Source organism: Pseudopodoces humilis, chromosome 2 (assembly GCF_049639895.1).
Source record: "Pseudopodoces humilis isolate 2021_Gansu_Grassland_sample_001 chromosome 2, ASM4963989v1, whole genome shotgun sequence".
NCBI classification, from domain to species: Eukaryota; Metazoa; Chordata; class Aves; order Passeriformes; family Paridae; genus Pseudopodoces; species Pseudopodoces humilis.
In genome coordinates, this window is record NC_142201.1 from 61472457 (window position 1) to 61587388 (window position 114932).

The following is a 114932-nucleotide window of genomic DNA, read 5'->3' on the forward strand; positions in this document are numbered from 1 at the left end:
TGGCCAGATGTTTCTTGGTATATACATTTTATTAATACTGAAAGGGGATTGTAAACTCCTTTTTCAGCAGAGTGAAGATAGATGATTTACCTCTAAGGCAGTCAAGACTCATAATTGCACATCTTCAGTCAATGGGAATATTGCTCTTGACTTCAATAGCTGCGGAACAAAGTCATAGGCAGGAACACAGAATTTTTTTTTTTTTTTTTTTTTTTTTGGTGTCTAAGCCTCCCCAGAGCAGATAGTTGAGAATTCAACTGGATTCAACTGGATTGAGACTAGAGTTTTCTCTTTGAGTCTTCATTTTTCCTTATAAATTACTATTACCTTTATCTTTCCTGCACAATTTATCTCCCCAGGGCAGAGCCTGAGCCACCCTACACAGGTAGGTGGTCACCTTGCCACAGGTTGTTCTACCCTGTGCTGGTACCATCAGTGCTATGTTATGGCAGATAGAGGAGATTTTTTCTGAAAAAGTAAGAAATATAACTTTCATTTCTTTCAGTTCTCAACCTTGTAATCATATCATTACCCCACTAATCAGCATCAAAAATATAAAGGAGACTTGATTTGTTACCTCTGTAGTTTTAAATAATCCTGAAGAAAAAAGTGTTGGACAGAGATTGGATGTTATTCAATTTTTTGTCTCTATAATAAAGCAAACTTGAGGCTTTCTGGGGAGTAAACATATTTTCTCAAATCCATTCAGGATTTGAGAAGGTGGTCCTTTACGAAATTTTCCTGAAGGAAATTTTAAAACGGGTTTAAATTATTGATAGATATCTCTCTTTGGCCCAAGGATAACTTAACAAGCAGTATGCTGCAGCCTACTCCAAATTCTTCTGTCTTTATAACCCATGGTTTTAAATATTTTTTTCTCTTCTCCTTTTATTTTTCTTCTTGAAATTGTGAGGAGTACTGAAAAGTCTGGGCTGCGTGATGTGAATGAGTTGTAGTCTGGGGATGTATGCTTATTGGTCTGCTTTACTATAATTACAATATCATGAAGGAAACCTCCCTCATGCTGAGCATTCCTGGGGAAATCTTTCCTTGGTCATATTAAGCCAAGTGACCTTATCAAACTTACAGTTGCTTTTAAAATATATATAAAATTGAGTGGGGTGTTTTACAAGTTTGTAAATTGAGTAGAAAAGTAACGTCCAAACATCTTAAAAACTTATCTCAAATGCAGAAGTAAAGACACCTCTGATTACTGCCATGGGACAAGTGGTGGATCCCGTCCTCTGCTAAGAGCATTCTCCTTCAGCTTCTCATAATTCATGTTGCTGCTCTTTCTGTCTTGCCAGAAGAAACAAAAACAATACCCCCAGTTGCACACCCACACCCACACCCACACACACCCACACACCCCCAGCATCTTCATTGCCAGGCTGAGGATGTCAGCTGCAATAAGAATGAGGTTTTGTATTACATCCAAAGTGACCTGACTGTGGCTGCTGCCTGCCAGGAACCCTTCCACTGCTATTTCCCCTTCCTCCCCCGCCAGCCAGCTCTGGCTTCTTCCTGAAGGCAATTCCAGGGATAGTGCAGCTGAGCAGGGAGAGGCTCAGAGCTCACCCAGTGAGAACTCATCTACCAAGCAAGGGCAGTAATAAAAAAAGCAGAATTTTGCTCTTGGATGCAGTTTATCCCTGATCACACCAGGGCCTAACTCATAGAGAGCAACGAGGCTGTCACTGTAACAGATAGATGCAGTTGTCCAAAATTTGGTGTAACATGAAACTTCTCCTGAAGATACCAGGTGATGTTTTAAGCAGGCACATCTGGGTGCAGCCTATGACTCCTGCTACTTGGGAAGTTTTTCTGAGATGTGGCAGAGCAGCCAGCAGACAAATGAACCCTCTGACACAAGCCATGGTTTACTGTTTTCTGAGCAGCATCAAGAGCCAACCACATCAAAACCTGTTTAAATAGGACAGAGCTGTTCATGCTTTGCAGTGTGCAACTTACACAGCTTTGCAGTAGTTTATCCTAAAAACCACTAGTTGCAAGGTAGAATTAGTCTTACATCATGAGGGTGGAGAAGTCAGTGCTTCCCTTCTTTGCAGAATGCTGGCAAACAGAGAAGAGGTTTGAAAATCATTAAGGCCAACAAAAGCTGGAGGGAACAAAAATCCTAACCCAAACCAAAACCCAACAAAACCCCAAAACCAATTTAAAAAAGACCTTGGCTAATAGAAATTTTGACAAAATCGGTAAATGAGAATTTTGTTCCAACCCCACACCACTGACATTCCACCCCACTGCTTACTTCAAATGAATAGCAAGGATGCTATCAGAATGGTTTGTACTACAGGAGTGCCTAGGCGGAGTTAGCTGGTGTCAAAAAGTACTGTGTGCATGCTCACACTTCCACAGGGTCTATGAAAAGACAACCACAGGTCCACAAAACCCAGGGGAACTTAATGATATACACCAAATGCAGAGAAAGGGATGAAAACTAGTGCAGAGCAATGACAGTATCAGACTAGTCAGGTGCACAGCCTATCACTTCTCCTCAGCAGAGCTGTCATTTTACCTGCACATCCGTGCACAGGAAGCTGTATCCTGAGTCCTGGGACTGCAGAGGAACAGTAGCAGTAGGCTCTCTCAGTGTGTGAGTCCCTCCAGCAGACTTGAGGCTCTGGGTGTAGCTTCATCTTCTCTCCTGTAAAGCTACTGTTTGCCCAAGGGAGAGCAATGCTATATAGCATTAAATGCAAGTAGGTGACATCCAGGTGATGGGGCTAGGAAGTATGAGACAAGGGCAACTTTGCAAATCTGTAGTGACCACAGATGTGGCTCCGCTGTTGGGCTGTGAACACACAGTCTTAGCAGTGCTAAGGGCTTTGATGGACAGGACAGCTCCTTCCTTGTATGGGTGAACCAAGGTCAAAGAAAAGAAAGGTTTGCACCAGTAGTGAAGTGTAGGACCTACCACAAGATCTAACAGCCAATATGGACAGGGCCACGTGCCAGCTGGGGAAGGCCTGGAAAGCCAAGAGAGGAGATTTGCGTTTCATGCAGCAGAAAAGGAGACAAAAAGACAGGTACAAAAAGATCCCCGAGGCCTAAAGAGAAATTTGAGACTATGACATTGTCTTCTAGGATACACTGCAATGGACCAAGCTGGATTTGTCTTTCATTTCCTAAAGCTGGTGTCCTAGGGTAAATTAGTGACATGCACCCAACAGTTCTGGAAGTCTTGTGTGCTAGTGGACAAAGCTAAAAGGAGCAATAGGAGCAATAGGATCAGCTCAATAAAGCCTAAAAGACAAAAGAGATTTGCAGGATGTATTTAATGTATTAAAAAGGGGGAAATAGCATTTGCTGGGCTGGTAAGGAGAAGGAAGCAGCTGCTAGAATACTAGAGGACAAGGGCTTGCACACAATTTTTATTTCTGCAAACAGAAATGAGAGGAGGAAAAGAGCTTAAGGGAAAAGAGAGTGAAGTCTTCAAAGTTATTTCATGTCCTTAGCTTCCCTGAGAATTTTTTCTTCCTGTATCTGATTTAGATTATAAAGTCCCTAGGGTAGCAATGGTCTTTAATTTGAGTTTTCTTCAGTGCTGGCCAAATCATGACGCTTAATGAGCAAATAAAGTGTTGATAAATTCATATGAAGGTTTCTTGTCTGCCGTCTGGCATTTAATATATGACACCAGTTAAGACTGAAAGGATCAGCTTCAAGGGAAGAGCGTAAGAGCCCTTCCACTACCTTCAAACAAGGGAGGTTCTGGTTCATGTTGCAAACAATTCTTTGAAATTAAGAACATGCAATTGGGTACTGTACACACAGGGACATTTCTGCATATTGCATATGGCAATTTCACACCAGACAAACTGCAGACGCAGTCAGGCAAGCTGCTGCATCTTGGTGGACCCCAGGGCTCCACGTGGGTGCAGAAGCCGGCCATGCAAAGCAGCTTGCTGGATTAAAGCATAATTCATTGCTGTGGTACAGCTTACTCACTCTAAAGGGCTTTATTCACAGCAGGGATGATTGAGGTGCCGGGAGGCACAAGCTAAGTTGAAATAGATTTGTCAGGCTTATTTCATGCTTTGTTGTGGTGGCTGCATTTTAGACAGATGGTGAAAATTATGTTATTTCTAGGATTCAGATTACAGTATTGCCTAGAGATTAATAAAAATTGGAGATTCGGCTATAAATGTAGGGTCCAAAATTCTGTGAAAACACCAATACTCTCCAATCCAAATCATCTGCAAGCTAAAGAATGGCAAAGATTTATGCACATTTTGGTTTGCCAACTTCAGCAGGCTCTGGCATATTTAGAAGAATATAGAGGCTGAGAAACAGACTTGCTCATGTGGCTTTTGGTATGTTCTCTTTCTTATCCTATTCTGTTTAAAATAGTAAGTGCCATCTTTTCCTTTCTGCTTTAGCCTTCAGGAATTTAGGTTGTTCTTTTTGTTTTGAGCTGTTAAAGAAAAGGTAGACTTGCGGGTGGTAGCAGATTTACTCCGTGACAAAGCTAAAAAAATGCTGCTGTGGCCATATTCTCCCATCTAACAAAAAACGAAGAGTCTGGAAAAGAATTCCTGTATAGACACATTAAGAAATGAAAAAAAACCACCCTCTTTTTGCTGATAAAAATGGCATTGTCATTTTGTCACTGGAATTATACAAATAAAACTGTATTAGAACCCAGTCTTACCTGGGTTCTAATGCATCTAGGATTAAGTACAAGACCTTGTGAATTAATGCAGGGATTGCACAAAAGGGACACTATGACAGCTCATTTATTGTGAGCCATTTGGGTAAGTATCTGGTAGATGAGACTTCTCTGAGATGAAGCTGAAGGGGCTGTGCAGAGAAGATGGGGAGCTGGAAGGGAGAATAACGCAGAGTGGAAGAGCCAGCCATGGTGCGAAAAGCCTTGAAATTGCAAATGGATTTGAACTTCTGGCTAAGAAAGCAAGCTGAATAAATGTCTGTCACAGGATCAACTTCTGCTTGTCTCCTCCCTCCCCCAAGAAATGAGAATGATATGCATATTTAGACAGAGACAGATAAATGGATAGAGAGAGAGAGAGAGACATAAAATTGGGAAGAGTGGTTGAGGGAAAAGTAAGATATACCATATCACAATGTTAGGCAGTCAACAAGAAGCAAGGAGTAGCAGAAACAAAAAATACCATGGCACGACACAGAACTTTCCACTTTCAGTTGCATTTAAAAGCTTTATAAAAGAAATTTTATATTAAACAACTACATTTTCTTCACATCAAAACAGTGTCCTTTGTTGGCAGACAATATCAATATTTAATACCACCCCCCCCGTTTTACCTGTTTGAATCTACAGATGTCTAGTACAGGCATTAGAAATTAATAACCCTGGTGTAAGAGACAGCAAGTAGGCTGATTTTGAACTGTAGATGGGTAAGCAGAGGCACCTCTTGAAGCGTTGTGACATTTTATGAGGGACATCAGAAAGAGAAAGCAGCTTCCAGTCCTGATAGATATAATAGCCATTTTCCACTCAGGGTAATCATGGAATCAATGAGTTGCCCCCTTTTTAGTGTCAGCTGAAACAGTGGAAAACATGTGACCAAGGACACAGACAGAGCTAAACAGTGTAGGTCATCTGTTCCTGGGAGGGGTTCCGATATCCGACAAATGAATGAGGCAGGGGACTGAAGGAAATGAAGATTTGTATGTGAAAGAAAAGGTGCAGAAACATGAGACAGAATGAGAAAGTCACCTGCAAACCTACTTGCCTGGGAAAAAACAACGCTGTAGTTTTGAGAGATGTGATGGGCTGATTTACTACCTGATCTATGCAGAAGTGGGGATACCTTTCTCCCCACTTCCCCTTTCCTCCTTAGTCTTAGTCTCGCTGGCCCAATGTCCGTGTGGTGCTGGTCCTTACATCTCTCTGAACTGATGTAACTCACCAACCCAGCAGAAAACTAATGCAGAAAAATGTAGGTATGTGTGGGTCATACATCTAGCACAGGCACGGGGTGGAACTGCTGGTGAAAGAAGGCATGTATGAAGAGTGACCTGAGGTGGATGACGAAGGACAAGAGAAGGAAGAGATGAGGTAAGATATCCATTTGGAGGAATGGAGCCATCCTACGGCTCAGCTGCCTGTGAAACCACAGCCTGAAAGCACGTAGCAAAGCACAGTCCAGAAGTTGGAAGGTTCTCCTCATGCTTTATCCTTACTTTGATCTCTAATAGAAATAATCCTAATATCCTAAATTCTTACTAATAAAAAGGTCAGAACTGGCAACACATAAGGGTGCTGCTCTAATCCAGCTGCAGTCATGGTTTGTAAACATGATTCAAGAGGCAGACAGAGTATATTTGATTGGAAAGATAAGAGTGTATGCTGCCTGGGGAAAGAGTTAGATGTACTTTGACACAGATAATAAGATGCCATGCCTTAGCCTTGACTGTCTTTTGCATACTCATCTCCCTGTGAGGAATATCTGAAGATGTCATTAAGGAGAACAAAGCAAAGCAAAACTCTGAACTACAGCCTTTGCATGCTAAATATTGTACTGGATACACAGTGCGCCTGCACAGATACCCTTTGAAATGGGAGCAGAGGTGTCACCCGGTACTTTTCTCAATCTGGGAGTGAGACAATAAAGTCCCACTTGTAAGAAAAAAATTAAAAATCCATAGTACTAGCCTGGGAAACTGTAGCTTATGATAGCTTTATTAAAATTATTTATTTACTGTTTTCATGTAGAATGCTCAAATACTTTTAATGGAAGTTCCTGCTAAAGTAAAACCTCCAGGGTCATACCGAATATGGTCAGAAATTGCCTAGAGAAATCTCTGTATTTCGTCTTCCTTAGAGTCCATGACGTTTTCTACTTTAGTGAAATGTCTGCAAATAATTCAGTCAAGCTCTGTTGAATTTTAAGGCAGTTAGATCAAATTCTTGGAATATCTGGGCAACTTACAGACTTGGGTGCAAGCTGTGCCATCAGCTGTTTTATCTTGAGAGCATATAAAATTACTATGACTTGCTTTGTGAATTTTATATCTTCATTAGAAAAAAATCCTTAAATTATCTGTGGATCTCGAAATACTTCAGGATGACAGGATGAAGCAGGTTAAAGTTAGCTTTTCTGTTGATCATTTTAGATGAACAAATTTAAAGGACGCTGATGATGAGGTACAAAGCGTAAGGACAATTCAGTCCTGGTGCCATCTACTGCTCTAGGGAGAAAGACCAGATTTTGACTAAGTCAGCAGCAGAGCACCCGCTGAATTAAGGACTGCATTTTGCTTGCCTGGTGTCTCAGAGAGTGACAGAAGCACTGCTCTGCCAAGGAGATCAACTCTACCCAGATGAGTCACTGCAATTAACTTCTTGGAGCAGACTACAGCCATGTCCCCAGTGTAAATTCGAATATATCTGTCACACAGTTTTACTGGAGAGCACCCTACCGGGATGATGTGCTCAGTTCACTGCGCTCTTACCCCACTGCACCGGAGAGGAAGGGGGAAGGTCACATCTCCGCTTTCTCCGGTGCTCCTCGTATCCTTCCCCAAGGGTTTAACAACTGGTTGGATTTCACCTCTACGCTGCCTATATAGCATTTTGGGCATTTTCTTCACAAACATAAGACCCAAACATTTTCTTTTCGCAAAACACCCCAAATTAAAATGGCACCCATGGAAATGCTGGCACTGTACGAGGTGAGCCGAACCGCTTGTGCCAGCCGTGCCCTCGGGAGGCGCAGCGCCAGCAGCGCGTCAGCCCAGGGCTCCTCCATGCACAGGAGCCAAACCCGGGGCTGGGGGCGACGGGCCCCCAGGGTCTCTGCCCCGAGGTCAGTGTGATACCGCCCGGGGCACGGCCGGGCACCGACTGAGCGGCGGGCCCTCGGCTACCGGGGACTGAGCTCGGAGCCGCCCGGCCGGAGCCCCCCCCGCCCGGCCTGAGCCCCCCGCCCGGCCGCGCCGGGCCAGGCAGTGGGCGGAGGGCGAGGCCCTGCTGCCACCACCGCCCCTCTTTCCGCCCGCCCTGTCAGGCACCGCCTCCTCCTCCTCTCCTCCTCCTCCTCAGCCGCCTGACAAGGGGACGGGGGCGGTAGCCGCGGCGAGGCAGCAGCAGGGGGTGGCAAGGTAGGGGACAGCCCGCGAAGCTCCGCCGGTCCGGGCTGCTTCTCGTCCTTGTTCTCCTGCGTGCGGGGCACTGAGGACCGGCCATGGTGAAGGTGTCGTTCAATTCCGCGTTGGCGCAGAAGGAGGCGGCGAAGAAGGAGGAGGAGAACAGCCAGGTGCTGATCCTGCCGCCGGACGCCAAGGTGAGGGCGGCGGGGGGACCGACCCTCCGGGGCCGGCCCGGCGGTGCCGGGCGCTCCGCGCTGCTCGGCTGCGCTGCGCTCGGCGGGGCTGCCCGTGGAGGGGGGCGCGGCGGGGGCGCTGCCGTGCTTTGCACGCCCCTTGCCCGCGGCGATGGCCCCGCGGGCGGGCCGGGGGAAGGCTGCGCAGCGGTGCGCCCCGCCGCCCCATCGCCTCACGCTTCTAAAATGGCTGACAGGGAACGAGCTTCTCGGCTCCGCTTCTCCCGACTCCGGGGATCTCTCTGGTGGTTTCGTTTATCTGTTTGCTCGGTCGGGGGGTTTTGTTGGGGTTTTGTTTATGAGGGGGGGAGGTTTGTTAGCCGCTACAGCGCGTGGACCGCGGGCACCTCGGCTTTGAGGGCCGGCAGCGCGCCCGCTCCCGCAGCTGTGTTGGGCCGGCGGTGGGAGCTGGTTTGTGTGGAAGAGGGCGGGTCGTGCCTGCTGTTCCCCCCTCTGCCATCCCTCCCGGCCGCCCGGCGGGGCCCGGCCGGCTGCTGGCGAGCTCCCGGACCCCGGATGCTCCAGGGCAAGGGAGCGCTTGGAAGGTGAAGTTGGCCGTTCGGCCGCGCTTGTGCCGCAGCGTGTTCGCAGAGCCTGGTGGTTGTGTGGTACGGAGAACTTCGCCTCGGAACTTGGGCTGGCTTAAATAAAGAAACAAAGAGCTGCGTCCCCCCCGCCCCAAAACAGCACCCAAACTCCAGGCGCTGTTGTCGCCTCCCCTCTGCAAACGGCAACGAAGAAAAAAACACCAGCGGCTTTTAAAGTTTTTGAAATGCAAAGCTGCCTAGAATATAAAGGTTTTTGGTTGCAATTTCTGTGTTCCCGTGATCAAAACCAGTTTTTAATTCGGAGTAGTGTAATTTGCTCTAAGCTCTTTCAAAAGGGAATGAAAACTTGAAAAATGGCCAGCTGCACATAAACAGTGTCTTGCTGTTTTCATTTGTTTTCACAGTCTCTTGTGCATCGGGCCTCCGAATTACCAGATTAGCGCTTCAAAAGTGATAGTGTTTATTAATTTCTTAAATCTTAGTGATTAATTTCTATCTAGGAGGACAGTATCTGTTCAGTTTGTAGCGTGGAGTTGTGCCCTGGTGAAGGTTTTGCTGTGATTATGATGGGGCCAGATTCTTCACTTGCAGAATCTGCTGTCATTTCACAGACGTGGGGAACCAGAAAGGTGCTTCTAGTGACATCTCTCTGATACAGCAAGTGGTTAAATTTCACACTTCTGCTGAGCATACTGCACTTTCAGATAAAACTCTAACCAGAGTATTTAAGTCTAGTGTGCCACAACAGATGAGACTGTATTGTTACTCAGATTGCCTGCAATTACAGGAAAACCATTAGGTGCTCGTGTTCCTAGAAGAGTCCTATTCTCTAGGAAGTAGTGCCTTCCCCAAGCATAGATTAAGCTGTAGAATTCCTTCCTGACCCCAGGTTTGGTGGTCAGTTTGACACCAAGTGTATGAGCAAGACACAAGCTGCATATTCCAGAAAATGATTTTTTTTCTTATTACCTTGGAATCCAGACCTGCCCTGGATGATGTTTGTTTCCAGATAACCTACCAAATTCGGCTTGTTTTTCTGCTGCTAAACAAACAAAATACATCTGGCTAATTGTACACTGGGGAACAAATCCTCCTGACCCTATCCAGACACTGACGGAAGCATGTCATTTGACTATGATTTCCTTAATGTGGAGCTGTAAATTCTAGCAGCTGAGGATGACATACAAGATCTGCCTTAACTTTGTTTTCCTTGCCTAGAAATGAGACTTGTAAACATTTATTAACCAGGTCAAAAGGCGGTGTGGTCTCACAGTAGCTACTTAGAAGTTCTTGCACTGCTGTCAGGGGATGAACACGCTTGAACGAAGCTTGAAACACTCTTAAAATAGCTTGCTGGGAGGGGATGCTCAGTACAGATGAAAATTCCAAAAACAAATGAGCGCTCTTGAGGGACGAGTCTTTGACATTCTCCTTGACACATTTCTATCTTTTGTCTGCAGAACTGCAGACCTGCACCTAACAGTGTGCAAAATTCTCTTGAGTAAGCTTTTTTTGAGCTTTTGTGTTTCAGAGCATCAATAAAAGCAGATCTGGTACAGTAGCATTGTCTGAAGATTGGTAGAACAGGGTGTATAATCCATGCAGGATTAACAGCAGTGAAACAAACAATGCCATGTAGCTCTAGAGGTACTGTAATTCTTCAAGTCTGGGAGCTTATTCTCAGATCTTGGGGTGGGGGCAGTGGGTGGAAAGGAACTGAGGGCCCTTGTAAAACTCGATACCTTTGCGGTAAGTGCAAGATCCACTCTTTGAACTTTGCCTTCTCGAATACAACTGCATTAGAAACAGATTTTCCCCTGCCCCTCCTCAACTTCAATTGCCTATGCAGCTCTTTGCAGGAAAGGGGACAAAATAAACCACATCTGACAAATGCATTATTCATATCACGTCGTTGCTGGAAAACCCTTAGCTTCAAGTGAGGTTTGAAGGCAGTGTGGGAATGTATATTGGAAGAAAGAATTCTGGTAAACTGAAAAAGGTCACATCTCCAAAACAGCATATATGGGACATTAGTTTTCTCTTCTCTTACTTTGTTTATGTAGGAAAATAAATAGATCTGGATCACAAGTGTAAACATGAAAAATATTACAACATTTTATGAAGCTTTCTTATATGAACAAAGTCCTGGGAGGCATTCTGGACTGAAGTAAAAGGAAAGCCCTAAGAAGAGGATCAACAGAATTGCACTATCACGATTTTATTACCAAGAACTTAAAAATATTTGAGCTAGAGATATTAGTAAACTAGTTGAGATTAGTGAATAAAGCCAAATACTCTGAAATGTTGAGAAAATAAAAATTCATGGAATGAGCTTTTGGGCTAATTCTTTGACAGTCTCGTTCTGCTGCTTTTCCCAGCACAGTGCCTTGAAGACTGCCACTTTGCCATTGCAGGATTATTCTCAAATACATAATCTTCCAAGGACTTAGCATAGAGCATTTGCAGCTAAAATATGCTGATGATACAGCATAGAAATACTCTGATCTTGCCAAAATTTGCCCAGTAACCCCTGATGCAGATACTAATCGGAAATTAATCAGGGAAGGTACGACAGGAAGAGGCAAGAAAAATAGAGGATGTGTCATGGAAGCAACGTCTTAAAAAAAAAAGGTTTTATAGAAGGTAGTGGTCTTATGCTTTAGAGTATGTTACTTAAAAAGGAGTTGAAAAATCCGGAGTGCTAATCCTGTCTCTGCATAAATCACTGCTTGGTATTATGACATGTAGTGAAAGTGTCTCCATAATTACTGTAGGCAGCCATTACAACTCTGTTTCTGTTGTTGGGATGGTACTTCAACGCCATAATTCTTGGCCAAAATGCAGAAACCTAGTGAAGGGTCTTAGGCCACATTTCATTTTCCATTTTGCTCATTGTCTTTACAATAGGGTGTTTTATGATCCAGTTTCCCAAAAAACAAACAACGTGCAGTAATTTAACATTTCTCCCTACAATAGATCTTTGGAGAGCCAAAGATGGTTCTGAGCATAAAGTCAGTTTCTGAGCTGAAGTCTTCAGCCATTATGTAAAGGCCATTCAGTAGATTCGGCCCTCCCAGAAATCTTCGTGCCCTCAGTGACTCGGGCTATTGCTCCTTTCTGCCTGGTTCATTGGCAACCTTTTAAAACTATTTTTTTCTTTTTTGGGGTGCTCAACATGGCACATCTTTACCACATCCAGCTTTGTGCATGGAAGCTGTGGATTCACACATATGTGTTGTGTCTGACCATTGGATAACTGCATGTGCAGAGATTTCAGTGTGAAAGTGTAAATGTTAAGAATTTCAAACTTTAATTAAATTAGCAGCTTTCTGCATTTTTTCCTTATAAGAACATTATTACTCTGACCTTTAAAATGAACCTTTTTTTTTTCACTTTAGCTTAATCTTGCCTAAAGCATACTAAAATAGACATTTTTAACACAGAGTGGAGGGATCCACCTAGGAAATACTGTTGAGCAATAGCTAATGAGCACTATTTTGCTGTGCAGATAAACCCTTAGATTTTGTGTAATTGGTGTTAAATGTTTCTGAAATAAAGGCATTAACTTTACAGGTTTTTCACATATATATATAAAAGTTACTATATCCACTAAAAAAATAGTAATTTGCTTATTATTTTGGTGTCAGGAAAGCAGGTTTTCCCACTTCATGGAACGTCTCAATAGCTGGGTGATTTAGGATTGTTTTGTTTGTTTTTCATTTCTTTTTTTCTTTCAGGAGTTTCCATATTTCCTTTATAGGCTTTCTCCAGCCAAGTTTCTATAGGCCTTACACCAGATGCTGTTGGGGAAGGAGCAGTCTTTGTATTTTCCTCTATTTTCTGTGATGCAACTAGGTCATTAAACCAACTAGCTTCTGCTATCTGTCAGAACATTGTTGAGATTAAGACACGATTATTTAAAAGAGGACCAGAAATAAAACATCCTAATAAAGTGGATTCTCTCCTCCTTCTCCCAAATATTGCTAAAATTTTACTGAAAATCCACCAAACCACAGATGAAAACCCTCCAGTTTCAGGCACAAAGAGGGTTCGTTCTGTCACTTTATTTGATTTTATGGGTACCCAAAAATATAAATTAGTGTAAATTGAGTTTTACTGAGCAAAATTTGTGTTGTTAATGAGGGACTTCTCCTAAGAAAAGAAGCCTTGTGGCTGCTATCTTCCACTGCCTGCTTTTACATTAAGAATTTGTGCTACTGGTTAAGTAGTGCAGCTTCCTGAAAATAAGGTAACTGCAGTCTTGAGACTCTTGGCTCCTAAAGCTATTCCTTAAAGCCTGCCAGCAACTGAGAAAACACTAAAAAAAACAGGATCTCTAAAACTTTGTGGTGCTCCTCTGACAATCTCTTGCTATTTTTAAGTGAGTTTAGGGATTTGGAATTACAAAGTTCAAAATGTGATCTGGAGGAGCTTGTGTCATCCCCCCAGAACCCGTGGGACAGAGGAGTTCTGTCAGTGCTCTGTATCTTTTCTGATCTTCGCTTCCTTTTCTGTCTCTCGTAACTTCCCGACCCGAATAACAAATATAAAGGTTTGGTTGAGAAATACAACTGTTTCTCAGAAGAATGATATTTAATATTTCAAACAGGATGTGTTCTGCCAGACCTTTGTGATAACTGCTTGGTCAGCTGTTTGTATCATTCATGTTTTTGGCTGGCTGAGCAAGAGCTGATGGCTGTACCACACAGCTCATGTGAGCTCAGTGCAGGGATGACTAGAAAGACAATGTGAATACTTTCTGCAGTTCTAAGTAGTTTCTCTTCAGTTTCCCAGACTTCCACTTGGCTGAGACCCCTTGCCCTAAAAATGTATCAGAGAACTTTTTTTTCCCCCTTAATATCATCATATGGAAAAGTAGATGATGCTTTATTTAGTGCAGTATCTAGAAAAACTATCCTGCACTGTAATGTATCTTTACAGTAAATGCCAGAAGTACTTATCTTATGTTCACTCCTGTCCTTCTGTGCTGCAATACTCTTTTGGTGAGCTTCAAGAAACTGGTTTAAATATTAACATTGCATAGTAGTATGAAAAGCACCACTTAAACAGAGGCTGTTGAAATGAAAGTTCTGTTCAATGGGAAAGATCAAGTTAAATTAGTTAATTCTGATGATGTGGATCAAAATGAAATGCTGTGCTTTCTTGTGAAAATCATTTGAAAGAAAATTTTCTTGGAATCAGCAGTATTTTCAAGGGAAATGGTTTTGACTCATTCCATTATAATGAATATTTAATCCAACATGTGAGCATGTATTTCAAGAAAAGTTTCATTTCAAAATGTAATGTGTATATACTCTTTTCTTCTGTTAAGTATTTTAATGAAATGTTTGCAGTTGCAAATGTAACCTCACAGTTGTATTTTTATAGACTGCTTTCTATTTTCAAATCTATTTGCTTTGCTATTTGCGTAGATTTTTCCCTTTTTTTTTTCTTGTCAGCATTTTAGTAAATGTTGATGCTAATAGGCTTTTCAGGGGGTATGTAAGAATGGTAAGCACACACCTCCAGTATTGTTTTCAGTTAACCATTCTGCAGTTGTGATTTTGGAATACTTTTCAGCTTTATATGTATTTTCTACCCAGTAGCCAGTAGCTACAGGCATCAGATAGCTCTTCATAAAAAGAAAATAGTTCTCTCTGTGACTCTCAGGAAATACCTTCAATAACAAATACTGCATTTTTAAGTCCTAGTAATTTTAAATGTTTTTTATTCTCTACTTTGAAGAACATTATGATACTTTTAAAATGTAACTACAGCTGGGATAAGAAATGATGTGTTTTGGTACTTATTGCACAGATTTCTTTTTCCCTGTTTTTTTTCTCCCCATCCTCCCCTTTTGCTATGATTGGCAAAGGTTAGCATTATCTGCTTTTAGTCTCCTGATCTGTATGAATAATACAACATTCATTTTCTTACTATTTATGAACTGCTTTTTATCCTCAGTGGAAATTACTTTGAATCTACAGATGAAAAGCATGCTAATTTGTAAAATTCGAATATCTGTCCTAATTTTACAGATGTGATAAACCAAAGGAATGAGATAATTAATAAGATTGAGCTCTGCAATGAAGTCAGAAATGGTTTTGTGGCAGACATCATGTGACCTAGGTAGGGTTTGGGCCACAACGGACATACAGAAAAGCACCAGCAAGGGTCCTCTGTGTAACAGCTGTACAAAATTCATCATGACAAAATACCAAAATCATATTTTCCCAATAGTTATTATAGAGATCTTGGAAAAAAATAAATTGGTATCTTGTTTGTCCTTTCCATGTAGTGTCAGTGAGTGTGTGTGTGTGTGTGTACACAAATATTTTTCTAAATTTTTCTAAAGTTTATATATTATTAAGTATGCAATACATATAATTTTGTATATATATATATGCACACACGCATAAAAATAAAACCCACAGGCATTTTAAGAGTACAGTTGCTTGAATGCAAGTCCTTGGTTAATTTGTGGTTGTCTTTGTCCTAGGGTTCAGCAAACTCCCACTTTGATGGCAGCTTTCTGCTCTTTTGTGGGTAGAATGACTGTGAAAAAAGAGCACGCTGGGAAGATCATAACTGGGAGGGGTCAGTGATCTCTGGGGTGGATCTCACGTAGTTGCTGAATCACTAAGGCCTGTTTATTTATGTATTTATTTTAAAAGATAAAGCCTACACAGAAATAGAAAACCCTTGCACTTACACATTGGAAAATGCAGCAGCCTTTGCAGGGTGTGAGTCCAAACAGGGCTCTCGGAGGCTGCTGCACAGTGCAGTGAGTTGTCTTGCTTAAGGTTTGCAGTTTTAGGAAGCTCTTGGGGAGGTGTTTGAACACTGGCCAGGTCTATGATCCTACAAGGTGTGATGCTGCCAGGTGCTGGGCCCTGGAGTGTGTGCTCCACTTCAGACTTTGAATAGTCTAATTGTACCAAGGCCCTTCAGTTTGTTACAACAATTTTGTCTAGAAAGAGGGTGTAATTAAACATCAGCCATCCAAAGTCAGCTCTCCTGTCAGCTGATACTTATAACTGCTACAATTAAATGCTATCCTGTATTTGCATATAGAAGGGTTTCCACTCAGAGAACTGTACTTGCTGTACAGGTACTATGCATTCTAATTCATTAATACATGTATTAGCAAAGTGCATGTGTTTGAGGGCAGGGCTGCCGTTCACAAGAGCCTCAATAGACTGCAGTAATGGGCTGACCAAAATCTCATGAGTTTGAGAAATAGCAAATGCCAAGTTCTGTACCTGGAGCAGACTCATCTCAGCCATCAGGATACACAGGGCACCACCGGGCTGGGAAACTGCTCTGCTTGAAGAAGACCCAGGACTTCTGGTGGCCAGTCAGCTGGACACTGGTCACTGGCATCACTGAAGGCTGAGAGCTCTCTGATCCAAAAAGACAGCAACAAACTGGTGTGAGTCCTCTGACCACAATAGTCAGAGGCTCGAAGTTATACCCTGTGAGGAGTGGCCAAGGGAGTGGGGCTTGTTCAGCCCAGAGATGAAACTGCTGCAGGGAAGACTTCACAGCAGCCTCCCAGTGCCTGGTGTCATAAATTTAAAAAGGAGAGCTTCTAACTGATAGAAGCAAAATATTTTTCAGTCTTGAGCAGAACTGAATGCTGCTGAGGAAATTACCCAGAGAAGCTTTGAAGTGTCAGTCTTAGCAGTTTTCAAACCTTAGCTGGTCAAGAGCCCTGAGCAACCTAGACAGGCTTCAGAGTCAACCCTTCTTTGAAGCAGGACTACAGACCTCACAAGTGGGTTTTGTGATGCTGGATTCTGCTTTTCAGAGAAACTGAGACACAGCCTTTGTAACTTGCTTGAGATGACATACCATCTGTGGCTGAACTGGGAATAGAGTTATTAAATTTCGAGGCTCAGTGGTGCATATGTGCATGCTAATGAGATCTCTTGGGTGAAAGAGCCAACACCACTTGGGAAAATAGCCTTGAGAGAAATCTAGGTTAAATTCACATAGCGTTCCATCATACTGATGTCTGAGAATCAGGCAGTCACAGGAAAAAAAGAAATTTCAGATATAAGAAATGAGCAGGGTAAGGGAGAAACAGGGACTGGAACAATCAAGGTCAAAGAGATAATTTAGTATTGATCCATTTTATGTGGAATAGGAACCTTCTAAGTTCCTGTTTTCAAACAGTGATCTAATTCAGGATAAAGATGAAAGAAATATTTCATTAAACTTATAGATTGATTTAGTGTAGTTTTTGTAAGTATGGTAGAATGTAAGTCAGTTGTAAGTCAAAAAATGCGGGTCGGTTAAGGGTTTATTTTAGCAATGTTTAAAAAATGAAGCATTTTTAAAAATTGGACAGTTTAATGAAATGCCATGTTTGGTATGCTCTAACTATAAAGGGTGTGGTGATGTTGTTTTCTGAAGGCAAAATGCATTCTGAAGAATGTCCGATAGGACTTCTTACGTTTGAGGGGTTTTGTTTAAAAAATTGTTAGATAACTTGTTAGATATCTGTGCAAGCTTTCTACCTGAATGTTTTAGCCTATGACTTGCAAACTTGCACCAGGATGCTTCTCTTTTCTTTAAATATGTGAGAAAACTAAGTGTGGAATGCAGAACAAATTTCCATCATTCCAGTTTATGAAAATGCATAGATAAATTCAGCAACATTAATATATTTTTCTAAATAAACCTGATTTCCACCCCGAGCATCCAGACATTTAGAGGCAAGACATTTTCCAAATATTGTAGGTTTTGTTAAAGTTTTCATGGCAGGATCTGGGGAGAAGACAGAAGAATAATAAAACTCCAAAGCAAAGGAAGTAAAGGCTGTGTGGAGCTTTATTACTTGTCTAGCACAGACCCAGAGGTCTTGGAAATTTGAAGTTTTTTTTCTTTAGTGAAGCAAGTGGCTAGAGTTATTTGTTAATCCTCAACCTGTTTAGTATTAGTGTTACTTAAAACTGTAGATGTGTATCATGGAATGGCCAGCATTGGAGGTCATCCAGGCCAACTCCCGTGCTCTGGCAGGACCACCTCCAGTCAGCTTCTGAGTATCTCCAAGGATGGAAAACTCCACAACCTCCCTGGACAAGCTGTGCCAGTCTTCAGGATCATGCAGTAAGAGAAGTGTTTCCTCGTGTTCAGCAGGAGTATAAGATGGTATTAAGATCCTGTGCTGCCAGCATCTGTACAGAAAAAGATTCTGGAGGGTAGTCCTTGCCCTGAGCATTTGCGGTGAAAACGCAGGCCAAGAGGCACAGGAGTGCTGCACTGGTTGATGTGGCAGGCCAAAGTCCAGAGCAGTTCTGTGGCTATAGCCCAGCTCCTCTTCACCAGAGCATGGTGATGAGTGGTTTATCTTGGGGCAGCGATGAAAGGAGGGGAAATGGAGATAAGGTGTGCCCAGTTACTCTGCATGTGGCAGATACTCAGATACATGTGGGAGAACTCTGCTTTGTGTGGGGAAAGATCCAGGGGGCATAAACATAGGATAAGTGGCCAGGGAAGGAAGTTGGTGGATCTTGAAACTGGACAGAGAGGAGGAACAATCTGGGGAACACAGTTTGAAGAAAACAGTCAAATACAGTGTGTGGTTAGTTGTATACTTGCTGTAGACAGCCTGGGATGATATAACCGAAAGTGCAGGTGAATCACCTGAAAAAAAGTCTTTGCCTGGTCTGAAAATACAACTTTCAGGTCATTTAAGACCATTACGTCACTTTCTAGTCCATGAAAGACCAAAGCTAACAATGACTCATCTTAGTGCTGCTCCAAAATTCAACCAAAACAGCAATTTGAATAGTTATAGGCTTTTTCCTTCTTTACCCATCCTTTTTAATTGTTACCTGCCATCAGGTTTTACATTCTCTTATCTCAGAAATGAAGGCAGTGTTTAGGTAAATCAGGATTAGTCATGTTGGTTAGGAGTTGCTGGATTACTTTTCAGGACATGCTTCTTTTGTTGTCCTTCTATCACATAGCTGTGGATGAACTGCTGATTCCTGTCCTTAACATTCACTTTACAGTTGTAATTTTCCTTTATTTCCCGCAGAAAATTTGAACTCTTCATGTTCCAACATGTTTCTGAGTTTTATTTCCTGCTCCCCTACTCTTGCCTGTTTTCCAGTTTTTGTTCTCTCTTCACCTCTATCTCTCCCAATACATGCAGCTGCAGCTACCTTCCTACCCACTGGCACTCCTTCCCCTTTTAAGATGATCTTGAGCTGCTACTTATACTGATGTTTTTATTCTGTTATAGTTACAATGTTTGAACAATGAAATGAGTCATTTGACAGATACCTTACATTTTAATAAAACTCCCCCATTATTTCGTCAGAGATAACATTCAACCAATTAAAACAACCTTGGACTTTGGACTTGTAAAGCTCCAGAAATTTAGTTTCTTCTCACTTCTGGATTTCCTAGTGCTGTCTAAAAGATTTTGTATTTACAATGCTATTTCAAAGACCATATACAGATATGAGAAATACAAGAAGAGGTTAACAGTACCAACTGCCTAATAGATAATTCTAATTGATTAGTCTCCTTGGTTTTTCAGTCTATGTGACTACAGCGAACAGCAGCACAGCTAAGGTTGTGCTTTCGTGTTGTTCTCTAGGCAGAGAGCCTTTGGTCAGATGGACAAGTCCCTTCCTGTCGTGACAGGAGGACTGGCAGTGCTGGCACTGAAGGGTTACGATGTTCAACTGCATATAAACAGCCATAGCTTGTTTTCTGGACAAGCAAGAAATCTCTCAAGCATCTATTGTATATAGAGTGTTTTTTCCCAACTAGCAAGTTAAAATATGATTGTACTTAAAATCTAAATTTAATTTTATTAGTAAGCATAAAATTGCTGGTTTAGAGGCAGATCAGTATGATCGCCTTCCAGATTCACAGCATCTGCCAAGTGAGGAGTCTTGCAAAAGCCTGTCTTAATTTCCCATCTGCAACAAGTAATAAATAGAATACCAGGCTTGGAGCAGTCTTCAGTCAGGAATACCATCGAAGGAATGCAGAGCTCTTTCTAAGTTAAGTTCATTTTAAATTTACTTTCTTTTGTGAGGATTTTACACAGATGTCAGATTTACAAGTCAAAGCAGGTGAGCCTGACCAACAGAATTCAGTTTATAAAGCCGTTGGTCAGTATTTTATTTAAAGATGTTTTAGCCTCTCATTAAAAAACACTTCTAGGGAGTCATCATTAACTTCCCTCCTTCTTGTTCCACTAATTAAAGCTGCGGTTGGTCAATATTTGCCTTCAGGAAACTCAGTCTGTCCCACTGTGTTCTGTCTGTCCATGTGAGCTAAGTGGCACACAGAGGACCTTGGAGGAAAACTGTTCTGAACAGTCCCACCCACATTAACTTCCAGCCAGTTCTACCCACATTAACTGTAAGCTTTTATATATGTGTTTGTGTATATGTATTAGATGTTATTCTCACATGCATAATTATGGACATTTTGTGCATTATGCTGCAGACATTTTTAGTAATGTTTGTAATACTCAGTAATGCTCTGCATCTGGTTTCTCTGTAGATCAAAGACTTGTTCATTCTGAAAGACATTTCCCCCTCCCAAAGTTATTTTTATTGCTATCGTATCTATTTTTAAATTTGGGACATTATCTTTTGCATAGCTGTCCAGCAGTCATTCTGGACTTCTCACAGTATGTTGTCCATCATATCTGATTTAGATAGTTGTGTCCTTAATTTCTGCGAAGGAACAAGATCTGATCATCTTCTCACTCATTTTAATACAAAGTAGACATATGCCTTGTAAGTTTATAGACTGCTTTACTTTTATAATGTTAAAGCAATTATATTCCACTATGTACAAAAAGCCACAAGGGGAAAATCTAAGTAATTATCAAGTCTAATTATACATATTTGTGGCTCAGTGTTGGAGCTTCTTGGAATACATTTGTGATATTATCCCAAACATTAATTTGGCCATTCTAAAGTTCAGCATTTATTAAAAAACAAAAACAAAACAAAAAAACCCAAAACATTAAAATGGAACTGAAAAGAGCAAGAGAATATATGGCCACCAGCCATTAATAACTACTAGTGTTTGCAGGTTTATGGGGTTATTAACCTCTTTTCCTAATTTACTGCAGAACAGTTAATGCTAATTGTTATAAAGATGTTCTTGTGAAGATCTCTTTCTTGTTGAGAAGTGTTCTGGTAAATAGTTTGTGGTATCGTGTGCCCATCTCAGAAGTGTTTCATGGTTTTATTAAGAAGGCAGAGGGCAGTTTTACATTCACTGCTTTGGTCACCAGTAAAGGGATCTGTTCTGAAAACTGAAGTCATCTTGTCATTTCTTTGTGAGAAGACTCCAGATTGAATCTTGCTTGTCTCAAATAATAGAGAATTTAACACTTGTGTTCTATTTGAAAGGAAAGTTGTTACTGCAGAGCTTGAAGCTATTCAGGTTGGGAAGTTCTGAACTATTTAATTTCAACACTGTAGGATTTAGTGTACAAGTAGCAGAGAGATGCTTCTGTTTCATGTCTTATCCATGGGAAATTGGCTAATCAAATGTTTTCCAATTAGGACAATCAGCTCATCAAGGGAAACAAGCCAGTTTTGGGCCTGCATCCAGTTCCTCCTAGAGCATTTTGCATCAGAGATGAATTTTGTGGCATCATCTTAAGGCTGAGGATTCACAAAGGAGTTGAAAAAACTTGGGGCAGGGATCAAGCAGAAGAGAGGAAAGAAAGGGACCGGGACACTAATGATTATTTATTACTGCTCACAGAAGTAGAGAGGTGTATTTTTAGAGGTCAGTCTTCACCTCAGGTACATGATGCTTTCTTTTGTGAGATACCTCTGGCAGTGGAAAGCTGGCCTAGAGAAAAATTAGTCATTGAGGCTGCAGTCTCATGTTGTGCTCTGGCTTCAGAAGTCAGAGCTGCTGCCGGGGAACAAAGTGCAGTTGTAACCATGTGGGGAGAAGCGCTAGTTCAGCACTGTCCCTCTTAGTGGGGATCTGCTTTCACTTAATGGTTTTTTAGTCAGAACATGAGTCACCTGGAAGCAGGGTGAGCATCCATTGCACTTTCTCCTCTTGCAGTGTGGAGGGTCAGATTTATATAGCAAGGGATAAATTATTCTTTTGGGTCAATACAGCCCAAACTAAGCTGTCATGGCAACAATACAAAAGTTTAGAGAGCTTAGCCATGTGTCAGCTACATATATGAGTATAATTTAGCTTCAGTAAGTTATTTATAATATTTTAATTGAAGCTGATTTTAAACTGCTTGATAATATACTTATTTTTCAGGCTAGGAAGTAAATTCTTGATTCTCTTTTAGTAGCATAAAATCTTTTCAGTGTTGTCAATTTCAGGTTCTGCCTATGCTAAAGTGCTATGTTTTCATTCATTATCCTAAGCAGGAGCCTAAATTGGGCTTGAACTCTTACTCTCAGTTTGGTGGGCTGGGGACAAATCAATGATAGACAACTATAAATACAAGATAGGTTAACTTGCCACCACAAGGGATACCTTCAGAAATAATAATGGTAGACTTTAGTTGGTGGTAAAGGATAAAAGAGTTGTATTAGACCTGTTGTTTACATCTGTCATCTCATATATCAAAGCAAAATTATTTAAGGTGGAATACTGATAAACTTGTCCTTCAAATTTCTCCTAGCATGGTGAAAGTGTAAAAGTTACTTTCTTTTTTTCCTGATTATTTTTGTGGCTTGTGGAAAATTGATCTGACGTTAACCCTCATTTTGAGGTAGGTGTTCATACTCTATATGCCTTACTCACTATTTCCCAAATGCATGTTTTCTTAGTCTTTCTGGACCTACAAAATAATGAAAAAAATTGGAAGAGGCAGTTATTGGATAATGGATAATTCCGGTTGAAGTTAAAAAGGTGTAGGGATGAAAGCCGCACTAGGAAAGAATAAAGATACTCTTTATATTCTTCACTATGGAATATTTTGATATTGTATCCCAAAGGGAGTTTGCTATCCCATTTTCTGGCATTAACTTGAGACGTTTAAGTGACAACTATTGTAAAAAGTTTCAGTCAGGTGTCCTGTATGCTTTGAAATATCTAGGGAAATAGTTACCTAATGATACAGGGCAACATAAAAATAAAAATCCGTGGTTTACCTGGTTTAGATTTATAATTGAGATGATTTATAGAAGAATCCACAGTGACTCTCGGCCTGACCTGAGAGTTAATTAGATTAGCATGGGTATTATGTCCTATCCTCAATCATTGCAAAGAGCCAGGCTAAAAATCAGGTAGCTAGTAATCCTGTAACTTTTTACAATGAATTCTTTAAGTAATTGGTTTTCTAAGAGAGTCGAAAAGTTGTTTCTTGTCTTTACATTGTGTCTTTTCAGTCCACAGCAAATGTTGCTGATTTCACTTTGCCTTGTAATGATTCCCAGAAATGTTGGTTTGAAGGGGCCTCTGGAAGTCATCTGCTGCAGCCTCCCTTTAGAAACAGGATGGTTGCCAAAGCGAGATTAGCAAAGGCTTTCTCTAGTTGAGTCTTGAAAGCCTCCAAAGATGGAGATTTCACAATCTGATTTGCTGTGGTATTTAGCAAGGTAAAGTAAAATAAAATGTGTGAAATCTGTACAGTTTGACTCCAGATATTTCTAAATCAGGTTTTGGCAGCTGTTGCCTGCAAAGAAGCTGCATTGCCATTTGTGTATGAAAGGTAATTGCAGTGCACTGTAAAGGTGGGTTTCACATCACTTAATTTTAGCTGCATATGAATTAGGGACCTACTTTGTTAACCGAGGAATTTCCCTCTATAATCAGTGAAAAGAAGTAAGTCCCTCCAAAATGCTACTTATCCTTCTCTGGGATGGCTGAGTCATTCCCAGGAAGTGCCACTTTCTCCCATCATTTATGGGGAGGGTCCCCTTTCCATTTGGTGTCAGACTTGCTTCAGCAAGGGGATTAGATTTGGGAAGGAATTCCCCTTCAGATAAGGTATCATCTTAATTAGCAAATGCAGCAAAAAGACTGGATACATCAGGCAGAACATTGACTAACAACTATAGCTGTCAAAAAACCTTCTCAAGCACTTCCTGTCCTGCTCTTCCTCAGTTTTCTGGTTTGGTGGTTTTTCGTTCATTCAGTCATAATGATTTTGCCCTGGTCATCAATCTATGTTATTGTTTCATGGTTGCAAAGGGGTAATGAATTTCTTTGTATTTACTTGAATTCAGATGATTTCCCAGGTATGTCCTGGCTTGGAACAGGGTAGCTCAAAGTTGGATTTTTATTTATTTATTTATTTATTTATTTATTTATTATATTTTCTTTTTTACTTTGTATATGAGTTATGCAAACACTTGAGGGAGGAAAGAGCATTGTAATGTGGCTGATAGAAGAAAGATTCTGCAAGCAGCAGTTTATTGCTTAGGATGCCTGTGGGGACTGCATGGTTATGCAAACTAGTGCCCTAAAGGGGAAACATCCTGTCATTCCTTCAGTACTACACAAACAGCAGATGTAGGCATGGCAAATGCTGTCTTAGAGCAGAAAGCTTCCTTAACAACAACTTACAAAACATCTTTATATTTTTTTCATTCCCACCTTTGCTATTCTGCCAGCCAGGTTGTGGTAAATGCTGTTTTGTTCTGATGGAACGACATGGGAAGGGATATATTTTACTGCTCTTACTACCTTTGATCGTTTGTTGGTTCTTCAGGTTCACTTATATTGCATACACTAAGGTAAAAAAGAATCTGACCTTTCTGAGCTGACTTCCTCACTCTGCTGTTGTTGCATGGAGGTTGCCTGAGAATGCATATTTTTCTGTCTGTAACCTGGGAAGTGGCTCACTGTGTATTATTAGGTATCTCAGGAGATTTTGTTATATTTTTCTCTTAAGTCTGCTGGTTTAGTCAGTGATGATGGCCTTAAAAGCACAAGTTTTACAAAACCTCGACTTAAACAGACTTGTTTTAAATTTTACTAAATAAGGCAAGTTCCTAAACACTTGTGCCAAAGCGTGTACAGCCTTTTCTGGTGGATGCAGTGTTTGTCTTTGCTGCGCCTGAAGTATCTGCTCTCTTCCCTGCCCTGGGAACAGTGTGTTGAAGGTCCCTCTCTGGTGCCTTGCAGGACCCTGAGGATGCTGTGCCCGTTGGACAGAGAAGGGCCTGGTGCTGGTGCATGTGCTTTGGATTGGCCTTTATGCTGGCTGGTGTGTTCCTGGGCGGTGCCTATCTGTACAAATATTTTGCATTCCAGGTAAGTCACATACTCATTATGAGAGGGCTGTTTTTCTCTGTGGGAAGAGGAGCAACAGACTGTTCTTTTTGTGTTACATTTAGAAGAGGAACAAACTAAACCAAAGAAAATAAACTGGTTTTTCTTTCCAAAACTTCATGTGTTCTAAAGGCCAAAGTTTTGCCTTCTCTGAAGTTACCTTTCAGCAGAGGAGGGCAGAAGTGAAGCTGGCAAACAAAAGACACCAACACTTCTGAAAACCTTGCTTTGCAGAGAAAAGATTGTATCTAAATAGGACTTGGGTTTAGGATCCCCAGTGATGTCCCAGATTTTTATCTGCTCTCTTTTCTCTTTTCAGTGCCAAACTCTGGAGGTGGATTAACCCCTTGAAAGCCTCCTTGTCTGATCCCAGGTTTCCTAACACAAGGCACTGCTAATGTACAGGAAGGGGACTGCCTGTGAAAGCAATGCTGTGACTCTCTCCTTCCCTAGCCTCCACATGGATAAGAAATATGGGCCCTGCAGGGGACTTGAGAAAAGCACAGTCAGTGTGGTTTAAACATGCTCTGTCAAGTCTAATCCACACTGACAAGATTAGACCTCTAACAAAATGTATTTTGAGTCTTTTAACAAATGGCACTGCTGCAAGAGGAGCTCTCTGAAGTCAGCAGTGCCAGGAAAATGGAGCATTTACCTGAAACATGGGAGAACTGAGTTAAATATTGGCTCCCTTGGGGGGAGTTACCAGGCAGTGCAGGATGTGCTGGGCTGTTGCCCATGTGGTGCGAGCACACCCTGCCTGCTTCAGAAACTGCTGGGGTTGCAAGATTACAGAGCCAGAGAGGGAGAGGTAAAATATGAATCTCTCTAGCCCACTGGTTAGTGCACCTAATTGTAAGGTAAAAAATCATGTTCCTGTCCTTGATAGCCGGACTGTTGCTTTTTCCCCATTTTAGTAGCTGCTAATGGAAAGCCAAGTGATTAAACTTCAGAAATTCTAGCTGAACTTGCAGTTTGTAGTCTGTTTGTCTATCACATTAACCAAATTTACAGGGGAGCAGTAGTGTTGCAAACAATGATGCTTAAACAGCACAGTTTATCCCGGTGGGTGGATTAACGAGCTGAGGAGCTGAGGAGCTGAAGGCCAGTTGCATTTCCAAGGCACATTTCACCCCTGCTGAGCACGGGGTGCTCCACCTTTCACCTGCCAGTGGGATGAAACTGAAAGTGCCATTTAATTCCAACCTGTGCTACTTGTTTATGAGTCAGATCTGCCTTAAAGGAAGCATTCAGGAATTGAGCTGACATTGTACTGAAGACACGTTTTCAGTGTAAAACTTTAAATTGATGGTATGTGCATGTGCAGAGTTCTATATTTCTAAAACTATCTGGCATGTAGATTTGGTACATGACTTCCTCTGACTTAACTGTATTTTATGCTTCACTTAGGTAGCCTTCCATGTGTACTGTTGCAAAAGGACACAAATTAGTTATTTCAATTTCTCTTCTTATCTCTTAAAGCTGTTCAAAAATTATTTTAGAAACTGGCTTTCCAGACTCTTGTAAAACTAAGCAATTCCACAGAATAATTGAGTTTGGAAGGAAAGTCTTGATGTCATCTAGTCCAACCCTCTGTTGCAAGCAGGGCCAAATTTAGAATAAGACTTGCTTTTTAAAGGTGATTTGGATGACCAGTTTGAATATTTTTAATAATAATTTTGACTACAGTTAGATCATAATTTAATAATAATAATAGTAATATGAATACATATAGACGTAGGAACTTTATTGTCTTTCTGAAAGTACATGGAAGACTGGATTTTAAGAACATTCTTATGGGATCCTGTTCTCCATGAATTCAAGGGAAGAACTTCCTCTGGGATGAGTGGAATTGACGTTTTAGCCATGGTCCTGTTGTAGATAGCAACTGGCTCCTGCTTTGGTGTACGAATTAAGTTAAAGGCAAAAATTTCACTTAGTCTGACAATTTTTTTTCCTCTTCAGTGCTCTGAGAACATTACTTTAAACCTCTGTGTTACTGATCTTTTTGTTGCTGGGTTGTTTACTATTTTTAGCAAGGTGGTGTGTATTTCTGTGGAATAAAGTACATTGAAGATGGCTTAAGTTTACCTGAGCCTGGGGCAGAGGCTCAGAGTGCTCGCTACCACACAATTGAGCAAAATATTCAGATCCTGGAGGAGGAAGATGTTGAGTTTATCAGCGTGCCAGTCCCTGAATTTGCTGATAGCGATCCTGCTGATATCGTCCACGATTTCCACCGGGTAAGAAATATGTCTGAAGAAGTTGAAAGCATTTAAAACATGAAAAATGTTCCCTCTCAATCATCCTGATAAATATACTCCTTATTTATTATGGTGGGGGAAAGCGGAGGGGTGGAGGACGCAGCAGAAATGTTTTGATCAGCAGCAGGCTGCAAGCAGTTATTAACCAGGCATAAAGTACAGCACGATACAGTCGTCATCAGGTAGTGTGTAAACCACCATTTGCAAATACAGTTCTGTTTTTAGAAAGGGAAAAAATCTTGGATCTATTTGCTCTCCTTAGTATGAGAAACTAAAGAGAATATTATTCTTGCTCTGCTGAGTCCACTGGGCCAGAATTTGCCCCACTGCTGTGGTGCCAAGGAAGATTTGGAAAGGGCTGAGGTAGCTTTGACATCAGCTTGGAGGAGCTGATTGTATTTAATGTCACTGGGTGTGCTCAAGCACTTCCAGAGGTGCTCTCCTAGCATTAGTCAAACCCCCAAGCCAGCAGCAGAAGGGGACAGACCATGGAAGACAGCTCATTTTCCAGATACCACAGGAAGCCAAAGATTAATTTTTTCGTGCACCACAGGCTGCTACGATTCCTAGAGGTACTGAACTAGGGTTTCAAAGCTGAAACTATTTTGGAGAAATAACCTTGATTGATAGGAATCATGGTAATAAATTTCTGTTAAGGCAGTTGACAGGCCTACAGCTCTCAGTGTTAAGAGCAGCTGTAAAACAATTAGAAGCCTTCCTTTCCTGTACCAGCGTGGTTGGAGCTGTCTGATGGTGATGAAATGTTATACAGCTGGTTTTCAGGAAGCTAAATCTCTGTGAACATTTGAAGACTTCGCTGAATAGCCTTTTTTAAGCTAAGCTGAAAAAGAATAAGGAAGTGTCCTATTTTTTTATGCAAACTTCAGAGTTTAAAGTGCTGTCTATCAAATATTCATAGCCAGATTTGGAGGAAAACATTGCTTGCTCAAGCTATGTAATTTAAATAATATTTCAGAATATATTTAGGGAGCTTCTGTTAAGAGTTAGAATAAAGACTCTAAAGAGGGAAAACTAGAAAATGAAAAAAGAAAGCAGCATCTAAGAAGCAAGTAAGAACAATATATTATTAGAAATTTACTTTTTGATTTAATAAGTTAAAGGCTTTGCTGTAAAGGTTAGTGCAAGGGTCATTTGCCATCGGTACAGCACTTGCTCCATGTAATGAGATTAGCTGCACTGATGATTGCTGTCCTGGCATAATTTTGACTGCTGGGCTCCTGTGCTCAGTATTTTATATACATGCACAACCTCAGAGCCTTAAGCAGCTAGAGATAACATCTTTTTTAGCAAGAACAGGTGCAGTAAAACACAGCTCAGTGAACAGAGCTACAAGATTCATCAGGGTAATTCCCTAAGCTTTTTATCAAATGCTGACAAATACTGCAGTTAAGGTACTGTATAAAGATAATAGTTCAACTATGAATAATCATTAACCTTGCAAGTCAGTAGTATTTTTGAATCTAAAACTACTTTTGTTGCATTATCTGTAGCAATATTTTTTTTTCTTTCTGTATTTTGTTCTTACAGCAGCATTTCCTCTTTAGACTGTAACAAAATATAAAACCATGAAGATTAGAGCCAGGTTTTTGCCCTGTTGTTTCACAATGAAGGCACTAGTCATAAATGAACACTGTACTTGTTTCCATATCAGCTCAGGTACTCCTTTGTAGTTTCCTTGACTAGTGCATTTGAGCTCCTCATCACCTGCTGCCTTGCCCAAGTCCCTGTCGAAAATATAAATTCTCATCAAGGCTGCCCTTTGTGCATTTACTTGCCTGAATATTGGAGTTTATTGGACAGACTTTACAGTGAACAAAGGAATAAACTGAAGAACAGCACAAGGCAATAGCAGTTCAACAACATCTGTTTGTCAGTTTTCTGATTTTGATTAAAATAAATGTTTTCTCAACAGAGACTCACTGCCTATCTTGACCTTAGCCTGGATAAGTGCTATGTGATTCCTCTGAACACTTCAGTTGTTATGCCGCCAAAAAATTTCCTGGAGCTGCTCATCAATATCAAGGTACGATTAAATCACAAGTAATTTGTTCTTAAGACAGGAACAAGTAGATGTTGGTTTTTTTTTCACTTCTGCAGAACTCCGACATTCACACAAGGCACATGAATGCTAGAGGTCCTTGCAAAGAGAAAAAAAGTCTATAACCTACTTAGACAATGATCTACAATCATGAAGGAATCATTAATTCAGAGGAAGACAAAAAATTATTTTCTTCAGTATTGTAAAATTAGCTGACAAAGCCATGTAAATGTGGTGTAGCTGGACTCTTTGATGGTAGTCTGTGTGCTTTTTAATTTATAATCCGTTGTGACTAAAGTTTCTAGGAAGCATGTGTGCACTGGACTAAGGCTGGTTAGCTGAGAGGCATGAAGTAGATAAGACTGGGAACATTAACAGGGCCATTGTTTCAAGTGTTGATCCCTAGAGTTGGCCCCCACTTTGATCCACTGGCTTGAGAGTGATGCACATGAGATATGTTGGATGTGCTGAGCACTTCACATAATGTATGCCTTCAGTTGCAGATTTAAATAGTGTTTACCTTGGGTTCCGGCCTTCTGGTTTCTTCACAGAACAGCAGAACAGTCCAGTGGGGAAGAGAACTGATGAAATGTGTCTAAGATTTGAGGAGAATGTTTTAATATTTTACTGGGCTTTTGTAACTTTAGAACAGTTACATCACCTTTGGGTTTGCATCTTTCAAAAGAGGCTTTGGAATTAGGAGTCCAGGAGCCATTTTAGCCATTTCTGAGTAAATAAATAAATTTCATGTGAAAAGTTACCACAAGGAAGTCCTTTGCTGATTTTTTACTTCCTATTTTGAGACTGGCTATTTAACCACACTTTCATTTCCTGTACATAAGGATGATGTGGTGTCTGTAAAACTCAGTGACCCCATTTTTTTTAACTTTGCCTGTGCTGTTTTCTTTCCATTTTTAGATCACACAAATTTCACTTAAAATCTGTTAATTTCCTAGTTTGTCATTAGTCCTGAATCAAATATGCTTGGTTTACAAGTAAGAGGATAACCAGGCATCACGCATTTAACTGAAAATCTGTGCAAAAGCAAACGGTTTTGATTATTGTCCCCAACGGTGGGTGCCCTAATTTTATGAGACATCTGTTTAATTCTCATTGTATTAACAAAAAGCTGTGGGCATTTGATGTCACAGAAAATCAGGTTAAATGTTTGTTACTGGAATCTGGAAAACTATGCTGCATATACACAAAGTGAGTGAATACTGTCCTGCAGTCACACTGGTTGCACCAGCAAAAAAATGTATGAAATTGATGTGCTAGTTTCATTAAAATGAGCTCTGAATACATGCAGGGGTCATTTTATGAAAATGGAGGAGCCCTGGGCTGTTCTGGTGTTTAAGAAACATCATAATTTTAGCCTAAAGATCCACATTTCTATATATTGATACAGTTTGCTTCAATGTGCAGACATGAAAGGCCTCCTTTGTTTCTTTGGGAAACAAAACTGAAACTGAGATATATTTGTTCATCCACCTCGTTCCCACTGCTGAGCCAGCTGGCTAATTTTAACTGTACACAGTGCACAGGACGTCTCAAAAATGATGATATTTGTGGCTATGTTGGATCCCAGCACTGGATAATTGCTCCTGCAGCAATTGGGCAGAGGATATTCCTGCACTGAGTTTCCTCTCCTCCTGTCCCACCCACGGAGGACTGAGAAGGCTGGGTCCAGGGGTGGGCTGAGAGATCTGTGGTTTGGAGGGCACAAGCCCAGGAGAGTCCTTCCAGGCTGCCCCCCAAGTGCTCAGCACTGCTGCCCACCCTGTCAGTGCCCAGCACTGCTGCTGTGCTCTGCACTCCCTCAGGGCTCCCCCCTGAGATTTGAGAGACCAGGAGTTAAGATCCAGTAATTTACAGAGGTTTAATTACAAAATAATGAGTGGGATGATTTGGGAGACTGACATTTGCTAAGCTGTTACTTAAAAAAAAAACCTGTTGTTGTTTTCCTCATAGTATATATTGAAGAAAATATTCATAGTTTATTCATTCATGCAAAATTTAAATTGAGTTTTATACAGTCCTTTCTTTACTGGGAAGAATAGCATTTAATCAGCTTCTCGACATGCCACTGGAGCTGGAAATATGATCTTGTTTCACAGTGGAAATTTCAAGTTGTTTATTGTCACTAAAATATACAGAGAGCTTTCTCAAAAGAAGCTGAATTTGCTTTCACAATAAGTGATCATTTTATTTTTAAGACCAAGGAACACCTATGCCGCTATAAATTAGAATCACTCTTAACAGGATTTCTTAGTATTTTTAAAAAAGGATGATTATTTAATAGTGGTGGTATTAGAAAACTGGCTGTCAGTTAAGTCTGTGCATCTTCAGCCATGTACAGTGAGGTGTGCACAGAGGCAGATTCCTCCATCATTTCATCTGTGGCAGAATAATACTGGGGGGCCTGGGAGGTCTTTGCATGTCATACCCATTTCAATGTATTGCCTTGAAACACCTGATGTCCCACTTTGGCTTTGTAGTAGTTTTCCACATAAACAATTGTGGGAGTTGCCATAATAACTTACAGGGATAGATGGTCTCATCTTGGCTTTGGTTTGAGAGCAGTGCCCCACACTGTGAATAATTTCAAGGCTTCCCAGCCCCATGGACTGCAGCTGGACTATGCTGCAGCTGGCCTGCTTCATCAGCAGGAGCATCTCCATGTAGATTGTGTTTCTGCCAACTCCAGCTTGGGGGTTGTTCCCACTGAGGTCTAGTGGGTTATTATTAATGAAGTGAAAACTTTGGATAATGATAATAAGGACAGAACTGACCTGTGACTGTGGGTACCGCTAGAAAAAAAACCTGCTGAAGGCTGATGTTACTGTAGCAGGAGGGCAGTGGGTGCTAGCATCAAGGGAAGTTCTGAATGTAATTGTTACATGTTTCTGTACTGCAGTGAAGTTTGCACATTTAGAATGAAAGTCTGTGTATAATACATACTTTGAAATAATTCAAAGATACGTTGAAGAAAAACATTGCAAAGTGTTTCTTGTGTACTCAGACTACCAAGAGATGGCTTTTGACAGAGCTGTTACATTTTTGTTCAACAGGCTGGAACATACTTGCCTCAGTCCTATTTGATTCACGAGCAGATGATTGTTACTGATCGCATTGAAAATGTGGATCAGCTGGGATTCTTTATTTACCGCCTCTGCCGCGGCAAGGAAACCTATAAACTACAGCGCAAAGAAACCATGAAAGGTAAACACTCCTCCTGCAGTCTTGTGTGATGGAAAAAGCATCAGTGATGCCTGAGTGTGTTCAAAGAAAAAACTCTAATTAAAGCAAGGCTTGCATATTGCACTAACCATTCTGTGGGCCTCAGTGTGTCTGATATTTTCTTGTGTAGGTGTGGAAATAAGTCATGCCATGGTGCAAAAGTGCTCAAGGTCCCAGTGGCCTAGGAGTGCCAAAATCTGTGTGTGTGGGTGTGCATGGGTGTGTTTTCTGGAGCTCAGGCTTTTGTTGATGCTCTTCTTCAATCTTGAACCCTAAACCACACACCCCACCCAAAACCAAAGAAAAATCTTTAATACAGGAGAAGCTTTAGCCTTGTAGTCCAACTACAGAATTGCAGGTTCTTCTTGTCATTGTTACATGTCTTCCTATTTGTGTCAGTGAAATGTGAATAAGCTGTCTTCACAGGAAAATTGTAGTGCTTGATACTTTTTTTGTGGGAAAGTGGCTGAAAAACATTATTTGGAAGAGTCTTGAAAAGTTGTTAAATACTGCCTTAAAATTTGCATTCAGAAGTTACTCAGATTTGCTTTTTGGTGGTTTGGGTTTTTTTGCTTTTTGGTGGTTTGGGTTTTTTTGCTTTTTGGTGGTTTGGGTTTTTTTGCTTTTTGGTTGTTTGATTTCCTGTTGTTATTGTGTAATCTGCATGTGGTGTGCAAGTGCATACCAAAGCAGTTTAATTGCTCCTGTCGTATTGTGAGACCTGACTGCTAGGGAAAGCAAAAAGAAGAAATACATTTTATAAAAGCAATTTAGATTGATGTTTGAAAATTAAAAGATTTTAATACCAAAATCCATTTAAAAATTCAGTATGTTTATCCTGTAGTAATAAATGGTGAGCACGGGTTGGCAGTGAGCATTTTTGTCTACAATTTGGTTAAATTCTGTCCTTCTCTGTTTCCAAGATAATGTTTAAGTGCTACAAATCTGCTCCTTTTTTTGTGTAGGGCAGTTTATTCTATTTCTATTCCCTCTCACGTCCCCACAAGCATTTTTACAGATGCACAGAGAGGGAGACTGGGAGCTGATCTGAGTTGAAAACTAGCCAGTGGGGGATTCTGGCAGGTTGGTTTCCACTAAACCAGTACTGAGATTTGGTTCATCGCACTTTCAAGATCGCTCCCTGCCAACTGATTTTCTATGTCTGAATGTGTGCCTGTGTGTTTTTTGTTGAGGGGAGGTGTTGGTTTTTCAAGCAAGGCAAACACCCTAGTTCAGAAGCCAGCACGGTGGCCCCTCCTTGGCCACTCGGACCATTCTACCCACAAGACATCAATGTGATGGATGGCGAAGCAATGGCGTTTATTGCAGGAGAATTTAACCTTTTATAACCTAGGGTCATTGTGTTACTCCCATCTACTCACGTCACACTTAAGTGCTATTGGCTAATTACAGAAGGTTTTACTATCCTAAAGACAGGGTTTTTTTCTACCTTTCCGTTACATCCCGAAATCTTCCGCATCGCTATACCCTAGACTACAACAGGGAGGGTTGGAGAGGGGTAGTTCTGATTTCTGGTGACATCATAGCAAATGTAAAACTTCTGTCTATGGTGTACCTCAGTCCTTCTTCTCTTGACACTCTGTTGTTCTTTGTCACTACAACAGGAATAATTCAGAAGCGTGAAGCCATCAACTGCCGAAAAATTCGACACTTTGAGAACAAGTTTGCTATGGAAACACTCATCTGTGAACAGTAATGAGGCATAGTACTGTTACAGGAGACTTAAAAAGTACAGTATGACCCCACCCTTTGTATTGTGTGCAGTGATTATTTTTTAAATTTTTCTTTTATGTAAGTAGTGGACAGGGCTTTCTTGCTGAACACCTTCCATACTTCTCATCTCACGATACATGTAAGATTAATACGTTTTAGTTTTCTCCTTATTTTCAGGTGTGGTGTTCTTCTTATATTTGAATAGCAATTGTATAAAGATTTAGTTGCTAGTGCATTTCATGTGAATCTCAAATAGGAAAAAGAAGAAGTCTTTGAAATCTCCACCAGTTTTTAAATAAGTAAAACTGAAAAAAATTATTAATGTAAAAATGGACTGCAAGAGCTACTTCTAATTGTAATATTACCTGCTATATAGTTTGTTACAGCATATAAACAAACCTGTATTTGACTCTCCTAACCAAGTGCAATTTGTTTTGTTTTTAAAATATTGTCATATTTACCTTTTTGAGATTGATTTCTGACTTGATGTTTTAAAATGGCAAGTGTTTGCTGTAACAATCTTTTAGAAAATTAAGAAGTAACTTATGTTACTAACTTGTATATAATCCATGTATGTGCAATGGAAAATAAACCTTATAAACCTGTTTGTCTAAAAGTCTTGTGTTTTCTTCTGCTACTACTGGATTATCTTTAAGAAGAGGGAACTACAGTTAAAATTAATACATTCTATTTCTAAAGATAGAATAGATGGGCTGAAGAATGAAATATGAACACAGAAGCATGCTTTTCTGTCCCTTTTCAATTAAAGGCAGTACTGTGCTGCTTGCTGAAATTCTGGATGAGTATTTCCACAGTACCTGCAATCAGAGTGGAGACCCAAAGCTGATCTAACATGTTGTTAATGTTAGATTTAGATTGAGTGTCTGAAATCCCTGTCCTGAATATATGTCAAATGATGGGCATCTCCAACATGTGCCATGAGTCAGGCTGACCCAGCTGAGAGCCAGGAGTGTTCACTACCTGTAGGACTTTGCCATTCCCTTTGTTCCCTGTGGTGGTGCTCCTGCCAGCTTGTGCCACTGAACTCTGCCAGGTAATCCGGGGCTTGCCCAAATACCAGCAATACCATTCTGTATCCTGCCATTTACACTTAAAACTGCTGTTCTTAAAGGAATATTGATTTTACCTTTTTTTCTAATACAGTTTGGATCCTTGTAATGCCAGCTTTTCTAGGGAAGAGTGCAGAATAAATTATATAAGATGGGTAAGATGTACTTGCTGTTTTGAAGCTGTTTGCAAGAAAAAATACAGGACAGAATGGAAAAGGGAGTAACATAGGAAAAAGGCTGGAAAACCTCCCCTTAGATCCACTTGAGAGCTTTCATTACATGGGAACTGACTTGTCTTCTGGCCAAATTTTGAGCATTGATTCATCAGAAAAGTAGGAATGTTTATAGAATAATTACATATTTGAAAAAAGAAAAATAAAAACCAGTTTAAACCTATTTTTAAATAATGTATACCATAGTTGTCCAAATAATTTGTCTTAGGTTAATTCAGTCAAGAGACTTCATGCTAATCTTATTTTTCATCTTTTCTTAATACAGTGGGAGGATGCTTTGCTGTTTTTGGAGACATTATACAATTGTAAACATGCTATGATCCAGCTTCCTGCTATTGTGAATGTTTGGACTGAGATAAAATAACTTGTTTTAAAGGAAGTTTCCTAAATACACAATACTTTTTTTTTTCATTGCATGTGGCTTAATTTACAGATTGGTCCTGGTGTAAGTGCATTATATGTAAAATTAAAAGTATAACTGCTGTATTATGAAGCTGGACTTTTTAAATCCATTTTTGATGGTGCATGGCAATCATGAACATCAAATAAGGCCTCACATGCATGCAGGCTAGGTGTTAATGTATAAATTATATTTGCATAGCTGCACTTCAGTATATGTGCAAGCAAGCTGGAAAACCTGCTGGGAATACTTTAGCTACAGACATTCAGGATGTTGCAATTGTGCTCTTGCAACAAAGGTCAAGAATATGTCAGCACAAGGTTGCTGGTGTGTTCTTTGCAGCCCTGTATGACGCAAGATTCACACTGAAGTACTTTTAAGGATGTGTTCTACCTTTTCAGGAGCATTCTGTTCCTATTTTCCCTAAGTTAAACATGAAACTTGTTAATTTGTAAGCAAGCTTCGTATGGTCTTTAACTTGTTTTCAAAATAAAACTGAGTAGCCAAACTTGGTGATCTGTGGTGTGCCCTTTAATGGAGACACCAGTCAGTGAGGCTGCTGAAGGGGTGGTAGAGCAGGAGGAGAAAAGGATTTGGTCTGACAGATGGGAGGTTTCTTTGATCACGCTGTATGCCCATCCCTAATAGCTTTTGAGGCTGTTGGGAGGAAATTTACTTCCATCAGCAGTGTAAGAATAAGTGTGGGGAAGGAGAGAGAAACTCATGTGCACTGAGGAAAAGCTCCCAGCATGCGCTTGTGTCTTATTAAATGCCAGGCAGTTTGTGCAGGAAGACAACCTAAAATACCTGGAGTGCAGTGAAAGGTCACGTTGGAACTTCTGCCCTCAAGTCAATGAAGCGTGACACACAAATCCATGGAAATAGATCTTGGAGATGCTTGGGGTTTTTTTTCCTTTTAAAATAATATAATAAATACAAGTATAATAATAGTTAAGAGTCCAATAAACAAAGATAGCTGTGCTGCACTGATGAAACCACATTTCCAGCCCAGCGAGTTCCAGAAGAGGGTTAGTGTGAAAATTACCTCATTGGACAATTATCTTTGCAAATAGTTTTAAAACTCCTCATAAAAAACCACAGTCAGTCTTAATGCTTAGACATACTTTATTACTGAAGCAGCAAAATCAATATCCTGTGCCACCATCTTTAGTTGGTGTACGGGGCTGTGTTGCTTTCTCATGGGTCCCAAAGAGCCTCTGATGTTCAGCTGGTCTTTGCATGAGTCAAGTTGCTGTGACCAGTCAATGTGATTGATGTAATCTGGGCTTGCAAGGCACAATAAAAGCTCCAAGGCCTCTCTCCTCCAGGTAAAGTCTTGCAGCTTTAGTAAAGAGGCACAGGGTAAGTTTTGGCATGAAGAAAATCCTTTGGGCCTGCAAGACTGAAAATGCAAGAGTTTGGTTCCCTGATGTCTGTCAAGGTGCGTACATGTGTTTGTTTATATGGGTTGGGTGGGAGGATGGAGATCTGACACATCAGTGTTAACAAAAGCTTGTGGTTTAGAGACATCAGCAGAGCTGCACTCTTCACTGGCATTGCTTGTTCCAGTGGTGGGAGATTTTACTGCTACAGAGGAAGCAACATAGAAGAGCCAACAGTGCTGTTGCCACACCAGGAGTTTTTCTGGAATGCTATACACAAATGTTTTCAACTAATTAGGGTATCTCACTGCCATGGATTAGTAAAGGATGTCTTTCTCTTAGACTCACTCCTAGCAAAAAGAAAGAAACAAGATAGGGGGTTGGTTTAGTTCAGAGAAATGCCTATGCTCACAGGCTACAGTTGCTAATTTTCAGTTAGTTTTCAGGTTGTTGGCCAAGATTAATTTGATTCCAAAGAACTACTTCCAGGAGAGTGCATTCTACTTCTTGTGGGCTTAGGAAATCTTGGAAGTGGAGGCATGGGAAACATCCTCGCTGGGGAGATGGCCAGCAGCAGGACAGGGTGATGCCTGTGCCAGAGCACGCTTCTCATGTGGTGAGAGGAAGCAGAACCTGGGACTGAGATGGATGGGAACGGAAGGATTGCAGTGGGGTCCTTAATGTGGCCATGCAAGCAACAAGACGGCTGTGGTACCAGCTGACATGAACTGCCCTGCAGAAGGGTCACAGGATGCCCTCCCTGCACCCTCCCAGGGCAGAATGCACCCAGGGTTTGAAACACTTTGCTTCAAACTTTGAGGACGCAGGGTGGTACCTGTGTGACAAAGCACAGGGTGTGATGCAGCTGTGCATGCAAGGGCATGATTTATATTGATATCCAGCAACCTTTGTAAGCAAGGAAAGGCATACCAGGAATGATCATTTCTGTCTGATGTAATTGCACTGTCACTAGGGCTTAATCTGATAAATTGCATCAGTCAGGGATTTTATTTTTCAGTACTCTAGTTTTCAGCACTAGTGCAAATCTGTTAAAACAGACACAGCTCTGACAGTCATTCTCACAGAGAACAAGAAATGTGGAATGTCCAGATAAGTAGTTATGATTCTTCTATAAATAGATAAATACAATTGGAGTAAAAAGAGAAAAAAGTGACATTCAGGTCTAAAAGCTCTGATCAATGCAAATCCTTTCTGATGTCCAAGCAAATTAAATAGAAGTATCTGTGAAGGGTTGAGGTTTTACACATAGGCATCATTTACATGTAGCCATTTTCCCATCCAGTAACAACAGTGGTGTCCTTTCAAATCCCACTGTCAGTTTGGTCAAATGCTTTATTGATAGAGACTCCTGCCTTAAACTCATCACTGCAGTCTTGAGAGTCCAGAAGCGCCCTGTGTAGTGCTCTGAGAAGAACAAGCCACAGATGTGTATAACTGTGCAGTGAAAAATATTCTTTTTATTAATAATGTCAGTGTATAGGGAAAGGCTTTGAGCTGTTAGAAGTGGCAACATCTGACAGATACCTCCCGTCTTAAAGAGAAATGGGTAGATGTTTGTTATGGTCCCTATGGATTTTACATCACTGTAAATATTAACTTGCAGAAATGGTTTTTATTCTTCATATCTCAGGCTGTGTATTCGTGTAGGAAACAGTGGCATATGGGTCAGGCTCACCAGCACCAAGAGGCACAACCAGTCAGTTTCACCCCATCACCCCAGTAAACCCTTTCCAGCTTCAAGGGCAGAGCTGATGCCAGTGCAATCAGTGTTACCAGGGCAGGTGATGCTGGGGAGTGCAAAGGGCCTGTTCAAGCCATGTCCTGAGTGTCCCTGAGGCTCTCCTGCAGCAAGACTGTCACTTGGGTCTGTCTGCTGCACCAGGTGCTTCTCCAGTGAGGCTCTTCTTCAGGCCTGGGGCCTGTAGGGCAGCAGCTGGTGAAGAGCTGGCCTGCAGGTCTGTCACCTCCTTGCTCCTGTTAGCACTTGTGCTGGGGCTTGAGAGGGACAGCTGGGCTCCAGGTGACACTGATGGCAGAGGGCTGGCGGCTGCTACACAGTGCAAGGAATGTGAATGCACAGAAAAGGCTGGCCAGGAGAGGTTATGTCCCCTCCCTGGTTAATTCTGCCTGTTACATGCAGGAAAATGGGTGTGATACATGCAGACATCTTTATAATCCTTGAGTTTTACAGCCTGTGGGCTTTATTCAAGCAGAAATTCTGCCAATATTTAGTATTTGGACTAATATCCAGAAGCTCTCAATTTAGTGGGTTTTTAAATGCATATGTTTTGGTCATGCAACTTCAGGAAACTGATTTTACTATAATTGAAATCATGGCTTTTATTCCCACTGGCAATTACCACGAAACTACAGCAACAGTTTTAAGTGAAAAAATTAGGATAATAAAATTACCTAAGGTTGTGTAGCAGCTGGAAACAATGAGTCAGGACTGCCTGACTGGACATAAGTCCATGACCTATACTCTAAAAGCAGTTGCAGCAAGATGTTTTGAATAAAGATTTTGTCAGGTCAGATGCAAAAATTATCATTAATACTTTATTTGACATTGCAGTGTTTCCTTTGCTTCTTTTTTTTTCCCAGTAGGAGCTGATTTTTTTCTTTCCTTTGTAATTTTATTGAGAAGCCTAAAGGCTTCATTTAGAAGATGTTTTAGAATACAGGATTAAAAAATTCAAATCAGTACATCTTAAAAGGAGAAGGGAAAAAAACTGCAGCAACTTAAATATCGTTTTACACAAGGATGTGACTTTTTCTGGAAGTACATATATGTTAACTCTTCTTACTGCAGTTCAGATGTAGTTACTATATCCAAAGCTTTGGGATGGATTATTAAATGTTATTGTTGCTTGATTCATCTGCTGCCTCCCTTTGTCTCCCTCCAGCTGTAACTTGAAGCATTCTGAGATGATATTTTGGTTTTACTTGTTTATGGAGGGGAGCCCTAAGAGCCTTGCTTGATGAAAAAGTGCATAAAATTTGATTTGAGAAGGTGTGTGGTGCACTAGCAATATAAAAAAAATAAATTAGTATTTACACTGAGGCTGGTTAGTGAACTCTTTAAAAGGAGCAATGCACAGAGGGCCATGAGACAAATTTTTTGCCTGCCATCTGGACGATGCAGGGCCTGGCTCTAACAGCATGTTCAAGCAGCTGTGAGGGAAGTGACCCAGGAGGGTGTGTTTCCTACTGGCTGACAGCTGGCATGGTCTCCACTGGTTGTGACCAAGTTTTCTGAGACGTTTTGGTCTCATTTCAAATTCTTTTGTGCTCTTAAAGCCAGTTGTGAGGAGAAGGCAATGGACTCAGCTGTGCTTTAGGGGTTCAGCTTACTTTTCCAAGCTGTCTGTCTACTTGTCTGCAGTTCAATGGTCGATGACAGACTTAGTCCTAAACCCCAAGCCTTCCTTCCTAAGCATCTGGTACCGCCTGAATACAAAAAGTATTTAAATGTGCTTAGAAGCAGGGTAAAGTTACTGACAAAGTTTCATGAGAATCATCATCAGGAATGTCCAAATCCCACTACAGTTTACAAATCAAACATTTAATTTGGAGTTTATATACTTTGATTTCTTCTGTATTCACTTTTCTGTAATTGGTTTAAATCTAATTATAAAGCAGAAAGCCAGACACTGTTCTCGTTTTAAGTTGATTATGAAGGAAAAGCCTGAACAAATTAATAGAATGTATGAATGTAAAAATACTAGTGAAGTTTAACTGTATAACATATTAATGTTCATGCTGATTTTTGTTTGGATTTTTCTTAAATACAGGGTTTTGACAGCAGTCTCACTAAAAGTAGTTACTTTACAGGCGAATGACAGATATGTGCAGGAAGTAAGAACCCTTACATACAAATATTTTTCCCTTTCTAAGAAGTTGTCATCATGTAAGTCTGAAAATAAATGTGCTTATTTGCAGCAGAGATTTGCCTTCTAAACGTGAGTATGTAACTGCAGACAACAAAGCAGATTTTTAACATCATTGAATCAGGGCATGGTCACTTTGAATCTCATTGACTTAAAGTCCAGGAGATGCCCACAGCCTGAACTTATACTAAGTGCAATTTTACCGCACAGTGTTAAAAGCAACGTTTCAGTTAGGACTTGGATGAATGTTAGATTGAGAGATCACTGAACCATTTAGGATAAGACCTTTGAGATCATCGAGTCCAACCTCTGACTGGTCACCCACCACCTTGTCAACTAGACCGTGGCACCAAATGTCATCATGTGTAGTTGTTTCTTGAACACTTCACGGTATGGTGACTTCACTGGGGTGCCCACCCATTCCAATGTTTAACAACCCTTTCCATGATGAAATTCCTCTTGATGTCCAACCTAAACCTCCCCTGGCGGAGTCTGAGGCTGCTGTCCTGTTGTCCTGTCACTTGTTACCTGGGAGAAGACACCAACACTCACCTCATACAGCCTTTGCTCAGGCAGCTGCAGAGAGCAAGCAGTAAGGTCTCGCAGGCCTCCCTTTCCCATATCAAACACCCCCAGCTCCCTCTCACACTCCCACCTCCTTCTCCTCACAGGACTTGTGCTCCAGACCCTTCCCCAGCTACACTGCCCTTCTTTGGAGGTTCTTGTAGTGAGGAACTGGACACAGCTGAGATATAACTCTAGTAGTGCTGAGTACAGGAGGACAATCCCTGCCCTGCTTCTGCTGGCCACGCTATTGCTGACACAGGCCAGGATACCATTGGCCTTCCTGGCCCCCTGGGCACTGCTGGCTCATGTTCAGCTGATGTTGACCAGCACTCCCAGGTGCTTTTCCCCGGCCCACTGTCCTGCCCCCAGCCTGTAGCGCTGCCTGGGGTTGCTGTGGCCGAAGTGCAGGACCCAGCACTTGGTCTGGTTGAACCAGCGCTCCTAAAGGATCTGCAATTCCTGCCCTGCTCCGTACGCTTATTCTGTACAGCTACTCTTATGCACAGGTCTGCGTTTCTTCCCGTCTCACGGAAAAGATGTATCGGATGCCGGGGCTCGCTGAGTACCTGATGCGTCAGGCACGGCTGGGCTGCCGTCCCCGTCTCGGCCGAGGGGCCCGGGCGGCTCCGTGAGGCCCGGCCCCGGCGCCCCCGCCGCTCGGTCCCGCCCCGTGTCCGGGGCCGCGGGCGGGGCGGGGGCGCGGCCGCGGAAGTGACGGAGGGTGGCGGTGACGCTGTTTTCCCGCGGTTCGGCGGCGGGCGGGGGCCGGGAGCGGGAGCCGGCGGCCCCTGGTCAGTGCCGCCCGCGGCGGGCGCTCCCGGCAGCCGCTCCCGCCATGCCGCCCAAGCCCCCGCGCCGGGCGGCCGCCGCCAGGACACAGCGCCCCAGCCCCCACGGCGGCTCCGCGCCGCCCGCCGGCCCCCGGTGAGCGGTGCCCGGGCCGGGAGCGGGCTGGGGGCGGGCGGGCCGCCCCGGGGCCCTCGGCGCCCGGGAGTCCGGACTGTGGGGCGGTGTCACCCCGGGGCGGCTCCGGCAGCGGGTGGTGTGGGCTCCGTGGTCGCCCCGCGGTCCGGTGTCCCCGCTGGCGATGTGCGATGTTTTTCCTAGGCTCGAGGTCGGCGAAGCGGACTTCGTCGTGCTCTGTGATGCGCTGAAGGTGTCGGAGAGCGTGAGGGAGAAAGCGTGGAAGACGTACGAGAGCTTGTCGGCAGCGGATGGAGCTCTGGTGAGTAGCTGCAGCTCGCAGGTCGCTCGGCAGCAGCGCCCGTCCCGTGCCCCTGCTGCGATGCTGAGCCGTAACTTGGCTGCAGCGGCGGCCGAGGGTCCCACGGCCAAAGCTCACGTAGCTTTTTCCAGGCGAAGGTGGACTGAAGTGTGATGTTGCCGTGTTCACATCTGTGTGTACTAGCTTCTGCAGATTGCCCTTTTTTTATTAATATTTTGTGATAAAGGTTCTTTATCACAAAAGAGGAGTTCTCAGGAGTTCTTTTAGATTACTAACGAGTGACAGTAGAAAACAGCACCATGCGATCAGCTAATTCTTTGAAAGTTATTTCAAATATGCCTTAGTCAACTTTATACAGGCAGTCTTATTGTGTGTTTCTGTGTATTGTTTTCCCCTCTGCATCCTTTATGAGGCTGCAGAAAGGGTATGGAGATGACTATTGAAGAAACAGGATTTTTTTTTTTCTATTGCGTAATGTTAACCTGTGCTTGTCATTGAGGCATTTCCGTTCAAAGTTAGTCACTGGGCATGTGTAAACAGATTAATAAAATGTTAGGCCCTTTCTTGATTTTTGCTTTTCCTTCTCCTCAGTAGGACTGCTGTGTTAACAATCCACTCTCAGAGAACAGCTATAATACAGTTAAATCGTGGCAGAAGCTTTGTTATGAAGTCCAGATGCAGTTTTATAATGCCTAGCTGCGATATTAATCCCACTGTGTGGACTTGCATTGATGTACATGTTCTGACTTCTGCTTACCCTTCTGCAGCTTGGGCTGACCTGCCACAGCTATGCCGTCACTACTAATCGTTTGTTATCTGTGTTTTTTAAACTGCAGTGTGGCTATACCAGGTCTTGGTGCATTTACATCACAGAGTAATAATAGCATGGAAGGGAGATTATACACAGCTCTTTCAGTAACAGATACAATTTCTGTATCTGATGTTCATGGTAACCATTTACCTAAAAACATAGCTCCCCTATAAGAATGAAAACAGGTGTAGTCAGTTTCCTTGACTGAAAAAAAACAAGGCAGGTTTCAGTATAATCCTGCAAATTTCATTTACAGGTGAAGTTTTGTTTTCACTGATCATTACTTAGCAGTGGCCAGATAAGATACATGGTGTTTGAAACCTTTCAGCTTCTGAAGATTGCTTCCTTTATCTATTCAGAAATAGACCTTCATTATGATACATAGCTAATATCTGTTGTCTTGCGATTAAAACTGATTGCTGAGAGCCTTTTAATGTACAGGGGGAAAAAAAAAAATCTACATTATATTGTGTTTTAATCTGAGGCCTTTTCCTCAAATTTACAGATGTATCTTCAGGGTGTTGAAATGAGTAAGCTGTCAAGTGTGTGATTCCATGGGGGACCTGGAAGGCACTGGAATTGCTACGTTTAGCTGAGAGCAGGCTTCATCTGACTCTGAAGTCAAGCAAATTAATAGCCTGGCTAATTGCTGCTTTTTTGCTTGGGAAAATTGACTTTTCCCAAGTCAAGCTGTTACAGTGAGCCTGGCTTCTCAGGATGACTCTGTAGTTCAAGTTGCAGGGATTCAGGAGGAGGCTGCTCTTTTCTTCCCTCTGGTAAAGGTGTTATGTTGGAGGGGCTATCCCGGGGCTTGTCCTGCAAGCACCAGCTCTCTGTGTTTTAATCAGTGAGGTTTGGTAGTAACCTCTTCAGTTCTGAACTGGAGCAGAAGCTGTGTAGCAGCTTTCTGATCTCAAGCAAAAAGTTAAACAGCAGGCCACCAGTTGAGACAAATACTTACCAGAACACTTGTGTTTAGCAATGCAGTTGGTTTAACTTGAGGAAGCTTAACACATAAGGCCACTGATGGAAATAGAGGTAGCATCTAAGAATCCCCCTCTCAAGCCATTTACAAAGTACAGAGACCTGAAACCTTGCCTTTCTTGGCTCACTGGCCTTGTTTTTTGTGGTTGATGTTAGAATTGTGCCTGCCAAATCTCTGAGGATGTGAAGGGCACTTGTAGTGGTAACTAGGAAGCAGCATGGCCCAGACTTTAGGTACTGTGGTAACTGGCAGATACTCAGGGTACAGATGTGGGTTTGAACATTGGATGTATCCTTGGCCGGTGACTATTTAGTGACTTGAAATGAAAGCATCTTGTAGTACTGTCCTTTTTGAGTCACTTAGGGTACATGTGCAGAGACTCTGCAAACCAGGTACATGTGGTTTAAAAGTATAAAGCAATTGTTTCTGGCAGGCATATACATAAAAAATTGCTAGAATGTAGTGACCTACCAGCCCAAACGTGCCTGTGCTTCAGTGAGACATTTCACTGGCCAGGCAGGCATCAGCTAGGAGAACTTATCTGCTGCTCCCTGGAATGAATGCCAATGCCCACTGGCGCCAATTTTTTTTTTTAATTTCAGGATGTCACACCTTTCCACACTGATATGTTTTCTTTTGAGCATTTGAGCTACTAGTGATGATACTTGGAAATTTCAGCTTTCTTATCTTGCACTTTCTTTCCGTGCACTGTAGCTTTCCTTGCAGTGCACTCCAGTTATCTGTTTCCGCAGCGTGTGAGTCAAGGATGTACAGCTGCACCCTACTGCAGCTGGGCTGTGAGTCCTTGAAACAGCTGAACCTCTTGGAGAGGTGTGGAGGAGGAGAAAGATGACTAGAGAGAGATGGTAACATAACTTTTCTGGAAAATGTGGCTGACTTGTAGTTGTAAAAACTAGATCTGCAGAGAGAGCTTTTTCAAAAGCCCTACATCTTTCTTTTAAATATGGTGGTGTTTTCCTTCATAGTGGGAGGACACTAAAGCTTTCCTCTGTGTCAGCCAAGTTTAATGACATTCCTCTACAATAAAATGGGAACTCAAAGTCTCTTAGAACCCCAAATGCTGAATCAGCACTCTTGGTGTGTGGGGTGAAGGAAGGTGTCTGATGTGTAATCAGAAAGATGTTTCTTCTTAAATTCTTTTGGTATCTGGTGAACTCCCACACATGGAGAGTGGACATGTGAACATTGTGAACATGGAAGCTAAACAAGGGATTTTTCATTGGTGTCATACAAATATTTTTGTTCTCTCTATCATTTCTTTATCAGACCAAGCTACCTAGATAAACAGAAGCTTTTAGAGATGTAGTTTTTACAGCTTTAGTTTCAAAATGTTTACACACTGATTATTGGCTTAACATTGGCTCTGATCCTTGCTTCTCTTGTACTCTTAATTCTTTGTAACTCTCTTGAAATCTGTACTATGAACCAATAGTGCTTGTAAATTCTAGATGGAATTCATAGATTTAGTGGAATTACTAATGTACTTTGGTGAGCAGCCTGTGATTCTTGGTGTTAGGGATATTAGTAGTCGTCCAGGAAGCCATACTAATACTATTGCTGTGAAAAAGCTCAGGGCATTTGTTATGTTCTGCTACTGTTTGTTTTGGTAGAGAACAACAAAATGAGAATCTGAAGTAGAATATGGGGTGATATTATCAGGGAAAAAAGCTTGAGTGAATTGTTGCTGAATATGTTGGAAAAAACCCGTGTGAGGAACAGGTGATATGATAACTAAATCAGAACCAAACTTCTCCAAAGAAAATTGAAGTGGTTTAGGAAATTGATAGAATTTGGAGTCTGCCAAGGACCTTAAGGCATAGGGTCTGGTATGCTTTGAGCTCATCGGCGTAGTTGGCTGGAATATGTGGTGCGTGGGTAGGAGCTCCATTTTTTGTTGGCTGTTCATAGCACTGTTTGGGAAATGTGGCTCCTTGTTCGCCTGTTGCAGCTCAGCTGTTCAGACTCAGGAATTCCTGAGCTGTTTTTATCAAGTATTTCTCTAAGCTGCTATTAAAAAATTGTCATGGTGAAAGATCTGCAGTCTGCATAGTTAGGTTTTCCTAGTTTAGCTTTATTTGCCCATGTCTTTTCTTCCACCAAGTACTAATTTCTTTCTGTTATAATTCAAGCCAGTGGTGTAAAATTCTGTACCAGACAATTCTGCACCCCATGAGAAATGTATTATTGCTGCCTTTTCTTTTCCCTCAGAAAATCTCTAGCATATGAAGACGTTTAAGGCATTTTTTTCTTGTCTCTAATTACTTAACTTACATCCTAAAATTCTCCCCAACCAGTGACTTACACTGGCATGCAGATGCTGCAGAATACTTGATTTGTGCAGGAGTTAAACTGCTTTCTCAGTGAAGGAAATGTACAAGGTAAGCTGTAGCTTAAGTTGAGGAATGAAATAAATATGATTTAAATATGGAAGGTTGGTCTGTATAGACCAAAGGGTTCATGTTCAGCAGGTCAAGTCTCCCCAGTCCATAAAATTTCACATTTAAATTAAATCTGTTCCTTAAATTAAATCAGTTCAGGTTGTGGTTTCTTATTAAAAAGAGAATATTTTAATTGGTAAGCTACCTCATCCTCACTTTAAAAGACAGAGAGACCTCTTGCTTTTGGCAAAAGCACGAAACACGTATGAGTTCATAAAGTATTTTCTGTCTAGACTTTGTCTCTAATTTGTAGAACTGCAGCTGAACTGAATCTGAATCCATTGAAGCTTTGGATGGATGAGCACAATTACAGATATTTCAGGATCCTCTGTTATTAAAAAAAGAAGAGCTACTGAAAGTCCCAAAACAAACAAATCATCACCATGGCCTCTTGCTGATAACATTCAGAATGTATCTTAGCAGCAGATGCATTGCTTGTATGTGCCCTTGGACTTTAAAAGCTCAAGCAACTGGTATAGAGTTTCTTTTTTTACTCATCCTCTGCCTATCCTGGGGAGAGATTGATGACTCTTCCAGTCTTGCTACATGTAAAAGTGTAATGGGAACTTTGCATATCAGATTAACCATTTTTACTAGTTCAGTACTTTCCATTGACTTCATTACTTTTAGCTAGTATTATATCTGAATTTGCTCTCATCTGTTGAGAACTAATAATAATCTTCATCCCAGACAACGTTCAATAGGAAATTTAAAACTGGTATTTCTGAAAAATGGAGTATCTGTCTTTGCATAGAACTTACATGTAGACAGGGGTTATAATGGTTACAGACTTTTTTTGTTCCCCCAGGATATTTTTCCTGCAGGTTTTTATTCTGAACAGTTTTCTGTTGTGGGAGCTTTGTGAGTCTATTCTCCAGTCACCTTCCACCCACTGTAATCATAAACATTGTGTCAAAATAGTTTGGGTTGGAAGGAGCCTTTAAAGGTCATCTCATTCCAACTCCCCTGCCACAGGCAGGGACAAGTTCCACTAGACCAGGTTGCTCGGAGCCCCATCCAACTTGGCCTTAAGCACTTCCATAATAGATAGAGCGTCCACAGCTTCTCTGGTCAGCCTGTGCTGGTGTCTCACCACCCTCACAGTAAAGAATTTCTTCCTAGTACATGATCTAAACTTGTTCTCTTTCAGTTTGAAGTCATTCTCCCTTGTCCTCTCATTACATGCCATTGTAAAAAGTCCCTCTCCAGCTCTCTTATAGCTCCCTTTAGGTACTGGAAGATGCTGTAAGATCTCCCCAAAGCCTCTTCTTCGGGCTGAACAACCCCAACTCTCTCCAGCGCCTTGATAATTTTTGTAGTCTCCTTTGGACTCTCTCTAACAAATGTCTGTGTTCTTGTACCACCAAGCTGGTTCTCTGTATTGATTGGAATGTACTTGATTGGAAGAAAACTGATGTTTTATTTTAGTAAGCCAAGTTCTACATCTTCCTCTTCAAAAATCAGGTGCTTGGTATTTACAGTGAGACATCCTATATCCCATTTGATTCAAGTATCCATCTGTGTTTGTGTGTTTCTCATGTACATTTCCCTTGACCTTCTTTTACACAACATCGTTTGAAGTTTCTATTCTTGGATGACTTTTGTAGGCTGTCATCAAAATTGTTATCAGTGTTGGCAGAAGAGTAAACATCTCTAACTGCCTACTAGAGCTGAGACTTCCTGTTACCATCTCCTCCTCGGACTGGTTTAGCACTGGAGAACCTCTGGGGGCAGAGAACAGAAGTTCTTTCTGTTAGTGCCTTTAACACCTTTCAGCTACATCTGGAAAGAAGAGAGGCAAGAATCCCATTTGACAATAGTTAAGTGTTGGATGAGCAGTTTTTCCCAATGACTCCTTACAGGTTGTTTTCAATAGATATAAATAAAGTAGTCATCTGGTAAAAATCAGATCAAATAAAAGTAGTGGTAAGTCCAGAATGAGAAATACTTTGAAAGCTTTTTTAAGTGTTTTACGTCTTTTCCTGCAGAAGACTATATTGATTCAACAAAATTGACCTATGTTGCTCAAAGTTGTAGCATTGGTTCCTTGGAATCCTAAGTAAAAGATGATAAAAAGAGAAATCTATGTAGACTACTAGGAGTTAAATAATCTTAGTGCTTGGTAGGTAGGCTTTGCTACATGATGAGTTGAATTAAGGTCGCTGGAAGTCATCTTACTGATACAGAAGGACAGCCAAGGGCAGATGTTGAGCTGTTGTCCTGCCCATTTTCTTTAGTGATGCTGTATCAAAAAAAGATCTTGAGTCAGACTGGCAAAGAAGAAAATCCTCAGAAGTTAATTTCTGGCTGTGAGTTTGTCTTCATTCCCATGCATTCAAGTCCATCTGAGATGAATCATCTGCTTTGGCTGTAAACAAAGCAGAATAGATGGAAGGAGTGATGCTGCTGTGTTTTTTGTTCAGCATCCTGAACTGGCCAAAGGGGTATTCCATACCACAGAACATCATGCCCACTATATAAATTACTGGAGTTTTGCTGGGAGTTTCTGACTGCTGCTCAGGAGTGGGCTGGGCATTGGTCAGTGTGTGGTGAGCAAATGTATTGAGAATCACTTTTTTCTGTTGGGTTTTATGCCTCTCTCTTTCATTGGCATTGTAATTATTATAAATGTTGTTATTATTGCTGCATTTTATGTCGTTCCAGTTATTAAGCTGTTCTTTTCTCAAGCTGTGATGGTGGTTTCTGACACTCCTCCCCACTGAGGGGATGGGAAGTGAGCAAGCAGCTGTGTGGTACTTAGTTGCTAGCTAGGGTTAAACCATGACAATATTTACAGATTAAAATCACTGGAATCTTCATGCACAGCTGTGGCAAATACTTCATTTTCTGAGAAAACTGCAGTTTACCTGTGTCTTCAGTTGTTTTAACCAGCAGTAGCTGGTGGGATTGTCCCAGTTTGCTGTTCTTTCCTGTTTTCCTCTCCTTCCTCTCTTAGCTATCTTATAAGGCAGGCATGCTCAGGTGCTGCTGACCTTTACTTTGCTACTAGAAAATAAACTTCAACCAATAACCTATTTATTCTGGGTTGCGTGCAATTTTTCTTGTTAGACCAGCAGTCATCCAACATCTTGTGTTGAGGAGAAGGTGTCCAAAGCATCCTGTACCATCAGCAGTCGGTGTGGGATACTGGAGTTTGGCTCATTGTCATGGTTTGAATCTCATGGATTGCTAGGCTGCCTCTGAGACTGCCTTCTTGTTTAATGGTAGAAACGAATGAGTTATTACCCCTAGACATACTGGACAAGGAGTTTAAAGGTCGTTCTTGCAAAACCAGACCTCGCTCCTATCAAATAAACCATTGCTATGGCCTTCTAGCATTCAGCCTGCCAGAGCTGAGCTAGGCTGCCCAGGAAAGATAGGCTTGTTTGGATAGGCAACAAACCAGGAGCAATTTCACTGCTTGGTAGCACTCAGTCCTCCTGTCCTACAAGGCACTGTATTTACAGGGCAACATCGTGGTTGAGTTTGCAGGAGCATGGAGTGAAAGGAACTTATTCATTAAACAAGGTCAGCTGACTCCAGGGGCAGGGATGTGCTCAGTGTGAGTAGTCATCCTTCTTGGTAGTTCACTAGCTAGCATTAACCTTCACAATTTTTTATATCCCTTTATGTATCAACACATCTCAGTCTGTTAATAGCTTATTTCAAAATAATTTTCTCCTGTGCAAGGAGTCATGATTTGTGGAAACACTCAAATAGAAGTGCAGGAAGAAAACAGTGACTTAAATAATTGTCACATACCATGTTGTTGAGGGTGGCTGGTTAGTTTTGCATTGAAGCCTGTTCTATAGCTTTTAACAATTGCACAAGCCAGTGAAAGTTTTTGTTCTTTGGAGAAGACTCCCAGCCAGTCTTCCCTGATGTATAAATAAATGCTCCCAAGAAAGACACAGAAAAATTGCCAAAAAAAAAAAAAAAAGTTGGCAGTATTAGTGAGATTGTATAATTTATGGGCTTCACAGTGGGTTATTGGTCAGGTTGCACTGCTGACTAAGCACGGGCATGAGTGGCTGCTGACGGTGCAGAGGATTTCAGAGCAGGTTTGGAAGATCGCATAAGATGGAGGGAGCTAGGTCTGGTGCAGTCTTACTGCCTTTGGGGAACATTTTCTAGAGTGAACAGGCCCCTGCAACTCAAATTGGTGTTGTCTAGGAGGCAGCTGGGTGGAGCTTTCCCTTTAGGGAAAGGATAAAAAAGTAGGCCAGGGAGTGGGCTAAAGCAGTGTAGAAGACCAGGAATGTTGTGTTTCTATTCTCTTTCTCCTGGTGCTCCATTTCACCTCTGTCCTCCAACAGATGTCATGTCTGACCTAGAGGTGTGGAGAATGTGTTCAGAACCTGCTTCTCTGCTGTGGGCCTGGGTGGTGCTGGAGTTCTATTTACAAAGGACACTGGATGTCCGGAAAGTATTTTACAAGTTTGCTGTTTCTGCAGTTTTGGCCTGCTCCTATGCCTAGTTCTGTTTTCAAGAGAGCTTTGTTTCCAAAACTTGGGATATACCTGCTTGAGGGCTATTTTTCCCATGCTTGTACAAGTCATTGTTCTTCAGGGGTTTTCCACTGAGTTGATGTTTTGGTAGAGGGGTATTGGAACCCTACATGATGCCTGTCTGGCTCCAAGTGAATGACTTGTGATCCATCATCAGGAGTTCTCCATGTGGATGCCGTGTCTGTCATTGTGGGTTGGCTTTTTTTAATGAAGGATGATTGGTTATAACTTGCCCCTTCTAAATAGCAGAAGGCAGACCTTAAATGTCCATGTATGGTAGGAAAATGGCTGGAAGTGATTGTTATTATCACACTTTACTAAGCAGAGATGGGTTTGTGGCTCAGCAGTGATGAGTGGTTGATACAGCTGTACTCACTTATGAGTGTTTATTGCCTGTCAGTGTAAAGATTTCAATTATATTTTTATGGCTTGGCTTCTTACTCCTTAACTTTCAGTGTTTTGTTATAGTCAAATATGGTAATTTAGGGAAAAAAAAAAAAAGTACTCATGACTTCTGCTTTGCATAAACATTCCATGGAACCAAAGCTTGTATTTCGAAGCTTTGCTGAGTTGTATGGGTAAAACTGATTTTGTTCTGTATGAGTAAGAGTTGAAATGCTTGGTTTTTACCTGTATTGTAGAACCCGGAATGGTTTTCCGTTATGAAATAATTGGCTGTCATAGTAAAATGTTTGTTTGAGGATCTTTTTTTTAACCATTTCTGATCATATTTGGACAAATTATTGCCTTCCATCCATTACCCAGTTTTACTGATTAATAAAAACTCTTTCCTTTCTTTTTTTCAAGCAGGCTTGTAGCAAAAAGAAAAAGGAAACATGGGGAGTATGTATCTTTATTGTAGCAATTGATCTGGATGAAGTGACATTTACTTTCACTGAGCTTTTGAAAAGTATAAACATAAGGTAAGTGAGCTTAAGTAGGTGAACTTAGATCTCAGCAATTAACTTGTCAACATTTTTATGAAGAGCATGTTTTTAAAGCACAGTGAATCTTTGCGCATATGAGACTAGTTGATTTTACAATGAAGGTTACTTATGGAAGTTCTGAATACATTGGTGAACTAGAAGTCTTGCTGTCGTATTTTAGTTGAGGGAAGAGTGATACTTGTTTGATTCATCTGTGGTTGGCTTTGGGTGTATCACTCTTCTCATTCTTGTTCTTGCTTTCCCTAAAGTATTCATCAGTTTAGGTTGGTGCAAAGTGCACTTAAACTATTTCTTTTTTTCCCTCTATGATGATTTTCCGTAAAACCTTTTTCCCAGCATTAGGCTTAGGCTAAATCGAGAAGCAGGAAAGAAAAAAATTACTCTTCAAACAGTTTACCAGCATGCTGCTCTTTCTCAAACATTTTAATGCCAGGCTAAACTTTGTACTTTCATACACTCTTTTTGCTAGGGGAGTGTAACTGTTATATTGTATATTAATTAAGTTCATAATACAGAAATTAAGATTACAGTTTCTGCTTTTCAGGTAAATTTAGATGGGAACAGCAACCTTGTGTTAAATTCATCAAAGGAAAGAATTCCAATGCTATCTGCCTAGGAGCTGTCCTGTGTGTGGAAAGCATGCACAGGAGCAGAGCTTCTCAATGCTCTAGGGCAGGAGGCAAGTCCTCAGGGTTTGTGCCGGAATATCCTTTTCCTTGAAGCCATCTGTTATGGTTAGACTTCTCCATATCCTCTTTTACCTTGCATCATCTCCCTGAGCAGGGTCAGGTCCAGTGTTTTGACTCGATCCCTTCAGTGTTGAGTGCCTTGGAACCATGTAGCTGAAAGCCAGTTGCATTTGTGCAGCAACATTCAGTATGATCCACCCAAGTTCCACAGACCAACTTGTGCTGAAAGTTGAAAAGTGAAAGACTTTTTCTCTTAGGGTTTCAGAGAGGAAGCTGTTACTCTGCTGACTGTGATGCAATACTCAATTGCTTGTTGAAAAAGCCCAGGGCTTTTTCTCAGCTATAAGGTCAGACTGGCAGAGATTTCTACTAGTCATCCTGTAGAACATTCAGATATATTTTATTTCATGGTAAGAGCTCTTAAATGAGCTTCTGACTGGTTTTGTGTCTTGTATGTTTAATCTGACAAAGATCAAAAAGTTGCTCAGAATATTATATTCTGATAAAGGATCAAAATGTATTTGATACAGTTTAAAATAGCTGAAAATATTTGATAGCCTTCTTCTCTTTAATTTTTAGCAATCTGCTCATTTTAGTTATGAACATAACAAAATGCTTCCTTGATGGCCATAATATTACATGGATGTATAGGGAGAACTTTGATCCCTTGTGTGATAGTATTTCCTAAGGGTGGAGATGTCCTGTTGAAAGACTTGAAATTCTATGTAATTCAACTCATTCACCTCAATTTTCATTCCTAGGTCTTTCTTTAGTATGGATTTAGTATGGATCCTTAGAGTAGTAGGAGTGTTTCAAAGTAGAACAGGAGAGCTGAGAGGTGTGTGTTGGATATTTGTGGTACTACCAGCAGCACAAGAAGGAAAGTGTGTCTAGTTAGCAAATTCTGACTTCCAGAGATAATACCTGTGCTAAGCAAGAAAATTTTCTTTCTGTAGTAGAGCCTGTGTTGTGAGATACTTCTGCTGCCAGGTTGAACAGTATCCCTATGTCTGGAAAATGTAAAGGTGGGGGGCTCAAGGTAAACAAGTAGCATTTCCCAAGGCAAGGGTTTAGTCCCTGGTAATAATAGTAAGAACATGCTGGAGTCTAGTGAAGTAAGGCAATGGGTTTTCATGGAGATGTGTTTTTATTTTCTGTTTTTAAGAGCTATTTCAGGATACTCGTTTTCATGAGTTATGATAATGTGTCATCTTTTTTTCTTTTTTCAGTGTATGCACATTTTTTCAGTTTCTGAAAGAGGTGGATGTTAACATGGATACTGTAAGCACTAAAGTTGATAGCACTGTATCAAGGCTGAAAAAGAAATACGATGTATTATTTGCACTATACCACAAGTTTGAAAGGTAGTGTACGCTTTTGCATTTTGAAATTGATTTCTTTGTCTGTCAACATGTAAGTATTTGAGTTTTTCAACCTGTGTGTTATAGGAGCCCATTTAAACTGTGTGCGCTAATATTTGCAGAACAGTGAAATTGAGCTGTTTACTTGTATTAAATAAACACCGCTTACATTTTACTTCATAACTATCACAATGCTGTGTTAAGCAACCCCCTTGTTTCAGTAGAAAGAGTAGCATGACAACTAATTGCTACTCGCTTTAAGCTTTTTACATATATAAAGAGGGTTGGTTTACTATCTAAAATTTTTTTTAAAATTTAATATTTTGCCTTCTGAATCACAAAAGACTCTCAAATATCTCTTAAATAACCTTTGAAAGGGGTAGGAGATCACCCTTTGGTAGCTTATAGAATGAAGGCATGTATATCCAGGTTTGTTTTTGCATAAACTGAATATTTTTCTTGAAATGGTGTGTACCTAGAATAAATGGGCAACATTATACCACCAGGCTTGCAGAGACACTGAAGAAATATTAAAGATTTAATATTTATATTATATCATTATTAATATATTCTATTAATAATATTATATTTTATATTTACTCCTTTTATAGTGTGCTTTGTGCAGGTTCAGCATACTTTGCTGTGTTATACAAGACACTGAGTAACAATGTATGTACAAATCTTGTCTTTCTGGAAGAAAGCAATTTTATTATACCAAGTTAAAATTGTTTTGCTGTCTAAGTGTTGATATAAATGTACAAACAGCAACATTATTTCAGGCTTGGTGGGGTTATAGTTGATCTATTGTTAAGCTGTTCTTTGAGTCAACTTTTTTTTTTTAAAAGTTAGAAAAATGTTTTGTGAACTTAACTACTTTGAAGTCAAAGATATTGCATAGTTTGCCTGCAGAAGCATGTTAAAAAATAAGAATTTATTTTAATTTTCTAGGACTTGTGGCCTTATTTATCTGGAACAACCTAGTAGTGAGTAAGTTTGATTTTCTTAAATTGTATTTGTTAATATAAGATGTAAAGCATGATGGTATGTTATCTTCTAACCCTTCAGGACTGACCTAAGACCTAGTATGCTGTGTGTTTACTTCAGATTTAATGTGGACTTTGAATTTCAATGAGATGATGGGAGATGTACAGACTATATGTATGTTACATCTATCTATCTGTCTGTCTGTCTATCTATCTATCTACATGATCTATACATGTTATATATATTACATAAATATATTCTTATAAACATACAGTGTGTATATATGTGGATCTATATATAAGTAGATATATATCATATTGTATTTATATATATATTTATATATCTATCCCTCCTCCATGAAGTATTGCCACCCAATGGCGTATGTCTCAGCATGGTGGAAATGAACATTTGGATGGAGAGTGAGCTTCCTAATCACAGCAACAAATGAGTGTACTAAAAGATGCCTTAACAGCTCCCAAATGAGCCAGAGTTCATGCTGTGCCTGGAGAGGAGGGCATTAGTCAAAGAAGACAGCTCAGAGCAGTTCAGTGAATTGTCTACATTCACTTTCTTTTCTGAAGATGATACAGATACTTCCTGATTCTTTTTTACAGACTTAAGTTTTGCAAATGTTTCATCATAATTACAGAGGGAATGGAATGAGATTTTTAAAAGACTTAACTCAATGGGAAATGTTGCACGTTGTTAAATAGTTTCATAGTCTGAAGCACGTTTTCAAACACTGTAGTTTAAATTATTACAGAACTATCAATACAAAGTATTTATCTTTCCCTGCAGGGTTTCTGCTGAACTCAGTTCTGTATTAGTCCTAAAAAATTACTGGATTACTTTTTTGCTGGCAAAAGGTGAGTTTTGGTTAAAATACAGTAATTTTGATGAGTTTTTTGAAGTGAGTTTGTTTGTTTTACATGTCCAACATGAGACTACTATCCTTATCACAAATAAGTATTGTACAGGGCCAGAATGTTTGATTGCCTGGCTTTTATAACTACTCAATAACATTTCTTTATATGCAATTTGGCTGTTCTTCTCACTGATATACTTTATTATTTATGCTATGTATAAACATATATATTTAAGCTTTGAAAAATTTCAATGATTTTTTTTTCTTTTACTTTAAAGGTTGCTGTTCTGTATTTAAGTCTATTCTGAGGTGCTTTGTAGTCTGCCAGCATTTTAATAATGGATAATGACCTTTAAAAAACTAGCATTTTTTTAAAATAAGCTTATGTGTATAATAAGTATATATAATTTAATAAAGGAAATTTAATAATAAGGTATTATAGTAAGTCCCTGAAAACACATCCTTTGAATGCTACAAATCTTTCTTGTAAAGGTGTGAGTTACAGTTAATGTTGAGTGATGAAACGTTTAGAGTAGTCCATAGAGTTCCTGTCTCATTGTACTCCTACTAAAAGAAAGCTGTATCTCAAGTGCTGCTTAGAGCAGGTGTGTATTACCAGTGAAGTGTGTGCATCTCTGATATCAAAATCAGACTTGGATCAGCTGAGTTTTATGGAGCTTTGTCACTAGAATTCTCCAAGTGTAAGCATAAAGCAAAATCCACAAAAGGTTTTTTAGCCTTCCTTTTCTTGAGAACAAAGAAAGCTAAAATTTACTAGAAAATAGTTGGAGCTTCAGAAGAGCCTGGGCAATACTTGCTACTTCTGATAGAAAAGAAATACAAAAATTGCACATGTTAAGTAGACCACAGGTATATCTGTAGCTGTTCAAAATCACTACCGACTTCCTAAATTTCTTGTGGCAATGTACACTGTCTTGAGATGGCCCTGTAGATCTTCTCTGGCATATGAGTCATAATATGGGAAAAACTGGAATAATACAGCTCTAAAAGTGCTCTTCATGCTATTACTTGTGTGACTTTTAAGTAATTTCATAAAAATTTGACAGGCTGAGCCTACAGTGTGATAGCATGTTTTGAATTTCTCTTCACTGTATAGTAGCTGTTCCTGCTTTCTGAGTATTTAGCAGCTTTCAAAAAGCTTGCATAAGACCACAAAAAAAGAAAGCAGGGAGGAATTACACAGAAGCAAGAGGTTATTCCTTTACAGTAAAAAGAAAAATAAATCAGAGTAGAATTTTGTACACGGTAGTTTTATTTGTCTGCATGTTGTCTCTAAAGCCACGAACTGAAGTGCCATGAGTTTTAAAATAGCCTTTAAAAGACACTGTATGATGCTTTCTGAATTCTAGTGGTTGTTTTACTGTATGAACTTCCAAAGCTTTGTTTTTCAAAATTACTTCTAAAATTAAGTCAAACATTCTCAGAAAGAATTTTTTTTTTTTACCTTTTCTTTACCCTTTTAAATATTTGCAGGTAAAGTGTTACAAGTGGAAGATGACCTGGTGATTTCTTTCCAGTTGTTGCTGTGTGTCTTAGATTATTTTATCAAACTGTCACCTCCTGCTATGCTCAGGGAACCATACAGTAAGAATTTTCTGCATTTTTATTCATTAAAATAGAAAGTAAATATATTGGATTTCTATTAGTCATGCTGGCATACATAATTAACATAACAAAACTTCTTAAGCTTATTAAATTTTTTCCTGTTTTAGTTCAATTTAGGTGATAGTGAACTTGAAATCAATTACCTGAATGTGGCAGTATATTTAATATATTTTTTTTTATGTCCTCTGCCCATACAAGTTGTTCAGAGACTTGTTGAAGCAGCAAGTTTAATCTGATAGAAAAGTTCAGGTTCTGGGTAGATTATAAATGAGAACTGTTATTTAGGTTTTTCTTTATTTACAAAAGGGAAATGAAGAAGTATGACTTATTTCATTGATGTAAAACAATATGACAACAGCAGAAATTAGTGAGATACTGGACTACATAGATATTTAAAACAAATACACAATTGCTAGCAGCTCATAATAAAAGAGTAGACAAAATGTAGACAGCTTTGCATTTATTACATCCTGTTTGCTATTGGAAGTTGTCTCTATTATAAGTACAAATAGAATGGGTCTTCTCTATAAAATCTTCTATTCAGCTGTAAGTTTTTATCCATTAAGTTTTTATCCTAAAACTTTGAAAATCTCACTAAAAAAGGTAGAGAAAGTAAATATTTATAGCAACTTGCAAAGACAGAATTCTATTTGAGTTAACTGTTTTTTTCAGCAAGCTACAGAATTCATATACTGAAATATTTGGAGCCACAGGATGTGATTCACATTGTTTTTACTAATTAGTTTATCATCTGGTGAGTTCAGACACAACTGTAGTATATTTAGCCTAAATCTATTTGCTTTATTTCTTTGGCAACTAAACACCCACCTACGTTGTAATGTCATAGAATAGATAAGGTATTCACTACTATATTCTTTAAATTTTATGTTTTGGGAGATACTTATCTGATGTAGTGATTATTTGTATCAAGCAAGAACAAATAATCTTGCTCGTATTCTAATGTGAATGTGAATAAAGGGGGGGAAAGGATGGACTTAGGACAAGCAGATCCCTGCTTTCCTCCAGTAGTATTTTTAATTTAAATTTGTCCTTCCTATTAGGACAGACATATATGCTGCTGCTTATTACAGGTGTTGCAAAGCATATCCTTTTCAAAGGATACTTTTTGAATTGAAACACTTTTTGAATTGAAACTACCTCGTTTTGAATTGTGTTCACACTGATTTATTTTTTCATAGTGAAATGACATGGAATAGGAGCTCATTTTTAGAAACAGTTTGGTTCTGTCCATCTTATCTTGGAAAAAAAAAATGCTGCCACTTGAGACTAAATTGCAGATATGGGTGTCACTATTCTAAGTGCATAGCGCTGGGTTTCTACCATGGAGCTGGGTATGAACCATCAAACAGCTGTGCATTCTTTGAGAAAATAACACAATGTATTGTTCAAACCCTTGTGACCAAGAGGCTTTGTGTTGTGATAAATGATGTAAAGCTTTATGATCTGACTAAGGCTGAGGGGATTAAGATGCAACCACCCCTCCAGTGTAGTTTGCCAGAGTTTCTCAGAACAGTTGTCAAATGCAAATGAAGTTACAGGTGAGAACAGTGTGCTGATTGCAGTGTCAGGTTTAAACCAACAATATTCAGTCATATTAATGTGTGTTATTAATATAATTTGCACATTTCTACCGTTGAAGACATCTACTTTGAGTTTAACAAAATGAAATATTTTTACCTTGTTGTATAAAGGGTTTTAATACCTTCTTCAAGATGGACTTGTTTGTTTCTGCTTGTGTGTCTGAGGGTACTTGGGGAAAGTAGGAATTCCTTGTAGGACCATATTCCAGGTCTCCACCACCATTAAAGTCCTGCACTGATTTACTGTCCTTCAGCTTCTTGTTTTATACTTCTGTAAAAATAGAAGATAGTTACTCATCTGTGAAAAGATAAGGCTTTCCAAGCCTTGCAAAACAGATGCGCATTTAAAGCTACTTGCAGAAACTGCTGTTACATTCTGTGTAGTTTCTCAAAAACAAAATTCTAAATACAGATACAGGAATTTAAAAATTAACTTCCTTTTTGCATAGATTTTCTGTAATGAAGGTTTTTTACCTAGCTGAACAAGAAAAACATAATGAATAAGAAAATGTATTTAAGGGGAAGACCTGAAAAAGTATATAAGAAGTAGAATCTTCTAGGTTTAATAACTTAAATTTCTTATTTCTTAAGATGGTTCTAACCTTGTGATGGTTCTGAATATCTTTCCAGAGTCTTCTGTGTCTGCAGTGACTGTAAATGGTTCAGCTCGCACTCCAAGAAGAGGCCAGAACAGGAGTTCTCGTACTGCAAAGCAGCTTGATACCGACACAAGAATTATCGAAATCCTTTGTAAAGAGCATGATTGCAATTTAGATGAGGTGATGCCTACGCTTTAAAGTCTGATAGATCTTGCTGCTAGACTCCCTCTAGAATATGTATTTATTTAAATGGTCTTCTTTTAAAATAACATTTTTCATGCCAGCTTAACTATTCTGTCAAGTATACCTTCAGTATTGAAGGTACTTTACCATTCTATAATTTCTTTAGTAAGTAGTTTAAAAAACAAACAAAACCCACCCAAAACAAGCCCTTTGGTATGGGTGATAATTTTGCCAGGGTAACTGAATTGTGAAAAATACAATATGAAGCTACAGGCTGATCACAGCATGTAGCATATGGATGCAGGGCTGCTCTGATGTGGTTTCACAGGTGCGTCCTATGATGAGAAAATGTATGCAAAAAGCTCATTGCTTCTGTAGATCTTAAAAGACGTCATTCACCTTTTCCTCTGCTGTTAAATCTATTTCTGTGTAAAAAGGATTGATTTTTGAATATCTAGATTGATGATGGAAGCAGAAATATCAGAGGACTGGAAAAGTGCAGTTCTCTTCCAGTTTAATCACTTAGTATTCCAGCAAAGGATTGCATTTGCATGTTTACATATCACTTCTTGGATATATAACAAGTTTTGTTCTTTCATTATTGAAAACAAACCACAGTGCATTACAGAAATGTCTCAGTTTCTCCATTTAAAGATGCAAAAGCAGTGTATGCATGGCTGACTCTCTACCTTGCTAATGTTACATTTTTTCTTTTTTTTTTTAGGTCAAAAATGTCTATTTCACAAGTTTCATTCCTTTTTTGAATTCTGCTGGTATTGTAGCTTCAAATGGACTACCAGAGGTAAGTGAAGGAATTTAAGATGTGGTGGTGAGCAGACCCTGTCTGGGTGCCAAGCACCCACCAAAGCCACTCTTTTTCTTCTCTCTGCAGCTGGATGGGGAGAGAAAATATAATAAAAGGTTCATGAGTTTAGAAAAGGATGGGTGAGAGAGTGCTCACCAAATACCATCACTGTCAAAACAGACTCAGCTTAGTGATACTAATTGAATTTATTGCAAACAAAATCAGAGCAGGATAATGAGAAGTAAAATAAATGTTTAAAACACCTTCCCCTGCCATGCCCTTCCTTTTTCCCAGGCTCTACCTCCTTCCTTTCAGCAGTGCCAGGAGATGGGGAGTCAGTTTATCATATGTTCCTGCCACTGCACAAGGAGTGGGATTCCTTCCCCTGCTGCAAGTGGCAGGGTCCTTCACACTGGAGAACATCCTCCATGAACTTCTCCAACATGAGTCCATTCCACAGGCAGCAATTCTTCGTGAACCGCTCCAGTGTGCATCACTTTTCCACAGGGTGCAGTCCTTCAGGCACAGCCTGCTCCAGTGGGGGTTCCCACAATGGTCACAAGTCCTACCAGGAAACCTGCTGCAGCATGGGCTCCCTCTCTATGGGTCTACAAATCCCTGACAGGACCCTGCTCCAGCATGGACCTCCCACAGGGCCAGAGCCCCCTCTCAGGCATCCACCTCCTCCACAGGCTGCAGGTGGATCTCTGCATCCCTGTGGTCTCATGTGGGCTGCAGGAGCACAGCTGCATCACCATGGTCTGCACCATGGTCTGTAGAATTTCAGCTCTGGCATCTGAAGCACCTCCTGCCCCTCCTTCTCTACTGACCTTGGTGTCTGCAGAGTTGCTCCTCTCACATACTCTCACACCTCTTTTCTCAGACAACGGTTGCTTCTGTGTAATAAATTTTTTCCCCTGCTTAAATGTGTTATGACAGAGGCACTACTATAATTCCTGATTGGCCCAGCCTTTACCAACAGAGAGGGTCAGTCCTGGAGCCAGCTGGTGTTGGCTCTGCTGGACATGGGCAAAGCTTCTGGCAGATTCCCACAGAAGCCACCTCTGTAGCCCCTCCAAAACCTTCCTGTGCAAACCCAGTGCAAACAGTTCAACAACTGTGTTTTACTTCATGCCAAATTGCTTAAAGATGCCCTTTACCCATTGATGGAATTCTAGTAGGTTCTTCTAAGATCATCTAGCAAAATGAACTGTTTTTCAGGAATGTGGGTTAGCAGGGATTTCAGTATTCATAAAGTATATTTTGGTTATAAATTTGAATCCAATAAATGAATCTCCTGAGGCTAAACCAAGCTTTGCTCAAAGCAAAAAGCTTTTGCTCAAAACATAAGGGTTGCATATCCATGACCTTGGTAAGGCCATTAATTTAAAATACAACTATTACAATATTAGTCTCTGAAGTCACTCTATAAATGCTTAAAGTCTTAAATTATACACCTTAATTTAAATATAAATGAGACATGCTATTGTAGTGTTGTTGGAAAGATACCCAGAAGATTAGTCTGAGTTACACAACTTGGCAGAGTTTAGACTGCTGTGTCTGGGCAGAATTACTTTCATCTTGCTGAGCTGTTGGCTGAATGCAGCAGACTCTACCTCTATGCAATTGCATCCAGAGTGCATTTTAATAGGTAACTTCTTGGAGTGTGTTTGCATTCATCATTCTTAAAAGTGTGAGCTTGGCTGTGTGTCACCAATAGATGTGGTAACCTGAAAATAAGCAGCTCTGAAGCTGATCAGAGCAATGGTTCTGCAGGGTGTAACCAAGTATATCCTCTGTTCACTGTCATAGTGTGCTGGGGGTGGAACAAAGTACAGGACTCACTGAAGATCTTAATCTCTTCCTAAATTAATTTCAGGGTATCAGTAGCCTGTGTAGACTTTTTAATTTATGTATGTGTAGTTGGGAAACCCTATATGAACTTCCAGGCAAAGGTACAGCTTATTCTCAAATCAGAGGCTTTTCATCCAAGGCTGCTCAACTAAAGCACAATATCAAAATTATTAGCATAAGACTTGCTGGTGAAAATTTTACAAAATGATGCATTTGAAGAAAAATCCAGTCACATGACTTTTGCTCTTTAACCTTGAGTGCCAGAACAGAAAGTTTGGGCTCTGTTTCAGAGGTAGTTGGTTCATACATGTAATCAAATAACCAATAATCATGGATGAGATCATCAGTACAATAGCTATTAGTGGGGTACATTTAAATTGACTTTCATAAAAAACCACCAAACTTTTGAAATATTTTAATGTCCCTTTCAAAGCAAGAAAAGCTTTTGAGGCTTAATGTTGGTATTTTGTTTGTCTTTACCATGTGTTTGCTGGTCAGGCTTTATGCACTGATGAATAGATTGATACAGAACTCTTATTTTTGACTGAAGATTTCTTCCAAGTTAGCCCAGTACAGCCGTCTTGTCTAAGAGCTGCTGTTTTTTTTTAGAAATTCATGAAATACTGAATTATTTTAGTTGAAAAGAACGCATGAGCCATTAAGAAGATAACAAAAAATGAAAATTTAATTAAGTTTTTAAATAAAAATAATAGTGATAATGAGAATTGAAGTACGATCTTTGCATAGACCTAATCTCAGTTTTAATTGTGAGATCAGTTTGGAGCAAATTTAGCAAAGGTAAAGAAGAGGGTAAGGAGAGCAAAGCTGTATAGGAGGTATTTGTAACTTTCTCTCTCTTGAGACTGAGAAGGGACTAATTTGGGTTCATATGTATTGTTGCCTGTTTTTCTAGCAGGAATTTGCCAGAGCACTGCATCATTTAAAAAGTTTAAGGGCTTGGGGAGCAGATAATTGAGGTGGCTGCCTACTTCTGTATGAGCAGAGCAGCAGATTCAGAGGGCCAGATAAAAACATTTGCAGACTTGCAGTTAATGTTAGTCACTCAAAGTAAAAATAAAAATAAATAATTAAAAAAAAAATCCAATAAACTTTTCCATGCAAAGTGAAATGATATCAATCTGGGATTCAGTCAATTAAGAAACTTTGAACAGTTACTGAAGAAGCTACAGTGTGGCTATGCAATAACAAGTCTTTTTCTGTAGCAGTAGCTGTATCTCTTGAGAACTACTCCAGGGCAAATATATTAATATAAAACGAGGAAACTCCTACTGAGATAAAGAAGGTTTTAGTTTAGACCTTGTTGTCCAAAACAGCAAAGACAGGGACTGAGCCAATTGCCCAACAGCTGTTCTGAAAACATGCATTTTACATTTCCTGCTCTTGGAGACACCCCTTTCTCTGGAAGGAAAGATTTAAAAATGTGGAAATGTTAGTTTGAGTTTCAGGTATTTTTACAGTGTCAAGACCTGCATTTCATCAAAAAAATCTTATGATCTTGGATTGTTTTCTCTTATAAACAGTAATTTTCCTCCAGGTATGTTTCAGCTGTTGTATAAGAAGTAACTTTGTGAGCTCCAAGGTCATTCTTTTAGCATTTCAGCATTGTAAAAATGAAGTAGGAATAACTTACGTTATTCAGTAGATTGTCAAACTTGTTCCTGTAAAATAAATTCGGGTTTTTTTCAATGTCTTTTTGAGGTTGAAGTTATCTTGAAACAGTATGACGAGCTCTATCTCAAAAACAAAGATATAGATGCGAGACTATTTCTGAATCACGACGAGACTCTGCAGCCTGATGTCATAGCGTGGTAATATTTCCGTTTACTGCTTTCATTCCACAGTAGAGAATGCAATCTTGTGTTGCTCTCTGCCCCCTTGTGTTATAAATGGAGATCACTCTATCCTGTTGACCTGCTAGCTTTGTACTTTGGCTAAGGTATTTCCGCCATCACCAGCCTTGCTTTATATTGTGACTTCAATAATTGGGGAACATATGACTGTGGCTGACTAAAATGATTTAGAAACTCTGCTCAAACTCTTACTCTGTGCAAGGCCCTGTCATCCAGGCGAAGCTGAGGAATCACGAGGAGGAGGCATGTCATGCTAGCTGATTAGATGTGCCAGAGGTGGTGTGTCAGATTAGATGTGTCAGAGGTGGCTCTGAGCCAGCTGGCACCGAATGGTTTGGGTGGTGGATGCCCCATCCCTGGAAGCATTCAAGGTTAGGTTGGACAGGGCTCTGAGGACCCGCATTTAGTTGAAGATGTCCCTGGTCCTTGAAGGTGGATGGGACTAGATGGCCTTCAAAGGTCCCTTCCAACCCAAACCATTCTATGATTGTTTGATTTTTTTTCTTTTTCTCAGTCCTACACTTATATGCATGTGATTTCTGACAATTCAACATCTCTCTAATTTAATGTGAGCTTACCACATGAGTTTGAATTTATCTGTGCCATGAAAATACACCAATTTAAAACGGGATTAAAATTCAACTAATACTATCTCTGCATAAAAATTAAACTTTTTGTAAATAGAATTCTAGAAAAGAAAAAAGCTTGGGAGGAAACTTCAGAGGCTGTCTAGTCCAACATCTTGCTCAAGGCAGATCTACTTGGGAATTTAAACAACTGGAGTTATTGGACATCTAGATCTTCTAAAACTGTGTTACGCATTTTTCTCTTCAGGTTAATAAGTCTTCATAGAAAATGTTGTCTTTTGAATTGTATTAGTCTTTCATAAGTTTGTTTTCCATTTCTGTAGCTCACAGCTGGAGAGGACACCACTGAAGAACAATCCAGATGAGGAAATCAATATTATACTTCCACAGACTCCTGTTCGGTATAAGTTTTTGTCTTGAATGTGTTCTTTTGTTCAATATTGTAGCTAGAAATAGTCAACTTTACAGTAGTCTTTTTTTCATTTTTAAGGAACTCTGGCCTTGTTTTGCTGTTTTTTTTCCATAAACTATACTGTAGTTCTGATCACTGATACTTATTATTTATAGTAGATATAAAGCCCTCTAACAGTGGGTTAAGTAAGATTTAAGTAAGATGCTTCCTTAAAGTTCTTGACATTAAAGAAAGTACAGAAGTACAAAGTTTCTGCATTGCTAAAAATTTGAAATGTGCTAAACCAACTTGGATCTTGAGAGAAAGTCTAGTGATATTTAGATTCTCTCCATCCACACTTGGGCTTTGCTCTGATTTTTCCAAAACTGATTCTGTTTAAGGCAATTCATGTGAAGGCCTATTCACCAGCACTGATTTTGGGCTCTAGTAACTGCTTTTTGTGAAGCCACGGAAGTGTCAGTAGATGGCAGCAGAGGTTTGATCACCAGCTTAGAGTGGACGGTGTATCACTGTCTCTCCCCGATTAAACTGAACCCTGTGTAGTATATGCTGAAAGCACTATGCTTATTCCTTTGGATAACCTTATAGTGTCGTATTTCTGAACCTAGATTCATAGAATCTGCTTTAAAGCTCCCTTGAAACTGGAGAGAATCTAATAATTTTTATTAGTGGATTTGTATCTGGTCATTTATGTAGAAATTAGTATATAAAAAGGGTGTAAGTATTAATTACAAGCATAATGAGAATGGGTTGTTATGTTTTCATTTAATGTTTTTCCAGTATCCTTATGCTTCTCCTTACCATTAGGAGAGTTGAGGCAGAAGTGATTTTTACCAATACTTTGTAGAAAGTAGATTAAAGAAAAATGCATCTTACTGCTATAGTTGCAATGATTGAGCACATTCTTGTTGAGTTTGTGCTTATTTGACTGGTGATGTGAGCTAAATTGAGGTTAAATGATACAAAAATTTGAAACAGACAAACATACAGAATTCAACTTAAAACAAAAAACCACAATGAAAAATTCAGGAAGTAACAATACCATAGAAGAATCAAACTATTTCCTAGGTGTTAAGCCATTCTTTTGGTTATTAAAATTATCGCAATACATGTGTAAATAATTAGGTAAATTGCATTGTTAGAATTCCTAGTAGTTACCACAGCGCAATAGATTTTATCAAACAGTTTGTTTGATAACTGGAGTGAGAACTGAATTCATAATTTTTTTGTGTTGATTTGCTCTTCAGTTTCTGGAAACTGTGAAACAAACCTTAATGCTTAATATGCATTTTATTTTGTTTTTCCAGAGCGGCAATGAATAACATTCAGCAATTGATTATGATTTTAAACTCAGCAACTGATAAACCATCAGATACTCTCATTGTGTACTTCAATGTAAGTGACTACAAAGATTTGTGTAGGATTCTTAGAATTACCACTCAAGCAAAATATACACCTGTAGATCTGATGCACATGTTTTTGAAAAAGTACTTTTTTGTAGGGTTGGTTTAAATGTAATCACTCATTTTAGAAAGCACTTCTTTCTAACTGTTGTGTACTGGAACCTTTTAAGTGCTTAAATACTTTAGTTACTGAGCTACATATTAAAATTCTTTTATGTATGTATTGAATGGAAAAGAAAGGGGGTACAAAAGGAAAAGAAAGGGGGTATAAAAGGGAAAGAAAAAAGAGAAAAGGATGTACAGCACACTTTTAAATACTCCATTTTTTTTTATGCTGATGACCTTATTGAGAGGTTTTACAAAGGGAAGCAGGACTTTTAATCATTTAAATGATTGAAATGTTTTTGAAGTAAAATGTCTTTTCTTTGCCTTTTCTTCTCCTAATTTGCTTCCTGTACTTTTTTAGAATTGCACAGTGAATCCTAAGGATAGTATCTTGAAAAGAGTGGAAAGTTTTGACCACATCTTCCAAAAGAAATTTGCTGAAGCAGTTGGACAGGGATGGGCTGAAATTGGCTCACAGGTAAGTATTTGGGTTGAATATCACTCACTTGAGCTCTGTTAGCATTAGCTGGTGTGAGACCTGACTTAGTGGACTGACTGTCCTTATTCAGTGTAGATCAGTAAAGGTAGAAGGTAACAGTATGCTTTTCAAATTGAGGAGCACTGTAAAGATAGCACTTAAGAAATTCTTCTTACCATGTAAGAAGCAATAGGAATTGGGTGGTGTTGTGGTTTAAAATATGGAAATATGTTGGAAATACTTTATTGAAGAATGGAAACCTTTTTTGGGCAAAATACATTAAGTGAAACATATATTTGCATTTATTAGGCTAACTTGGCCTAAAACTGCCAAAGGTGACTCACTTCCTTTCAAAGTCAGGAGAGCAGCTGTACTTTCAACAAGGATTTTGAAAAATAAATCCAACCAAGTTTGCACTCAACAGTCTCCTTCCTGTCTGTCAGCCCTGCTTTTTATCCTGTTAGCTGTGAATCAATGTGAACACAATTACTGTTGTTACACTTGGTTAAATCTTCATGTGGTTGGGGTAGTCACACACCTTAGGAGCCCTTTGAGGCCTCTCCAGTGCTATTGACCAGTGGAAATGGGGACAGTGACTTGTCTATAGTGGCTCTGTCAAACACTGGAATGTTCTGGATTGTTAAAACACATGAGTCTGCCTGTTGTATTTTGTCAAAACTTCTTGTAATATTCCTGAATTTCTCATTCTAACAGAGGTACAAGCTTGGAGTGCGTCTCTATTACAGAGTAATGGAGTCCATGCTGAAGTCGGTAAGTTTAGTACTGCAATCTTAGTACTGGCAGTACCTCTAGAAATCCTAAGAATATTCACAACTGTGGTCTGATTTATTTATTTCAGGAGGAAGAGCGCCTCTCAGTGCAGAATTTCAGGTACTTGCCCCTAACTTGTTACTGAAGTCTGCTATTTTAAATCTTGCGACAAGTACTAATAACTTACTTTCTCTTCAGCAAACTTCTGAATGATAACATCTTCCACACATCTCTTCTGGCCTGTGCTGTTGAGGTTGTCATGGCTACATATGGCAGTAAGTTAAATCTAAAGTCCTTAATAGCATTGTTACTTATTGATAATTATTACCATCTATTCTAATACATAAAATAGAGTAAATAGCAGAAAAACTGCCCAAAACACAAAAAGCAACTCACTGAAAGCTGTGAGCTAACAGTGATTTAAATAAATACAAAAAAGAAAAAAACATCAAAAGTGAAAGAATGTAGTATTTGTGATAATTTTAGTCTGTTTTCCCTTCAGGAAATGCTTCACAAAGTGACAGTACCAGTGCTGAAACAGACTTGTCTTTCCCTTGGATTCTCAATGTATTTGATTTAAAAGCTTTTGACTTCTACAAGGTGATCGAAAGCTTTATCAGAGCAGAACCCAGCCTGACACGAGAAATGATAAAGCATCTAGAGCACTGTGAACATCGAATTATGGAGTCTCTCGCTTGGCAATCTGTAAGTAACACTTCAGAGTAGAATTTGTCCTTGTATAATGTGCTTGCCTAGAAAAAAAGAAGTCACACCCTGCTCTATAGAATAAGTTGTGGTCTTGCTGAGATTTGGTTCTGGGAAAATAAATTAAAAGAGTAAAACAGGATTAGTTTTGGCATGTCTTCTGGTTTTAGAAAAAGGAAGCATATCAGAGGAAGAAGTCGGCATAGGTCTGCTGATTTACATGATTGTAAGCCAGCATCATTTTACTAGTCTGGCACAAATCATAAGGGTAATACCCTTAACTGTGTTTTGGTACCAAAGTCAGCAATAAATTCTATGCTTTTATTTGAAAGTTAATTTTTATCCAGTTGCTATTCCTACTTGGCAATAGGGCCTTAGTTCTGGGCATCTGATATGTTTGCTAATAGTACTTAAAATATTGTTTTTCACTGTCCTTTGCATTTCAGTCACTTTGGTATTTTTGGATGCCATTCAAATAAAATGCTGGAAGGTTGGGTTGTTTTTTTCTTAGGCTGTATTTCAGTAAATCAAACATTTGTTTCTTTTCATTGTTTGTTACTTATAAACCAGAAACAGGCTATGTATGCCACAAAGCAGGAGACTATAGAGGCTGGTAATTTTGACTGGAGAGACATAAACCAACCATTTTAGAACTGATCTCATATCTTTTAGTTTTGGAGAGGAAGGGGTATTTTAATAGGCAGACACTATTTTAGGAAACTTACAAGCATGTGAAAGGTGTTTGTGAATTGTAACCTTAAGAGAACAAAAGACAGAGGTATAGATACCTAGCTTTGACTCTCTACAAGCTAGAAGTGGCTCCTGCTACCTTCTACAAACCAGGCTTGAAGCCAGCTTACTGATCAGTATACCACATCCACCAGTTTCTACCCAACAACTCAAACAAGGAATGCAGGATAATTTAATTGAGACCTGGACTTTCAGACTGGAAAATCCAGAGAGTTGTGTTTTCAAAAATTACGGGCTTTTATGAAACAAATGATAATGTCATCAAGAAGCACAGGATTATTCCAGTTTTCTTGAGTGCTCTGCTTGAGTGTATTTTAATGTTTTGACTCTGTCTTCTTGAGTTTCTAGAGGGACATGTTTGGCACTATTTTGGGGTGGCTGATTTGAGTGTTCGTAGCATGGAATAGTTCCATTGGAAGGGGCCTACAAAGATCAGCTAGTGCCAGAGAAGGATGTGCAGTGGAGCCCAGTGGAGGGGATGAAAAGAAATGTTCATGGCATGTATCCAGGTGCCTCACTGACCTCCATATCACCTGGTCTGGGTCTCCCCAGGCTCCAGACAGTGAATGTCTCCTACTGCTGGAGGCACCAGAGGGCACAGCAGGTTTCCCTTAAAAGCTGAGGGCAGCTGTGGCAGCCAGGACAGGAACTCCAAGATTCTGTGCTGGCCTCCATTGCCTCCTCTGGCTTCCCACAAGGGGAGGAAGGGACTGTGAGCTGTAAATGGCAGAGTGCTTAGGAGAGGAGGAGGAGGAGGAGGAGTGGTAAAACATTATCTGTACCAATATGTCTTGCTGCGTCTTTGGGTCACTGTAGCAAAGGACCTGAAGCCCACACAGAAATGTAAAGCGATGAGTCTTCTTGCGTAGAAAATCTACCCCTTCCTCATATCTGAATGTTGGCTGGTTTTGCCTGCAAAGTTTGATTTATTAGAAACAGGAGAAAATACTTACACGGCTGACTCAGGAGGCTGTTGAGGTATCCCAGAAAGGCTTAGCTGGTGAACAAAAGAATGGTTTACTGCATTCTTCTGCAGTTCCTTATCTGGGTATTGCCTCCATGCAGTGGTGTGCAAGGTTTGCAAGTGTCTGCTTAATTAGCAATTCCCTCAAGAACGGGCAGGCAATTAGAGAAGTGTAGTTCATACCAGTAAATACCTCTGAACCTCCAAACACTTGATAAAGGATTAGAGAAAAGCCAGATGCCTTCTTCTTACTCCTAAAGAATGTCTGACCATAAGTGGTTTCTTTGGGTTAATTGTAAACAGTCCAAGAAAGATGGAATCTTGAGAAAGTTCAAGTGTCCTCATATGGTTAGAGAATGTTTTTTGGGTTTTTTGTTGGGTTTTTTTTTTTTGGTTGGTTTGGGGTTTTTGTTTGTTTGTTTTTGGTTTTTATTTTTGTTTTTTTCTGGCCTAGTAAATAAGAATATAAACTTCTGAAAAACATGTATTTACAAATATTTTCTTTATGCAACTTTGATTTCCCCACTTACTTGCTGTGTATTTCTATTGAGTTCTGGTGTCCTTCACCCTCCCAGGTAGTGCGTTTCATTGCAAGGCTTGTCTGCTTCAGTCTTTGCTCATTCTCCTGACTGCTTTAAAAAGCAGGACTTCAATGAGAGATTTAAAAGGATTGAGCAATTTAATACCAAATAGCTTGAATTTATTGCAGTTTTACTTGTCATGGAGCTTTTGTGAGGAAAAATGCCTTGTATAATTTCTTTGAAAAAGGTCTCAGATGCATCTGACCTTTACATGACTTGGGAAGCTGCATGAAGTGAATGTAAAATGTTTTTTACTGTTTTCTAAAGATAATATATTACTCCTTAGCTACTCATTGAGGATATGTTTATTACTTTTGCATAGCTAGCTGATTTAGTCATCTGTGCTTTAGGAAGGAAATGAAACCTTTCTAGGCCATCCTTTCTTTCAACAACAACAGCAAAAAAGCATAACTAGACAAAATAAAGGGTGGAAACCAGTTGAAGGTTCTTCTCAATAATTCTTGATTTTAAAAAGGGGCAACTACATACTGACTAAATCATGTGAAAAATACTTCCTTTTTCTTAAATCCTTATCAAATCCTGAAAGGAGAAGTCCCATTTAACTACTCAAATATTTACCAGTGAGGTTATGATGCTTCCAGATTAAGATTATGTGGAGATCATACTAGAATATGTTAATAATGCTGCATAATTTTTATTTGCAAAATAGAAATACACTGTACAGTATTCTTTTTGTACTTTGAATCTGTGTTCACTTTCAGTATTTTGAGCACCATTTTGATCTTGTAACTTTAAAGGGAACTGAAATTACTTTAGACTCAAAGATGCTGAATACCCTTTGCTTCATTTTTATCATACTTACAGAAATATGATTTAAACCCTTCCATAGTTAAAATCTGTTTCCTATGTAAGGGATAGCTTGTTACCTGCCAGCACCGCCTTTTCCATAATTCTGTCAATTTGACCTCCCTTGTGGCCACCCAAAAAAAGTAATTGTTTTGAATATCTCAAATGAAGGTTATGTGAACAAATTCCAGAATATCTGAATTTCCCTTAGAGAATGCCCTGTCAACTGCCATGTCACATCTTTGACTGCAGTATTGTTGGTGTTCGCTGCACTTTGTTAGGAATAAGCAAGAAAGAACAGGTTTTCAGGCAAGTAAATCAAACACAAAGTCTGTCAGTTTCCAATCTATTTTGAGTGAAATACCTGTGGGGTGTTTTTTGTTTTGCTGTGCCATTCAAGGAAGTAAATGCCTGTGGAGTATCTTTGTTGCATCTGAAAAACAATGCTCTGCCTCTCAGCTTCCATTCTGCTCACAAGCTCTGAATGGGGAGGTACAAGCAAGGTGCTATGTTTTCCATGCTGCTGCTTTGAGAAAATGCTCCTTGCAAATGCCCTTTCCCATGCACAGTGTTGGGGTAGTGAAAGGGTCTTGTTCTTCTGCACTGCAGTCGGCAGGCCAACTGCAGCCTTGTCTGAAGGTAAAGCAAGTTAGAGACAGAAGCACTCCACACTTTCCTGGTAACCTCTACAGACCATAGTGTTCTGTTCTCATCCATTTGAGAACTAGGAGTATTCCAAGGGGTATTTCTCTTAGGACTGGAGTTTTAAAAGGTTATGTGGTAGCTCTTGCTGTTAACAGGGATAAGGGTCAGCTGCATCACCACCTGCAGCCATCCAGCAGCTCAGAACAGAATGTGAAGGTTCATTGTGGCAGGCTAAAGGGAATTCATTCACAGCCTGCTTTGGTCCAGTAACTTCAGCTGTGGTTTGCATGTTTGTTTTTGTGTGAACACTGAACAGATGTGAAACTGAAGCAGTGCATTGCACTGCAGCTGTCATCACTGTAGCCTTCTTTGGCTGTATTGCTCTTTAATACATGCTGTCCTAATTAGTGTTTTTATTTTTCTAAGGAGGGAAGAACACCAGTATTTTGATATATTTTGTGATTTGGAGTTGTAGTATGTTTTGGAGTTTTAGTGACTGATGCAAGATAAAGATGGCTTCATGAAGTTACTTCTAATGGTTAAAATATGAGTAGAAGTAGACAAGTGTGCTTTGCTTTATTTATAACTTCTTTCATGTAGCATTGCCTAAACTGTGCTCCATAATGTTTCTCCTTTTTTAGCTTCTTCTTTTCTGTGGTTTCTATTGTCAATTCAACATTTGCAGTGAAATCTACAGTATTGTTTTATCACACAGCATTGATTTAACATAACTCGATGTTTGCAGTAAGTATTTGTAAACTAACTGTGTAGTCAGTGTTTATACTTAAATACCTCATCCCACACCAAAGTCTTCTGTTGGTTTTAAATTATGCAGCTCACTGTGGCAGCAGTGCCTTCGTGCTCAAAACAGTGTATTCCCAAAGAATATATTATTGCATTAATATGACAAACTCGCTGAGCTGGAATAACAGCAGACCTCCTTTGATCATGCATTAAGGAAAAAAATATTAAATAATATGTTTAAGATTTGTGTAAAAAACATTTGACAAATCCAGGTCAGGGTAAAGCTGTGAGCAGTTACAGGTCAGCAAGTGCTCCTTAGTACTTTGGAATAGTACAGGCTTAGCTGTGCAGCCTCCTGGTCTTTGTACAAGGACACAGTTATTGTGGACCTCACTGTTCTCAAGTGCTTAGTGCCTGTTTCCTTGGATGTACAATTTCAAATTAGGTTTCTGTGCTCCTTGTAAGGAGGAACTGAGTACCTAGAAAGGGGAGTTAATATATTTTCTTGTGGTTTGTATCCTTCTCAGTAGGGATTTCTGTTAGGTGTGTCCAAAGTTCTACAGCTCCTCTGAATGTAGGTGTCTGCATGCAGTTTAAAATCCTCATTGGTTTTGGCATCTTAAGTGGTTCCTTTTAAATCAGGAGGAAGTAGGAATGGTTACACTGTTAACATTTGATACATTAGGTTATTGGTTAGGTTTACTGTTGCATTAAAAAATCTAAAATCTTTTTGATAAGCAGCTAAGTAAGGCAGCTAGGGCTGGGTATTTGGGGCTGAGTTTGTACTACTGGCCCCAAAGGGACAGTAGTTCAGGCTTAAGTTTTGCCCCACAGCCATCAGGGGTGTTTCCTTGGTAACGTGTTCCCTGGCCTGTTCTGGCATTTGTCAGCTCTCCTCTGGACAATGCCTAGGCAAGATTTGGGGCATGATGCAGCTCAGGGACTGTTTTCAGCTGCTGCTATGGATTAGCAATGGAGTTATGTGGGTGCAAGCTGTGCTTTGCCACTTGCCCTTGAGGCTTCAGGACAGGCTGTGGCTTGCTGTGTTACCAACCCCAGATGTAGTTGTGGGTTCAACCACGAGTGACTCCAGTGCTGGCAAATGAGTCACGCGTTCCTGCGCTGTCTTCCCTCTGGGCTGCGGGACTTGTGCACGTTTCTGCGCAGCAGCTGGCTTCTCTTGGGAGAGCTAGTCTATGTCAGGAATACTCCTTTCATGCCTGCTAAATTTTGCCTTTCCTCAGATACAGGGATACTTAATTTGTGAATGAGGGGGCAGCCTTAGGCACTAGAAAGGCGCTGAGCATGTCCAGAATGACAACATCTGCAAGCATGCTCACTGGCAGGATGCAATCTAACAGTGGGAGCTTCATGGTGTAAAGACAGGCTCCTCAGGAACTGCAGGCATCAAATTGCTCATGCAGACATCACTCATGTCTTGTGGGTTTCTGGATTTTAGGCACCTCATATCTCAACTTGGAAGTTGCAATGGGCAGTGATTTGTAACATGGAATTTTCTAGGATTTTTCTTGCAGGGGACAAAACATGCTAAGGGTCACCAAAGGATGGCTTGTCATGTGCTCACCACGCTCCTTCTGCCAAAATTACATTAGGAGTAGGCAGCTTTAACCTTCCTTCAGAAAGGAACTGAGAACATATCTGAGGTTTTCTGTCTGTACATACTAAATATATTTCTGCTTGCATCATGAGTGTGTTCCAGGAGCATGAGGGATGAGAGAGGTCACGACCACCACTGCTCCTTGGCGTGATAGTGCTAAAGGGTCATACTGATTCTGCTGCATGTGCTTCAAATTTTTTTAAGGTTATGACATTTTAGTTGTCACAGCTGTGGCTGGAAAACCTTCTGTGATTTTTGCCTTTATCATACAGGGCACATTTTTAGGAGTCTGTAAAATGATTGCTTTTTGGGTATTTGTGAAAATACCACATAGTGGTATTTTGAATATAAATATAAATATTTTAAATATTAATTTAAATATAAATATTTTAAAACATGAATATGAATACATTTATGTTTATATGCTTTTATATTTTGGCTATATATACACACAGTCTTTAATAAATGCTTAAATAAAATATGTAAGAGTGTTTAATTCATGCCTTTCTAGTACTCCTGAAGAGTTTCCTTTAATGAAAACCATGCTGTGCTTTTTGAGGGTTGAAACTTTTATCTGCCTTAACAGCTGAAGGCAAATTGAAAAACCAGGAAGAATAGCAAATTATAGTCTTCACTGTCTCTCCCATCACTTTGAAAATCTTCTTTGCCACTCCTGTTTATCGTGAAGATGACTCAAGCTGTTATTCATGCTTGGGTGTTACCATTTAAGCAAATCCTCTAGGGTGCTGGAAGAGAAGCCAGAAAGAACATTTAAAGCTGAGGTCCTGTGTTTCCTGCTTTTGTCTGTGTTTGCAGTGTGTTCACTTCTTGGTAGACACTCACAACGTGTATAAAGCACTCAGTAGGACTGGAGGATTTTGGTTATGTTAGCAGTGTTAACAGCTTTATCTGTTGCAGGTGTACCAAGTCAGCCCAACCCTTAAGATGCTCTTGCTTCAAGTACAAACACGACCAAAGGGATTACCTAAGACATGGCAACTATGCAGAATTTTCATTCTGTGACATTTAGATGCCATTCTTGATAAAAAATGTCAAGGCTTTTTTCCTACTGTATCTACTGCTTTAAGGTATAGAGTTTCTCTAATTAGGGGGATATAAATCCTGCTTCTATAACTTAGATATTTAGGTATCCACTGTACTTGAGACAGAGCTGTACTTCCAGGAAGCAGTTCATTCTATTTATTTTAAATAGGTATTTTACAGTGGGATTATTCACTTTCCACTGTCATCTGTCTCAATGACAAAACTAAGCTATAGTGTTTTTTCTGTTAAGGTTAGTAGGAGCAAATCATATGATTAATTCTACTTTTCATACTTTTCCCCCTTCCTTAATGCATGAAAGGGAGATTAGCAAGAGGTGGTTGTGTAATTATGCCTAGGTTTGCTTTAGGTGGCTGCTTGTGCTGTGTAGCTTGCCTGTAGTCGCTGTTGTGTTTTCACCTGGAGGTCATGTACCCAGGCTGTGTCAGGATCTCTCTGGTTATAGATTAACAGATTTACAGCCCTGACAGGGAGGTGGGATTGATAGGCTGTGCTCAGTGGAGCTGCCAGCTCTGTTGGTGCATCATAAAGATATCTTTCTTGTCTGTACACCAGTACCAAGCACAGACTTAGTCACAGAAATAAGTTTGCATTAACATGATAGACTTTTCTTTAGTCTGTTTTTCTCTAAGGTTGCTTGATTATATGTAACAAGGAACAGTGAAATAGTTTTCTAGGAATCCTTGCTTTTCAAGTTGATGGGGTTTTAAAAATTTTTTACTTTAGTTTTTTTAATACTGTTCCATGTTTTGGTAGTCATATTGCAGCTGTAGGAATTTGATTTTAGTCTACTATGTTTCTAGGTAGCTTGAACTTCAGCTTTTCATCCTGCAACACTGCTATATCTGCATTGTAAATTCTTTGTAGGAAGGTTTAAAGGTTGCCCATGAGAGAAAACTGCATTAGAATTCAAGGAGGTAGCTTGACAGTTCTTCAGTTCTGTAAAATCTTGCTGAATTGTGGCAAATTTGATGTGACTGTCTCCTTAAATACAAAAGTAAATAAAGTTTGGGTTAAGTTCTGTGGCTATACCCCTGTTGCTCCTTCCTTGGGTGGGACTATGCTCTCCAACTTTGTAGTTTTATAAATCTCTGTAGTGAAAGTGCTAAAATGAAGAGAATGAAGCTTCATTTTGGGTTGTGTTGCTATTGTTGATTGGTTGGTTTTGTTTTTGTTTTGGTCTGGTTTATTTTATCTGACCCAAACTCCTGAATAATTGTCACAACCTTTTATTACTCTTTCTTTCCTTATTGCTGTGTCATTTGACTCACTCTCTTGATAACTTTTTTACGGAAGATAAAATTAGTTTATGTGAAGAAGCAAAGTAGATGCCAAACAAACATTCTGATGTGTAGGTTTGGGGTTTTTTTTCCAGCTGTGTGCTCAGTTTTGAAGCTCTTAAGGTGACACTAGTATTGTGTCAAATGATAGATTGGAAGGTGTTCGTGTTTCTTTTCTTGCTGCACTTTGTTATTGCATTCATAAAAACATGAATTGGTTGGGGTTGCTTTTCTGTAGCCAAATAAGTGCTTTTGTGCCTGCTTTATACTGTGTAAATATATAGTATTTCAGTTTCGTGTTTGTATCACTATCTTACAGTAACTTTCCAGTAATAAAAACCCCACATTGTGGGGGATGTGGATGCCCCTGTTCACAGCTGTTGAGCAGGCACAGTGTTCACCATCCCCCAGAAAGGTAATCCCTCTAGGTTTGGTGGAAGCTTTTCCTTTGGGTTGGGTTTGCCTGTCAGAATGGGGTAGGTGCAGGCTGGTAAGTGCCCGTGGCTCAGCTGAGTGTGGAGCCTGTGCAGCTGCATCCCTGGTGTTCTCCTGAGCCCCTGAGCAGAGGCTGGAGGCTCACCTAGGTAGACTCTGCCTGCTCTGAACTCGGCTCGGGTACATCCCTGGACTGCCAGCTCCCTGTGCTTTCCCTTTGGGAGTCACCCTGCCCACACCAGAGCCTGTGCTTGGCACACTGTGTGCCTCTTGCACCTTCCAGCAGCTGGGAGGAACTCTCAGATCATATCTGGACAGCAGTCTGTAATGGTTTTTTTATTTATTTTGCATTTGCTATGCAGAGGAGTGTGTGAAATACAGTAACATGCAGTAGTATATGTGGTAAACTTTCTATCACATGTAAGAGGTGTGAAATAACTTAAGTACACCAGCAGTTTTCGGATTTGATTTCATTAATGAAACATACTTTTTGTTAGGCTGAAAAGGTAGATATTTTGATACTTGCTTCACCTTTGGTATTCTCATTTTTGTCCATGTTTTGCTATGTACTTAATAAACTTTTCCAATTGACTTCCTTTCATAAAGCAGCAGTATTTGTAGAATTCATCTGAAAAGCAGGGCTAACCTAGCCACAGTTGTTTTCATATGAGGTAGACTTAATATTACTCCCAAGATGGTTGCGTTAACTTTGGGTGCTTCCTGTTGCTAGTATTGTCATTTAAGAATTTTCTTCTTTAAGGCAGGAACTGACTGTTTAAAAAAGATAGAGTTAGGGGAAATATTAAAGCTATGTGTGTGCAAAAATATTAATTTTATCTCATTAAAGCGTTAGCACTTATTTTTAGAGGCCTTCCTTTGTCATTGCTTGTGGTTTGATTCTCAGGTTTAAACTACAGAAAATTTACCCCTTATATTGCTGGATAACTTTTAGTTCTGATAGAAGTAGAGTGGGCAGCCTACTGCTTCTTAAGTAGAAAAAAAGTATTATTCAAAATCTAAATTCTCAGCCCTGGAATTTTTAATTTTCCAACAATGTGGTTGGTTTTATAGAAGACCAGAAAATGTGTGAAGGGTTGTTTTTGTTCGTTTTAATTTTGTGGTAAGTTCAGTTTTCTTATGGGAAGAGTATGGACTTCTTTATAAGCAGCTGTATGACAGGAGCTGTATGGGGGTGAGGTGATAAATATGAAAGGCTTCAGTATCAAACCAGAATTGTCAAAGCAAAACTTCTCCATCCTGCTTCTTGCAGAAGTATTAGATTGTGCAAGCTTGGTTTTCTGAATTTGGCTCATCTTAAATGAGCCTTATTGAGCATGTTCTGTAAATGTGCTAATGCAGTGATAGTTGTCTTTATACAATGTTTTCAATATTCTGGTAATTGGATAACAAATGCAGCCCAAGCATTTCTGTCTTCTAGATTTAGAATCATTCTGATTTACATTTTGCCTTAGCTTTTGAAATGTATCTTCTTTCATTTTGTCAGTGGTGCTCAAATGCCAGAAACCCTGAGGTCTAAATGATAATAGCCTAGCAAAAAAGGGAACTTGTCAGGATTCACAGCTCTGTCTAGATACAAGAACCTTGTAATATTATATTTACTGCTGGAAAAGTATGAACAAATTGTTTTTCATTGATAAAACTCTTAGAAAATAGCTTGAAAGAATAAATAAGGCTAGAGGATACTGTGCTCAGGTGGGATTTTCAAAATTACCAGTCTCAAAGTGAACCTCACTTGGTTCTCTAATTTTAGCTGAGTTCTTCGTGTAATTCTAGAAATCTCATCTTTGGTTATGATGGTGCTTGAAATTACAAGTGAAAATCCCTCTCTCATTTGCAAGAGATGATGGAAGACTGTCTGATCAGGAGTGCTATGGAAAGACTGAATGACAGTCTAGCGCTTCCTGCCCCTTTCCAAAGAAATGAGAGGGGCACTAATGAAACTAGTGGATTTGAAACAAAAGGCTGTTTGGGTTTCTTAGTTTTGCTCCCTCTATGCACACACACAGTGCAAACTTTTTACTGCCGTGAACATTAAAAACTTACACACAGTAAAACAGAACAAGCTCGCAGAAGAAAAATTTGTGCTGAACACACAAATACATCTAACCCAGAAATCCTGAGATATGACTGATTAAGTGAGACAGCACTTGAGAAAGCCCTGTGTGCTTCTCTTTCTGTTATCTTGTTCGCCAGGCATCCAGCCTTGTCTGCCGTTGGAGTCAGGATTGTAGATTAGCTGCGTGTTTGGGGTCTGATCAGTACAGCTATTCTTATCTTTTACCTGGTCTCAAGAGCTCTTTTTCAATTTTTGTATTTCTGTGACTGAGATTACTTCCTTAAGAAACAAAAACTTGGAGATTGATTTCAGTTAAGGATTCCTTACCTGCCTGAAGTATTTTCTATACGGTTTTTTTTACACACTTTTAGATGAAAAATATAAAGACTTATTTGACTTGGTATTGGTATTTCTTCAAATATGAAGTACTTGTATACCAAGGTGAAAAAAAAAATTGCCTGGCATTCTATTCTTGAGAAAGCCAGAATTAAAACTTCAAGCTGAATACAGAAAGTATAAAATAGGACATCTTTTGATTTTTAAGTAATGATATGGTGAGGTAAGTCTAAGGTGTTTATAGTGAATTTCTTTTCCTTGTCTTTTAAAACTGCTGGTTAACTAAGTAATTATCAATATCTACCTGCCTTTAGATCAGAAACATGCTTGGAATCAGTTAAATTTGCCCTACTTTTATTTATATGGGAAGTGTGCATTTTCTGCACTCTGTAGATGAAGAAACCACACTACGAAGAACAATTTTAAAAGTTTTGATCCTAAAACTGAACTCCTATCTCTCCCTGGCTAGGCATATGAGTAAAAATAATACACTTTTAGGAAGTCCTGGTTGCAACACATTCAGATCCTCAGGAACTCTGATAATGTAAGCTTTTTTTATTTTATTTGAAATGTCTTGGCATGATTTAGGAATGTAACTTCTCATCTAGATTTTACATTTAAATTTTGTCATAAGACCTTACCAGAGAGACAGAAGAGTTGGTATCAAAGTCAAGATCAGAGAGAGGGAGTGCATCTGTTGAGGAATGTACCAGTGAAAGCATTGCTCCATCCACAGCTCTCCAGGATAACCTTGTCACAGAACCAGAAAAGGCAGAGAAAACCCCATCCAGTCCTGAATAGCTGGTACACTGTCTTTATATCAGCTTGTTGTGGGAGGTACAGTTTTACTCCCCTCTTCTGAATCGGTCAGATCAGGATTTTTTCAAGTAATGGTCTGATTCTCAGCATTAAACATGATGCTTTTTGACTGTGTTGGGTTTTTCATTAGGGTATTTGTTGTGGGTTGTTTGTTTTGGGCTTTTTTTCCCCTCTGTGGAAGAGTGAAAATGTTTAACAATAAAAAGTTTCCTCAAATAGCTTCTGGACACTGAGCTATTAACTGATGAGAAAGCTATTCTAGTGTGTTGTTCTGTGCTCTTTTGAAAAACAGAAGCTGCTGCCCTGGAGAGTGAGTGCAAAGCAGAGAGTTACTGTCTGTGCTTCTCCAGGCTACTTGAGGTAGTACACCAAGGAAAGCTTAGTTTAAAGGGAAATACTCATATATGTGGCTTTGTCTGCTTGGTCTGCTTATAAGTCAGTGATGGGTTTTTATTTTTTCCCTGCAGTTTTGTAATCTCAGAAAGAGTAGGTTCTGTTTACCAGGGTGAGGCTCTGGGGTGCTGTCCTGGGGTGACTCTCTGCTGTAAGGCAGAGGGGTTTTGCTGAACAAATTGTCACTCAATTGAATAACAGCCTTGACAAGCTCAGGGGGGTAGTACCCTGGAAATGTAGCCCAGCACTGACATTAGGGGCTTTTGTCTTGGGTTTCTTGGAGGGAGTCTAATATTAAACACACCCCTGAGAAAGAGAGACCGAGAGGCATTGGGACATCAGAGATGCATATCTGGTTTTGGACTTTGGATTTGTCAGTGGCATATGAAAAACAGAGAATTTCTATTCATGCCAAGGGTTTTGTGTATTTTTTTTGAAGTTGGCTATGAATCAGAACAGTTTGGCATTCCCAACAAAGATAATTGCTTATTTCAGATGTTATGCAGACATTTATCTATGCTATCATTGTAACTTAAGCCCATACTACTTGAAGTTTCCTTTCATAATTTATGAGGATAAAGATTGAAAATGCTGTTAAATTTAAAATTCAATTAACACTAGTTCCTAGCAGTCATTGACTAACTCAGTTTCCCAGTAGTAGGAGGCAAAGTATGGTTGTTTTATAACAATTAAAAATATTTGCATAGGGAAATAAATTCATCCTGATAACAATGTATCATATAGTTTGATGGCTCAATATGCATTTTTTCAAACATTGATTCACTCCTGTGTATACAGCCCTGGTGTAAAAATGTCTCAGTGCTGTATGTGTGTTGCAGCTGAATGCCCTAAATTTTAAATGCAAATTCACTTAGACTCAATTCTTATTCTTGACTCTGTTGTTTTTGGGGAGGAACAAGCAACACTTATTTTACCTTTTAAATTTTATTTTATTTTACAGTGATGGTAAATTAATTCTGAGGAAAATGTACACAGTGTTCTAGTAGCTGGGAAACATATATAGCAGGATGTTTTAAAGCAATTTTGTCTATGTATTCCTGTTTTTAACAGTAATATATGTAGATTCCTCCTTTTACGTGGTGCTGACTTTTCAAAGTGTCTTGATTAATTTTGCCAGCACATAGCCCCAAGTACTTTATTTTTATACTTCTTAAAGTTTGAAAGAAAATAGCATTTGAAGTTTTATATGTTCACATTAAAATTATTTCTAGGATGCAAAAACTGAGAGGAAGTTGCACTCCAAAATTACTGCATCTTGAATTTCTTTATGGGGCACCAAGTAGTTTCCTGGAAGAAATAATCAACTTGATGCACATGTTCATTTCCAGCTAGAAAAGGTCTTGGTTTTCTAAGAAACTGAGATCAAATTAACTTATTCAGAGGATGTTACTTTCCTCAAAAGTCATGCTGAGTTTAAGAACTCCCAGAAGAGTTACTAAAGTGGTACTGTACCAAAAGCATTAACTTCAGTCATCACAAGTTACTTTGTTTTAATCACACAGGCTTCTGAGAGAGAGGTGAGAAGAAAAACCAGTTTGTCTGAGATGTTTCCAAATGCTCTAAACTACCGGGAGACTTAATTGCTTTATGGGGGCCAGGCTTGTGGAGAGAGCATGTATTTTTATCAGGTTAACCTAGGAGAAACAAAGTTCTTGTAACCCACTGATTGAAGCCTCCTGTGAACATAATGGTCCCTAAGAAGGAAGGTGCAGGGAAAAAGACAGCAGGGGAGGAGTAGGAGAGACGAGAGGAAGCTGGAGGAGACACAGTAGCTGAAGTGGTATGACAATATGGGACAATTTTCCGGCAGTGTAGAACAGGTAGCTTCACCCCCATCCTCAGTAACTTGGAAACTGGTGCCATTATTAAATTGAGCAACTGTTTTAACTTCAGGAAGTAAAAACAACCTACTTTTTCATTTGTGTTTGATTTGACAAATGGTCTTTGGACTTTGGTTAGCCTCTGAATCCAAAAGTTCATTTCTAACATACAATCTGTCAGAACAGACCTTTGACATGGATTTTTAGAATACTTTTTCTGTGTGCTATTATGCTTAACACTTTTACAGCCTTGTAATGAACTTCTCAGATGTGAAGGAAGCACAGCATTTATGTATGAGAATATATGTCCACAGCTGAACAAACGTGCAGGCTTCTAATTCCAGTTTAGTCCCAATAGTCTTTTAATATAGTTTATATTGTAGAGTCACTGTCAAATATTTTCATTTTTATGGTCTGAAGGCTGTGTTGAATGAAGCTTTCTGAAACTGGCCTTTCAGAGAATCTGACATCCCGTGGTCTGGTGGACCGGTTCTTTTTTATGGAATTTTGAATGGTATCTGATGTGAAGTAATAGACTATGGGGTCAAAACAGCAGTTTGAAACAGCGATGCACAGAGTGATGGGGTACATAGTCCTGACTGCGGTCACCACTGAGCAATTGACCCAGGTCTGTGTTCTCATGAGGGAGTAAAGTATTAAGGTAACGTTATAAGGCACAAAGCAAAAGCAGAATATCACCAAATGGACAAAAATCATTTTGAGTACCTTTTTCTTGCTTACTTTATTCCGGCTTAATGTAAGCGGTTTATTCAAAGTCCGTAGGACCATAGTGGAGCAGGTCACGTTCAGGATGAGCGGGATAAAAAAGCCGACGGTTTCAATGAAGATAACAATCCGGGATAGGTAGGTTTTCCACGTGTCCTCTGAAAAGTTTTCAAAGCACGTCCTTTGCTCCGTATTGTTCCGGCGGTTTGTGGACTGGAAAAAGCTTGCTGGTGTGCTGCCTGCTAGCACGGTTACCCACACTGCAGCACAGACAATCTTTGCATTCCTTTTGGTCCGGAGAGTCTTGGATCGGAAGGGGTGTACTATGGCTAAAAAGCGATCCACGCTGATGCAAGTCAGAAACAAAATGCTCCCGTACATATTTGTATAAAAGAGGGTGACAGAAATCTTGCAGAGAATGTCTCCGAATGGCCAGTTTCTGGTTACAAAGTAATAAATCCTGAAGGGTAATGTAAACACGAAAAGCAGATCTGATATGGCTAAATTAAGCATGTAAGTTGTAGTCTCGTTTCGCACTTTTAAAGTACAAGTGAAAATGTAGATCGCTACACAGTTTGCTATGAGGCCAAGAACAAACACCATGCTAAAGATACACCCGTACAAAGTATATTTAAAGGAGTCCTCAGTGGAACAATTAGAGCTTACCATTATAATGGTATGTTAAATATTCCTGGGATTTGGCGTTTTCTCTGGTATCTTTATCGCAACTTTTTTGAAATTCCAGAAGAACTGCAGGCCAGATGTATTTGAACGGTGTGCTTTGGCAAGTTTGTTGTGCTGTGGAGCTTCAGGGAAAGAAGGTGAGCTCTGTGGCAGGGGAGTACATCTCCAGCAGAAATCACCAGGAAGTCTCTCTTCTCTGCCGACTGCTATTTGTAATCACATAGCCAGTCTGCAAAAGTCAGAAAATGCATCATTTGTGGCAGATGAGGTCACCCCAAAGCTTGCTTAGTTCCATTTCCCGCCTCGATTGAATGAAGCCATTGTAGGGCTTTCTGCCTAACTCTTGGCCGCAGATTGCCACGGCGAAGCCTCGTCCATCCGAATTTACCGGGAGCGTGAGCTTTAGGAAACGATTTCCTGGACGCTGCGAGGTGTCGGCGCTTGCGTTTCCCCCTCTCCCTTCTTTCGGTACGACAAGTTTGTCGGCTCGCCAGCTGGCCCCATGGGGCGGGAAGCAGAAGCAGAAGGGAGCTGCTTGCCAGGGCAGAAGCCGAATTCCAGAGCGTGTTTGTTCCTGCAGCCCACAGCCCTCGGCAGCTCTCACCAGCCCAGCTCCTTCTGGAGAGCAGAGCAGAGCGCCCAGGCAATTTGTAGCGTGACATCACAGGAAGAAGAGGCTGGGCGCGGAAGAGTGGTTTCAGTTTGGTTTGTTTGCCTTGCCCTGTCTCTGCTGTACCTTGCAGATGTAGCTTCTAGAGTGCTGCAGCTGCCTCTTAACTCTTTCCGTGCTCCCTGAGAGGTCCTTTGTCAATGTTGCTGGGGTCTGGAAAGCTTTCTCTTCAGTGACTTTGCGGCGTCTAAATAACTCTCATGCCCTTAAGTTCCTGTTTTTCTTTGGAGATAGTAGTAATTGTGAGACTGATTTTATATATAGGATTGAAGTAACATTGTGCCCTTTGTTAATAGCTTTGCTTGTAATAGGGAACACATTAATCACCAGAAGTCATCTGAGTAGTTCTGTCTAAATTCCCCCAGTACATCAGTACAAACCTCAAGAGGGACAAAGTAACACTGATAGGTAATTAAATAATTGCACCAAATAATTACTGAAAAAGAGAGGGTTGCTCTTGGATATTCACAGGACTGTTGTGTTGCAGTGGGAGGAGAGATTTTTTTTTAACTTGTTCTATATTAGAAGGCACACCCCGAGCTTTATTTCTAATCAGAAAGGTGGTTCTTTAAAAAATAAAAAATACTCCAGTGGTTTTTTTGAAAGGTTGTGATGCAGAAAACATTGTCTTGATTATATAAGCACAGAATTAATACAACAAAATGCATATAGTGTACTGTGCAATTGGTTCTGGTAGTTTCAAGAGGGACAGTTACCACATATGCACAAAATACTCCCATTAGTCACTGATAATTGAAACAAAAACATGTTGTAACTAATTACATTGTTAAGTAAATATTAAAAAAAAAAGCAGCTCTTACTGCCTTTAGGGGCAGATATGAGATAAATCTCAGTTTAGACAGACTCATTAAATAACAACTTGGATAGACTCACTTCTGGCATCAAACCCAGTCTATTTCTAACACTTAGAATAACAAATCTTTATATCTGGCTGGGTGGCATGGTTCTTTTGAACTGTATTTTAATCAGTTGCACCTAAGCAAGGTTCTGGGCAAAACCCTTCTAGTCTGCTGTGAAGGAGAGTAAATAATAGCGCTTCACAGGATTTTGGCACGGTTTCTTAACGTAAAGTATGTCAGACGAAATTCAGGAGCATGCAAAAGTGGGTCTTGCTTACTTTTTATTTCAAGTTTACTTTATAGGCTTCTCTGAAACATTTTCACCTTAATTTTGAGGTGAAATCAAGCAGTTTAACTTCAAGAGGCTATAACCACAAGAAACCCTTTTGACTATTGAAATTTATGCTTAAATGTAAAGCATAGTGCATCTTGGACTTCTAAGTCAGTCGGAAATTAAAATGTGAGCTTGGCAGAATCTCTTGTGTCCAAATTAAGATGTACCTTAGCATAAAGGTTTTCCTGGATTTTCGTACAAAAGCAGTCATCACACACTAAATTTCGTTTCTGTTCCTGGCAACCTTGCATGGTAAAAGAAGGGTTTCCCTGCAAATGTTCTGCATCAGTCACTGGAACTCTGCTCTCAGTTTTACTGCTCCAACTTTGTTTGCACAGGAAAACTCTGTGGGGCAGGCTCAATTACTGGAACGAAAATCTCTGCAGTACAGAAATTTGGTGTCATAGGTCAAAGCCTTAAGCAATAACTCATGTTTGGAGAGACAAAGTAACGGCAATGAGTGTGTGTCTCACTGATTAGAACTTGATTTGGCATTTGTGCACAGAGGCAGGGTGGGATGTCTGGTCCATTTTACCACTGTATATGTTCTTTAGAGCAGTGATGAAGGTGCATCCTCAGCCTTTGCTCTGTCTGTCAGCACTCCTGCCTTGCTGTGGCTCCTTGTTGTTGCTCCTGTTACAAACATGGATGCTACTCAGAGCCGTATTTTGGGGCTTTATGTGTATGGTTGTGTTGTCATTAGGCCTCTGTTGCCCCTGAACCCTTCTGGTGCAGTACAGTACATGCACTTTGCACTAATTGATGACCTAAGTGATGTTTGTGTATGCCCAGAAACAGCATTCAGCTGCAGGTTTTTCCACCTGCAGATGAAAATGTGAAACCCCTGAACTGACAAGTTTTTTCTTCCCTTCTTGTTTCAGCGAGGAGAGTTATGACTGAGCAGGCAGGCTGGGTCATTTTAGTGTAAAAGTGTGAACAGCAAAGGCGAATTGTATACCCACATTCTTAATTTAGATGTAGCTGATTGTTACCAAGTAGTGTTTTAATTTGTGTGAGCTTGTCCAAGCTGAAGAACCTTGGGAGTCAGGGGTGGCCTCCCTTCTGGCCAGGCTCCAGCATGAGCGGGGGGAAGCATCATTTCATGCTCTCCTTTTGTTAGATCATGTTTTGAGACACTGGGCTTTGTGCCAACAGGTTTGGAAAAGACTTTAGTAGCCCCCAACACCTTAAATTTAAAGAAGTTTAACAGTTATGGAGGAAGACTTGACAGGGTAATGGCCTTGCTTATACTCCTTCACCACAGGCCACTTTGCTTTAGGATGGGAAGGAGGGGGTAGGCAGGAGGAAGCAGCTGCAGGGTGGGTCTTGTACACTGAGGGTTTTTTTGTCTCCAAAGGAAACAATGCTGTTGCTGCAGGGAAATTCATATTGAATCTGCCTTTCTGCATCAGAGAGTCAGGGAATGAGTTAGGACCTGTCATTTGTTGCTAGTGCTATATGAGCAAAGCCTGCATTTCCATCAACAGGCTTCCTGTGGCTCTTGAAAAGGCACCAAAGGCAGAATAAGAATGGGCTCCTTAAAGCCAGGAGCTGATGAGACGCTTGGAAATCATCTCTCACTTCAGCAGCAAGCAAGTTTTTTGCTCTGCTTCAGGTAGTTACCACATAACTCTGCTTCTCTGAATTTAGATGCCTATTTAAGGCGATTTTGGATTTGTGTGGCAAACCTGCTCCACCACAGGGGTTCAGAAGGAAAAGTGCTTATAACCTTAGCAGTGTGCTAGGGGAATGGCTGTAGAACACTGCTCCTTCCTCCCCAGGTTGCCATAGAGCTTATTACTTGCTGTCATCTAAGACACAGGGGGCAGGATCCCTTAAATTCAGAAGTCCAAGTTGAGTGGAAAAAAACATTTCACTGAAATAAAACAAGTATTTGAAGGCTTCCAAGCTTTTGGAGTTGTGCAGACCGGTGTTGTATGTTCCTCTGGTGGTACCCTCATCTTCAGAGCTGGAATTAAACCAAAGTTGTGGTCAAAGGTGAAATGCATTTGAACTTGTCTAATGTACTGCATTCAGTCAGTGCCAATGCTAATACTGAAGGCTGTTTAGAGGGGAAAAAGCAACTCCAACATTAATAGCATTATAAAAAACTATTACAGGATTTCCAAGGCCAGAATGAGGCCTTGGAAAATGAGGGTTAAATGAGGGTTGTCAGGTGCACAAAATGCTGTGTGTAAGACCATTATGCAGTAACAAATGTTACTACTTTCAGAGTGGCACCTGCATCATGGTGCAGGCATTTGTTCTCACTTGGCTTAAGCAGTCTTATGCAGAAGAGCTTGTGCTGTCTTGGTGCAGGGAAGACAAACCCTGGCAGGACAATATTTACTTTGATCTAAGTATTATTTATCTAGCTATTTTGATGGATTTTAGCTTTTTTTTTTTTCTTTTTCTTTTTGTCTATTTGCTAGAGTTTCTCTTTGAACATGTGTATGTGCTGGAAGGAGTTTATTATGGTTAAGAAGTAGGGCTGAGAGCCAGGAAATCTTTTTGGCTGTGCCACAGATTTTCTGTTCCAATCCTGGCAAAGTTTTCTATGACTTTTCAATCTTCCCTCCACATAAGAGCTTGTTCACTTCCACACTGGGATGTGTGGCTGTCTTTATTGCTAAATATAGTTTGAAGCCCTTGGATGGAGAACCCTCTATTAAATATCATCTTGAGATAATTACAGTGGCTATTGAATGTGACAAAAATATAGACAGATTAAAATTTTGTATTTTTAGATTAGATTCCAGCCAAACAAAAGGATGAATTAAGACATTTCATTTGTTTCACCTCCATAAGTTTCTGGAAAAATAGATACAGAAGAAGCAGGGCTGGGTGTTTTGACCTTCTCAGCTGTGTTTTGAGGCTGCCTGCTCAGCCACCCCAAAGTCACTCTAAGACTGCTTCTGGGAAGTGGCTCCCTTCTGTCTTAAAATGTGGTGATGGTCTCCACCTATGGAGATCAAGTGAAGCTGTTATGGCACTGAAAATTCCCTTTTTTTCCTGTGTTGGTGTGGCAGGCAAGCCTTCAAATGAGCATTATAAAATTTAGGATGTACAGAGTATTTTTATCTAGCCAGCCTAATCCCTTGTGACTGTTGCAGAGGCAGTTAAAGGCTCCTCCATGTCAGGAAACTTGTTAGCTTAATGCCTATGGAATCACACCTACAAATTACAAGTAAAAGTTGGTTGTGTAATTGCTTCAAAAGGGAAAAGGAAGCTCAGAATAAAATTCCAGACTTCTTCCTTCTTGTGCGATTGAAATGCTTCCCTTTCCTCTTTGAAATTGTTTCAGTTTCTTTTACAGGAGACACAACTGCTCCACTTCTGCTTGTAGATAGAGGAAACAATTTCTCTCCTTCTGTATGAGTTTTTAGGCTGCTGGAGTATTTCCCCACTCCCCCTTACTCTTGGGTTGATGGTGTAAGTCTAGTTGATCTCATGGAAGGCTAGTAGAGGTTAGATAACATGAAATCTTTTCTAGCTTTAATCTGTGGATTGATTGGTTTAAAAGGGATGGACTAAACAGTGAAGGAAAGAATCATAGAGATTAGAAGCTTGAAAAGTGAATGTTGATATTCTTCAGCGGGAAGGAGAATGGGAAAAAGACTATAAACAATCTTAACAACATGATTTTCAGTGGGTAAGAATAGAATGAAGGGAATCTCTAAAATGTCAAGTAGGAAGAGAAATGCCTTAAGTTGAACAAAATGCCTGAGTTCCTAAACTCCCATTTGCATTTTTTTCTAACTTAAAAAAAGTGTTTATTCAGTTACTCTGCAAACGTGATTGAAATAACATCAATACTTGAAATTTCTGTCTGCTGTAGATGCAGGAAATAAGTTAGATGCCTTTCCCAAACAGTGTGACAAGTTCTGGCTCTACTCATTCTTATACTTTCTAAATCCAAGGATTAAAAATTCAGTTTGAGTTGGCAGAAGTTTGCCAGATGTTCCATGGCTAAATTTTTTTACTCAAAAGACTTCTCAAGTGCAGAACATGACTGTTTTACAAAAACCTAAAATTAATTAAAAAATAATTTGTTATAGTAAGCAAATATTAGGAATTACAGGAAAGAAGAAACCTCATAAATTAGTTTAGAAACTCTTCCAAGCATAGGGGGTGAAATGATTGGGGTAACAGAACATCTGTAATTTGTGTAGTTCTAAAGCAATTGCTTACTATTTTTCTTATCTTTAGTGTAAGTTTTTACCCAACATATGTTCTCTGGGCAGGATTAAGGTAGTCTGGTTCTGTGTCAGGATTCCTGCAGTGTCAGTAACACTCCAGTGTTACTGCACTGGTTCTTGAGGATATGTTTTATTTTCATGCCAAATTACTTGCAAATACTGCATCCAGTGTTTACAATCTCTTTCAGTTTTGGCCGAATGGAGGCCTCTGACTTTATATACAGAGGATTTTAACCTCTACTCGTCAGAGGCAGCACAAAGCCCACAGTTACATTCCTATACTGCTTTTTATGAACTATAACATGAAGAAGTTACTGAAAGAATTTACCACAGTCATTCAATAATATTTATGTGAGTCCATATTGTTTAAAATAACCAAAACCCCATGATATTAATTTGGTTTCATTCACAAAACCGGAACATAAGAAGTTAAGGGGGGGTGGTGGGGAGAAGTTTCATAAGAATTATTCAGGCTGGTAAGCTAATTAGTTTAGATAAATACTGACATGAAAATGCTTGTCAGGGGAAAACTGCTGCCAAAAAGCAGAACTCGGGCTTGATTAATGGAAAGAACTATTACTTTCTAAATGTGTAAGTCAGCAAATAACCTCTTTAAATTCTGCATGATAAGATCACTTAAATGATTATTTAGCATATCATTAGTACTGGTAAACAGCAATTACAAATACTTCAGCTGACTTTCCCTTACAACTGCTCTTTCCTTCCAGCCCATATCCGAAGTTTTATGAAACCAATCTGGTGCTTTTTGAACCATTTTACTGCACTGTTGACCACATTTAGCAGTTGCTTCTTCAATGTGGCAATCAGCTAATACCAAGAACATAGCAAAGGAAATGTCAAAACTTTGGAGGATGGACAAAGGTCATGCTTCTCATGTGATAATTAAAATTTTTTCTGCAGCAATCTTGGAGAAATGGACCGATGCTCTCAAATGCAAAACATAAATGATCCATTTGCAATGAATCTCTGTTAATAAGCTTCCTGGAAAGGTGGTAAGGTTTTTTTTCTGGGAGACATTATTTTGACCCTGGCAGGAGAAAGGAGGCTGGAACCCACATCTCATGCCCTGAGCAAGTGCTCTTGTTATGGGGGATTCTTATCCTTTGCAGCAAGGCAGCGAGTCTTCTGAAAGAAAGGTGGAAGTATTCAAGCCCATGGGGGGATGGATGGGGCTTTGAGTCACTTGGTCTAGGCAAAAATGTCCCTGCCTCTAGTGGTAAGGGTTTTGGAACTAGGTGGTATTTAAGTCCTTTTCAACTCAAACCATTCTGTGATAATGTATTTAGCCTCAGAAAAATGCACTACACTGAGAACAAAAACTTTGTGCTGCAGTTCCTGGTATGATATCCATGCAGTGGTGGTTTGCTCCTCCAATGGAGGTGGCAGAGTGTCGAGATGAAGAACGAGGCATGGGACCACCTTGCTTTGAGTTGATTTGTTGCTCAAGTAGCCAGATAAGATGTCAGTCTGAAGGCGTGAGATTTAGAGAAGCAACAAGTCAGCCATAGCTCAAGCTAGTCACGAGTTTGTTCTTTGCATGGCAATATATAACATTTTGGCCCAGTAGGCAGTTGACACAAGACTTGTTTTCACTTATTAACCTATCACCTTTACTTAATTTTGCTGCACTGCATCTGTCTCTTAGCCAATAAGCTGACACACTCACATACCCCTCTACTTCAGTTTCTGGATCTATAACCTACTCCATAATTCACACTATTACAACTTAAACCTCAAACTATTTTACCTAATATAATTTCTTACCTACTCTAGGCATATTCTTACTTATAACTATAGGAACATAAGTTTATAATTTCTCTACCCAATGTCTGTGCCCCTTCATCATTACATTAACCTAAACTCTTTCCAAGGCTGCAGATCGAACCCTTCAGCATCTGTGAAAGTTTCTATTTTTCCATTTCCAACAGCAGAGGAAGCTCCCAGTAGTGTTGTGCAGCCTACAATGTCCTGCACCACACCCCATGCTCGAGTCTCTGGGTTTTGCCAAACTTCCTCAGCTGTGGTCTGTGGTGGTTCAGTAGGTATGAGGTACCTGTTGTGGAAGGTCCTACTTCTGCTCACAAATACTCCCTTAACTTTCTCTGTACTTCTTGAATTCCTTGGGTTCTGATACAGTTTTTATGGTTGATTTAAACAGTTTAAATGTGGGCTGTTGCTCAAAGTAATCCTACTACTGTCCATTTAAGCCTCTCAGCTTCTTCCCTTGTGCTGTGTGTACATATGCAGTCAGCAAATGAGGACACCTATTTGGTTTAAAACTAATCTTAACAACTACATAATTTGCAATTATAGTTAGCTGCGCTAATGCTGAAGCAAGGGATGAGGCAAAAAGTGCAGATGTGTTACTTGGAGTAGTGCTTAAACTGATTTAAGCCAGTAGTGAAACTGTGGTGGAAGTGTTGTGGCAGTGTTCAACACTGAGGCTTTCAAATCTGTATTGTTTTGACTCTTGGCCAGACATTAGCCTAGTGTTTGGTGGTGTGAGGTTTAAAAGCCTCAGCTAAGCTCAAGAGTGAGATCTGTGCTCCTGGTCTACTACCCTATAATTTATTTTCATGTAAACTGTTTGGAAAAATGATATTTATAATGTAATAAAAGAGCCATGTATGCCTAATTGATTTTTCCACCAAGGAGGATAAAAATGAGCAGTAATACAGATATAGTATGCATAGTCATACTTTCTTACATGAGATTGATAGGGATGATAAAGGATGACAGCTTTCTAGACAAATATCCGATCCAGAGTACATTGAAGATGCTGTAGGTTTTCTTACTGGCTTCAGGGTGTTGGAAGCTTTGGACCAACTGCCTTCTTCACTCTTGATATTGGTTTTTGTTTTCATTGTCTCAGGTCAACCGGTCTAGAGAGTTGGAAAATCACAGACAAATAAATACACTACAAGTACCTCAATATCACTTGCAGTTAGAATAGACAAAGCAGTGAGTCAGGTAGCAGGAAGATGGATTCAGGCTGAGATTGTAATTTGTGGGTCTAACATCAGAAATGCATTAATTTGCAGCCTCTTATTTCCTTGGAAGTAAATGATAAAACCTGCTTTGTTTTTGGTGTAGCTCAGTCATTGGTTTCTATGCTTCAGAGTAGCTACAGAAAATACCCACTGAATGACAAATAAAGAACCTGTTAGATACTTAAGAAAAAAAAAATACAGAAATCTACACAGTAGAATTCCTACTGGATTGAAGTACCTTAGTTGAGGTGCTTTGTATGAGCTTTTCTTAACAAGTAATTTATATGTAAGACTTCTGGCTGCTGTTCTGCCGTGTTTGTGGGCACACTTTGGGTTATGGTTTCCCTGTGAGTCTGACACCAGTATGTTTATGGTGAAGGCAGTGGAGCTGCCAATAACAGATCCCACAATAACAAAAAGCATTTTCCTTACTGTGAAGGTAAAGAAAGCAGAGTTAAAGTGCATTCAAAGTAACTCCTTTAAATTTGACAACTGTTTCCATGTGTACTTTGTCCATCATTCTCTGAAATATCAGGAGTGTACATATAGATGCACAGAAAAATGTAAGTGTATATACCTAAGTCAGTGTGAAAATGATCTGTTTCTTTACCAGAAGCAATGTGGTGAAATTTCAAAGTCAGCTTGTGTTTTTAAGTCTTCCTTTTATTCTTTATATTTTCTGAGGCAGGCAGGTTATCCTGATTAAAATGCAACCTAAATTTATGAGAGTTATGACATCTTAATTTCATGTGTAAATGTGAGAGACAAGTTTAGGAGAAATGTCTGAGCTCAGTTCAGGTTTGTTTTTTCTAGAGCAAATATGAGAAGCTTTAAAATTCAACAGAACTTGGAATTGCATTATTGTCTGCGTAATGCGAGACCTTTACACACTCTGGAGCTTGAGAGCTAAAGGGAAACATTTTTGGGGGGTTTCTATAAGCTCAGCACTTTAAAATCCCTTGTCAGGAAAGGAAATCTTCCCAGTCATCCCAACCTTCCTGCATTTGCTTACCCCACAGGAAGTAAACAGTAAGTTCAATGTAGTTGTTTGTAACTTCAGTAAAACAGAGGTGAAGTATTTTGATTAAATCATGCACAATGGCAGTTCACGGAGTGGTCAAGACTTAAAATGAGCATATGATGCCTTTTAAAACACTGCTTGGTGAGCTCCCATTTTGAAATTGCTAAAAGAGATGCTACAGCCAGATTGGTAGTACTAGAAGAGAGACTTTGAAATGCTTTTGTTGGAAAACACTGGCAAAAGGTAGGGTTTCTGCAGGAATATGTTTCACTGAAGTTTCTTCCAAAAAGTCCGATTGAAGTAAAAGAAAAGTTCTAAGAAGCTGATTAAGCTTTCCTTAAATTTAAGGGAGAAAAACTAGGATCAAAAGACTTGAAATTTTCACTAATTGGGATGCAGAGCATAGTGGTTGCCTCAAACATTGAACTTGGGTTTTGCTTTGCTTACAAATGACAAAGAGTTTCTCACAATAAATATGCAGAGCTCTGATAGAAAAGCACATTGTTATTGAAGGATTTCACATTTTTCATTTGTGTTTTCCAGCAGGATATTCGTAATTTAATGAGATTGAGGAAACATGTTTTGATCATTTAGTAATTGAATCACCTTATCACCTAAGTCACTTTTACTGCTTTATTGGTATGTACTCTTCATGTATTCCCTAATGTCACTGATTTATTCCTTCAGGGAGAGTCTCATACCTTCTTTCTGTATACATAATGCAGTTTTAAATTATATGCCAAGGTCATATAATTAAAAGGAACAGGTGTTGCACAGAGGAAGGCGGGAGCAGAGGCCATGAAATTTTCTTGATTTTAAATCCACTCCCTACTTGGGAGAATCTCAGCACCAAAAAGAAAAAAGGGGGGCATCAAAAGTCTTGACAGTTTTTCAAATCCTTTCTTTTGAAATGCCATTTTAAAAGGAGGTTTGGCTTCCTCATTATCTTTGTGAAGGCCCAAGACCCACATGCCTGTGCCTTGGCTGGGTAAGACTTGGTTTTTTTAGTTCCCAGCTGGGTGTGTGCTTCTCAGCATGGCTGTTGTAGAGCCTCTCTGAGACAACTGAGTCTTGTACAAAGCCTCCAACCAAAGTTCTGTCTTCAGGTTCCACAATGGGTGGGCAGAAGGGCTGCAGGTGGGATGCTGAGTATGGGTCCTTCGCTGCACAGATGTGCAGCACAAAGGTTTCCCGTGGCAAGGGAGCTCTCTGCATTGGTGCTACTCAAATGTGAAAGGGGGGTGGATCTGGCTTGTGGTGTTCTGGAAAAAAAACCCAACCAAACGTGCTCTTTATCTTTTTATAGCTGTAGGTAGATCTTAAACCTTGAAGAAGATAAATGCTTTCCTAGATCCCTGTGAATTCATCCAAACAGAAATGCATTTTGTTTTAAACACCCTGCTGGAGCAGGGAGGTTGCACCAGATGCCCCACTTCCAACCTTAACCATTCTGTGGTTCTCTAATATCCCACGTGATTTTGCTCTAAATATCCAAGGGGGAAATGTTACACCTTCCAGTGTGCTTTTCCAGAGTCTGAGCTGGCCATCATTGAGCAGACTTCATAAAAGATTCTTGTATTGCCATGAGAAAAGGCACTGAATATCACATCTTACGTTATTTTCTGAAAAAATATTGGCCTAGTTTGCAGAAATGTGAGCTCAAACTTCTTGCAGATGTTGATGTGGTCCATGTGTGGTCTGCATTTACCACATCCACACACTCACTTAGGTCTTAAATAAATTGTTTAGATTTTTTTGCACCATTTTGTTGGTTTTGCCCCTCTTTGCTAGTTCAGCTACATATTTTGGTCTTACAAAAAAAATTAAAGCAGATATATTGCGTTGTTTTAAGGTTTATTTAGTCTTCTTTTTAAGGATCCTAGAATAAAACTATGGATATTCCACGTTTTAGTGTAAGATACCTCTGACTCCCATCACTTGCTAAGGGATACTCTTACATTTAATAATAATAGTTACAATTATTTCTCTGCTTCAGATCTATGCAAAGCTAATGCTGACCAAGTAATTCTGATGACATAGTAATTCTTGCATTGTTTCTTATATGATTATACAAATTTACAGTTTGTAGTTATGGAAGCCAACTAATGCTATACATCAGTGAAATTACTCTTGAGATGAGTGGTGGGAAGTGAAGGAATAACCAGAAAAAAACTGGGATGGTAAGGAGATCAGCACTTTTTCTTTCTTTTTTTTTTTTTTTTTTAGTAGAAAGCTCTGTAGTATCTTTTACATCTTTTAACAAGAACATGTAGTGACAGGACAAGGGAAGTGACTTTAAACTGAAAGAGGTTGGGTTTAGATCAGATATTAGTAGGAAATTCTTTACTGTGAGGGTGGCATGCACTGACACAGGTTGCTGAGAGAAGCTGTGAATATCCCATCCCTGGAAGTGTCCAAGGCCAGGCTGGATGGGGCTCTGAGAAACCTGGTCTGGTGAAAGGTGTCTCTGGAAGGAGGGACTAGATGACCTTCCAACCCCAACTCATTCTGTGGTCTGCCTCAGAATTAGCTGCTTTGAAATTAGCTACTTTGAAAGAAAGCAGAGTGGAAAAACACTTAGTAATTGATAAAACAAAAGATGTATACAGTTATTAAAAAGGGAGTATGAAACAGGTGTAACATAAAAAAAAACTATAGGTACCAGTGGTTCCAGGTTTTTGTTTCAGGTCTGATAAGACAAGTTATTGAGGATTTGGGGTGTTTCTAGTGATTTTTATACTATTTTGTATCACACTGTCAAAATTGAATTATTTATTTTCAGTTTGGAAAGAATGGGTTTTTTAAGGGTTTTTTTGGGTGTATTTTTTTTTTAAATGAACTCTAAGTAATAGCCCAAGACCTTTTTTGACATTTTCTTGTTTGATTTCCATTTCTACCTTCCTTACCTTACTCTATTATGCTGCATTTTGACTGATTGTTAAATAACTGCTTGTAAGGCAGAAATGCTTAATTGGAAATATCTTCTTAAATTCTGCCAACTGAATGCCCAGAACCTCTGCATGTGCTTCTGCTTCAAAAGCCAAGCACAGCAGGGTGGCTGCCAGGTCTTGTCTGCCTCGAGCTCATACCAAGGTATAGACCAGCTGAGCCTGCGATATCCCATAATGATAGCCATACAAAGTATTGGCTTAAATTGAGATCACAACTCTTCTCAGAGGGAGGATTTCTGCCCAAAATGTTGTGACACAGATAGTTTTGTTAAAGCTTCAGGTTTTTCTTCTTTGTCATGTCTAATTTCCTTCATATTGAAATGTTTTCCAGAATTGGTTGATAAATCCAATCACGCAGAATGGTTCTCACGCTCATGTTGTCATGTTTTGTCACAAAACATGGCATACTGTTTTTGGAGCTCCAATTTGTGCCATTTTTCTCTTCTAGATTATATGAAGTACAATGCAAGATATATGTAGTCTTCTTTTTCTTTTAAATACCACAAGCAGTCTGCTCTTAATGGTTTGAAGACGTGTAACGAGTTCTCCTACCTAGGATTAACTTTTCTGAGGAATTGTTCTTTGTGTGCATGCAGCTTGGTCACATCCTCTGCAGATTATCTGTTAAATCTTTTTTTGCTCAATCCATAGTTGGTTGACTCCTTGGTTATGTTTTTAAAAGATATTCTCTTGCTCTTTCAAAAATTGCTGTCTACAAAGTTTCCTGGCACACGTACCGCTTTTAGGTTGATAAGAGGTTTATGGTATGTTGTACCTAAATTTGTCCAGCTAATGAGAAATTGGAAAGAACACAAAATTTGAAACTGAATCATGGGCTTTAACCAAAAGTCTCAGAGGCACTTTATTGTCATGTTTCTACTTGTACTTGTGAAATATTTTCAAATACTTGTGAAAGTATTTTCAAATACTTGTGAAAATATTTTCCAGAACCACTCTTAATTGTTGTTTTGGGAACTGGAACTGTGTAAATGAAACTGATAGAAAGTGTGATGCAATACTATGACAATTTGATTGCTACAGTAGTATTTAAGTAAATAAAAATGTCTTTACCAAGATAGGCATTTTGTGACCCAGAAGTTCCTTTGAAGAAAGTAAGCGTGTGAGTGCTATTTTGCTCCCCAGTGTTAAGAATTTTTCCTGCTTAGAAATAACTGTAGAACTGTTATGTCTAGTACTGTGTGATGTTAATTAACATAATGGTCCCTTTAAAGCATCTCTTCTCTACTTCCTGTGCTGAAAATCTTTACACCCTGTAGTTTTTTCACAGCTTAAAGCTGTTGTAAAAATTTTCAACCTCAAGATTTTTTTGTTGATATATTGTCATTTCCAACAGTCAAGTGGTTCACATCACATGGAGTTTGGTTTATTGTACACAATTTCCTGTGTGGAGAGTGGCAGGAAACTGGTATTGATTCAGTTGTTGTTGAGACCTTTGGCTCTGGTCTAAAAATCTTGAGATTTGTCCAAGAATTATTCACACTGAAGCCTGGCTGCCTTGGGAGCTAGGTAATAAACTTGCTAATTACTTCAGATATAGATTGCTTCTGCAGCAGCAGCATTGCCAGGGCAGAATACAGATCCCTCTGGAAGACGCTCATAGCAATTGTTTAGGGGGAAAAAAACATGTGGCAAATGAGCCTAAAATTTTATTTTCTTGGATAATGTTCAGCAAAAAAAAGAGCAGAGGTTATTATATTTTGTAGTGCTTTGTGTACCTGCATGTGCAGTTGTGAGTTGGGCAGAAAAACTGCTGAAGGAAGTGGTGCAAGAGCTGCAAACTGTGTAGTAGCAGTCTGCCCAGGGTCATCTTGAGCAGTTTAAATAAAACAGTTGTATAAAAGCATAGTTCTGCTTGTAGACTGTCTTTCAAAATTCCTTTGAAAGTGATTTTTAAAAGTTAGTCTCACAGGCTTGGCAGACAGGAGCAGTCCTAATGACCAGGGTTTGTTTTCTTCCTTCACTATTCAACCGATGATTGGTTGAAGAGCCACAAACCAGTAATTGTGTCAGAAGTTCCCCGTTTGCCAAGCATTATCACTGGTCTGTGTAATATTTTCGAACATAGACTATAGTTTTAGTCACTGTGTTGACACAGAAGGTCCGTCATCTTTATGGTTAAAATGTGTTTTCACAAAATTCCTTCTGCATTGCTAGGAAGGGTATTTTCATGAAGCACTTGTGCAGTGAGGTGGGTCACATGGACCTTCGCTAAGAGACGCTCTGAATCATAGAGAATTGGTTAACTGATCTGCAGTTGGTGAAAAGTAATTTTAGGAGTGGAGGGGCTGAAAAGTATGGTATTAATTATTCTGAAATAACATCTGATTTCTAAGAACATTTGCCAAGTCTTTCCAGAGACTTCTGAGGAAGAGTAGGTTATTACAAAGCTGTGAGGAGAATGTTGCTTTAAATGACGCTGCAAATCCAAAGTGTAAGATATATATTCAGGCTGTGGCAGCCTGGCTTTCCTTCTCTGGAGAAATTTGAACCTTTATCACTAAATAAAAGGAGATCCTCACAAAGCTGGATGACTTAAGTGCTCGCGATGAGTGGGGTAAGAATAGGACTTGTATTGAACATACACACACTGTGAAGGGTTAAAAGCAGATCTGTCAGTATTCTTAAATGAATTAAACTATTAACCCTGTAGTTTTAATGTTTTTCTTCATAAATTTTGTAAGAACAAGCCCCGGTACAAACATAATTTATGTAACACGACATGTGTGAAATTAGGACACAATCCTTAATATTGTTGATTTTTTTCATGATCAATACTCTTTCAGTTTAGACTGTGAAGTCTACTTTGTTTTAGCAGGTCTGAATTATTTCAGAATTCTGGTAACTAATTGTCACATAAAACTTCTGAAAATACAGTTGCAAGCAAAAGCCAACTTTCTGGGCATGCAATTCTCCCTTGGGAAAGAGGGTTGGAAATAACTTGTGCTGATCCAGTCCTTGCACTTCCATTCCAAAGCTGTCAGTTCTAAACTGGCTTTGTTTTACCTTGCAAAATCACTGCCATCTTATATGACATTATGAAGAAGAATGTGTCTTAACATTATGTGTTGTAGTGACTGGTTTAATAACTTGAAAACAAGCAAAAGAAAAAAAGAAAGCCCGAGGCAGAAAAAAAACCAAACAGCCGAGAGACCTTGGCACTGAGATATATACATGGTTAAGTGCTAAACACTGCATTAAAATTTAATGTGAACAGATAGCTAAAACCTGAAAATATATTAGGAAAATATTGCCAAGAACAAAAACATAAAGTATACAGAAAACAAAGACAAAACCAGGTTTTTTTAATTAGTGAACTACTAATAACACTGTTTAGAGTAAAGCTGCTCAGGGCTTTTCCTCTGTGGTCAGTGGAGTACGCCCAAACCCCCAGGGTGACTCTTCCCTATATATAAGGATTTAGTTTTGTTTTTTTTTTAATCTTTTCATGGAATCCATCTAGTTGGGATAGAGCCAATACAAAGATTGGGAAGCTGGGAAGCACCTGTGTGTCCTGTAATTCCACTGTAGCCAAATAAAGAGTAGCAAATAAGAAATTCTGCCTGTTTTATCCATAAAAGGAGTTTTCAGATGGGGAAAAATCACTGCAGATGCTTCTGATGTAGGCATTGCTGCAGGGAATCATCCTGCAAGGCCACTCTTAACAAAGCCCCACTTAATTCATAGAGTTTAGCCTTGGAGAGTTAGTTAGCCCTGGGTATTTTGGGAAGGAACTGAGTCAAACTGCAGTCTTACTCTTCATTCTGATGCCAGTGGCCTTTTGACCCTGAGAAATTTTAAGTCTTCATTGCTTTTTCACTTTTTGCACTAATAAAATGAGGTTTCTGTAGCCATCATAGGGAGGTCGCAAATGAAAAGTAGCATTTTGCTTAATTAGTGAAATTGATTCTGTGGCTGCATCTAGTAATATTAATCACTTACTGACCATTAAACTAAAGTAGAAACTGCAAATCTCCTTTCATGTTAAAGGAATGCATTGGAGGCGACCTGTTCACCTTAAATGGTGCTTAAAACCTTTAAAAAGCAATATGAAATTTGTAAAAGATAGCATGAATAACATTACTTCAGAAACGAGTTCCTGATAAGCATTCCTGTTCAATTAAGCTGGACCTGAGGGTTAAAGTTCTTTTGTGATTATTACTTAGAGGACTGGTAATTGCCTGGTTAATGATGTTGCATTTCTCTCATTTGAGTGTTGAATATCAAATTGTGGGACTGAAGCCGAAGTTTGCCCTGATAAGCTTGAAAACGCCCTGCACACTGCAGAATGCACTTTGAGTTCATGGAATAGAAGTGTTTTTCATGTTTAAGTATAAAGAAAGGAGACACAGCTCTAATTAAACCCATCAGTTTTACAGTGTGGGGGGTAGTTGCACTCGAGAAAACCCATCTCTGTGTTTCTGCATTGTGGCACACGGGTTTTTGTGAGCCATCAGTCTTGTCAGTGCAGCACTTACTTCTCCAACTATGTGGCCATGCACTTGGAAAGGTACCCGTGAGAGTGGTAGGGGTCCCTGGGGAAAGAGCAGAGGGGGCTGCACCTAAAGTCTGAGAGGAAATGGTGATCAACAAAACAGCCACTTCAAATGTCACCAGGTCTGAAAGCTAAATCACCCCTTTCTGCTCGTGCAGCTGCAGGGCTGACAAGGCTGTGGTTTGCCCACGGACCTGCATTGAACGGGGCTTTCTCACACTCTGCCATTGCTGGTGCTGGCAGCTCTGCACTGCTGTGGCCAGGTGGGTTGCAGCACACTCTTTGTCTTGCCACCTTTTCAATCACAGAGTCAATTAGTATTTGTGGGAACCAAAAGAGATGTGTTGGACTCACTGTATGCTGCTGTTCGGGCTCTGTGGGTAGATGTTTCTACACAAAGAATGTCCTCTTGCTGAATGTAGCCCATCTAACTGATGGAAAGCAGCAGTGAGCTCTGTGCATTCCTGTCGGATGAAATTCCATGTGCCAATCAGGTTGTGAAATAGGTTGTTGTCAGTAAATGCACAGCATCTTGTACTCGGTGTTCTGCTCTGCTCCCGGCCTTCGTGGTGTGGCTGTCCTGTCTGTTCTTACTGCTTGTCCCGGCTCTGTTTGTGATTCTCTGCAGAGCAGACTTAAATCTGGGTTTGCTTTCTCTCTTAGCTTTCTAATTTAGTTGACTTCCATGGAGGTTTGCTGGTTGTTGAGACTGGCAGGTAGAAGAGGAGTGGAAATGATGCAGAAATAGGCAGATCCCTTCTGTGTGTGGCAAACTGCCGTGCCCCCCCCCCTGTATCTTATCTAATGGAATCATATCCAGAACAGTGTCAGCAAAATTGGAGCAGGGCTGAGAGAGGACCTGGAACTGCTGGTCTCAAGTGCTAACTCAACAACAGTAACTTTGCTTCTCTTTCCAGACCTCATTCCCTTTTATCAACCCCTTTTCCTCCTTCATTAAAAGGAATACTTTTCCAGTCATTAATCACTAAAACGTGACATGAATGAAGTAGAGTTCACTCTTAGTCAAGATATCTCAGCAATGATTGCTCTGGGAAAGAAATTAGGATTCCTCAGAGCAAAGTGAAGTGATGATGAGCATAATAAAAAAGGAAGAGGCCAAGTGGCCAGAAGAATGAGAAATGGAGGTTGTGTGTCTGTGTTTCCAGCAAGGGCAATGCTGACAGACACAAATGAGAAGTGAATGCCCTGCTAAATGGAGGAAAAAATGATGCAAACCAGGCCAAGAGCTGAACTGGTTGAGAAATTATGAAGAATAAACTATACGGTTATGAATCAGTAACTGGTGTTTTTTCTGCTATGGATGAAAGAGTTCTGGTATTGCCAAAATCATAATTTAAAATTTGCAGTGTGAAAAATTATAAATCTCATTACTCTCATCTTGTTACTCTGAATTTTTATTTGGTACACTTTAAAAAAAGTGTTCTTTATTTAGGAATATGTCTAAATAAGGAATGTCTTAATGCCAGTTTTAATTCTAGTAAATATAGTCAAGTTTTACTAAGCTATTTCTTACTGCCTTAACCTCGTGATGCTGCATGCTTTACATGCATGCTGTGCTCCTGTTCATAGCTATAGATTTGTCATCTGTGCCAGTGCATTTTAATATTAAAAATGTGCATTTGGAAGATCAAACAGACCAGGAACCATCAGACAGCGCATTGTGTACAGAGCAATGAGCTGACAGATTTTACTGCTGTCTTTTGGGAAGATCATTTGAGGAAAATGCTGCGTGTCTGGTTTTGCCCACTTCATCCTGAGTCTTAGGGATACTGCTTCCCCCACCTCCCACTCTCAAGAAGGCACATATTTGCTACTCAGATGTTCCTCTGTTGCTTCAGGAGTTCTGATGCTGCACTGCTGAGAGGCAATATTGTACTCAAGGATGAGTCTCCTGTTCAAAGAAAATAAACAGAAGCGATCAACCCTGTGCTTTCAAATTTATTTATGAATATGGTGTAAAGATATTTTCCCATGTGGTGTTGCTGTCTCAGCATAATTCTACACTGTGTGTGACACGCAAGCAGGCTGAGATTTTGCTTCTGCAGGACTGCTGTTTATTACTAACATCAGCAGAAGCGCTGATGTGGTTTCAGCCAGAACCTCCTCCATTCCACTTGCATTCTCTGCATCACCTCCTACCTTGAGCTCTTAATTTCAGATGTATTCCAGAAGACTTGGTTCAAGTACTGATAGTTAGTCTCAAATCAAAACAGGGTTTGCTTTGGGCCATGAGGGCAGAGACTTTTAATGTATTCAGAGTCACTAACTCTTTCCAGAGGTGGCTCTGGAACATGATACTGCAGACACTAAATAGTCCCCAGTGCAGATAAGTGACTGTGGTTTATACACTACCAAATGTAAAATATTGGCTAGATGTAGCAGAAATGGATTAACAGTAGGTACAGCAGTAACTTCCGGTCACCAATGGGCTGAGGTATTCTTTAGCTGTAGTTGATGGAGTTTTTTGGGTTTTGGTTGATTGGTTTGGTTTTGAATTTTTGTGGGGCATTGGGAGTATTTTTTGTTTGTATTATTCTGTGTTTTTTGAAATGTGACCTTTTATGTGTTTTCTTGTATTGATTACTCTTCAGAAATGGCCTTAATAGGAAGTAGTAAGGCTTCTAGAATACAACTAATATAACTGTCTCAAATCTGCAGTTAACCTATATCTAATGGACTGCTGTTGAAACAGGGAAAAAAGCGTTTGATGTATTTAATAGCTCAAAGTTAAATGGTTAAAATTTATCTTGCAAAGTGCTGCAAGTGAGTGTTCTGAAGTACTTCAAAGCTTTAATCTTCTTTCAAGGTTCACATTTTGGTGGTTGGCTTTAGAGAAGAAACAAAATTCATTCAGAGTTGTTGTCTGTTCTTAGTGTAATGCAGGATTCCTATAATTTTTCCAGGGGTCGCCTCTGTTTGATCTTATCAAGCAGTCAAAAGAGCGAGAAGGTCAAACCGATCAGCCTGAACCCACTTCTTCTCTCAATATGCCTCTCCAGCATAACCACACTGCTGCAGACCTGTAAGTGAATGCCTGAGGTCTAGGAAAATGTGAAGTTGATATCACCCTTAATATTCAAATCCACCTGTGTTCTGTTTTCCTACTTCTTAGGCTTGGTACTTAAGTTTTGTCAAAGCATTGTATGTGCAGATATTTATTATACATAATAAATTAAATCAAATGCTGAAACATTTTTCCCCAGCTCTATCAAATTTGTAATTGTAAACTGTTACATTACTTGCCTAGGAATAAATAAGTCCCTGTACCAGGTGTCGGGGATAGCAGGATACAATAGCAATTTATTTCTTCTAATGGGGAAGAGGGAAGAGTTCCTGCAAGTATTATTCATATAAAATTGTTCCTTCATCCTGTGATATTAAATGCTTAATATATGTTGAACCTCCAGCTATCTTTCTCCTGTGAAATCTCCTAAGAAGAAGGCATCTGGACCTCCTCTAAGTGGTACTTCCACTCCAGATGTTCAACCTGCTGTGACCCCCCAAACACAGAAACCACAGAAATCTACCTCCCTTTCTCTGTTCTACAAGAAAGGTTTGTTCCTTCCACATGTACTGACTTTGCAAAGTTATCTTTTGCTTTTTATCCTTTTCAGGTTTTGGCACTCAGCATTTCTGAAAAGTTTGTTGTAGAATCTGTAGTGCACAGCGTGCAAACCTCTGGAAGAAAGGGAAAAATGGTGCCAGCAGGTGGTTACTGTGTGCACTCTGCACTCCAGGAGCTCAAACTGAAAACTTCCCTATCCTGGCTGCAAGAATGTCTATATGGGCTCAGAGGTTCTTCTGTCGTAGCGTCCTTTTCCCAGCAGTGACCATAAAGAGACGTCACGTGAAGTTGAACAACTGGGCAGACATGGCTGGTGCTTTTCCAGGCTTGTTCTTTGTCCAGCTTGGGGGGGTTTCTGAACTTTTTGTGCTGTATCTGCTTAGTAACTCTCAGCAGATTCACATTCCAGGTGCTCGTTCAGGCTCTTTTTGAATTGACATAGACACAAGTGTGCAGCATTGTTTGGTGTGGCTTTCATGTGTCCACTGTCTCTTGTGTGAAAACCTTTTCCATTTATTTTGAGCCTGGCTTTCACTACCTTCACTTAATGTCTGGTAATTTTTTTTTTCTCAGAGACAGTTAACAGTACAATGCTGTTCCTCCTGCATTACATTCCTTTCAGTTTGTGTATTCCTGTTACAACAATTTCAGTTTGTTTTTCTTTGTTTCTGAAGTGTATCTACTGGCCTATCGTCGACTCCACACCTTGTTCCTTCACCTTCTCTCTGAACATCCTGACCTGGAACCCTTGATCTGGACCCTCTTCCAGCACACGCTGCAAAATGAGTATGAGCTAATGAGAGACAGGCACCTGGACCAGGTAACATGGACAAAAGCATTTTTAAAAGTTTAAAAAAGACTCTCCTGAACAAAATGTTCCTTGTATGTTCTTTCACCATTAGAAATTGTACTCTGAGGTTTTTATTAATCTATTGGTCACTGAAAGGATGACTTAGTTTAGACTGAAGGCTGTCATCTCAGTTTAAGCATTGGCATTTTCAGATATTTTCAAAATAACAAAGACCAAAATTTCTAATAATTTGAGTAAAAGTGCAATGATTTTCTTTGGGAAGACAACATGCATGGCTGATAAAGTTTTTGTTATTCTGCCCTAAAATTGCAGCATGGGGTATGAATTTGAGTAGGTACTATCAGCTCCAGCGAGTTGTTTGTCACATAGAAATGGAGGTAGCAGTATGTTGGCTGATGTTCTGGAAGTCTTTATGGAGTAGAGTTGCCTGCTAGTTTATAGAACACAATCAGTAATAGAAAGCTTATTTCTTAATTTGAAATGGAAGAGCTGGATTAATTTGCAAGATAATTTTCAGTTATCTTGTCTTGTTTCTTTAATAGATCATGATGTGTTCCATGTATGGCATATGCAAAGTAAAGAATGTAGATCTTCGATTTAAAATAATAGTTTCAGCATACAAGGAGCTTTGCAACACAAATCAAGAGGTATGGAATTTCTTTAATGTTATTCCTCCATAAAAATCTTAAAAATTAATTATTTTCCCTTGAAATCAAAATAAACTACACATGAACATACAAAAGAAAACTTCTGCTTCACTGCATCTCCATTTTGTGGAGGAGAAAGCTGACTGTAATACCAAGTATCTCTTTTAAACTTCTTGCATAAATAGTTTGGTAACTCCCCTCAGAAAGTAAATTTCATTCCATCTTTTGAAAGATATGTAATAATGGTTTATGAATGTGTTAAGAGTCTAGATGAAAAATTTATGTCTAGAGCTAACAAGATTTTCAAAAACAACACAAGTTTCTTTATGAGTTGTGTAACTTCCATGGAGCATTGAGGGAAGAGAAGCAGATGTCTCTCTACAGAAGGTTTCAACAGAAACACGGTTTGATAGCAAATAGAGATGTATGGCTCTGTATCAAACAGCTGTGTATGTATTAAAGTTGCAGGCTTAATTCTAATATGAAGAAGTTCCTTTCTTCACAGGAGCTTTAGTGTACTGAAATTTTTGCACAGCACACTAATTAAATCAATAGAAAAACCCTCACCAGTTAATGGAACTGTAGCATCCTCTCAGTGGCAGAATTTCTCGTAGTGTATTTGTGGATCTTGTTTAAACTCCAGACTTTTGTCTCCAAGCTGATAGACCTATTTTATCCCCATCAGGTCAGTAATGAGTTTTTTAGCCTTCCAAGGCATGCACAGTAGTCTAGACCTTTTGACCTGTGTGTGTGAAAGCAAATAGTTCTTAAATTTGGAAAATGTTAGAACTGTGTTCACACCAAGGGGCTGCCAGTTAATGAAGTAGGTGCTTGTACTGGTGTTCAAGCATATTTGGAAAAATCCCCAGCATGGCTTGCGTACAACCCATGTGCCATCCTAGCTCTTAATCTAAGACAGACTTTAAGAGACTTTATGAGTTTGTCAAATATAAAATTTTCATTCCCTTCTTTTAAAAAAAAATAAAAAGTAAAAATTTGTGTATGATTTTTTTCTCACCCTATGCAGACTTTCAAACGTGTTCTTATCCGGGAAGAACAATATGACTCCATCATAGTCTTTTACAACTTAGTGTTTATGCAGAAGCTGAAAACAAACATTCTGCAGTATGCTTCCAGCAGGGTAAGCCATTAGCTCTGTTCACTATTCAACAGACTAGAAATATATAGGCAATAAAACCTTATGATTATTTTATTATTTTATTATTTTTATAGCCTCCCACTCTGTCACCTATCCCACACATTCCTCGCAGTCCTTATCAGTTTTCCAACTCTCCTCGGCGTGTCCCTGCTGGCAATAACATCTACATCTCACCTCTGAAGAGCCCATACAAATTCTCTGATGGGTTTCAGTCACCCACAAAGATGACTCCAAGGTCTAGGTACGTTGTTGACAAGCATTTCTTTTTTAAGGTATCTGGGGGATTTTAGTGGAATCAAATTGGAAAACTGTACAGTCAAGTTTGTCAGTAGTCTGTGGCTATCATATACTTCCCAGTTAATAGTTTTTGTCCTGTATTTGGAATCTTTATCATCATTCAATGCTTTTCTGTTGTGCTCAAGGACATTTTTTGTTGGCTTTTTTCTCTTTTTTCTTTTTTTTTACCCCCCACCAGAGAGGAGTTTCCTTAGCTTGTTGCTTAAATGTTGTTGGCTTTGACCCTGCATCACACTCCTGAAAAGCACAGATGAGCTTTGTAAGCTTCTGTAAAGGGAAAATACTTTTTTTTGCAACAAAGTGTTTGTTTAGCTGGCTGAGCAGAACATTTCCAAGTGTTGGTTACTAGTTCTTAGCAGATGAGGATGACAGTAAATGTGCCAGTTTCCAGTGGCTTTTCAGACTAGGATCAAGTGAATCCCACTGTGCACAACAGTTTGAATGTTACTGTGTATTCTAGGCTGAAGACCTGCATGATTTTGATTAGCAAACACCTAAAGGCAGAGAGGAGAGGATGATTGGGTACCCAGCACTGAAGGGTCTTCCTGCTGATACAGAACAGACCATAGGGGCCTCTGACTCTTTAAAGCCACAATTTCATTTTCATCTGTGTGATTTGGTTCATTTGGTGATTGAGCATTCACTGGCTCAATGAGAAATGTCTCAACCCAGTAAAGCACAGTATGGATTTGCACTGTTAGCACAGAGAGAGAGAGAGGGGAAGAGACCTTGTTAATGCCTTGAGCTAACCTGTAAATTAGTCAGTGCTTCTGTCATTGTTAAATGTAGCTTAAACTTCTCTTCTTCATTTGACAGAATTTTGGTGTCAATTGGAGAATCATTTGGGGTGAGTTTTAGCATCTTTGATGTCTGCTCTTAAATGCTTGTAACTTTTGGGGGAATGGGATAGCCTGCTCACATCCCTAGAGCAGGCCAATGAGTGTATCTGATTTAATATAGTACAATGTAATGTTCCCTGTTCAGAACAGGGAAGTTCTGTTAGCTCCTTTCCAAATATGCAGATTTCACCTTCAAAATGTGTTGCATTTTATTTTAGTTGCTTTGGCACAAGATAAGGGCTCTTAAAACTCCAGAGTTTTAGAACTCCTAATTTTTTGCGGATAATGTGGAAAGTTGGAGTGGTTTCAGGATTTATTGGCAATTCTTTCCCTATTTTCTTGTCACTTCAGACTTCTGAAAAGTTTCAAAAAATAAACCAGATGTTGTGCAACAGTGAGTGCCAGCTGAAGCGCAGTGCAGAAGTAGGTGCTGCTGCCCCGAAGCCACTGAAGAGGCTGCGCTTTGACATAGAGGGGCAGGACGAGGCAGATGGAAGGTGAGAGATTGTCCTGGGCTTTTCAGAGGTCTTGCATATATTGGGTCTCGGGATCTTCATCCTAACTTCTTCCTGATAATCCTATCTTGTGTTAACTTGGGAGCTTTAGCAGCTCTATTGAATGAGAGATGGAAGCATGAAGCTCCTCAGTTACATGCTTTGATGTCAAAAAGAGACCCCGTCCTTGATTTAAAGTTTAGGTTATGAAGGTAAGTAGTTAATTTTATTAACTTAACCTTGTGCTTTCTTTCTGTAGCAAACACCTACCCCAGGAGTCAAAATTCCAACAAAAGCTTGCAGAAATGAGTGAGTATTACTTTTCTTATAATCTGCAGAGCACTGAGTGCATTGGATAAGAGAGTTGGGGCCCACTCAGATGAAAACATTGTTCAACACCAATGTGATTTGGGTAATTTGCTTAGTTTTTGTACTTGCTGCATATAATCTTGGAAATGGAGATTACAAAATGGAAATTTATGTACACAGGAAAACCCTGTGTAGGGTTTTTTTTTTGCTTTGCTCTTATACGGAAATGTCTGAGACTGCTTTTTCTTCTACTGTGGGTCAGCATTTCTTTCAGATCTTATGGGGATCACTTTTCTGTTTTGAAATGAAATTCAAATCTAGCTCATGAAAAGCAAAACAGCCCCAGCCCCACATCTCAGTTGTATTTTCTACTCATGAGAAGGAGCACATTTGGCCTGGCCAGGCATTCTCACTCTTTGAGAATCTGAGCTCTGCAGCTGAGCAGATTTGCCCATTAAGAACTCTTAATGCTTATCTTAATTGCTTATCAAGATAGGTGTGAGTGTGGATCCAGGCACCTGTCCTTTATTTAAAGGCAGGGAAAATGTTTCAGTGTTTACTTATGGCAGAGTTTAAGAAGGAGAGCTCAGTCTCGTGCCCAGTGGTGTTGGTGTGTGCCACTGAGGGGAAAAGGCATTCCTGGGCAGGCCTGGCTACAAAGCAAGATTCCCGATGTGACACAGACCATCTGCCCGCCTGGAGGATGGAAATGGACACAGTGAGGGGACAGAGACAATGAGAACTGGAATGAACAGGTGGAAAGAATTTCATAAGATGTGTAAGATTGAGCAAGAATGGCTGAAACAGTGCAAAATTAGGTGTTCATCCTATAATGAGGAATTCGGTTTGTTTACAACAGAATAATGTACTTCTATTCCTTGTGTCATCACAAATTTTTCCAGTAATCAGTCCAAAGTAATTATGATGAAAATCTTTCATTCTTTTTGTTTGCTGGGTTTTCTTGCAGCATCTACTCGAACAAGAATGCAAAAGCAGAAGCTGAATGATGGAAATGATACCTCAGCCAGTGAAGAAAAGTGAGATTCTCAGGACCAGGGGCTGCACCTCCCAGCCCTCTTAAGATTGTTTTTGTTTTACAGCCTTCATTAATAGAGTTGCCTTTTTAGTTGCTTTTTATTCCAAACTGCTAGTTGAAAGCATTTGTACTTTTTAAATTGTTAAGTGTTTTCCATGATACTTTGCCTTATGATGTAGCATATATACAATGTAAGCCACTGAATTTAATTTATATATTTTTTGAGGATTTTTTAAAAGTCTTGGAAAGTGTCTGAATTTCCTGTTGCAGCATTACTGATTTAAGCCAGTTCAGTCTCGTTGGATTGAATTTGTTATATCTAAAGATGGAATGTTAGCTAGAATGATTTGAAATGCACTAATTTTGTTTCTTAGATTTGATTTTTAGATTTTCATTACTTGCAAATTTTGAAAATTGTGGGCCAGTCACTGCAAAGATTTTTGTCTCTGTTCATAATTAGCACATCAAATTCCCAATAAATTAATCTGAACAGCAGCTGGGGGCCTTACAGAGAAGGGGTCTCACCTCAGGAGTACAACGTGAATTCAAAGTGAACTCACTTCGTAGCCTTACTACTGAAACCAACACTTGGCGTTTTGTAGTTTTGCTTCCCCAGCTCTCACCTCAATGTCATTTTTGGAGGGCAGTTACACTGTCCCTCAGTTTGAATTTCATGGAGTATGAATCCCATAGAGATGCATCCCAAAATCCCACACTGAATCTTCCCAGAAGCTGAAGCTTCTTCCCATATGCAGAGTAATTGATATGCCCTTTCTTATCTTGGGAAATCTCAAGTAGTAAAAAAAAAACAAACAGAACAACAAACCTAAACCATACCTGGTACACACAAGATTTCAAAATCCTAATGATATAGAATTTTCTTGATTTCTTCAAATTTTCACCTAATTGTAGCCAAGCCAAACAGCTTGAGAAACAGCTGGAAGCTGAGTGTCTCCAGCTGGGTTTCAGGTAGGAGCAGCCTGGTCTCTAAAAGTCCAGGGCATCTCCCATTTGCCTTACTGCAGCATCTGCAAAAACCTGAACGTGGTGAACCCACGTTGAAAAAATCCATCTGCCTTTACTGAAAAGGCAGTGAATTGGGCAACTTGTGAATGGTTGCTACTGGCAAAAAACCCAAACAAAACAAAACCATTCAATACTTTTTCCATCTTTTCTATTTGTAAGTTAATCATTCAGATACTAGAATTTTTCTGGCAACAACAAAATTTTGTTAAAATAGCCAGTTAACAGAAGCACATGTTTTATTTCCAGTGGATTAAAAGATAAGCAAATTAATTGTCTTGCTTTAAAATTACCCATTTTTAGGAAATTTAGCTTTTGCAGCTACTTAAATTAAGAACAGGTACAGTAGAAAAGCATGCTATTCATGACACAAACATTTTAAACCAATGTCTTCCAGGTAGCCTATTTACAGATTGTTTAGCTGATCCTGGAGTACTTACAGTAGGAAGTTTTTAAAAGATCCATTCTTGTGTTGATTCAAAGCTAACCCTAGTACTACTAAAACTTCTATGAGCAGGAAAAACTGTAAATTAATTTTAAGATAATATTGAGGGATTTTTTTAGACTCAGTATGGCTTCAACTTTCTTACTGAAAAATGTACAGAACTTTCCAGAGTAGCTTATGTTTATTTTCTCACTTTTTTGCAGTTTTACAGACAGGATATATGTTAACATTGGGGTGCACTGACTGTAAGCTCTATTACAGCAGTCCTTTGGCTAGAGGGATGATACAGAGTCCAGTATCTAAACAGATTAATTCTTTCTTTACTGTGACAATGTATTTTTTTTTGTTCAAACAGACTGAAGGCTTTACATCAAATGTACATTATTTTATACAACTAATCAGTTTCTCGCCTTTCAAGATAAATAAAATAGCTTTTAAAGGATTTATAGTCAGTGATTTTCTTATATTAGGTGATTTCATATGGTACCTATCCAAATAAATATGTATTGAAACTAATGGATTTTTATTAGATATGGAAATCTTACTGTGATTGACAGAACTTTTCTTAGAGTGAGACCTTCCTGTACTAAAAATGGAATATTGAAACTACTCCAGGAAAAAAGAAAATCTGGAATCACAGCAGAAGCTGGGCAAAAAATGTGATGGCCATTTTAGGTGCTTAACACCAAGCATCAATTTCTGTAGAAAGCTGAAGCCCTGGGTGTAAGATGAGGTCAGGTAGGTTGCTTACTTTAAAGGCCCATTTCTGTCCATTAGTGCTTAAAGGAATTGAATCTATTGGCTTGGCTGTGTTGCCACCTGAAGGTGAAGGAGCTGACTCCCAGCCTCTTCATTTGATATTTTATACCTTAATCTCTTCCTGCTGTCCACTGTTTCCCAATGCTGCTTGTTCTTACTTGTCATAGGAGCTTATTTCCTCCTCCCTTCCCATGGACTTGCAAGTGAAGAGCTTTGTGCTGAGGCAGTGTTTATGCAGAGGGGCTGTACTAAACAGCAAGTTCCTCACAGGCACCAGAACAGCCAGAGGGGATGTGAAAGTGCACATCTTCAGGCACAGGAGTGGCTGCAGGAAGACACCTGTATCAAATGTGAAGCAGCTGGAGAGGATTATGGCTGTGTGATAC

The 114932-nt window shown here is 39.7% G+C and overlaps 3 protein-coding genes across 3 annotated transcripts; 2 read left to right on the forward strand and 1 right to left on the reverse strand.

Moving 5' to 3' along the window:
* The first annotated feature begins 8051 nt into the window (after positions 1–8051).
* Positions 8052–35042, forward strand: ITM2B (integral membrane protein 2B). The gene is made up of 6 exons (XM_014253468.2): positions 8052–8291; positions 24983–25111; positions 27166–27372; positions 29327–29437; positions 32524–32674; positions 34318–35042. Exons 1-6 carry the CDS (start codon positions 8193–8195, stop codon positions 34407–34409), a joined length of 789 nt encoding a protein of 262 aa, XP_014108943.1. The 5' UTR covers positions 8052–8192; the 3' UTR covers positions 34410–35042.
* A 7779-nt stretch (positions 35043–42821) lies between these two features.
* On the forward strand, positions 42822–114229 carry RB1 (RB transcriptional corepressor 1). The gene is made up of 27 exons (XM_005516359.3): positions 42822–42910; positions 43094–43211; positions 52785–52897; positions 54840–54974; positions 55920–55958; positions 56754–56821; positions 58315–58425; positions 60678–60826; positions 61554–61631; positions 65208–65317; positions 66270–66347; positions 67666–67753; positions 68228–68344; positions 69059–69115; positions 69204–69235; positions 69314–69390; positions 69618–69820; positions 106066–106184; positions 106570–106715; positions 107402–107547; positions 108081–108185; positions 109213–109326; positions 109419–109585; positions 110458–110488; positions 110832–110977; positions 111234–111283; positions 112251–114229. Exons 1-27 carry the CDS (start codon positions 42822–42824, stop codon positions 112322–112324), a joined length of 2760 nt encoding a protein of 919 aa, XP_005516416.2. The 3' UTR covers positions 112325–114229.
* On the reverse strand, positions 83280–86186 carry LPAR6 (lysophosphatidic acid receptor 6). Its single transcript, XM_014249725.2, has 2 exons — positions 85971–86186; positions 83280–85811 (listed from the first exon to the last, which is right to left on the reverse strand). Exon 2 carries the CDS (start codon positions 85565–85567, stop codon positions 84545–84547), a length of 1023 nt encoding a protein of 340 aa, XP_014105200.2. The 5' UTR covers positions 85568–85811; positions 85971–86186; the 3' UTR covers positions 83280–84544.
* Positions 114230–114932: the final 703 nt, after the last annotated feature.

Bases quoted from the DNA above. Each gene is read 5' to 3' on its own strand.
- LPAR6 (XM_014249725.2), bottom strand. From the start codon at position 85,567: ATGGTAAGCTCTAATTGTTCCACTGAGGACTCCTTTAAATATACTTTG.
- RB1 (XM_005516359.3), top strand. From the start codon at position 42,822: ATGCCGCCCAAGCCCCCGCGCCGGGCGGCCGCCGCCAGGACACAGCGC. The intron at 55,959-56,753 runs GTAAGTTTGATT...CTTTCCCTGCAG, and splicing joins CTGGAACAACCTAGTAGTGA to GGTTTCTGCTGAACTCAGTT. The intron at 109,327-109,418 runs GTAAGCCATTAG...TTATTTTTATAG, and splicing joins TGCAGTATGCTTCCAGCAGG to CCTCCCACTCTGTCACCTAT.
- ITM2B (XM_014253468.2), top strand. From the start codon at position 8,193: ATGGTGAAGGTGTCGTTCAATTCCGCGTTGGCGCAGAAGGAGGCGGCG. The intron at 25,112-27,165 runs GTAAGTCACATA...TACTATTTTTAG, and splicing joins ACAAATATTTTGCATTCCAG to CAAGGTGGTGTGTATTTCTG. The intron at 27,373-29,326 runs GTAAGAAATATG...TTTTCTCAACAG, and splicing joins TCGTCCACGATTTCCACCGG to AGACTCACTGCCTATCTTGA.